The 144,179-nt window shown below is 34.0% G+C and overlaps 6 protein-coding genes and 2 long non-coding RNA genes across 13 annotated transcripts in view; 5 read left to right on the top strand and 3 right to left on the bottom strand.

Moving 5' to 3' along the window:
• Nucleotides 1-45,635: 45,635 nt before the first annotated feature.
• LOC107908405 (uncharacterized) lies at nt 45,636-47,361 on the bottom strand. The gene is made up of 3 exons (XR_001687013.2): nt 47,277-47,361; nt 46,726-46,788; nt 45,636-45,908 (listed from the first exon to the last, which is right to left on the bottom strand). It is a non-coding gene; the product is annotated as an uncharacterized lncRNA (long non-coding RNA).
• A 2,033-nt stretch (nt 47,362-49,394) lies between these two features.
• On the top strand, nt 49,395-55,261 carry LOC107910148 (myb family transcription factor PHL8). 4 transcript variants are annotated; one of them, XM_041088568.1, is made up of 8 exons: nt 49,406-49,630; nt 49,750-51,254; nt 53,261-53,691; nt 53,787-53,863; nt 53,945-54,002; nt 54,102-54,177; nt 54,280-54,349; nt 54,442-55,261. In XM_041088568.1, exons 3-8 carry the CDS (start codon nt 53,505-53,507, stop codon nt 55,066-55,068), a joined length of 1,095 nt encoding a protein of 364 aa, XP_040944502.1. In that variant the 5' UTR covers nt 49,406-49,630; nt 49,750-51,254; nt 53,261-53,504; the 3' UTR covers nt 55,069-55,261. The 4 variants fall into 4 exon arrangements, with proteins under 4 accessions (XP_016693411.1, XP_040944502.1, XP_016693410.1 ...); XM_016837921.2 differs by having other exon boundaries at nt 49,406-49,889; nt 51,155-51,254; XM_016837922.2 differs by having other exon boundaries at nt 49,395-51,254; nt 54,283-54,349.
• A 4,311-nt stretch (nt 55,262-59,572) lies between these two features.
• Nucleotides 59,573-62,807, bottom strand: LOC107910147 (uncharacterized). 2 transcript variants are annotated; one of them, XM_041088749.1, is made up of 8 exons: nt 62,647-62,807; nt 62,339-62,528; nt 61,715-62,197; nt 61,470-61,619; nt 61,277-61,375; nt 61,154-61,201; nt 60,640-61,076; nt 59,573-60,570 (listed from the first exon to the last, which is right to left on the bottom strand). In XM_041088749.1, the coding sequence occupies exons 2-8, from the start codon at nt 62,412-62,414 to the stop codon at nt 59,923-59,925; spliced, it is 1,941 nt and encodes a 646-aa protein (XP_040944683.1). In that variant the 5' UTR covers nt 62,415-62,528; nt 62,647-62,807; the 3' UTR covers nt 59,573-59,922. The 2 variants fall into 2 exon arrangements, with proteins under 2 accessions (XP_040944683.1, XP_040944682.1); XM_041088748.1 differs by having other exon boundaries at nt 59,645-60,570; nt 62,339-62,433.
• Nucleotides 62,808-63,201: 394 nt separating this feature from the next.
• LOC107907961 (peter Pan-like protein) lies at nt 63,202-95,606 on the top strand. Its single transcript, XM_041088329.1, has 3 exons — nt 63,202-63,294; nt 94,939-95,304; nt 95,409-95,606. Exons 1-3 carry the CDS (start codon nt 63,202-63,204, stop codon nt 95,589-95,591), a joined length of 642 nt encoding a protein of 213 aa, XP_040944263.1. The 3' UTR covers nt 95,592-95,606.
• Nucleotides 95,607-95,737: 131 nt separating this feature from the next.
• On the top strand, nt 95,738-105,481 carry LOC121214595 (uncharacterized). 2 transcript variants are annotated; one of them, XM_041088379.1, is made up of 8 exons: nt 95,743-95,913; nt 96,010-96,075; nt 96,190-96,222; nt 96,489-96,514; nt 104,193-104,256; nt 104,482-104,538; nt 104,960-105,055; nt 105,162-105,481. In XM_041088379.1, the coding sequence occupies exons 1-8, from the start codon at nt 95,872-95,874 to the stop codon at nt 105,216-105,218; spliced, it is 441 nt and encodes a 146-aa protein (XP_040944313.1). In that variant the 5' UTR covers nt 95,743-95,871; the 3' UTR covers nt 105,219-105,481. The 2 variants fall into 2 exon arrangements, with proteins under 2 accessions (XP_040944314.1, XP_040944313.1); XM_041088380.1 differs by lacking the exon at nt 96,010-96,075 and having other exon boundaries at nt 95,738-95,913.
• A 4,563-nt stretch (nt 105,482-110,044) lies between these two features.
• LOC107908445 (uncharacterized) lies at nt 110,045-113,161 on the bottom strand. Its single transcript, XR_001687023.2, has 4 exons — nt 112,743-113,161; nt 112,527-112,607; nt 110,789-111,629; nt 110,045-110,228 (listed from the first exon to the last, which is right to left on the bottom strand). It is a non-coding gene; the product is annotated as an uncharacterized lncRNA (long non-coding RNA).
• Nucleotides 113,162-120,035: 6,874 nt separating this feature from the next.
• On the top strand, nt 120,036-122,086 carry LOC107908446 ((R)-mandelonitrile lyase-like). Its single transcript, XM_016835617.2, has 3 exons — nt 120,036-120,160; nt 120,247-120,888; nt 120,968-122,086. The coding sequence occupies exons 1-3, from the start codon at nt 120,055-120,057 to the stop codon at nt 121,813-121,815; spliced, it is 1,596 nt and encodes a 531-aa protein (XP_016691106.2). The 5' UTR covers nt 120,036-120,054; the 3' UTR covers nt 121,816-122,086.
• A 20,348-nt stretch (nt 122,087-142,434) lies between these two features.
• The window catches only part of LOC107908447 (uncharacterized), a 3,553-nt gene continuing 1,808 nt past the window's right edge, over nt 142,435-144,179 (top strand). The window contains exons 1-5 of the mRNA XM_016835618.2: nt 142,435-142,631; nt 142,784-143,034; nt 143,210-143,281; nt 143,761-143,825; nt 144,032-144,179. The exon at nt 144,032-144,179 is cut by the window's right edge and continues 9 nt beyond it. Of these exons, the coding sequence (XP_016691107.1) occupies nt 142,789-143,034; nt 143,210-143,281; nt 143,761-143,825; nt 144,032-144,179 (531 nt within the window). The 5' untranslated portion in view covers nt 142,435-142,631; nt 142,784-142,788. The remainder of the gene's footprint in view (nt 142,632-142,783; nt 143,035-143,209; nt 143,282-143,760; nt 143,826-144,031) is intronic.

Raw genomic sequence — 144,179 nt, 5'->3', positions numbered from 1 at the left:
CCAAACCCGAGTAACCCAACACCAGACCCAAACCTTAGCCCAACTCGAAGTGGCCCATTTGCTTGAAGCATGCAAAAACCCTAGGGTTTCTGGAACAATTTGCGCCGCAGGCAAGTCAGGCTCCTCTCGCGCGTGCACCACCACGCCTCCCAGCCACGCACGCATCCGTACAGCCACCTCCGTACCATCAGGCTGGCCGAATACCTGCAAAAACACACGGAGGCAGTAGCCAATAGGGAAATAACAGAATAGGGGTGAACCTTGTATTTATTTTATTTTTTATTTTTTGCAAATCGGGCTATAAGAAAGCCATTCAAACACTGTAAACGAATTACGCATTCAGAATAGAAAAAAAGAATCGAAATATTGAAAGGTGATTTTCGAGTTTCTTTTTCATTCTCATTTTGCTAGTATCAGTTTTATTTTTTTCTCTTATTTTTTGTGTTCAATAGTCATTAGTTAAGAGAGAAAACAATAAAGAGGAAAGGGAAAGACGTACCTGGGGGTGGAATCCTGGCTCTCTCCGTCGTCATCGGAGTATGAGCTAGGATCGGCGACTGCTCAAATACCTTCAATACCCAAAACGACGCTAAGCCTTTCTTTTTAGTTTAGGTTTTGTTTTAATGTAAAGATAGGTTTTTTTAGGGTTTATTTAGTTTTAAGCGTAGGATTTAAAATGTCGCCGTTCAGAGCCAATGCAATGGCACCGAAACGGCATCGTTTTGAAGACCTGATCCAAACGGCAACCCGATCCGGAAAGGATCCGCGCAATATGGGTCGATTGGTTTATTTGTCCAATAGGTCCTTGCGTGTTTATTGGAATTGCAATGTACTTTCTTTAATTGTTTGTAATTTATACCGTGTATTTAACTCTGTTTTCATTTGGATCCAGACCCGAACGGTGTCGTTTTTGTGATGGATTGTGATTATTTTAATGCTTGCGTTTAATTGCCTGATTAGTCCCTCAATTCTGAAATAGATTTCAATTTAATACAAATCTAATTTTCTTTTTCAAATTCAAAAAAATTTTTAAAAATTAGAATCAGTTGTACTTTCATTTATTATAAAATTTAACATGTTTTTTTTTATATTTAGCTTTTAATAATATTTTAAATTCATGGTTGCTATAGTTTTAAAATCTATTAAATTTTTTATTTTGATTTATTATTAATATTTTCAAATTCATTATACACTATTAGTTGGAACTTGCTATGCATATTTATTTAATTTCGTTTTTTTTATGTTCAAATTTTATTTAAACTCTACTTTTTTGATGTTTTATTATAATTATTGTATCATTTTTAAAATTGTTTTATCATATTTAAATTCGTCCTCAAAAAATGTTTTTAAACAAATTAATTCTTATTTTAATCTATTATTTTTAACATCATTTTGATATTTAGCTTAATATTGTTTTCAAACTTTTTATTAGCACAATTTTTTAAGAAAATAATACACAAATTCTTTCAAATTATTATTTTAAAAATATTTTAAGTTCATTAAAAATTATTTCAAAATTTCTATTGTATACTTTATCTTCAAAATTAATATTATAATTGGTTCCATTGTTTTTAATATATCTATTAGCTACTTTATTTCTTTAAATAATGTATTTTAGAATAACTTAAATCTTATTTTCATTATAAAATTATATGATTCTTTTGTGTATATATATATAATTTATATGCAAATATTTTTTAGTATTCATATATATGTACACAAAAACATAGTATTAACTTTGAACTTTTTTTTAGTTTTAAACATAAATATTTTGTCGTTTAATCATTATTTATTTTATTTGATTTATTGGTTGTTTATTTATTAGTATTTAAGTTTGTATGATGTGGTTAAATTCAATGTTGGTATTTGCATAACACTTACTTAATTGTTTTTAGTTTAAATTTAGATTATATTTCTTCTTTTACATTATATGTATTGTTATCCAATCATGTTCCTTTTGCGAGAATTGCATTCCATTAAAACATTATAATCGTTTTATTTCAAAACTCCTAAAAAAGGGCTTGGTGTTCATAAGTTCTCGAGAGAATTGTGCCCTAACTTACTGAGCTTCAATTATTCTCGATGAATTTATATCATCAATTTTTCATTTTATTAAAACCATACGATCGTTAAAATAAAGTTCTTAAGATTACAAAATGTTGGATCCTAACTTACTGGATGTGGCATTTTGTTGTCTCGATTTTAAAATAAAGGCGATATTTGAGGTTTAAGAATTTCGAGAAATTGAACCCTAACTTACTGGATTCTAATTTCTCGATTAACTTAAACAATCAAGTAACCTTCTTTAAACACATGTTTTTCTTAAAGGAACACATTTAATTTTGAAGATTGAATTGTAACACCCTAACTCACTGAGTGGGTAATTTATTTATTCGAAATAAGTGTGTCTTATCATTCAATCTAGTTTATTCAAGTTTTCTCATCAAGGATCGTATTTTAAAATCTTTTCAAAATTTCGACACTAAGGCATTAAACAATCAATTTGGTACCAATTTTGGGCGTTACGAGGGTGCTAACCCTTCCTCGTGCGTAACCGACTCCCAAACCTATTTTCTCAAAATTCACAGACCTAAAATTGTTTTCAATGTGATCCGATCACATCTCAATAAAAGATCGGTGGCGACTCCCATTTTATTTTCAAAGTTGATCCCCGTTTTTTTTCAAATTTAAAAAGGTGGTTTCAACAATGGGCTTAGGCCCAGACTATGATTGCATGCTGTCTGCTTGTTTATGTGGGGATTACAAATTGAGTTTTTGTAAACTCACCTTTCTGATTTATCTGGTTAGGTAATCCCTAGACTTAGGCAGATTGGAGCGGCGGAGGACTCAACTGTGGCCACACGACTCCTTTTTACTATTTCGTATTTAATTATGTTTATTTTTTAAAGCTTTATTTGGGGTATTTTTCTGTAATACTGGCCGCTATGAGTTTTTGCTTAAAATTTGGATTTTATACTGCTTTATGTTTTATATCTACAAGAGGTAGATAAAACACGAGTTTTTAAAAGAAATGCATGTGTTTTAGCAAAATACCCACAAGGACACAAACTGTTTTAAAAAGCTTCTACAACGTATAATATTTTGCAAACTAGCGACTGAATAAAAATCACTATTCTAGGATTAATAAAAGATAACGACGAGATCTAAATGAAAATGTTTTAAGCAAAGTTATGATTTTTCAACACGAGCATCGATTTTCAAACACATTATCATATTACATCGCTAGATTCGACCATAATGTCTAGGTCGGGTTTGGGGTGTTACAATATTTCTTTCTGTATTTCGGTGGCTCTGTTTGCACTTTGGTGCCTCTATTCGCACTTCGGTGCCTCTATTCACACCTCGGAGCCTCTGCTTGCACATTCGTGTTTTTGTCTGCACTTCGATGCCTATGTTATGCATCTATGATGCCTTTGGTGTGGTGTAGTTACCAAGGTATCTGAGTCAAGTTACTTAGTTCGTCGGACTAAATGTTAACAATATGCATGGTTGACTTATGGATTTAAGTGTTGATGCATATTCAAGCTATTTGAAAGTGTTAAATGTTCAATGAAATACTTGTTTATATTTTAGCACATTTATTTTGATGACATGTTGAATATGGAATTGATGAACTATTCGTGATGAGGATTATCATATTATATGTTGATTTGTGATCATGAACTAATGTGATCTGAGAATGTGTCTTTGGCTATTAGGAATTGTATGTTATCTCTTTATACTTTAATATCAATCAAGGTAAGTTTATTTTGATGATTTAAACTATGAACTAACTAAGCTTCATTAGCTTACAGGTCTTTGTTTTTGATTCTTTTGTAATTACCAAATCTGCGGACTGACCAGACGGATCGCCTGAAAGCTCACGCTATCCAGCTATTTTGGTAAATTTACATTTCGTTTGGAATGTGGCATGTATATAGGTCTTTTGTTGTCAATATATAAATGTTATGTTAAATGGCATATTTAGTGAAATGGTTGAATTAAATATGTATGGTTGATGTGTGTTGGTTTGCTATTCTTAATGTTAAGATTAAGGTCATAATGCTTGAAATGGAAATTTGATGTGTGTGTTTATATTTATTTGGTTATTTTGGATGAAGATTGAGTATGAATTGGTGAACCATGTTGTGTGCCCTTTTATAGTTGAATGGTTGTTTTGAATGATTATTAAATGTGGTGCCTTTGAATGGAACATTGGTTAGGCATGAGATGAATGAAATTTTGGGCATGTATTTGGTGATTTAAATGTATTTTTGAACCTAGGAATTGATCTAGATATTTCATGTCTTAATGTGCAAGGAATAATGAATGACATTGCTTGAGTTAGGGGTTAAAAGGGTGCACATGGCCTGAGACATTGGCTGTTACACGGTCGTGTGCCATACACGGTCACCATGCATGGCCGTGTGTAATTATTGATTATAGGTGCAATATTCACACGGCCTGCGACAGAGCCGTGTGAGCCAAAACAGATTGTTACACGGTCATGTGACCCTATTTCGAATACTTACACTGGTGGACACACAAGCTGGGACACAGCCGTGTATTCTGACTTCGAATGTTTACATGGTCTGGGCTTTGTCACACGGCCTGGCCACACAACCGTGTGACCTCTGTTTTCCAAGTTTTGCAAGTTTTTCTAAAATTTTCTAATTTGTTTCAGTTTGATTCCAGATCGTTCCCATGTTATTTTTAGGACCTCGTAGCTCAATTTAAGGCCTATAAGAGTACTTGTACCATAAGTTGAACTATTTATTGTATGTGTATAAATTATTTGAATAATTGTTCTAAAATATTGTGAAATATTTTGTTTTGCTTGGTAATACTCTATAACCCTAATCCAGTAACAGAGACGGGTTAGAAGTGTTACAATATTTATAGTTAGAGTTGGCAAAACAAGCATGAGGGTAAAAGCCCGTTTCATGCTGATTTGAGCAAGTAACAATCCGAAAAAGTCCATGTTTGTAAATAGATTTGAACTCGAGAATGCTCGTGATTAAGAAATTCGAGCTCGAGAAAATTTGAGTCTGAGGTAAATGACTTGAGCTCGAGATAAATTCAACCCAAAACCTAAAAAAGCTCAAATTTATAATTGAACAACCATAATAGATAATAGTTAAAATAATTTTATGATATTACTTAAAATAAAATAAAATAAAAACAAATGATAATTATTTATTTTATGAAAATGTGTTTATAAAGATTACATATTTATATTAAAATTTTATTAATAATGAAAGTAATTAATAATAAAGTTGTTATGTTTAACTATAAAGTGAGAGAATTTTAAAAACTTTTATTGAATATAAAATATTTTAATACTATTATTATATGTGTATAATAATATAAAATTAATAGTTATTAAAATTTATTAAATTTAAATGTAATGATAATGTACAATAACTAGTATTATACTTATCACAAATGATTTATTATACAAAAACTAATAATGTTACTAATAAATTTAATTTTAATGATTTGAGAAGTGAGGTTTTAATTTTATTTTTTATTTATTAATGTTTAATATTTTTATGAATATTAAATTTTAATTAATATTATTATCTTTATATTAATTTCTAATTTGGAATGAGTTTATTTTTATTTAGATTGGGTTTTGAAGACAGTTTAAATTGTATTTAGATTTGGGTTTGGTTGGTTTTGGGTTTGGGTTTAAATGTATATTACATTTAAAGTTTTAAAGTTGGTTAATTTGGTTTAAACAGTTTTGAATTTCAAAATCGAATCAACAACATCAAATCAACCGATTGCCTAACCTGACCTTAATGCATATATGTAAATGATTAATATATTAACCGATATATTTAATCATTAATTAATATATAAACTATTATGTCTCGTTTGGTTACTAGTGTAATAACATGAGGAAAATGTTTATTTATTACATATGTATTACAATAGTTAGACATAAAATAAAGAATAATTGGTACAAATTTAAACTTGAAACTAAAAAGATAAATAAAAATTCTTGTAAAAAATAAGACATTTTCACTATAAGTGAAATTTTTTTCCTTCTCTTTACTTAAAATAAAGCATAGGATTGACTAAATATGTAACACCATATACCCGAGCCGATCGTCGGGTCCGAGCTCCAATATGTCACATTTATTGTTAGAGCAACTATGACCGAGTTAAATACAAATCACATCATCAAGCATATAACCATAAGAGTTTTAAATAAAAAATACAAATAATAATCATTCTTGGATCTTATACTAGCTTATGTAAGCCTTAAAGTAAACTCGATGTTAAATTAGGACTGAATTGTAAAATATTCAAATTACAGGGTTAATGTCGTTACATCACAATTCTGCATCGAGACTTCGTTGCACAATATGTCGCGTCACGACATCACTTACTGTTTTGGTCTCGTCAAGACGACAAGGTTCCTTGTTTCAAAATGACATTAGAGGTCATTTCTTGTTCCAACAACATGCATTTGATGTCGTGATGTCACATACTATTTTTCCAAAATCTAAGACCCTTAATTTGCAGTTTCTTCCATTCAATAATTGCATATATATATTAAAGCATCCAGCTAAACCATGCTAACTTCAAACACTTAAAACATGATTCTCAATACCATGATACAATAATGTATCAAATCTTAACAAATTCAATTAGGTTAACTAATTTACTACATCTATACTTTTGTCAACTATGTCAAATTCATCCAAAATCAAGTCCAATTGCAGCGTTATACACATCACAAACATATAACTTAATTATAAGCACATAATCACACTATCAACTAAATTCACATATACCAGTTTGATAATCACATTCATATGGATATCAAGATATACCAAAAGTGACTCAACTAGATAGGTAAATGCCAAACTATTACAAAATCGAAATTACACTAGCATTGTTGAGTTGGGTTCATTTCCTGGATGCTGAGATGTCCTTCCTCGATCTACCGAAATTCTATCTTACCTGCACACAGAGAAAACAAAACCATACATTGAGTAAAACATTTAGTGGTATTTTCTATGATTCAAACATTATAAACAAGTTTATGTAACACATATTTAATTTCTAACCTTTCATTCTATTTCATATCAAGCACCTTAGTTTCATATAAAACATTCTTTTACCAATCTTACATATCAACCATTCATCTATTCATACAAAAAAACTATCATTATATATACATATGAATTTAAGCATAATCACCTTTGCAACTTATTACACTATAAGCATGTCTAGACATATCAATCTTTTATTCAATTATAATTTACTTTTTTGAAAACATTAAACATAATTCCATGTTATTAATTCAATCATTTTCGAGTTTACAAGTTCATCAAAACTTAATCTACCCCCTAGGGCTCATTCTCAATTCAATTCGCATACTATGAAAGTTCACATTTCATTTTACTTTCCATTTAAGCAATTTAAATGTTTTCTTAACCCTATTAACTTGACACAGACTCAGAATGGATACGCGAATTCATCACCCCAAGTTGTCTGGCAACAATGACACTACAACAATTTATAATACCATTCTTGATCCCAACAGCGATGACTCAACGTTTATAATCTAACATCCCAGGGTGTCTGGCAATGGTGGTTATCAACAATATTCTAACCCTATGGCATGCCAATTATATTTGAATCGGTCCAAACAACTAATAGGGTATTCCACTTTCGATTCATTATATTCAATTCAAATTACAATTCAAAAATATCAAATCAATCAACATATCATAATTCCATAACTTATGTAACATATTTCAACACAAGTCCATGTAAATTTAGAAATATCAAGTAAATTCCAAGTTTCATACTTTATTCAATTTAGCCACTATCTTGAAAACTAATCTCATGCATACCAAATCAACTCAAATAGTCATCAATGATTTACCTAAAAAATATATGATGTGAAATGACATGAAAATGCAGTAATTAAATAGGTCCTGAATCATAGAAATGCAAACCGAAAATTCTGAGCTACTCATCGACGACTTTTGATTTTCCTTTCCCTCTCGACGAATTTAGGTCGGCGTTAGCTAGGGATTAACATAAAACATACAACAAAATCAATATTCAACCAATTCACAGTAAATTATCAATTTATATAAATTTTTTAATTTAATCCCTAAAAATGATACTAACATAATTTTCAATCTAAAACTCCAATTTGTAATCTGATTTCACTATTATTTATTAGGGACCTCCTATTTCTTATTTCTACAACCAATTTTATCATTTATTCAATTTAGCCTCTAATGTATGAAACTATCAATTAAGCTTTACAATTTAGTCCTTTTTCATATCTAAGCTTAAAATCTATCAATTTAACACCTGAAACTTTCAATTCTCAACTATAGAAACTTTCAAAACTTTAGCAATTTTACAAATTGATACATGGGCTAGCTAGGTTAAGCTCCCATGAGTTCAAAAACATTAAAATTATAAAAAATAGACTAAATTGAACCAATTTGCTGTTTAAAAGCTTGAAACCCTTGTTAACGAGGTCTAAGGTGTTCTTCTTCTCCCAATTCAGTTGAAAGAGATGATACCCTCTTTCTTTCCACCAAAAATGATATATATACTTAGATTAGTTTATGTTTTAACTTAATTAATTATGTTTTACTTCATTAAAATTTAATTAATTAATATCTAATTACAATTTAAGCAAAGGTAATGGGTTTTCATGTCATCCACAAGATGGCCCAATTACTATATTGATCTTTTAGTTATTCAAAAATTCATAATGATTGACTTTTACAACTTTTTTAATTTAGTCATTTTACCTTAATTAATCACTAATTCGGCTAAATTACTTACTCAAGATTTAATTCACCTATATTATCATTTTTACATGCCCGATTTATTGAAACGGGTCCAAAAACTGTATTTTCTAACACCACTGACTTTTTGGTTGCTACAAAATATTACCAATTGAATTAGTTTATTGTTAACTTATATACTAAAACATATGCAAAAAATAATACTTCAACCAAACGTGGCATTAATATATTATGCATTATATTTTATAGAACATTATATAATATAGAACATTATATTAATAGTATAGGGACTAAGAGCATATTTCAACTAGTAATATAATAAACAATATATTTTGTTCTACTATTATAGTATGTGATATAGCAATACATAATGTAATAATATATTTTAAAACTATTAATGCATATATATAACTATTAATTGGTCCAAAATCAAAATCGAATTTACCAACCGATATGTTTGAATTGGCTCGAATTTGATCAGTTAAGTCAGTTTTAATCACTGACTATAATAAATGATATACTATTACATAATATAATAATATAATATGTAACTATTACTTAATCTTTAATACATATATAACTATTGTTATATTATAAATTATAAGAAAATATGTAGTATTACACAATATTATAATGTTTAATCATTAATGCATATATATAAACTATTAATATATTATATATTATACAATATGATATAGCATTATATAATGTAGTAGAAGCGTTAACTGTCAAATGTACAAAGAGTATAGGGACCTAAAGCATATTTCAATTAATATAATAATAAAGAATAATGTATAATGATAATTAGTATATTATGCATTAATATAATAGTGTGTGATATAAAGTTACATAATGTACCAATATATTTTAAAATTATTAATTGGTCCAAAATCAAAACTAAATTTACCAACCAATTTGCTTGAATTGGCTCGATTTGGTCGGTTGAGTTAGTTTTAATCGATAATAATAATAGATGATATACTATTAAATATAATATAGTATATGGGGAGTGATGTTGGGAAATGTGTCCATATTGTAGTAAACGTGTAACTGTTTTTTATTTATTTGAATGATGAATAAATAAATAAATTTAATTTCACATTTCACTATTATGTCTTTTGTATTTTCTGTCTTTTATATGTTGCATGCATAGCGAAATTGTGACAAGTAAATATTAGCTCATTGATTATCTAAAGTTCAAACTGAAGATAAGTGGCATTGTAAAGAACGTTTACATTGCGAGAAAGACAACTCACTTCAATAGATAATCTAAATGAGTCTGTAATCCTGTAAAAGAATCAAAGTGAACATTTCATTCAAATGCTGAGAAGAATTATTATGTCGTCTACAATTCCAATTAGGGAGATAGCTAGTCTTGCCTATTGGAGTAGTTGACTCCATGAGTGGAAACATAGATGTATTCATTGGTAGAATGATACATTGGACTAGACCCAAGATGAATAAATTCTGAATCCGTTTGTGAATTAATTCACTTGTGACGTTCATGGTGTGATTTACCTAAATCTTGAGTTAGTCACTAACCATACGTATGCAACTCATGTGCTTTGATATTAGTGGAGGCTTATGCTCTAAAGATGATCGAGCCCATAGCCGATATGTTGGGTATATGACTTGTGTATACTAGAAACTGTGAAATTCATAACTCAATTAAAGAGTTAATGATATCCTCTCATTGGCATTGTGTGGTTTGATAAATATAGAACGTGACAACGAGTTGCTTGTTCTCAAACAAGCAATTTAGCACAGTCATTTGTTGACAGTGATCATATTAATCATTAAGAAGACATAAAGCTGACAATGAGATAAAATAAGATTGTATTGAGTGAATGGATTTAACTTAAAGGAATCAAGGATATCATATAAGAGCAACACACACATGATGAAGTCATTGGACAAAACAGTTGGATGAATTGCTTTCGTAAAGAGTATACAATAAGGAGTTTTCAATCATGGTACTTCTTGTGGACTGACTCCATGATTAAGTAATAGCGAATTATCAGAATGATGCTTCTGGACATAATTTCAATCACTAGAGCCTAATTGTATATGTCCGATTGGTCTCTTCGCTAGCTCAACAAAAGCTCGATCAGACTGAATTTGAATCGGAAGAAAACTTTACGACTTTGAGAATAATTTAATTGAGTCAATTTATTTGATGTGGAATTAAATTAGGTAGTCGTGAGAATTGTTCAACTAGAGAATTTCATTAAAATAATTTTCTTGAAAAATTAATTTGGAAAATCTAAGTGATTTTTGAAAAAATTAATTTTAATGAAGTAAATTAAATTAATCAAATCAATTAAAATTAATATAATATTTTTGGAAGTTAATTTTCAAGTCAAACAATTAGTCCAATAGGTAATTGAACTTGAAAATTGGACTTGAAATTGTAAATTGGACCCGAGAGCCTAAAACCGATACCAAGACCCAAAAACTGGTCGAATCGAGCCCGATATATGAAATCAGGCTGACGGTCCAACCGGTGGCTAGACCAGATCAATCGGGTCATCACTAACCCGGACCGAACTGATAGCAACCAAACCAGCTCGGGGTGTTGTAAGGGTGTCGCACTTACATCACCGAACATGGCATTGTCGATGCCTGCGACGGCGACATCCCAGTGACTGGTGGCGATTGGTCGTCGATGGTTGAGTAGTGGAAGAGTTACACTCTTACTAGGACTCTACCAATGAATTTGATTTCAGATTAATTGTTCCAAAAATAATATTATTTTAATAGTTTAATATTAAAGTGATTATCTTAATATTAAATTTAATTTGATGTTTATCTTGTAGAAAAACATTCTATTGTTTTAATAAGATTTAATATTAAATTTAATTTATAATTTATCTTGTTAAATATTATATTACTTTAATATTAAGGTGATTAAGTTTAATCATACTTGGACTCTCTAAACTCTCCCTATATAAAGAGAGCCTTGAGTTATTATTTACACACACTTGAGTTCAAAAGAAAGTTGTAAAGTGAAAATTTTCTGAAAAGATTATTGTAGAAAATTTATAGAGATATTTTTTATTTACAACTTGACCCAAAAGTTTAGAGAAATTGCAAAATTACCCCACTGATAATTTTTTGTGAAAAATTTTCTAATTCAAAGCGAGCTCACACTCGGCAGACGTGAACTTGAGGATAACGAAGAAGACTATTCGATCGAAGCACTCATCCTAGACGAATCAAAAATGTACAATTTTGATTAAGTGTTTATTACTTTAGATATCACAACCAAGATCTAGTTTTGAAAAAAAATTTAAAACTCTGGTTTTTCCCTAAATTTATTTTTCGTTGTGTTTTCCAACCCGTTGTTCCAACTCTTAGTATGAGAGTCAGGTTGTGTTCTACCTATAAGTATAAACAGAAAACCTGAATAAATTTCTCTTCTTGAATGATTTGATTACATAGAAAGTGGCATTCTTTAAATCTTATGCATGTTTTGAGTTATATATGGGAATGGATGCTATATTATATATTTGTTTTTTTCAAGGTTGTGGTTTTGAGAAAATTGACTGTGGACTATCATCTCCATGTAGCATTATTTTTTTTAAATTAATAGAATTCTTGAGAGCTGGAAACGGACATAGGACTTAAATGTAATTTTTCCAAAAGGATTCATGACGAGTAAAAGAGACGGTGGCAGTTGAAAACCCAAGGAATGCCTTATGGTGAAAAATTATGTAATTTTATTTTTCCATTTATGTTCTAGAAGTAGAACTATGGAAACCTTGGTTGGAAATTTTATTTTAATTACCTATCTCATTATATATCTGTTAAACTAAGCCTTATTGGATAATATTTTTTATATAAAAATTAAAGTGTTTTTGAATAAAAGTAAACTTGAGCAATTTGATAAAATCAAGTTGAAATGGTTTCAATTGATTCAAACATTTACAAATATGTTTTAACAATTTTCAAATATGTTGAAATGGTATCGAGACTTTTGTCTGAGTATCGATATTTTAAAAGATATTGATACTTCTTTGATAATCGATACCAAATTGACATTTTGTTTCTTTCAAACCCTGGTAGGTAACGATCTAGTATCAATACTTTTCTTAAGGTATCGATATTCCTGCTCCAACAGTCACTAAAATCTGAATTAATTTAAAAAATATCGATACCTTTTTAGTAGGTATCAATACTCATTATTGCATGTAACACCCCAAACTCGGCCTGGACGATATGGCCGAATCTGGCGATGTCACATGGAAGTGCGTTTGAAAATCGTATCATTGCTAAAAATGTTTTCCATTTAGAACTTATCATTATCTTTCATTAATTGTTAAATCGTGATTCATTTCCAAAATGCTATACTTTGCAGAAGCTTTTATAAATAGTTTGCGTGTGCGTGGTATTTTGATAAAACGTTCATCTCTTTTGGAAACCCGAGTTTTACCTACTTCTATTAAATATAAATAGAAAACAATATAAAATCCAAATTTTAGGTAAAAATCCATAGAGGTCATTATTACAGAAAAATACCCCAAAATAAAACTTATAATCGTAAATAGGTATCAAATAGAAAAAATGAGTCGTATGGCCACCTATGTCTGGGGATTACCTGTACAGATTAAACAGAAAGGGTGAGTTTACGTAAACTCAGTGTGTAATCCCCATGCAAACAAACAGACAATAATAGATAGTCTCAGTTTGGGCCTAAGCCCTTTTCAGTATTAGTAAGCATGAGGGCCTTAGCCCATCACAGTACAGTAATAGTGACAGTTATGCAGTTATAAAATCCTACCCAACCAACCTCTACACTCCATCTCCGTCCAACCCTACACTCCATGTAGGGATATAATCAACCCACCCATCCATACACTCCAAATAGTACCGAATGCAGCACTAGACAGTAGTTGTAGCTGTGCTACCAGTGAGTTAGGCCTGAAGCCTTTTGAGTACACTTCCTCAAATCAATATTAGTCCCCAACCCAATGCAATGCATCATACAGACATGTCATGGTATCATGTATAAACAGTACAGTGTATATAGCATGCTCAACATACAGATATACATATCTATCTCATATAGGCATATAACAGTCTTTCAATGATTTTAGTAAATTAGGGGTCTAGGTAAACTTACCGACCCTTTAGTAGGTTCACAGTCGACTTGGGCCACCCATGCAACCTTAGCAGTCAAACAGTGAAAATGGGCCCACGACCCATGTTACATGCCTATGTGGGCCCACACGCTCGTGTGGCCCACACAGCCAAAATGGCCTTGGCCGTGTAGATCTCACGGCCTGGCCCAATATTCCCACATGCTTGTATGGGGCCCACGCGCCCGTGCGGCCCATACGGCCCAATTCAGCCTGACCTATGAATTGCACATGGCCAGCCTCATTGATCACACGCCCATGTTCGATCACACGGCCTACCACACGGGCGACCAAATGCCCATATGGCGTCGACAATTTGGTTTTTGACTTTCGTCGAAACCTCGTTTTCTGCACAATCGAGTACACACCTATTATGATTTTACTCCTACACACAATCCCGTATTTCTAGAACCTGTAATAGATATTACCAAGGCCGATTTTAGCAGCACATTCGAAAACTAAATCGAGAATATTTCACGACAAAACCTTAAAATATTGAAAAAGTGAAGTCGGTCACTTATCGATAGAAAACCGAAAACCTAAACGTTTAAATCTCTGCAGAAGCACTTATCGCTACTTGATTTTTACCTAATCTGAAAGAACCAAAACAACCATTTTTTCAGAAAACCAACCATGGAATGAAAGAAAGTGGCAAAACGAATACTTACCGAATCGAGCGAGTTCAATCGTCGAGCACGATGGAGGCATAAAAGAAAGCAAAAGAAAAGATGGAGGAAACAATGAAAATTCGACAAAAAAATGAGTGAATAAACGTTAGAACGATGGAAGAAATTTTGGGGACGAGAGAATAGAATTTTGGATAAACTGAAATTAGCAAAAAGATTTTGATAGAATCCCAAAATCCCTTAATTATCTCACCACTACTCCCATTATCCTTTAATTTCCTCCACTAAACCATCCATCACACTCCCATTCACCCGCAAACTCCCCAAACCGTCTACCAAAAATCCTTCAACAACCGAATTTAAACCTCACTCAAACATTACAGTATTTTGGTCAACCTACAATAGTCACACGGCCCAAGCAGTAAAAATAAATCCTTTGTTTGCTCAGAGTCTCGAAGTCCTGACCTTCAGCACACCAACTCACCATTTAACCACCAAACCAGCAGGCTCATTCTGTCATATTTTACCAACATTTATTTATAAGTCTACTAGTTAGAGATAGAGGTTTATTCATTTAAAAACCAAAAATTTGCCCAAGCTAATTCTTGAACTTAAGATCTCTCAAACACTTCCAGAACACATAACCACTAAAGCTGACAAATATTTGTATCACAAATATACAAAAATAAATATATAAGGGATTTTTGGGGCATTACAACTGTACCCCCTTAAAGAAAATTTTGACCTCGAAATTTTACCTGATCAGAATAGATAAGAATATTGCTATCGCATTGCATCCTCAGGCTCCCATGTGGCCTCCTTAGAGCTATGATTACACCAAAGAACCTAATCATAGAATGGATTTTCTTCTTAGAACCTTTACATCTCGCTTCAATATCTGAACCGGCTCCTCATCAAAGGTCAGACCTGGCCTAACCTCGATTTTCTCAACAAGAACAATATGCGTGGGATCAGAGCGGTAACGCCTCAACATAGAGACGTAGAACACGTCATGAATCTGATCTAACTCTAGAGGTAACTCTAATTGGTAGGCAACTGGTCCTACACGCTTCAGGATACGATAAGGCCCAATAAACCTAGGGCTCAACTTGCCTTTACGACCAAATCTCAGTACCTTCTTCCATGGCGAGACCTTAAGAAAAACGAAGTCCCCCACAAAATACTCAATCTCTCGACACTTTAAATCCACATAGGACTTTTACCTGTTTGATGTTGCCTTCAGTCGGTCTCGAATCAACCTAACTTTATCCTCGATATCAGAAACTAGCAAAGGGCCTAGAACATGCCACTCGCCTAACTCAGTCCAACATGAAGGTGTGCCACACCTACGGCTATATAATGCCTCGTAGGGTGTCATCTGAATGCTAAACTGATAGTTGTTGTTATACACAAATCTTGCTAGCGGCAAGTAATCCTCCCAACTGCTTCGAAAGTCAATCACACAACTTCTCAACATATCCTCCAATATCTAAATCATCCTTTCTGACTGATCGTTAGTGTGAGGATGGAACACAGTACTGAAGTTTAATCTTGTACTCAGAGCTTCATGTAGCTTCTTCTAGAACCAAGACATGAAGCGAGGATCCCTATCAGATATTATTGAACTGGTACCCCATGCAGTCTCACTATCTCAAACACATACAATTTAGCTAGCTTTTGCAGAGAGTAGTCAGTGCGACCCAGTATGAGGTGGGCAGACTTGGTCAATAAATCCACGATGACCCATACAGAATCCTTCTTAGTAGGTGTGAGGGGTGACCCACTAACGAAGTTCATAGTCACTCTCTCCCACATCCAAAGCGGAATCTTGACTGGCTACAATAAACCCGAAGGTAACTGATGCTCAGCTGTAACACCCCGAACCCGAGACCGTCGCCGGAGTCGAACACGAGGTGTTAACAGACTTCAAACCACTTATTTGACATTTCCCAGACAAGCTGCCAATCTGCGTACTAGTCGCTTTAAAAATCATATCTTGAGTTCTGAAACTCGAAATCCAGTTCCGTAAATTTTCCCTGGAACTAGACTCATATACCTATATGTTATAATTTTTGTAGAATTTTTGGTCGGGCCAATTAGTACAGTTTATTAGTTAAATTCTCCCGTATTACAGGGTGCGACTACACTGACCTTAATGCATTACGATTTGGATAACTCCCTGCACAGAGCTTCAATACTGATGCCGTTTGTTTCTATAGAAACTAAACTCAGAGAGGAATCTATACATATATGGAATGACTCCTAATTATCTCTGGTTAATTTATAATGAATTTCCAAAGTCGGAACAGGGAACCCAGAAACCGTTCTGGCCCTGTCTCACGAGAACCTGAATATCTCTTAACATACTGTCCATATGATCGTTTCGTTACTTCTATATGAAAATAGACTCATCGAGCTTCGATTACATAATTTATTCACTATTTAATTCCATTTCTACTAATTTTTGTAATTTTTCAATCCCACGTCACTGCTGCTGCCAGCATCTGTTACTGAAGCAACTATGCCCATTTCGTGATTTCTCATTGATCTAACTAGTAATTCATCATACATATCACAAAATTATAATCATGACTAGCCATACCAAAGGCTAATCATTGTCAAACATCTCCCTACTACACTATTGCCATATCATGAATCTTAACACCAAAATTAATCAGCCATGACATATGGCATAAAAATCGAATTACCAAGACTTACGACCTAACGTTATAAAACCAAATCCAACCGAACATTTATGCCATTTTCGCATGGCTAAAAGTTTACATACCAAATTTCAACAAAACATATTAGCCTATACATGCCGAAATGTTCTCCTAGACTGACTAAAAAGAAGATACCAAAAGTTGCTAGCCGGTGTGATGACTCCGATGACGGCCCGATCACGCAAAAAAAGACGAGTCTAAGAAACCTAAAATAGGTGACAAGGAAACACCGAGTGAGTATATAACTCAGTAAATCATAAGCAATGCACTACCATCCATTAATAACATTATCACAAGAGGAAGCAAAATGGAACGAGGCTAGTTACTCCATCCATACCGAACCATACCATAGTTCCGCAAACCTATCGGTTCAATCTCATACCAAGTCATGCATTCACATTCCATATACTAATCAATAGGATATTTGAGGCATTTTCATACATCATTTTATTTTCGTTACAATCATACAACTAAACGACCTTTCACCTATTCCACGATAAATCTTATGTACGTGACTTCAATTATAATTGTCACATAGGTTCAAACTTACCAAGCTCAACTTCAAATATAAACATAGCGCCTATTAGTCACGAACTCAAGGTACTTACCCGATCCGCTATCCGTGATCAACTCAATAATGTCGCACACTTAGTGTCCATAGTGATTCAAAAGTATATATTAAGTCCGCACACTCAGTGTTATATAATCAACTCGCACACTTAGTGCTATATAATCAACTCGCACACTTAGTGCTATATAATCAAACTCGCACACTTAGTGCTACATAATCAAACTCGCACACTTAGTGTTGTACAATTTAAACCCGCACACTTAGCGCCAATCTCATGATCATAAATGTTTATACCCGCACTCTTAGTGCCGAGATCAACAACTCAATACATCTCACCTCTTTTCTTTTCTTTCAACACTTTCATCACCACATACATACATGTATATATATATTTATCATTCCATTCAGCATCATTACATAGACGTTATGACCATTTAAATTAATACAAACTATATGCTTAATGACTTACTTTATGTTGGGTAAAGTAATTCCAAGTCGGCTACTCGATGACCTTCGATTTCCCCTTGTTGGATGCCTCTCCTTTAGGTTCTTGAGCTTAAATAAATAAATCAACTAGTTTAATTACCTTGCTAGTTATTTATATCCCATAACATTAATAGTTTCCTATCAAAAGAAGCATACGGCAACATTTTATTTTTATTCACCTTATGCTTTTTACTAACTTTAAGCCATTCGGCTATTGATCACCTAAGATCCAATTACTAAAATTAACCCAATAAATATTTCAATAAAACACACATAAATATTATATACACGGCAACCACCCTTGTTAATTACTCATATATATTTTAATAATTTTCATTTCATCTTATAACCATTCTTGTTCAAAACATTAGAACCTTAACTAATACTTATAAATTGTCTCAAGGCCGAATGCATTCTTACTTCCAAAGTAACATAGTCGATGATATATTTTATTTCAAGGTACATATTCGTAATTCAAATTCAACCATATAAACCAATATCACCCACTTGATCAATTATAGAGAATTAAAGTTAATATCACAATGTGTACTCTATATGGCCCATTATACATAATCAAATTTAACATCATCTATATATTTACTCATATGGCCGAATATACATACCCCCATATAATATCATTTTCATTCCATTTAACACTTAATTTCCACCACATAAACACTTGGCTGAATAATCCTAAACTAGCAAAACTCCACATTTGTTCATACCATCTTTTAAATTCACATGTATATTTTATTTTTACATGAACCATAGCCGAATCGTTTTAACCATGAGTAACATAACAAGCATAAATCATACTTATGGATACACCATGGCCGATTCAATCTAATCACATCCAAAATCATCAACCATTTTCAATGCATATAACATATATAAACATGAATAAGTTTCATATAATCTCTTAACACATTAATTTCTTTCATCAACAATCTTTTGTTTCTTTATCCATCAAAACTTAAAGGTAAGAAAAAAAATCAAGTTCTTCTCACACATACCATAACCGAAAGTTCCATCCAACACTCTAAATTCAAAATTTTAGTATGGCTAGGTAAGAAAAACGTGATGATTAACCTGAACAAACTAAGATTTCAAAAGAAAGATTAACAAAATTTACTAACCTTCTCTTCATTCAAAAGGCCGAATGCCTTTGCCCCCCCTCTTTTTCTTCTTCTTGTACGGCTAAGAAGAACAAGGTAATAACCCCTTTTTTTTTCTCTTTTATTATCCTTAGTATTTCTTTTATTATTTCCTTTCTTTTACATAAAATAATGACCACTTCATGGAAATTTACCACATATTCTAATATATGCTCCATCATGGCCGGCCACTATGTATAAAAAAAGGAGTATTTGACATGCAAAGCCATTATTTTCACTACATGCTTTAATAGGTCCTTATAAATTAACCTATCACATTTCAAAATTTTCTCACATAAGTCCTATTTACTAAAATTCACCTACAATTAAACAAAATTCAAATATGAAATTTTCGCACATGCATATATACATATAATAAGCATCAAATATGACAGCTAATTATTTTTATGACTCGGTTTAGCGGTCCCGAAACCACTTCCCGACTAGGGTCAATTTTGGGCTGTCACATCAGCCTTAACTTCTGGCAAGTCAGACACTTAGCCACAAATTCGATAACCTCTCGCTTAAGACCTAGCCACCAATATAACTTACAGAGGTCACGGTACATCTTACTTCCACCAGGATGCATAGCATAAGGGCTACTATGCGCCTTTAGCACTATAGACTGCCTCAATTCAGTATCTTTCGGTACATAGATTCTCCCACAGAAACAGAGTACCCCTAGCTATTCAGTCTAAAATCCTCGGTATTCCCACTCTCAACCTGTCAGAAACGAAAACCCAACACCTCATCCTCTATCTATTTACTCTTAATTTGTTCAATCCACGTCAGTTAGCTTGAAGTTCGACCAACAGACTACCATCATCAAATAAACTGAGGCGAGCAAACATCGCCTTTAGGTCAGTCACAGCTCTACGGCTCAGTGCGTCGGCCACAACATTAGCCTTACCAGGGTGGTATTCAATAGTACAATCGTAGTCCTTAAGTAGTACAATTCATCTACGCTGCCTAAGATCCAGCTCCTTCTGAGTGAGGAGGTACTTGAGGCTTTTGTGATCAGTGTAAATGATACACTTCTCACCAGATTTTCAGTGCGAATACCACTGCGGCCAACTCCAAGTCATGTGTCAGATGATTTGCCTCATGAGTCTTAAGCTGACGAGACACGTACGCTACCACCTTACCCTCTTGCATCAACACACATCCTAAACTGACATGTGATGCGTCACTGTAAACAGTAAACTCCTTTCTAGACTCTGGCTATACTAGAACAGGGGCCTCAGTCAGTACGGTCTGAAGCTTCTCAAAGCTCTCTTGATGCGCATCAGTCTAGTTAAATGGCACACCCTTACATAGCAGTTTAGTCAAGGGTGCTGCAATCAGTGAAAACCCCTCCACAAATCGTCGATAATACCCTACCAGTCTAAGAAAACTGCAGATCTCAGATACAGTGTTAGGCTGCTTCCAATCCAAAACAGCCTCAATCTTTCGAGGATCGGCTCTAATCCCCTCAGCAGAAACTACATGTCCCAAAAATGTTACTTCACGTAACCAAAACTGACATTTACTAAACTTGGCGTACAGTTGTTTCTCTCGCAGAATCTGTAGAACCACTCTGAGGTGTTCATTCTCAATTTTCGAATACACCAGTATATCATCAATAAATACCACTCTGAGGACTGCAACACTCGGCTCATCAGATCCATAAAAGCTGCTGGTGCATTTGTCAGTCCAAATCGCCATAGCGAGTCCTAAATGCAGTTTTAGGCATGTTGGCCTTTTTAACTCTCAACTGGTGATACCCAGACCATAGATCAATCTTAGAAAAAACCGAAACCCCTCAGAGTTGGTCAAACAGATCATCTATTCTCGGTAGAGGGCACTTATTCTTGATGGTCAGCTTGTTTAGTTGACGGTAGTCAATACACATACGCATGGATCCATCCTTCTTTTTCACAAGCAGTACTGGTGCTCCCCACGGAGACACCCTAGGACGGATGAACCCACAATCCAATAACTCTTGAATCAGGGCCTTAAGCTCCACAATCTCTTTCGGTGCCATTCTATAAGAGGCGATAGACACCGAAGCTGTACAAGGAAAGAGCTCAATCCTAAACTCTAATTCACGATTCGGAGGTAACCCAGGTAGCTCTTCAGGAAAAATGTCTGAAAACTTCTTAACCGTCTTGATATCCTTAATCGAAGAATCCCCAGAATCTGAAACACTGATGTAAGCCATATACGTCTCACATCCCTTACGAACCAACTTTTTGGCCCTCAATGCAGAAATCACATTCGATAAGTAGTTCTGACGCTCCCTAATTATGACTACCTCACTGTCTTCTACAGTTCTCAGTACAACCCTTTTTGTGGCGCAATCTAAGCTCACTCAGTGTTTAACCAACCAGTCCATTCCTAGTATCAGATCAAATTCCCCAAAAGGCAGTTCCATCAGATCAGCCAAAAAGATAGCTCCTTGAACCTCTAGAGAAACACCTTTAAATAGTTTGTTAACCCTTATTGACTACCCCAACAAACTCAGTACAATGGCCTCACTCATAGTGCTCTCAACCAATATACCCAAGTTTTCAGATACGGTACAAGCTATATAGGAGTGAGTGGATCCTATATCTATCCATGCAGTATATGGTACATTATAAATAAAGAACATACTTGTTATGACGGTTGGAGCATCTCCATCCTCTCGACGACGAGCAGCATAAACTAGAGCCGACTACCTCACTTTAGTATGCCTAGCACTTTTGCCCGGTGTTCTCTGACCATGGTCCAAACCATTACCACCTCTGGCTTGACCTCGGCCTCTCAGTGGCTAATGAACTACTCTCGGTGGCTGTGCAGTATTATTACCCGGAGCTTGCATCTGATCGGACCTCCGTGGCCCAATTTTTTTCCAACACTCGCCCTGATGGTGCCTAACACAGTCAGTATACAGCGGCTGTCCAGCAGCAGCAATGGGAGCTCCAACCCTGATTGGCCCATTAACTTTGGCCTTTTTCTTAGGCCTCTGAACGGAACTTGGGGACTTCAAATCCCTCTTATTCCTACCTCTGTCTCTGTCACGATTTTGCCGATCAATGTGGTTCACTTCCTCGGCGATCTTCACCTTATCAACCAGTACAATAAAATCTCGCTCCCTTTGTGGAGCTATCAGAACCCTCAGATTATCCCTGAGACCATCATCGAAGCGAAAACATCACTCGTACTCAGTCGCCACCATATCACGCGCATAGCAGCTTAGTCGTACAAACTCAGCCTCATACTCAACCAATGATCTATCTCATTGAGTCAGATGTAAGAACTTTCTCCTACGGGCATCCACAAAGCCAGCCCCCATATATTTCCCTTGCAAAGCGATCTTAAAGAACTACTAGGTCAATCGATCGGGCTGAGTGCCCTCCTTAACAGTGAGCCACCACTGATAAGCTACATCTCGTAGTAGCGATACAACACCCTTTAATTTTTGGTCAAGGGTGCGGTCCAAGTCGTCCATAATTCTCTCTGTGGCCTCTATCCACTATTCAGCCATATTAGGGGCAAATTCAATAATACCTCTAAAAAGCTTAGCTCCGTTAGACCGGAGTCATTCCGTAACCAACCCACGGCCTCCAGCTCCAATATTGGGCCCAGCGACCCTCTTTAGAATCCTTAACATGGCTTGAGATAATGCATCGTCCCCAGTCGCTTGGTCTTGTAACCCAATCTCAGTGATAGGCGACACCAGCATCTCGCTAGTGTCTAGATTTGGCATACTGCCCAATGAAGAGGACTCAACTCGAGCCCCTCTACGGCCTCTAGTACCCCGTCTGCGAGTACCCCGTGCGCTCATCGTCTAGTCGCGCTTATCTGTATTAAAAGTTTTATTAATCAGTTTACAGTTCGATAGTTATTAGCAGTTGTTTTCTAGAAACAGTTTCAATATTTCAGAGTTTGTTTTCGTATGACGTACTGTCTACCAGTGTTTATCGGTTTTACTACAGTATTAGTATACACTAACTTGAGTGTTTTCAATACAGTATATCTATAGTAGTCTCAGTATATATGATCTATAACATTTTTAGTTTTTAAACAGATATCAGTTTAGAGCACTTACAGGATCGGCGCTGGAGACTTGATGTGCCACATATTTAGTAAAAATGCTTCAAATGATTTAGAAATCAGTGCTTTAAAAACCAAGTTTTAAACCCAAATCCATAGCCGAGTTTTGTAACATGGCTCTGATACCACTAAATGTAACACCCAAAATTCAGTTTGGACGATATGGCTGAATATGGCAATGTCACATGGAAGTGCGTTTAAAAACCGTATCATTGCTAAAAACATTTTTCGTTTAGAATTTATCATTATCTTTCATTAATTCTTAAATTGTGATTTATTTCCAAAACGCTATACTTTACGGAAGCTTTTATAAATAGTTTACGTGTGCGTGGTATTTTGATAAAATTTTCATCTCTTTTAGAAACCCGAGTTTTACCTAATTCTAGCAGATATAAATAGAAAACAGTATAAAATCTAAATTTTTGGTAAAAATCCATAGAGGCCATTATTACAGAAAAATACCCCAATATAAAACTTATAATCGTAAATAAGTATCAAATAACAAAAAGGAGTCATGTGGCCACCAATTAGTCCTCCGCCATACCGATCCGCCTATGTCTGGAGACTACTTGTACAGATTAAACAGAAGGGGTGAGTTTACGTAAACTCAGTGTATAATCCCCATGCAAACAAATAGACAATAATAGATAATCTCAGTTTGGGCCTAAACCCTTTTCAATATCAGTATAAGTAAACATTAGGGCCTTAGCCCATCACAGTACAGTAACAATGACAGTTATGCAGTTATAAAATCCTACCCAACCAGCCTCTACACTCCATCTCCATCCAAACCTACGCTCCATGTGGGGATATAATCAACCCACCCATCCCTACACTCTAAATAGTACCAAATGCGGCACTAGACAGTAGTTGCAGCTATGCTACTCGTGAGTTAGGCTTGAAGCCTTTCAGTACACTTTCTCCAATCAATATCAATCCACAACCCAATACAATACATCATACAAACATGTCATGGTATCACGTATAAACAGTACAGTGTATATAGCATGCTCAACATACAGATATACATATCTATCTCATATAGGCATATAACAGTCTTTCAATCATTTCAGTAAATTAGGGGTCTAGGTAAACTTACCGACCCTTTAGTAGGTTCACAGTCGAGTTGGGCAACCCGTGCAAACAGTGAAAGTGGGCCCACGGTCCATGTTGCATGCCTATGTAGGCCCACAGGCTCGTGTGGCTCAGACGGCCCAAAATGGCCTTGGTCCACACGGCCGACCTAATACTCCCATATGTTCGTGTAGGGCTCACGCTTCTGTGCAGCCCACACAGCCCAATTCAACCTGGCCCATGAATCGCACATGGCCAGACTCGTCGATCACACGCTCATGTTCGATTACACGGCCTACCACACAGGGGACCAAACACCCGCGTGGCGTCAATAATTTGGTTTTTAGCTTTTGTCGAAACCTCTTTTTCTGTACAATCAAGTACACACCTATTACAATTTTGCTCCTACAGGCAATCTCATATCTCTAGAACCTATAATAGACATTATCAAGGCCGATTTTAGCTGCACATTTGAAAACTTAACTGAGAATATTTCTCAATGAAACTTTAGAATATTGAAAAAGTGAACTCAGTCACTTACTGACAGCGAATCGAAAACCCAAACGTTCAAATCTCTGCAGAAGCACCTATCGCTTCTTGATTTTCACCTAATCCGAAAGAACCAAAATAACCCTTTTTTCAAAAAACCAACTATAGAACGACAGAAAGTGGCAAAATGAATACTTAATGAATCGAGAAAGTTCAATCGTCGAGCACAATGGAGGCATAAAAGAAAGCAAAAGAAAAAAAAGGGAGGAAACAATGAAAATTGGGCAAAAAAGGGGAGATTAAACGTCAGAACGATGGAAGAAATTTTGGGAAAGAGAGAATAAATTTTGGATGAACCGAAATTAGTAAAAAGATTGTGATAGAATCCCAAAATCCCTTAATTATCTCACCACTACTCCCATTATCCCTTAATTTCCTTCACTAAACCGTCCATCACACTCCTATTCACACTCAAACTCCCCAAACCGTCTACCAAAAATCCCTCAACAACCGAATTTAAACTTCACTCAAACACTATAGCATTTTGGTCAACCTACAACACTCACACGGCACAAGCAGTAAAAATAAATCCTTTGTTCGCATAGAGTCTCGAACTCCTGACCTTCAGCACACCAACTCACCACTTAACCACCAGACCAGCAGGCCCATTCTGTCATATTTTACCAACATTTATTTATAAGCCTACCGGTTAGAGATAGAGGTTTATTCATTTAATAGAGGTTTATTCATTTAAAAACCAAAAATTTTCCTAAGCTAATGCTTGAACTTAAGACCTCTCAAACACTCACAAAACATATAACCACTAAAGCTGACAGATATTTGTATCACAAATATACAAAAATAAATATATAAGGGATTTTTGGGGCATTACACTGCAGGTGTAGTTAATGACCTAGTATTTTATCCCCAACGGCTACATTCACTTCTACAATAACCACAATGGTTGTAAATCAATTAGAGGGTATAAATAACATCTTCCAAAAGTCTAGCAACAAGAACAGCAATGTGCAAAGCTTAAAGATAAATCAAAACAAGGACAACTAGTCATGAATGACTTTCAAAGATATTGTCCCAAGATGACTTACAAATGAAATGATGTTCATGATGTGTGTTGAGTCAATGTTTACACAGTTAAGATCATCCCTTATTAAATAGTTTCCCAAGAAACGATATTTAAGCTAGAGATGATCGCCAAATGTTAAACAATATTTAATTCGTGTGGAGTCTTAAAAATTAAGATTCACGAACAGATTGGATGTAATCCATGTTCTTGCTAGTTAATCATGAGACCCTAATGTGACATAGTTGATGGGAGTGAGAATGATCGTAGCAACGAAAAAATATTTTTTCAAGGTTTTAATACAAGACGCATGCATCAGACTGCATTCTTGATAAGTTGCTAAAATGAAAAACATTTGCTTAATACAAAGATAGTAATTAGTGAATCTTTAATTTTTTTCAGTTCAAATATGTCTCCTACTCCTCTTATTAGCATTCTTACTGAGAATAAATTAAATAGGGATAACTTGTAAGAATGGAAATAGAAGTTGTTGATAGTTTTCAATTATGAGAAACATAAATTCATTCTTGACGAAACGTGCCCTCCTGAAGCTCAGCCCAAAGCGAGAAATCATTAGAGATATTCTGACTCAATTGCTTGATGTTATATGTTAGCGAGCATGAATAGTGTGTTGCAAAAGTAACACGAGAATTTACATATTGCCAAAGGGATTATGAATAATTTGGAAGAGTTGCATAGAGGCCAAGTCACATTGGCTCGATAATCTGCTATTACAAATTTGATAAATTCTTAGCAGAAACATGGCACTCTGGTCAAAGAACATATGCTTAAGCTTATGGGATTCTTTGTGGAAGCGGAGTACAATGAGGTTGAACTAGACGTGAACACGTAAATTGAAATAGTGTTAAAATCCTTAACTAAGAAGTTTGTTAGTTTTAGGGCCACTTACAACTTAGGGAACAAGGCGCTTACCTTGAATCAGCTCATGAAGGAATAACAATCCTATGAGTTGATGGTGGTAATCCAGTTCAAGAGAAACCTGAGGCAAACTTAGTTGTGGGCCTCTTGTCCTCTAAGGGGAAACAAAAAGCTAAGGGAAAGAAAAAAATGATTAATTCTTCGGTTCCACCTCGTGTGGATAGGATGAAGGCTAAGAAGTCAAAAGATCCTAAAAAGATCAAATGTTTCTTCTACAACAGGAAAGGGCATTTCAAATCAAACTGTAAGGAATATTTGGATTACCTAGCCGAAAAGGGCAAAAGTGTAGAACTCTTTGTAGTTGAAGCTTGCTTAATTGAAGAATCAATTGACAACTAGGTTATTAATTCTGGAGCCATTAACCATGTGTGCATTTTTTTACAGGGGTTCTGCGAAACGAGAAGTCTGTGTGACAAGAGCCTCTTATTACGGACCGGAGATAAGAGTTATGTTTCAACCGAAGCAGTGGAAGAAGTTATTTTACACTTTGGTAATTTTAGGAAGATTGTTTTAAAGAACATGTTTTGTGTACCTCATTTTAAGAGGAATTTAATTTCTATAATATGTTTATTTTATGACGGTTATACCGTGACATTTAATAAAAGGGATTGTTATTCACAAAAATCATTCTTTAATCTGTTATTGTTGGATGGAAAACAATCTTTACTTTATCAAACCAAATAACTACTCGATGCTTCAAACTAAAATAGTGAATAAAAAGCTTAAAACTTCTCACTATAATAAGGGTACCTATGGCACTTAAGACTTGGTCATATTAACCAAGAAAGAATCACTAGACTCGTGAAAGATGGTCTCTTAAGTATGCTTAAGGAAGTTAGTCTTCCACAATGTGAATCTTGCTTGAAAGGTAAAATGACTAAGACATCTTTTAATGCAAAAGGTACAAGGGCCAACCAACCTTTAGAACTTATGCACACTGATATATGAGGTACCATGAGCATTAGTACTCGAGGAAGTTACGATTATTACATGAATTTTATTGATGACTATTCTCGATATGGATATGTGTATCTAATGCACCACAAAAGCGAAAACTTTGATAAATTTTGAGAGTTGTGCGAAAGTGGAAAAGCAATTACATTTATCCATAAAGAATCTTTGGTCTGACCAAGGTAGGGAATATTTTTCTGATGAGATCTTAGGATACCTTGTAGAGAATAGGATTTTACACCAATTGAGTGCGCCGGGAACTCTACAATAGAATGGCATAGTTGAGAGAAGGGATAAAACCTTGCTTGACATGGTTCGTTCAATGTTAAGCTATTCACAATTTCCTACTTCCTTCTAGGGATATGCAATACAAACGACTTGTTATATTCCAAATGATGTGCCAACCATGTCTTCTTGTAAGACACTTTATGAATTATGAGATGGAAAGAAACCTACTCTAAATCATTTTAGAATATGGGGTTGTCTAGTACATGTTCAAGATAAGGATGCAAAGAAGTTGGATGCACAGATAGAACTATGCATGTTTGTAGGATATCCAAAAGGAACAAAATTAGGATTATCCTACAATCTAAAAGATAATACAATTAAAGTTTCTACTCATGCTACTATTCTTGAGTAAGGCTACATGGATAATTTTAAGCCTCTAAGTAAAGTAGTACTCGAGGAACTTTCGAGAATGGTAGAACAATCACTAAGTTTAATTCTCGAGAAAGTTGTAGAAAGACTTGCAAACGGTCAACAACATAGGGGAATCCATCGTAGTGGGAGAGTTTCTAAGAAACTACACTTCTTCATTTAAGATGGTAGTATTTATAATACAGAAGCTAATCATGAGGATGATGATCCACTCACTTATGAGAAGGCTATACAAGATGTTGATTCCAAGCTCTAAAAATAGGCCATGGATGCCAAGATGGATTCTATGAAATCTAATACGGTGTAGGAACTTGTAGACTTACCAATTAGGATTAAACCCATAGCGTGTAAGTTGACCTACAAGAAGAAGAGAAATGCGGAAAGGAAAGTGGAAACACACAAAGCTAAGCTTGTAGGGAAATGCTACACATAGAAAGAATGCATCAGTTACGATGTGACCTTTTTTTCGGTAGCCATGATCAAGTCTATCCGCATACTCTTATCCATTGTTGCTGGTTTTGGTTACAAGATCTGGCAAATGGATGCCAAGATAGGATTCTTGAATGGCTATCTTGATGAAACCATTTACATAGTTCAACCCACTGGCTATGTTGTCAAAGGAAAGGAGTAGAAAGTTTGCGAACTGCTAAGATCCATTTATGGACTTAAGCAGCCATCTCACTCATGGAATAAAAGATTTGATCAAATGATCAAGACTTTTGGATTTGAGCAAAATGCTGATGAACCTTGTGTTTATAAGCGTATAAAGGATAAAAAGGTGGTCTTTCTCGTTTTGTATGTCGATGATATTCTACTTATCAAAAAAGATGTAAGAGAATTGTCATTGATTAAACTATGGTTAGCTTAACAGTTTAGCATGAAGGACTTGGGTGAAGCTAGTTATATTCTTGGAATTCAAATCCTTAGGGATCGAAATAATAAAATGATAGCACTATCTCAAGCTTCATACATCGATAAGGTACTGGAACGTTTTGCAATGACCGATGCAAAGCTAGGCGTTCAACCAAATGCCTCAGGTTTTCATCTTTCTTTAGTTGACTATCCTAAGACAATAGAAAAAATAGAGTATATGAGTAAGGTTCCATATACTTCGACAGTTGGAAGCCTTATGTATGTGATGCTTTGCACACATCTAGATATCTGTTTCGCAGTAGGAATGGTTAGTTGATATCAGGTGAATCCAGGTTTCAGGCATGGACAAGTTGTAAAGCATATATTAAGTTACCTTAAAAGAAAAACCAGGGATTATATGATTGTGTATTCTAGGGAGGACTTTAATCTTGTTGGATACATAGAATCAGACTTCCAAACTTGTAAAGATTCAAGGAAATCGACATAGGGAAATTTACTCGTTCTAGGCCGTGAAATAGTATGGAAAAGTGTAAAACAAACTTGCACTGCTGACTCTACTATGGAGGTCAAGTATATGGCTGCTTCTAAGGCAACGAAAAAAGCAATATGGCTTTAAAAGTTCTTAACCAAACTTGAAGTTATTCCTAGTATGGAAAAAGTTATTACACTGTATTTTGATAAAAGTGCTGCAATAGCAAATACCAAGGAAATGAAAAGTTACAAGAGGATGAAACACATTGATCGAAAGTATCACTTGATACAAGAGGCACTAGCCAAAGGAATTGTACATTTCATATTCCGTAAGTTAGAACACGATCTTTTCTTATTCCCGAGATTATTAAAATTTTTACTTTAAAACGTTTCTTTATTTAGATTTGTCGAGAAAACTGAAACCCTGTAAGTTAGGGTACGACCTTTCAAATCTCAAAATACGAAGTTTTACTTATTTTAAAGTCATAATTTATGTATCGAATAAAATTAATGTGACACGAATTGGTAGAAATAAAGCACGGTGTTAATATGCATAACAAATCAATAATGAATACGATGATGTAAGCATAAATAATACAAGCAACACCAAAAATAAGATAAATAAAAAAGGGAGAAATCAATTATATATAAAATAATAAGAACATCAACAAATAGAACTAAAACATTTTTTTTAAAAGATAATGGACACATAAATAAATAAATATCAAATAAAACAATAATAACAATAACGAAAATAAATAAAATTATAAAAAAATATAAAAAAGTAATATATGTATGTATATATATAAAACAAAGTTTGAAATTAAAAAAATATATAAATAAGTAAATAATAATATTAATAATAGCATAGCAAATAATCTAGAGTTAAAAAAATACAAAAGATATAAGTAATTACATAATAATATATAATAAGACAAAATAAATTTAAAATTTAGATAAGTAAATATAAATAATAATATAATAATAATACATAGCTAATGGTATAATATAATAATATAATAGTAATGAATAAGTAAATATAAAAAAATATAAGTATGATAATAACTAGATTAATTAATAAGATAACAAAAATAACAAGAATGAACTAATTCGGGATAAAAATGAAATTTAAATGTCAAAGCTATAATAAAATAAACGGAGAAGGACCAAAATGAAAGGGCGCGAAAGGGAGGAGGGCCAAATGGGTAATAAACCCGATTTCCAAGCCACGCGTCCCTTCCCCAAGGGTCCAACGAATTGAGGACCAAATTAAAAACTAGGACAAATCTGTGGTCCAAATTAAAAAAATAAAGAAAAATACAAAATGACCAAATTGAAACAGACCGAAAATGTGGAAGGGCCTGAAGCGCAAATATCCCTTTGATAGAAAACACGCGGATCACCTGGGTTAGGTCGGGTAGACGAGCGGGTTGAGCCAAAACGGTGCCGTCTTGGGGCTATTGAAGCCAGCCCTAAACGACGCCGTTTTAGGGGATTATAAAAGCCAATTTTTTTAAAAAATTCCATTCTCTTCTTCTTTCTAAAAAAACCAAGAAAATCCTCTCAACTTTCCCCCCTTCCGGGCACCGGCCAAAAGTCCCGCCATCGGCCACCGTGTCGGCGTCGCTGTATGCGATAGCCAAAAAACTAAAAAGATTCTTTTTTTACGCGACTTCCTCAACCTCGAGTCCGCTTCCAACGACGGAGACCAAGGTAAAAAGCCTCCCCCTTTTCTTTATTATTATTTCGAAATAAAGAAAAAAAACCAAAAAAAGACACTAAAGTAAAATAAAATAAAAATATAACCTTGAAGTTTTGATTTTTTTTATTTCTGAATATGTCTATTTTTTTCCCTCTTTTTACAAATGATTTCATGGCTCTTTATAGCCGATTTTACAAAGTTTATATTATTTCTACTGTTGTTTGCGTGTTGCAGGCGGTGGCAGAGGCTGACGATGGTGGTGGCGGAGGTGTCAGACTTTAGGTGTGGCAGCAATTAGGGTTTCCTTCTCCTTTTGGCTGAAAATTAGTTTAGGTTTTTGGGCTAGGTTTTTTTATTATTTGGGCTTCTAATTTTATTTGTAAATTGGGCCCGGGCTAATTGGGCCTACTACAGCTGCCCCTCTTTACTCGTTGTCGTGTAATGAGAATGGAGCAAAGACTTTTAAGAAGGATCAATTTGCTCGGTCTCGCAGAATCTTGACTTCTTTGGGTGCTTATCTTCTTCAAGTAGCCTCCTTCCAGTCCACTGTGTCTTGTTGCTTCGATCCACTCCACTGCACTTTAGAGAGATATGACTTATAGCTTTAATCTACTCTGTCGTAACTTCAGGGGGACGAGATTTATGGTTTTAGTCTGCTGCACTGTAACTTTAAGGAGATAAGACTTGTTACGGTTGATTTAATCAGACCTACTGCAACTTCAGAGGTATAGGCTTCATCGTTTTAATCTTCTCTACTACAACTTCAGGGAGATAGGATTAATGGCTTCAATCTACTCCACTACAACTTTAGGGAAATAAGATTTTCTATCTTCAGTCTGCTCCACTGCAAGTTCAGGGAGATAAGACTTTTTTTCTTCAACCTGCTCTACTGCAACTTTAGGAAGATAAGGTTTAGTACTTCAACCTGCTCTATTGTAACTTCAGAAAGATAAGGTTTGATATGATAAGATCCGCTATCTACAGTCTACTCCACTACAACTTTAGAGAGATAAGACTTGTTATGGTAGATTTAATTCGACCTACTGCAAATTCAGAGGTATAGGATTAATCATTTTAATCCGCTCTACTTCAACTTCAGGGAGATAGGATTAATAGCTTCAATCTGCTCCACTGCAAGTTCAGGAGATAAGATTGGTATCTTCAACCTGCTCCACTGCAACTTCAGGGAGATAATGTTTGTTATCTTCAATCTGCTCCACTGTAACTTCAGGGAGATAAGACTTGTTATGGTAGATTTAATCCGACCTACTGCAACTTCAGAGGTATAGGATTCATCATTTTAATCTGCTCTACTACAACTTTAGGGAGATAAGATTAATAGCTTCAATCTGCTCCACTGCAACTTCAGGGAGATAAGATTGGTATCTTCAACCTGCTCCACTACAACTTCAGGGAGATAAGGTTTGTTATCTTCAGTCTTGATCTGCTCACTGTAATGCCAGGGAAACAAGATTCGCTACCTTTAGCTTTAATTTATTCCACTGTAATGCCAAGGAGATAGGATTCGCTACCTTCAGCTTTAATCCGCTCAACTTCAACTTTAATGCTAGGGAGATACGATTCGCTATCTTCAGTCTTGATCTGCTCCGCTGCAATGCCAAGGAAACAAGATTCGCTACCTTTAGCTTTAATCTATTCCACTATAACGCTAAGGAGATAGGATTCGCTGCCTTCAGCTTTAATCCGCTCCACTTCAGCTTTAATGCTAGGGAGATACGACTCACTATCTTCAGTCTTGATCTACTCCGCTGCAACGCCAGGGAAACAAGATTCGCTACCTTTAGCTTTAATCTGTTCCACTGTAATGCCAAGAAGATAGGATTCGCTGCCTTCAGCTTTAATCCGTTCCACTTCAGCTTTAATCTATTCCACTACAACGCCAGGGAAACAAGATTCACTACCTTTAGCTTTAATCTGTTCCACTGCAAAGCCAGGGAAATAAGATTCGTTGTCCTCAGCTTTAACACCAGGGAGATAAGATTCGCTGCCTTCAATTTTAACGCCAGGAAGATAAGATTCGTTGCCTTCAACTTTAATCTACTCTGCTGTAATACCATAGAAACAAGATTCGCTACTTTTAGCTTTATTCTGTTCCACTATAGCGCCAGGGAGATAGGATTCATTGCCTTTAGCCTTAATCCGCTCCACTTCAGCTTTAATCTATTCCACTGCAACGCCAGGGAAACAAGATTCGTTACCATTAGCTTTAATTTGTTCCACTGCAAAGCCAGGGAAATAAGATTCGTTGTCTTCAACGCTCCACTGCAACTTCAGGGAGATAAGACTGGTGTCTGCAATCCACTCCACTGTAACTTCATAAAGATAGGATTTGTGATTTCACCGATCTGTTCTCTGGGGAACATGACCTGTAGAATCCCTTTCATGGGCCTATTTATGCCTAGTGATTAGGATGTTATGATCGGAATGAATCAAAATCTCCTAACTAAATGTGCATGCATGAATGAAAAATGTCATGAAAATAATCTCTTAACGTTTGAGTTGTTATTGCTCATTGTTACATAAGGCTTTATTACCAACACGTCAGAATGTTTTCTTGTCCGGCTGGTAACACTCATATCTTACTTAATCGGATTGCCCCCACTATAATCATCAAGGCTCAATCCACTGTACTTTTGGGATATAAAATTTGAACCATCCTCTTTCTACTACAATTTAGGAGTATAAGATCTGGCTCTTTCTCAATCCTCTCCTACTGCAATTCAAGGATACAGGATCTGAATCTCTTTGGTCTCCTAAACCATTCCCAAGGTGTCATACCAAATGTTTATGTACAATTATAGAATTTTATTCTCCAAGAAAAACCTCTTCCTATTACTCGGTGATCATTGTTTGCTTGTTCATTAAAGCTTTATCACCAACACGATATCTTGTCGTTTTGTTCAATCAATACTTTTGACAACAAAATCCAAAGAGACAGTCTTACTTTAGACTCTCTCTTCTCAGATATTTTCAACCTTTAAACCTAGTGCGTTCTAAACAATAGTCCTGTTTAAGGTTCTTGTATTATTTAGAAACTTCTAAAGTAATATGCAAAACTTCCCTTGTGAAAGTATTATTAGTCCATTAATCATTATTTCAATGCAACATGCTTGCAAAAGATCATAACAATGGATAAACATAGAATTGATTTGGGAGCATGGCTCGAAATGAATAAATTATCAAGGCTAGTAAGAATAAAAGAGGAATTGATTGGGAACACGTATCTTGAAAAAGAATTAAGTATTCCAGGACAGCAAATTCAATATAAATAGTATGAAGATTAGGTGCCCCAGATATCGCAGCTTGAACTTCTCTGTACAAACTCTTTGAAAGACCATTCTGAGTTTGACATGTGTTTAGGAGATCTATAGGACTTTGTCAATGCCCCAAGATGTCACCTACACTTTCCTGTTGATTCAGGTATAACAATATCACCACATGCCCCAATCTGATCAAAATTTGAGCTGCTCTGATCACCTCATGCCCCATTTTGATCCAAAATTTGAGCCACCCTTTTCAGGTTTTCAACTCAAATCCCCTTTGGTCTCAAGGCGCCCTTTGTAGGTTTTCATATTGGCCTCTCCTTTTTCTTTTCCTTTTCTTTTTCTTTTTTTTCATCATTTTTATCTTCTTCTTTTTTGAAATATTTTTTTGATTTTGATTTTTTTTGAAATATTTTTTGATTGGACCTGAACTCATACGATTAGGCAAGTCCTTGTTATCCCTTTCGATCAGAATCAATGCTTTTCCAGATAAAGTCTTCCACACAAGATCTTCCACTTTCATTTTCTATGCGAAAGATTTTCTTTGGTATCAGGTTTTTCTCATAAAGCCTTCTGGGGCGAAATTCAACTATGACAGAAATCTTTGGATCTTCCTCTTCAATCGGGATAAAATCTAACAAAAACTTGAAAAGATAGAAACTCGACTTCAATGGGAAAAACTATGATAAGCCAAAGAGAAAGGCGTTGCCCCGGTAGAGTTTTTTTTACTGCATCATTCATGATGTTAATCTTGAACATACTGCAAATTTCTGATATCGTATTGTTGTTCAGATTACAATGTCAGTACTTAACCCAGGCATGACTATGCGAAGACATCTTTGAACTCTTAAAGTAACTTAACAAGGTCTTGCTTCGTTTCTTTGGTTATGCATGTTCTGATTTTTACTACTTTTCCCTCCTCCAAGGTCACAATCTCTACTGTCTCCTCATAAGGTAAAATTTGTTTCTCTTCCTGTTCTACCATCCTCAACAAGTCCGAAGATAGGCTACAATCTATGTCATCTTCAAAGTCATGAGATCCCTCTAAATACATGTCTCGCTCAAAAGGAGATTCTGAGTCTGTAGCAGTATCACTCATGTCATTGATATTCAGGGACCTATTGTAGGTACAAAAGAATATACAAAGAATGTATGAATTTATGAATAATTATTTTTACAGTATGGTTATGAATGAAAGAATGATTTGGAAGAAAATCCAAAAGAGTGAAAGAATAAAAAATGATTACTCGTAAAGAATGAAAGAATATTGGCTCAAAAATGATTACAAAGATGTATTAAAATAATGACGTTCAGATATGAGCCTATTTCACAAAAGAGTTTTTATTGCCTCTAGGCTGAAAGCAACAAGTGTGTTCTGAACATTACTCTAAATAAGCTCTAAAAACTACAGAGATTTCTTCTACAGTCCGATTATTTAGAACACTCCCAAGTTTATAAGGGTAGATATCTAACAAAGTCCCTTTTCAGTTTTCTTTATGTATGGCATTGATGTGAACATTTCCTTCTTTTAAAAAAAAAATTCTTCCCAGAGCTTCATGTCTTTATTGTCTATCATATTTAGTTGGGTCTTGGCTAACCGCTCTTGCATTTGCAGCTATAGTTGGTCTTGCCTCCCCCTTTAGAGTTGTTCAAGTTTTTCAAATCTTTGGTTCATGTCTTTTATTTTTGCTCGGGTACCGTAACGATGTTTGGTTGATAGGTTGGTTTCTAGATTAACTGAAATAATTTTAATCAATTAGGCTCTTTTGGTAGATTGTAATGTATGTGATGTTATGTAATGCACATGCATGAAATGAATGCAAATGCATAAGAGTCACTAAATTATTTTTACCTGGAGCTACAGAACTCCGAAATAAGATTCGTAAAATTTTCCCAAAACTAGATTCACATATATTATTACCATAAAATTTTTAGAATTTTTGGTTTATCCAAATAGTACAATTTATTCTTTAAATTTTCCCCCGTTTCACTACTTGACAGCTCTACCCTCTCTTCACTAAAAATTAATTACCTCATTGTAAAGAATTCAGATATTGTTTTTGTTTGTTTCTCTTGAAAATAGATTCACTAAGGATTCTAAAAGTATCAACTTTATCCCATAATTATTTTTTTACAATTTTTTACAATTTCCCAAAGTCAAAATAGGGGATTCCAAACTCATTCTGACTCTGAATAACTAAACTTCAAATATCTCCAAATATATAACTCTTTTGCTTTCTTTGTTTCTTTTATGTGAAAATAGACTCATTCAGCTTCAATTTAATATATTATTCAGTCTTTAATTAAATATCCACAATTTTTGGTGATTTTTCAAAGTCACACAACTGTTGCTATCTAAACTATTTTATTGCTAAATGTACTCTTTCATAATTTCACTTTTTCACTTTCAATCACAATTCAATTCAAAATTCACTTTTCCATTTCTAAGTTGATATTCAATTCAACTCCACACCTATATTCATTATTCAATTACACTTAGTCAATTTCCCGATGAACACTTCGGAAAAATAACAGATACTCGGTGGATTCAGCACATAGCAACCACCTTATTAATCAATGATGTCCGGTGGAATCAGCACATAGCAAACCACCTTACTAATCAACGATGTTTTGTTCACATAGTAGCCTGCACATAGTACTACACATGTGGCCATTACCATTCGATACACGTAGTAGCCTGCACATAGTATTACACACTTGATCGAAACTATCCGGTACGCATAGTAGCCTGCACATAGTACTGCACATGCGACCTATCATTCCGGTACACTTGGTAGCCTACACATAGTACTACACACGTGACCATCACTTTAACTTTTACATAGTGGCCTACACACAATCCGTGCCACACATGTGATCATTTTTGTCACTTCATTTGTATCCCTTTTTATTCCAAAGGTTCATTCGGGAATTTTTCACTTTTTCTCACTTTTATTTTTATTGATCAATTTCAATTTCTCGTCTTTCTTGATTTATAACAATAAATTTAACTTGTATAACCTTCACACTATTCATTCCAGTCAAAAATCATACTTTTGCAAAATTACATTTTTGCCTCTAAAGTTTCACAAAATTACGATTTTGGCCCTAGGCTCGTAAAATAATTTTTACTCAATTTCCTTTCATTTTAGGCCTAGCTGAACCATTTTCATAACTATAGTAGTCCACAATACTCACTTATTCACACACTTGTGACATATTTTATAACTTTTACAAATTAATCCTTTTAGACATTTTCATCGAAAATTACTTAGTACAAATCGTTTATCACATGCCAAACATTCATAATCTTCCATAAAATATCAAAATACATGCATATTATTCATGGGTAAATTTTTAAACACAAACCCTAGTTCAAAACAATGGTAAAAATAGGTAAATCTTGTTACGAAGATTTCAAAAACGTAAAAATCATTAAAAACGGGGATAGAACAAACTTACAATCGAGCTTGGAAGCTTGAAAAACCCTAGCCATGGTTTCTCCATGCAATTTTCAGCCTAGGGGTTGAAGATGGACAAAAAGTGGCTTTTAATTTTGTTTTTAATTCATTTTAATAACTAAATGACCAAAATGCCCTTAATGAAAAACTTTAGAAACATGCCTAACCATACCCATTTTTGTCCACCAACTTAACTAATGGTCTAATTATCATATAAAGACCTCCAATTTAAAATTTTATAACAATTGGACACCTCTAACATATAGAACTCAACCTTTGCACTTTTTACAATTTATTCCTTTTGACTAAATTGAGTACCCAAACGTCAAAATTTTCGAACGAAATTTTCACGAAATCATTTTGTGAAATTGTAGACCATAAAAATATAATGACAATAAGTTTTTTTCTCATCTAATTTGTGGTCCCGAAACCAATATTCCGACTATCCCCAAATTCAGGCTGTTACAACTCTTCCCACTTTAGGGATTTTCGTCCTCGAAAATCTTACCAGATAGTAGATTAATGATTTTCTTCCACACAGTACCTTTCAAATTCACACATGTTTTTGGACTTTCATGTGTTTTATAGATAATCACGTAGATTCATAAGAAAATTAGGATAGCGATATTTCAGCATCTGAAGCTACACAAAGTATCGAAAAATTACAATCCATATAGAATGATATCCATTTCGATGATAAAAAAAATGTCTAGATAATGATATCCATCGAAAAATTACAATCAATGTCACTCATAATTAATGGAATCCAAAGTAACAGAAGCAATATAATCTTCATGTATCTTTAATAGAACAATAACCAGTAGAAACAAAATATTAGCCTCACTCAGACTTTACCGTCGATTTTCATATTTACACAAGGGAATAAATACCACTAAAAGACATGGCAATGTCGAACATAACCCAAAAAAACCAATAATTCTTTCATCTATTAATATGTTTAGCTAATGTTCTCATACAATAAGAATTCTTTTTGAAACTAAACAGTTACATATACCTCTGACGATAATTGTACACACAGAATGTCTAAAAGGAATCATAGTAATTACCCCATTATAGCTACTGTACTCAGCTATTAATACAATACAAATATTACTCAATTGTCTAATTTTCTCATCAAAATTTTCACATTATCCCTTTACTAACAGAAATCGATTCAGAAAAACTTCCGGTTAATTTTTCTTTAAATAACATACCTGAATAAATCATTTAATCGGATTTAACTTCTTTTGTGACAGTAACTTTGCATAATCTTAGTAGTTTTCAGAACTATCCAATGTCTCTCTTTTTATGTTGTCTTCATTTGCTAATTCATTCACTTTTCTGACGACATTATTAATCTTCCGTACACAAACTTCTGTAACACTACACTCGTAAGCTTATTCAATCAAAATCTTGCAAATTTCATTGTAACATTTTACTGATATGGGGGTGAGTGTAGTAAAGCCTCAAATTTATCTTACACATAAATGCGCATAACACAGACTATCACAATTAGCCAATTCATTACTAATTTCACATTCTCAAAGTATTTAATAAACATTTGCTTTTAATCACTTTTGTTCTCAACTCATAATTCATATGCCAACTCAAATCACTAATTCACAATAGAAATTTCTATATAGCATCATAATCCAAAAATCATAACTCATGTGCTCATAATTATAATATTTATCAATAACAAAATGTTATACTCTTTGATCCATACCTTTATGAGCTTCAACTCATAATCAATACATTTTCACTCAAACATTTAAGTGTTTACTTCTATACTATCAAAATTAACTCAGTTGAAAAACATATCTGTCTCATCAAGATAATTTTCGTCATAAAACAATACTGATAAGAGGGTGATGGTGAGGTCATAAAGCTTCTAACTTGCTCTCATAGATACATATATATATGACTTTGCATTCATCATCAATGTAATACCATTATAACCACGTAGTTCATTCCAAGCAAATTAACACATCTATTTATTATGAATATTTTCTGTCACCCACAATTTCACACAATGAATTTACTTACTCGAGCTCAATATGAATATCTAATTAAATTCCAATACTTAGCTTCCATTTTACTTACCGACATTTATTCAATTAGAGAACGTCTTACAGAATTGAGTACTTCGTTTTCTCTATGCCATAGTCCAACTATGGTCTTACACATATTTACATATTGATGCCATAGCCCAGCTATGGTCTTACATAGTAGCATATATCACATCGATGTCATATCTCGGATATGGTCTTATACGAAAATCACATATCACATGTTGCCATTGTCCAACCATGGTCTTTTTCGTCAATTCATCACATATCACTGAATGAAAGTACTCATTCCTGCGTTCTACTCAATTTAATCTTCTAATTCAATTTTTATACTATTATAATATTCATGGTTCAATAATAAAGACATAAAACAAAACATCATATTACATCTAATTTAACAATTAAATATAAGATTCTATCATATGAACGTACTGATTTCACTTATTCAAGCAGATGTACATAAACACGCATTCCATCTATTTAAGTAAATTCTTTTACCATATTCACTTAATCAAATATGTTGAGCACATAGCATCATATAATCACCAACATACTTGGATGAGCTTATCACAACATAAACTTTCATTTCGTTTTTTTTCTTCTTCTTTTTTCAACTTATGATCATCTCTTTTTATACATGAACACATACATATCACGAATTTTTATTCTTACCTTTCCAAATTCCAACATAACTTGAGCATTTTTCATTTATGTCAATATCATTTTCAGCATTATCGAAAATAGCTCGGTTGAAAATCATCTCTATCTTAACAAAACAATTTCGTTAGAGTCCGAAGATATCACACCATCACGAGTCATAACATGGCATGTATAGCTGGACTCACATATGCTACGTTTGGTTCGAGAACCGACTAAACCGTAGCTCTGATACCACTAAATGTAACACCCTAAATCCGGTCAAAACTTTATGAACGAATCTAGCGATGTCACATTGTAACACCCCTTACCCGTATTCGACGTCGAAATAGGGTACAAGGCATTACCAGAACACATACACTTATAAACATGTTAAATGAGTTATAAAATTTCATTCAAATTTAAACTCTTCAAGTTTTTAACATGCTTTTATAAATCTTCACGTTATAACTTCAAAATACTATATTTGTAACAAATAGGGCTTTTGAGACCCAATACATACTCATGCAATTTAATACTTCATTTCCATTTCATTTAATTCACGATTCTCATGTTCACGATTCAATTCATTTTCTCAATCCAATATACATTTCAATACCATAATAATTCATTTAATTCAAATCATATCATTTGCAATTTCCATTTAATTCACGTACAATTCAATTTCATTAAGTTCAATACTAATACATATTTATCGTTTAACTTAACGTCCCCTTTTTGCATCATTTTACACTTCAAGCATGAACCTAGTATTTCATTTCCTTTCCGCTCCCGTTTCCTATGCATATCACATAAGATATAAACATTACACTCAACCATAGTCGCAAGCTAGTCTTTTTGAAGACTAACCACATGATAAACCATTTTAATAAAGATTACAAACTTTAAACCTTACCACCCTTTTATGATCACAAGCATATATCCATCTAGACATTTACCATCTCAATGCATAATTTTATAAATTTAATGTGACATAATCCAGCCACAACTTGGCTAAAGCTTAAGCATACACACCAAACATGCTAGCCAAATAAGCATATAGTATAAGCATTATAAGCATGGATAAGCACCACATTTATTTATGTATCAAACTTATCAACATGAGTTAATTCATAAACCATTTCTGAAATTGCTACATACCAAATCATATACCAAGTATACCACATACACATACTATGAAACTTATTTTCTCACATGAACTTTAACTATAACTAATAATGCACAATTATAAACATCATTTCTTTTCAATCGTTTATCGATTATAATCGAGCATATGGCCAATTATACACAAATCATTCATATGTTCTTCCAATTTTCCTCCTCCTCCTCTCCATTTCACATCCTTAATGTGTATAACACACTTAAACAACATTAACTACAATTTCACTATTCACTCACATGTATATTCAAAGTTGTCTATTTGAGTGAGAGTCACTAAATTATTTTTACCCAGAGTTACAGAACCCCGAATTAAGATCCATAAATTTTCCTCAAAACTAGATTCGCATATCTTATTACCATAAAATTTTTAGAATTTTTGGTTTATCCAAATAGTATAGTTTATTCTTTAAAGTTTCCCCTATTTCACTGCTCGATAGTTCTAACCTCTCTTCACTAAAAATTAATTTTCTCATTGTACAGAATTTAGATATTGTTTCTGTTTGTTTCTCTTGAAAATAGATTCACTGAGGATTCTAAACATATAAACTTTATCCCATAATTATTTTTTTAGATTTTTTTACAATTTTCCAAAGTCAAAATAGGAGATTCCAAACTCATTCTGACTCTGTCTAACTAAACTTCAAATATCTCAAAATATATAACTCTTTTGCTTTCTTTGTTTCTTCTATGTTAAAATAGACTTATTCAGATTCAATTTCATATATTATTCAGCCTCTAATTCAATCTCCACCATTTTTTGTGATTTTTAAAAGTCACACAACTATTGCTATCTAAACTATTTTATTGCTAAATGTACTCTTTCATAATTTCACTTTTTCACTTTCAATCACAATTCAATTCAAAATTCACTTTTCCATTTCTAAGTTGATATTCAATTCAACTCCACACCTATATTCATTATTCAATTGCACTTAGTCAATTTCTCGATGAACACTTCGGAATAATAATAGATACTCGGTGGATTCAGCACATAGCAACCACCTTATTAATCAATGATGTCCGGTGGAATCAGCACATAGCAACCACCTTACTAATCAATGATGTTCAGTTCACATAGTAGCCTGCACATAGTACTATACATGTGGCCATTACCATCCGATACACATAGTAGCCTGCACATAGTACTACATACGTGATCGAAACTATCCAGTACGCATAGTAGCCTGCACATAGTACTGCACATGCGACCTATCATTCTGGTACACTTGGTAGCCTACACATAGTACTACACACGTGACCATCACTTTTACTTTTACATAGTGGCCTACACACAATCCGTGCCACACATGTGATCATTTCTGTCACTTCATCCGTATCCATTTTTATTCCAAAGGTTCATTTGGGAAATTTTCACTTTTTTTCATTTCTTTTTATCGATCAATTTCAATTTCTCGTCTTTCTTGATTTTTAACAATACATTTAACTTATATAACCTTCACACTGTTCATTCAAGTTCAAAAATCATACTTTTTCAAAATTACATTTTTGCCCCTATAGTTTCACAAAATTATGATTTTGGCCCTAGGCTCGTAAAATAATTTTTACTCAATTTCCTTGCATTTTAGGCCTAGCTGAACCATTTTCATAACTATAGTAGTCCACAATACTCACTTATTCACACACTTGTGACATATTTTATAACTTTTACAAATTAATCCTTTTAGGCATTTTCATCGAAAATTACTTAGTACAAATCGTTTATCACATGCCAAACATTCATATTCTTCCATAAAACATCACAATACTTGCATATAATTCATGGGTAAATTTTTAAACAGAAACCCTAGTTCAAAACAATGGTAAAAATAGGTAAATCTTGTTACGAGGATTTCAAAAACGTAAAAATCATTAAAAACGGGGATAGAATGAACTTACAATCGAGTTTGGAAGCTTGAAAAACTCTAGCCATGGTTTCCCCATGCAATTTTCAGCCTAGGGGTTGAAGATGGACAAAAATTGGCTTTTAATTTTGTTTTTAATTCATTTTAATAACTAAATGACCAAAATACCCTTAATGAAAAACTTTGGAAACATGCCTAACCATACTCATTTTTGTCCACCAACTTAACTAATGGTCTAATTACCATATAAAGACCTCCAATTTAATATTTCATAACAATTGGACACCTCTAACATATAGAACTCAACTTTTACACTTTTTACAATTTAGTCCTTTTGACTAAATTGAGTGCCCAAACGTCAAAATTTTCGAACGAAATTTTCACAAAATCATTTTGTGAAATCGTAGACAATAAAAATATAATGAATATAAATTTTTTCTAGTCCAATTTGTGGTCCCGAAACCACTATTTCGACTAGCCCCAAATTCAGGCTGTTACACATTGAATAAAGAAATTAAATATATTTCCTTATAAATTCTTTTACGATAAAGTTGTCATGACTTTAGTGAAATTAAAATTGGGTGGAGAATATTATTTAATTGGAAAATTAATTTAGGTAATTAAATTAAATTAAATTAATAATATTTATTTTAGGAAATAGAAAATAAATATTGGGTTGGATTAAATTATAAAGTATTGGGTCAAGAATTCAGGAAGTACATAGAATTGGACCCAATACATAAAATACCTACTCTACTAGGGTGTGCCTCGCACCCCTACTCTACCTATAGTAGGAGTGTGTTTTCTATTTAAATAATATAATTTGTTTACATCTTATTTAACCAAAATTCTTCACTCTATATATATAGATGGCATCGATTGACTTAATACACACTTTTTGAATATAAATTTATCGTTATTTTGTTAGAAAATAGTGGTAATTTATTTGCTTAGAATAAATTTTACTGTTTTTTTAATTACGATCTTTGTCAATTTTTATTGAGAGAATTACTTTTCTACTGAAAGTAATAATATCGTTTCTTGTTTTGTGTTTAGTTCATGTTGCTCAAGCTCACACTCGATGTAATTCGGGGTATGAGGATAACGGAGAAAGTTGTTCAGTTAAAAGTCAAGATTGACTTAAATCTATCTCGCACAAAGCGCAAGTACTTTTCGGTAAAATGTTTATTGCCATAAATATCACAAACCGACTTAATTTGGAAAAATTTTAAACTTCTATTAATCGGATTTTTCTAACATACCCATCATCTAAACATGCAAAATCACGACAACTAGCACACTATATCAGTTTGTGGATAAGCAAGTGATTTGTAACACTAGAACATGTATATTTCAACTCAAGCAAGCTTCATTGTTCATTTTGAGAATTATTACATTACCCACGATATAACTGACATTCATGCCAAACAGTCGCAACATTCAAACATTTAAATCAATGAATGGAAACACACAAAGTTCCATACGACTTAGGTACATGCAACTTTATTCCATCAATTCGAAGAAATATTACGATCACTAGAGTGAGTTGAGTACCGAAATTTCTTGACATTGGAAACCCATGAAAAACCTTCAAAGTGACCTCTAACCTGCACAAGGTAACAAACAAATTCATATGTTGAGTAATGAAACTCAATAGTGCTAGAAAAATCGAAAATTCAAAATATAAGAATATTAAGCCATTAAGCACACTAAGATTAACATCTTTCAAAACAAGTGATGAATTATCATTAAATCATCATGCATCACATCTCGAAGACACTTACCCAATACCTGAAATAGTACCATGATCTTTCCAATTTTACAAATTATATCCATCTGATTTAATACTCATGCTCGGCTTAAAATCAAAACAATATTCCATTTTAACATATATTCTCAATGAATTTACAACCCTTTTTAACAGATCCAAAAATGGATACACGGATGAAACCCCTAAGACTTTACAATAATGCACACAAACACCAATGAGCATGACAACTCAAAACGTGCAAATACGTTCTCCCCTAACACTCTATAAAAATGCACACAAGTGCCAGAATATGAATACACGCACAAGTGCTCAATAATCTGTACACAAGTGACAAATACTCCCATCGATACATAACACATCCTATGGCATGCCAACTATATCTAAACCCTTTTTTTTGTTTAATAAGGCTTTATATATTAATGCATATCATATTACATCATCCAAAATCAAAATCTTTCTCCAATTAACAAGTAAAAATCAAACATCAAAATAAACTCAACTAATTGATGCATTTACTTAAATCACACATCATTATTATCTAAGCATGAAAACAATTCAATTAATATAACTTAACACAATCGAAAACACAACACAATACTAGGCTTAAATACTTAGTAAACTTATATTGTGAAAACAATATAGTTAGCACAAACCGGAACTCGTTACTCCTCGAAAACTATCTCCTTTCCTTTAGCCTTGGAAGATTTGGCCACCTCCTTGGTTATAACCATTATCCAAACATTAAAATCAAGTTAGATATACAAATTTGAACAATAAATTCATTAAAAACTAAACATGAAATTCACTTTTCCTAAACTCATCTACTTAGAGCTTATTCCAAATTCACATAACTCAAAATTTTCTCATTTGAATTTAATTTTCTCAACAAAAATATGTTCTGGGGACGCTTAATTATCCAAAACTTACTTAAAACTCCAAACCTAACACCATCTCCCTCCATAATTCTCAAGCACTCAACAATGGCAATTCACACGATTATAATCGAAACTTCTTTCTAACGTGTTCCTTAACTAATCCACTCTATTCTAAACTCATCTTTATCAAAAGTACCTAAAAACAATAAGAAACAAACAAATCAAAACCTTCTCTCCCTAAAATGAAAATATCTTTAAAAGAGAAAAAATTCAAAAATCATATTTAATGATAAAAAAAAAGTTACGATTTAACTTAAGAAAAAACTTACTAATGGCGGAATCTTGATTAGAGTATCAAAGGATGTCGAAAAATATTGGAGAGCAACCTAGGAAATTTTGTATAGTCCTTTTTTCCCTTTTTCGTGAGAAGGGAAAAAGTTGTTCCTCTCTTTTAATTTCAAAGATGGGAAATTTGCTAGGACGCCCTTGGAAAGTTACTACATAAGGACCTCTTTAGATCAAATCATTTTTCTAATCATCCCACATTGACCTCTCTTATTTTACTAACTTTACAATTCAGTCTATCAGCCTCATAGTCATTTGGTAATTCTATTAAATTAACCTCTTCTAAAAATTAACTATTGACTAATTACCAACTAATAATCTTTAAACCATTATCATTCCCATTCCTAAAAAACTTCCAATTTAATTTCTTAGTATGCCCAGTTTAGGAATTTCGGCCATAATCAAATTTTTTGACACCCGTGAAAAACAAGTTCTTACACTTAAATCTCGTCACCCCTTTTTTAGGTTTTTTAATCATGTCGCTCTTTCCCATGCATAAGTTGTGGGGGGAGTGAAATGCTTGTTGCCAAATTTTTTGAATTAAAGAATATGTTCCGCCTGCACTGAATCAAATCTGGTGGAGCGAAAGATTTCTTTTCATTACTTTTTTTTCTTTATGCTTCGAATCTTCTATCCTTCATATGATACCTACAATAAAGAAAAAAAATAGTAAATGAATTCGAATTAACTCTAAAAATGATAAAAACAAGCAAAATTCAAATAAAATACAATTAATTTGAAAAACTATAAAATACAATAAAAACTAACCTAGCACTAAAATTACCTACTAAAATATTATGAAAATTATATCAAAATAACTCTATATATGAGAGTTACCAAATATAACAAAAAAATTATTAACTATACTTAATATATTATATAAAAAAATTATAGTTGATGAATAATTTACAAATTCTATTTGAGAATTACAAAATTCAAAAAAGAAAACAAATCATAATTAATTAAATAATTAAATAATTCTAATAAAAATAATATTACTATGTAATTAATTCTAATTTAAATGGGAGATTCTACCGTAATTTGCTAGATTTTTAAACCTTTCTCTCGATTTAATTTTGGAAAAAAGTTATTGGGCTTTTTTGGAATTTTTTGATGGACAAGTTTAGGTTTTGGGGTTTATATAGTGGTTTAGGGTGAGATTTATTATTGGGTTGGTTAGAGGTTGTGTGGTGTTTTATAGATGGGAATAAGGGTTGTTCTTATCAAGTGCAAAGGAATATGCATTTCGAGCAAGCCCAAATTATCATCATTGGTGTCGATTTAGGCCTCCTCGACCTGTCCACCTAACAGGGACAAGACATGTTCCTACCACTATTCCCTATGCCCAAATTGTCACCATCAAACTCGATTTGGGACATGTGAATCTATATTTTTTGCACTCTTCAATCCATATAAATAAAATCGGGCTTATATCATTTTAGTAAAAATGTCAATATATTTATGCTATGTTTGGTTATACACTATATTTTAATATATAAGTTAGTAATAAACTAATTTTAATTCATAATTTTTAGTCACTCAAATGATTTATTATGGAAAAACAGAACTTTTTTTTACTTATTTTTTAGAAGAGTTTTTATTTATCTTTCTCTAGTTTCAAGTTTAAATTTGAACTAACTATTCTTTATTTTATATTTAGCTATTATAATACATAAATAATAAATAAATATTTCTCTTATGTTATCACACTAATTAATAATTTATTTTTACGTGGGTGAAATAGAACACAAGCAAGTGGTGCACTTGACCTGGCGGCACGGAATGGATGGTGCGGTTCATCAGACGTGAATTTATGGGCTTTATTAGGTCTAAATAGGCCTGCTGTTAGGCTTTTGGGTTTCAGAAAGTTAAAATGGCGACGAGGTATCGATACAAATGTTTGTGGAGCGTTCAATGGTTGATCCAACAATGACTCGCATGCAGCCATGGGTTCAGGATACTATCGCTTTTTTATCAAATTTCAAGTGTTAGCACTGTATTTGTACCAATTAGATAGCTTAGAAATGTGACAACAATTCTTCACTTTCATTTACTGGTAAACCTCCAAAAACCTGTGACTTTTTCTTTATTTGCTTTGACTATTACGCATTGTTTTGTTCCTTTTCTGTATAACACTGAAATCTCAATTCCATTGTTTAAATTACTTGGTTCTTCCCAAAACCACATTTCTACCAAATGCCCTGTCTAGCAATTGAAAGAGATTAGGTTTCCTTATGAACTTACTATGAGATGATGCTCTTTCTCACTGGTGTAGTTCTGGGAAAGCACTTATGTCTCCAATCTCCTACCATATTGCTTACACCAAGCTATGCAGTGGGTTAAGTCCTGTCAACCCAGTCTATGTTGGATGTACCATTGCATCAGATATGACATGTTTGAATTATTTGAAGGAATATTTCTGAATAATTTACTTTGTCTCTATCAATCATGTTGTAGGCTCTTGGACAAAGATGTTCCACCCCCCCCCCCTTACATAGACCCAAGAAATTTAGGGAGGCAATTTCAATATTTTCGGTCTTTGGTGAAGAAAGCCAGTCTGTTTCTTTTAGCCATGTGCTGCAATTTAAGCCAGATAGGTAGAAAACTTTGTATACGCTTAGCTGCAAAATGAATCTAGAATTTGCTTTACTAATCATATATTTATCTTGCAAGTCTTTTTTTCGTTTTAGAGAAGAAAATTAGAACATGTTTGTAGTTCTACATATTGGTCTGTTCAGCTCTGTAACCATTAAGGCTTGTAACTTTCTCAACCTTCATCAATGCCGTACCTCTTGACTGACAGTGTTGTATCCCTTGCTGTAAGAAATGAATACAATTTGAGAACTAGTCTGACAGTAGTTTAGCGAGTTTACGATGGTGTAATTTGCTAAATTTGGAAGATATTATAGTGACGGTTTCTCTTAATCTCTCTCTATACATAAAGAAAAAAAATCATATTAATTAGTATAGCATAGTTATGAATGGCTCCACTTGGACTTAACTAGCTCCAGGGAAAGCTATGGTGGGGTTTGAGACAAAATTCTCCATCTTGCACAAGTTGAAATGTAAATGTCTACGAATGACTATTTGTTTATTTATCTTTATTGTTTGGTTTTCCAGTAAATGAATTCCCCCCCCCTTCCCCCTTTTTCTGCAGGTGTTTTTGTTGCTTTTGTTTTTTTCTTTTTCAAATCTTATTCTTCCTTTGTAACTTTATGCACATCCCTAGAGAAACAAGGACATGGACTTGAAGCTGTAGAACACTGTATTACACCACAATTCTGTCTAAGTGGAAGTAGAAATTTGAAATAAAACAAGAAGACAGTATTCAAGAAGCAGCAGGGCTTGAGTAGTTGTGGAAATGGGATAGGGACATGAAATACCACTAAACTCAACCAAAACAAGAATCCAGCTTGAAACAGTGTATTTATAAGCAATGCTTAACTGTTCGTGCTTGTCTTTGTAGGTCCTTTTTAGCTCCTGGGCTGCACTGTTTTAGTGATGGACATGTCGGAGAAACATTCAATTGTAGTTTTGAACTTGTGATGTTTGATGCTAGTTATTTTCTTGACCCTAAAATAATCAATCACCCTGATGATCTGGAGAAGCCAATTTGATTTGTGACATATGGCTAGCGTCATTTTCAGTTGGATGACACAATATCTCAGCTGAAATTTGCATTATTTTTAGTTGGATGGCGACTAGTTCCTTTTGTTTCTCTTTTCTAGATTCCTGAGGCCATATTCTTTTCATATTCTCATCTTCTTCCTTAATGGGTCCCTTAAAGAATAATAATTGATGAGGCCACATTTGTTTGCATGACTGGACCTTCTGCTACTGACCTAAACATAAAAATTACCAGGGGCCGCTTGGCATCATCCCAGAATCTCCTTTACCTGTTATGGAATATATTAAAGCAAGAAAGGAGGTTGTACAAGTACCGCAGCTGGTTAAAGAGAAAGGTACTCCAATAACTCTTCCTTCTTTTCTTGTATTTCAAACATTCGGGCCACATATAATCAAATCAAAACTTGTTCATAATTTTATTCCTTTCTTCCAATATGGACTATGAGCTTGCCACTAATGGATTCTATAGTTCAAGGGCGAGAAGTAGATGCTTAATCAGGAAGAAGAACCCATGTTGGTGTCAAGATGGACCTACCACTTTCTGGTCCACCATGTTGATCTCATTATTAATTTAAAAAAAAATTGTTGAACTGAATGATGATGGTAACAATCTCATCAGTGGACCTTCCATTCTATGCTCACTGAATTGTATCCAACTAACTGATTATAAAATTGTAGTTAGTCAACTGATTGGGGGATCTTCCATTGGTAACATTTGGCATCTAATCTTCCTTGTCTTTGAATCCTGGGAAATGGCTTATCAATTTAGCAGACCAACTGAATGTATGGCGCTAAGATGGCAATACTTTGGAGTTCAATCATTGGATTTTGATTCCAGTAATTTTAACTCTTGACCGAACCCCCAGAAATCTGAAGATCAATTGACTTTTATGATTTCTTGTTGGCCATTGTGGCTTCCCTTTATCCCTTTTGCTTGTATGAAATTTCTTTTCTTTCAGGTCTGCTTGGATATGGGTTACAGTTTTAAAGCTAGCATTCTCTTTGGAATATTTTTCTTTATAGGACTTTTAGCAGAAGGCCCTGTTTATTTCTTTCATACTAGGCGAAAGTGTGCACCCATAAACTATGTGAAGCTTTTTGTCATTTCATTGAATTTAACATTTTTCCAAAAGATAGAAAAGGGAGGAGGGCTTTGATTTTCATTGTCTTGTGTGACATATGTGCCAAGGGCTATTATGCTTTACACTACCACTTCAGGATAACTCTCATTCAAGTTTAACTTGTGTAATTGAAACTGAATCTGTGAGTTTAGCTTACCCCAACATCAGGGTAAATTTTGGTATCTGTTGAAGTGGCATCTTGTACAGTCACCGGGAATAATCCTTTTCCCACATTTGTTGCTTGAGCCTGATCATCAGGGGAGTCAAGAAGCAAAAGATTGGGGATTACACCAATCAACTGGCAGTATACTGAAAACAACTCTGTCCCAACTCCCAAAAGATTATATGTCAACAAGTTATCATGTCTGAGAGGCTGGCCTACACCTGATCTGATGTATTGAGTTTTACTTCAGATGCTGCTTGGATGATAGTGGTAGATGTTTGATAAGGTAAAACTCAAGTTGAAGAAACCAAATAGAGTACTATATGTGTCAAGCTGTCGGCCCTAATGACCGTCTGTATTAAAGAAAAGAAAAGAAAAAAAAATACCAAGGGCCTGAGATTCTTCTGTAATGGGATAAACTTACTGAATAGTGTGTACTTTTGGTTCAATTTCCAGGGAAGAATTTATAGTATGGGGTTGTTTTCACACTTCAGTTTATGTTGTGTTATCTATTAAGATGGCCTGATTTGATTCACTTTTTCTAGGGTACTTCCTTTATAAGAAAAAAGTAGGGCCAGCTGGGTCCCTAAATCTAATATTTAGATTCTTTGATTCCTTCACCTATACAAAGAACAAAAAGAATCGGCCAGTCACACCACACCCTTCTCTAAGAAAAAAGAACGAGGAGAAAAATGACATTGGCCATTTGGCTTTCCCTTTCTGTCATCCAAAAGGAAAATTAAGCTTTCCTGTCAATTTAGTTTTAATTTTTCATTGAAAGCTCGTCATAGTGTTAGGACAGTTGCATCCAGCATTCATTTTACCTAATTCACAGTGGTGGTAATTGAATGGATTTAGATTTTTATTTTTATTTATCAGATAAAAATTCATTCGGGTTTCTTTCGTAATCCACAAGGGAAACATGCAAGGGAGGGAGAGATTAAAAAAAAAAAAAGTGGTGTGTTTGAAGATAAAAACAAACCATGCACTTTTCCTCTTTTCTCTCCTTTTGAGACTCATTGATCTGTGTTACTTTTTTTTTTTTTTGATGCATCAGAGATTCTCTCCATTCACCCCCTTCCAAGTCAAAGAAGGAAAAAAAGTAGATATGAAACGGGGAGATGATAGAAGGAAGAGCCAGAGATCATGGCATATATTCCCTTCCCAATACAGCCCCACCTATGTTTCCAGATATGGAGCGAGATCATAGGACACCCCAACAACTCCAAGTTTTATAAAGAGAACTACAGCTGCTTCATATTGAGAGCATTGCCTTCTTAAAAAAAGGGATCAAAACCCACATGAGTTTCAGTTTTCTGCTTCCCCCTGCCTGTCTTTCTTACACAACACAAAACTTGGCTCTGCACAATATGCAAAATCAAGACATGAATCTGGTTCTATCAACTGATGCTAAGCCTAGGCTAAAGTGGACTCCTGAACTTCATCAAAGATTTGTTGAAGCTGTCAATCAACTTGGAGGGCCAGACAGTTAAGTATAGTACTCGCAAATAACCTTAATCATCATCATCATCATCTTGTCAAATTTTTTCTCATGTTTCTTTGTGTTTATTGTTTCCGAACAGAAGCAACCCCAAAGAATCTGATGAGGGTCATAGGAATTTCTGGACTCACTTTGTATCATCTCAAAAGCCATTTACAGGCAATTGTTCTTCATTATATATAATACAACCATACTATCATCTCAAAGAAAACATGGTTTGACTGTATTTTCTTCTTGCAGAAATACAGACTGGGGAAAAGCCAACAGACTGAAATCTGCCTCAGCGATAATCTGGATGGTTAGATTAAGAATTCATTGCTGGCTGCATTTATACTATTATATTGACTTTCAGAACAATATCATCTCTTTTTTTTCTCTTTTCATTCTTGTGATACAGATTACAGAGAGATACAGAGCGGTAATAAGGATTTGACTAGTGACACAAGTGATGGAACTCACAAGCTGATGAATGAGTAATAGTTTTACATTGATCCTTTATCTTTTGATTAAATATTTGGATTTGGAGATGATAATAGGACAGATTCTAGTAAATTTTTAATTATTTTGTTAATCAGAAGCTCGAAGATTGCTCAGGCGCTCCAAATGCAGATGGAAGTACAAAGAAAGCTTCATGAACAGATTGAGGTACCAACTATTGAACCAAATCCTAAGTTGCTGATTTTCAGTTGATAGAATCAACTCATTTCAATCAGGCTATTTTTATTTTTTCATTTCAGGTCCAGAGACATTTACAACTAAGAATAGAAGCTCAAGGAAAGTACTTACAATCAGTATTAAAGAAAGCACAAGAAACACTGGCTGGGTATACCTCATCTTCAGTGGGTGTAGAACTTGCTAAAGCTGAACTGTCTCAACTAGTCTCAATGGTTAACACCGGCTGCACGAGTTCTTCGTTATCAGAATTGACAGAAATAGGAGGTTCAAGCTTAAAACAAATGGAAAGAAAGCCAATGAAAGGCACCATATGTTCCAGGGAGAGCTCATTGACATCTTCTGAGAGCTCAGGAAGAACGGAGGATGAGGAGCCACCAAAGAATGAGAATATTTGTAACCGGAAATCTAATACTTGCTTTGTATTTAACTTTATGGAAATTTACCCTGAAAAGAAGGGTTTGATTAGTGGCTCAAGCAATGAAGTTAGTGGAAAGAAAAGAAGTGGTACTAATATTTGTGATGGCATATGTGTTGACCAACCAGTAGCTAAAAGATTAGAGCTTCCCGAAGAGGAAACTGGTTGTGGATTGAGAAAGTCTGGATTGTTGGGGTCATTTGATCTCAATAACCAATACCAAAATGACAATGAATCGAGTCCGAAAGCAATAGACTTGAACTGCAAGGAATAGATCCGCTCAGTGGGCATGATTTGGAACTTATATGCTGCATGGTTGTTAGTAAATATAAACTAAGCTGGGAACTTGATTATTTAGTACCAATCTTTTGTTTATAGACTATGTAAATTGTTATATGTATTGAACTCCCAAGAACTTTTGAAAGAATATTTGATATCAGAAACAAGGTATAATGTATATTTTTGCAGAGACATCTGTTCATTCTCTCCCTCAAACTTGGAAAAGGTGGCTGATGCTAATACCAGAATCCGAAAATTCAAATTTCAGTTGATCATAGTAACCCACCGACCAGTTGTTATCATGTTTGAAAGAATTATTGTAATCATAGTAATCTGTTCCAAAAGATGTTGAGCCAGGGGGGCATGATTAAGCCTTTCTTTCTTTCGTTTAATGTGCCTTATTGAAGAAAATCAAACTTGAAGGAGAAGAAATCATCATAGCAGCAAAATCATTTTTTAAGTTTCCAACAAAAGGAACAAAATCGTGTTCCCATACTATTTGTCATGGAAGCAATGAAAGTTGCAAAAAACTATTAGCCATGAGAGGCTTCTCAAAGCATTTATTTTGTTGTTTGTTGACCTCCCTGACAGACTAGACGTAAGGGTGTTTCTTTTGTTAGCGGAAATTTCATTTGCAAGCCTTGAACGTTCATTGTAGGAGAACTTCCTTACATGACCTCTATTGTGAAAAAAACAGTCGCAGGTAAATCCTTTTATTACATTGTTATGAAATAAGTCTAGAAATACATTCAAACAAGGAAGAAATTTCAGGTGCTACGGTTTCAGAAGCCATGGAAACTTAATGGATAATTCCTTACAATTTGGTATGCAACACCACATGAACCAAATTCACAACAAGTATTATCAACCAAACCCTTGCAACTCAAATTTAAATTTGGATTTCTTGAAAATTATTCACCAACTTTTTTTCAACTTCATTGTATAACATTTATGTCTTGTTATTTTGAGATCTTTTAATTAAATTTTCAGTGCGTTTTGACTATATCAGTGTTATTTTGGCTTGTTTCGACCAATATTGACTTGTATTGATGCATACCAACCCATACTAATTGGTACAACACTTTATTATTTTAAACCTAATTTTTAAATTATTTATTTAAGCATTTTAATTTTTTTATAATTATATTTAAAATTAAACTATAATTAGAAATATCTCCAGGCAACGTACAAGTTAATTTAAAAGTAAAAGTAAATATTATGTTATAAATTTAATTTAATTTAGTAGACCTCAAAAAATTATAATTCAATTTTTATTCTTAACACAAAATTTTTATGCTAATTTTAAATAATTTGATTTTTGAATCTATAAATAATTTAGTTACTATACATAAAAGCTGAGAATGAATAGCGAAAGAGTTATAAATGAAGTTTTGGAGAGAAATAGAGAAGGTACTTTAAATCAGTTTGGAAGTATATTTATTGTAATTTATAAGTAATAATTAAATGTAATTGTAATAAATAAATAAATAAAAACAAACTACATTCCAAACATTTAAATTTTTAAAATTAATTTTAATTCTAAATAAAATTTAATTTAATTTATTTTTTCCATATAATTAAATGAGAAAAATTGTACATCAATTACCTCTTTACTAAAAGGCATAAAATATCTAATTAATTTTTTTTCATATAATTAATTAAAAAAAGTTCCATACGAGCATTTAAAATTTTAATAAGAATATAAAATTAAATTTTTAATTCAAAATTAATTCATAAGAAATGCCATTTATTTAAAATATTGAGTGTTTTTTAAAAGTTGAATTAATTTGAAAAAGGAACAAAACATAAAGGAAGCATAGACTGTTAAGTTTGCTTCTCCATTGGGCTTTTCCTCATTACATTTGAATTAAGAGATACCATTTATTTAAAATATTGAGTTTTTTTAAAAGTTGAATTAATTTACTAACTTCCATTTTAATTTTAATTAAAATAAATTTATGTGGAAATTTTTTTAATTATTCAATATTACACACTCTTATTTTTTAAATTTTTTTACCATTAAACTATATAATGCTTTTAACTTTTATTTTGAGTAACTAGCAATAACTAAAATTAGAAAGAAAGATTTAGGTCCGTTTGTTTCATTGAAAATGATTTTCGAAAAATAATTTTTGGAAAATGACTTAGTTTTCTGGAAAAATTATTATTTTTTGGTGTTTGGATGAATCTGTGTAAAATATTTTATGTTTTTTTGACAAATTTCTTGAAAATATTTCATAAAAGTTGCTTTGAATAAAACAAACATACATTTAAGATTTTCTTATCTTTTCATTGTTTAATTGAATTTATTTCATATCTATAAATTTATATTTTACATTGTTTTTACATATATTGCAACGATTTATTTATAAATAAATACATCAAATTAAATATATAATATTACTCAATTATTAAGCTAAAATATTAATAGTCATAAATTAAAAATAACCAAAGCAAATAGATGATTCTTGATTGTTATAAATTTGAAATTTAATTCATATACTTTTATTTTTGGGAATTTAGTCCTACTTTTTAGATATCAAAATTCAGGTTCAGCTGTTAGTACTATTAAAAATAATTTATTAAATTTAGGTTAATTATAACGTCATTTTTTAGTTACATGGCTATCAAGTGAATATTTTTTGTTTAAAAATATGACATCGACAAAATTGTCAAAAAATTGAACAATATTAACAATTGGACTTGATTTTCAAATCTAAAAAGTAGGACTAAATTCTAGAAAATAAAAGTACATGGACTAAATTCTAAATTTGTGAAGAGTGTGTGGACTTATGGCATATTTTAACTTTTATACTACAAAACATTTATTATTCATATATTTATAATTGTAATAAATATTTATTGTTAAAATATTAATATTGAATATTTTTCAATAATATATGAATAATATTATTTAAAATTATTAGTTTTAAAATTTATTATTAAAATAAAATTAAAATATTAAATAATTTATTAAAATAATAAATTATAGTAATAATTTATTATAGGATTAAATATAGATAATTAAATATGAATTTTTAATAATATTGAAATTTATAATATTTTCTATTAATATTTTATTAATTTTAAATATTTTAAAAATAAAAATAAAAAACTATTAATAATATAATAATATTAAGCTTGACTTAAGTTAATTTTTATATGAAAATAAAATTACCTATAAATGAGCTTTTTTCTGGAAAATGACTTGCGCTTTTCAAAAGGGTAAGTCATTTTATAGGAAAAATACAAAAAAATGTAACCTCCACTATTTTGCCTAGACTTAGACCCGAATTCAGAAGATTAGATTAGCCATTGGAATGACCTAGTAAATTAGTAGAGTTTATAAAACAGTCGTATTAAAACATTTGTTTAGTTTAGAAGAAAACTCAGTTGAATTTTTAGAGAAGAAAGAAAAGGAAAAGGAAAAGGAAAAGGAAAAAGATTATTTGATGCTAATTAATTTGTAGTAGAAAAAGTCTAAATTACATAAATTGTTTGCTACTAATGTTTTCTTCTCTTTTTTTTCCTTTTAGTCTACCATCTATTTTTATTTCCTTTATTATTTATATGCATATTTAATCATCTTTTATATTGTGTTTCTTTCTTTTCTTTTCGGTATTTTAATTAAAAAATTAATTTTATTATAGTATTATGAATATTTATGGGCAATAGAAAAAAAATTAAGGTTTAGGTTTAGCTCTAAGGCTGATTTGATCATAACATTTTTATTTATAACATTATAAGTTTATTATGTTCTCTTGATTTTTTTTCAAAAGTTACTTTTTGATATCTACTTAAACCAAAACAACAATAATTTTATGAGAATTAGGTTAGAGGTTAGGTTTAATTCATTACAAAGTTGGGACTTGTTAGAAATATTTTCATTCTTTTTGAGGTTTAGCTTCCCTCAATTTTAGAAGAGAACAATAAAGAACCAAAAGAGGGTAACCAACTCTTCCCAACTACAAATTTGATTTAGCACTTATATTTATATGAAATAAATTTTATTTTTCGTAGAATATGGGTAAAATTGTACCATTTAAGCTGTGTAAGAATTATGGGTTAGACCGTCTATGGTTTTACAATCCTATGATTTAATTATTTGTAGTTTTGCTAAGAGCAACACGTAGAATCAACTTTTTTTTTTATATATCCCTATGAATTAACGTGTAGCTAAAACAAAACATGATTTCAAATATTGTTTTAAATTTATTCCTAAACAAGTTTTATATATACTTAATATTATATACGCATTATTATATTTAGAAAATATATGCAAGATAAATTTGAAACAAATTTACTTTCAATTAAAATTATAATTTAAAAAACTATCAATTAAATTTTATTATTAAATATTTGATCTAATTATTTGTTAAGAATAAAGTGTATTATAAAAATTAAATACATCAATATTAGCTTTTAGTTAATAATGTTAAATTTGTAAATTGTCATTACAGTATCAAGAAAATATTAGTAAACCAAACGTGATAATATAACTTTCCTGATATTTTAATCAATACCTTCCAATGAATATCAAATGTTGTAAAGTAACATTTTCGACAATCACATTCTTAACAAATACATTTCATTTAAATTATAACATGTGAAAACACCAAGCGTCACCTTAGAGTCTATTGCTTATCCTCCTTACATATATCAAAGTATAAAGAAAATAATATTTTTTGTACAGAAATTATATAAGTATTAGGAAATTGTAGGTTGAAATTAACGAGTTGGCGGGGGGGGGGGCAAAACATGCCTTTTAAAAAATAATTAAAATAACTACCCGTAAATCATGTTCCTTGGTAGTAATACTTAGGTGACGCAGTAAGCAACACAGAGTTAGCTAGCGAAAGCAACGAGTTGAAGAGCGAGTGGAACCTGATGGACACAAGTTTTTCTTTGGCTTGTCAAAGATTCCAGGTCCATAAGTGGAAATGAAAATCTCCACAAGAAGAGGGAACTGCAACAGTGCGAAAAGGGTAACCGGCAAACTAGCAAGCAAGATAATTGGAAAGGAAACCCATGCTATTCTGTCTCGAAGAACAATGAACAAAGCAACCCCAAAGGTTATCATCATGGTCGCTAAAGAGAAGAACATCATGGAAAGTCCAACCATCAATTTTGTCGGCACAGTCTGCAGGAAATCTTCTTCCCTGTATCGAGATGTCAAGATTCCTAAGAACATCAACAATGAAGTTGTGGAACTGAAAAGTGATAATGCGTCTGATACTATGAAAACCAGGAAAGAATTCTGGTTCAAGTAGATTGGGTTGCCAGAGTTGTCATATCCACCAGGCACTGTAAACACTGCTGAGAACATAATGGTGACGATTAGAGCAGTAACCACAGTACAAGATTCAGCTGTTTCCTTTGTCCATTGCTCCCCTTGTTCCACTAATTTCTTATGATAATCTGAGAACAGAGCTCGGGGCGTTTTAAAATGGCTGTTGATCATCTCCTTATACTTGGGTTGCACAACACTCTCCACTTCCTGCATTTGAAATTATTATTTAAATCCTGTAAAGAAGTTGCTATATATATATATATATATTCAAATCACCTTAAACCATTGAAGCTCCCTTTGCATCTGCAGAGCTGCACCCGACACACGATCAAGCCTAGAGGAAGGGGCTAGAAACGCAGCTTGATGCAACATGTTGTTAAAATCCTTATCCCAATGAGTTGCCAAAGAGTTTTTCTTAGCACCCATTTTATATATAAGGCTAAAAATCTTTTCTTGTCGTTCAGCTGTTGCAACAAAAAATATGTTCCGATCTTTATCATCATAGAACCATACCACTTCAGGATAATGCTTCATAATCTCTGTCACAACCTCCACAATCCCTTGCTTAACAGCTTCGAATAATGCTTTTTTCAAGACAGCTTCTAGTTTTATCTCATCTTCTAAATTTGGTGCCTCTCGGCAAATGCAAGTTAGAAGCTCTCTGGCTTGAAGATGTGTCAGCTTTAACTCATATATGCTTGTAAAGCCTGGGACTGAAGGCAAGAAGTAGATTTATTTGGCTGAATCCAATACCAATGTGTTGATACCAAAAAAGCTGATTTCTTCTTACCACAAAGTTTTAAGCCTTTCCAGAATGCTTCAGATATTCGGTGAAGTACTGCAAAAATGAAAGTAGTTTTTCAACCATCTCTCAAATGGACGTAAAGCAATAATGGTTACATATTATATATACCTCGTTTAGTGAAGCTTCTTCGATGTGGCGGACCCTCATGTGGCATTTCGATGTCTCCAGAAGCGATGAGAGAAGCCTTTTGTGGATCTAAATGAATACCTGAGATCGAGAATGGATAAAGCAACCTCAGATAATTCTCAATGTAAAGAATAGATTACTAGATAGATATTGTTTGAACTGAAAAGCTACCAACATTTATATGTCCAGCGCTGCCAAAATGTAAGCTGAGATCCACTGGGGAATGCTGATGGTTTTTGAGCCAATATATGCAAGGCCGTGTCTTTATCAGTGTCTTCAGCGATTGCCAATAACGGGTAGCGTTGAACTAGATCCAAAGCAATATCTAAAAGGAGGAACAAAGAAATAATGAACCAAAGGAATACAGGGAAAGGGTATTTTTGTTGAAGAATCAAAAGCAATATCCTTTTCTTTGTGTACCGTAAAATTCATCCATAATACAAGCAGTAAGAAGAATAGCGCCATGGTTTTTACTAGTGGGATCAAGCTCTTCTATGGGAGTTTTCAAGTAAAGATACTGCACTAAATCTCTATGTCCATATAGAGCAGCAACCACTAGGGGGATCTGTTCATGATCATTTGGAATTTCAAGCAACTTTCTATTTTTTTCCACCAATAACTCAGCAATCTCTGTTACTCCTCCGATGGCAGCAAAATTAAGGGCTGTTGAACCATATCTCTGTTTAACTGCTAATTCTAGTGCAGACATTCGCCCTACCAACTCCTCAACAATGTCTACATGGCCAGCTAGGACCGCAATGTGCAAGGCAGTGTCCCCATCGGTGGAAAGGCTACTGCACAATGCATCTGGATGTTGGTCTAGGAATTTCTTGGTAGCTTCCAAATCACCACCATCCACAGCTTTGTACAATGGAAGATATCTGGTTGATGCGTCCTTCGGATCTGCCATGTTGCGCAACAAACTAGTTTTAACACAACACTAGGGGGTTTACTAGAAACAAGAGCCTTTTTAGATGCAGTTACAAGTTCCCCTGTTTCAGTATCTTTTGGTAAAAAAAGGGATAGAAGTTAGATATGAATTACCATCTTCATATGGATTGCTTGATGATCTCCTATATGGAGGGGCCAAATCACCATGAGTAGCTTCCAAAGGCCTCATTTTCTTATGAAAAAACAGCCTATTTGAAAGTGAGGGAGAAAAAACCAAAATATTATCAATACTATGTTTATTTGACCCCTTTGTTTCCCTTGTCTGAGTGCATCGACATGCATGCTTCAAAACATCATTAATATTAGTATAGAACGACATATAAAAACCAAACCAAATTCAATATTGATATTACATTAAAAAAAATGCATGAAATATATGATTTCATCAAATTATCACTTACAGACTATATTTTTCAAGGCTTTTGCATTGCAAGCACGAATTGAATGTTTTCAGATATTGGATAGTTGAAAAGGATATTTAATGGCACTTATTTATACGAAAAAGATTGGGGTCTAGAATGGTGCAAATATACAAGGAGTTTAATCAAATCTAGGAGTATTGTTATAATTGTGTTTAATTTACTGGCTAAAAGGCAATAGTTTCTTTTAATATGACTCCAAATTGCTCACATTCTTCTTGGTGAAATTACTTTTCGTGTCCTACAAGTAAAAACAAAGAATAATTAATAGGATGTTGAAGAGAATTTGGTGTACAAGTTTAAAGAAGAAGAGAGAAAAAAAAAAGAGAAAAAGAAAAAGAAGATGGTTTGATTCTAATTAATTTCTAATAGGAACCGTCTAAATTACATATATTGCTTGCTACTATTGTTTTATTCTCTTTTTTTTTGGCAAATTACATAGAAAAGTCTTTTTTTTTTAATTTACCAAAAAGAGCCCAGTATATAATTATTTACTGTAATGACCCAATTCCTCGAAAGCGCGTCCACGTCAGCACGATGTCAGGGGACGTGGCAGAAAAATGCGTCCCTGAGGAAGCGTTTTGCCTACGTGGACAGAAATCGCTCCCTCAAAGACGCGTTTCCTGCCACGTAAGCGCTCCATTGGGGACGCGTTTTGCCCGTGCGTGAACAGTAGCAACGGCTACTTTTTTGACCGTTGGTGACCCCCCAACGGTAAAAAAAAAACTATAAAAACCCCCTTCATTTTTTTCACAACTAAATCCTTTCTCTCAATTTCTCTCTAATATTCTCTCAAATTCCTCTCAAATTCCTCTCAAATCCCTCTCAAATTCCTCTCAATTTTCTCTCAAATTTCTATTTAAAAGAGCTTTAATTTTTTAGTTATTTTTAAAAAAGTTTTAAATTTTATTTTTTTGAATTTTTTTAAATCGTAAAAATTTCTACCAATTTAGCAATGGTCGGAGAATTGATTCGTCTTGATGACAAGCATATATCCATCGAACAAATGAAAATGGTAAGTGTTAAATTTAATTTTTAAATATTATTTAAGATTTTTTTATTTATGCAATTTTAAATTATTATTATTTTATTATTTGTTATAAAAGTTTTTAGATCGGATATTGCAATGCTATATTCGTAATGTACATGATCCTCCATCACCGTTGGTAGAGAATTACCTACGGGAGGCGGGTTTTTTGCACGTGGCGACGGTAGGCCGGGGATGCAAGTTGGACCTGAAACTTATCAGTGCATTGATTGAGAGGTGGAGACCCGAGACGCACACATTTCATCTTCCATATGGAGAGTGTACTATCACTTTGGAAGATGTCAATTTGCAATTGGGATTGCCGGTGGATGGGTACGCAGTTACCGAGTCTGTTCAATCTGGTGATTGGGGAGAGGTATGCTATGAGCTTTTGGGTGTTATTCCAGAGAATATTAACGGAGGTCGGATCGATATGGGCTGGTTATGAGATACATTCCCGGATCCGGATGATGATTCAACTGAACTAGAAAGAATCTGATATGCTCGGGCATACATTCTTTAGATAATTGAAGATTATCTGATGCCGGACTTGTCACAGAACCTCGTACATCTGAGATGGCTACTGAAACTCGTTGATTTTCGAGTAGTTAGTGAATTTAGTTGGGGGTCTGCCGTGTTGGCAACATTGTACCAGGAGATGTGTGGGGTGACGCGACCGAATAAAGTGAAAATCGGAGGTTGCTTGTAACTACTGCAGTCATGGGCATGGTTTCGCTTTCCATTTTTACGTCCTCAAGTGGACCATCCGTATACATTCTCACTCATAACGAGGTAAATTTTATATTATATTTTACAATTATTACGTAGATTTAAAATATAATCGAATGCTAAAAATTTAATTAATTAGGTGGAACCATCCGACAAGTTATGCTCGATTACCTACCTCTCTTGAAGATATACGACTTCTATTGGACCAACGGTCAGAAGCACAAGTAAGTATTAAATAAAATAGATATTTCCATCATGAGATAGTCGATTGGTATAACCCATATTTAGTATATAACTAATATTTCCATCATGGTCATATAGTTTCAATGGACACCATACGAGAATCCGACAATTCGGGCAGTAATTCCGGATGAGTACTTCCAAAAACCAAATGCTTGGCATGTAAAAGTCCCATTGGTCAACTTTGCGACTATGGAGATGTACTAATCGGATAGAGTATTACGGTAATTTAAATTCTGATAACCGATTCCCGTGGCACCTGAGGTGTTTGATGACCATTACAAAATCAACCTACGTCAATTACATACGGATTGGCCGAGATTTTGCTCATACTACATCCAAATATGGGAAGATTGGTATGATTACATCCAAGTGTACACGATATTGCCCGCCAATAACACCGCAGTGCGGTCTGTCAAACTCTGTCACGCGAAACCATAAGTTGTCTCGATCGTGACACACTGTGTGCATGGTGTTAGCCCACGCCTTGGACTTGTTAATTTCTTGCACTACCTTACTGCACTATACATGGCCTCCCTGCATCTGGCCTGCATAACTCGCTGCTCGCTTTGGAAATAGTGCCGCCAAACGAAAATATGTCTCTCGCACAATTGATGTTGTCGATAGATGGCGCGTTCCTTTTAGAATAGAATTTATGCATTCAGCCAGGTTTGAGGTCATATGACCATATCGTAGGCCACCGTCGTATGCTTGTGCCCACTGTTCGAAAGGTATGTTACAAAGGTAGTCCGCGCATTCGCCATTAATTGAACGCAAAACTGCCAACATCTCATAAAAACGATCTTTATTTATTTCATACCCTGCCAATATAAGTTCATAGCGAATATTACATACAACTCTTTCAATTAGAATAAATCTAAAATGACAAATGAAATTATATTAATATAGACTAAATACCAATGTTGGTCACTTGTCGTCGTTCACTCTTGGATGAAAATTGCCTGTAGTAGTTGGAAGCAACGTACCTTAGGCAATACCGATGGTGTGTGCGCTGCCATAAGCTTCCCTATCGATTAATTGCAGCTAGTATACCGGTGCCCCAATCTGAAATAACACAGATATAAGGTTGGGGGCACACATGCCTCCTTAACCTAGATAGAAAGAAAACTCAGTCATCAGCTGACTCCCTCGGTGTTATTGCAAACGGAAATGGAAGAATTCTCCCACTGCCATCTTGTGCCACTACTACCAATAGCCGATGGGTATATCTACCAAACATAAAGGTACCGTCAATTTGTACCAATGGCTTACAGTATGGAAATACGCCTCGGCATTACTTAAAGGTCCAAAACAGGCATTTGAACACTTGGCATCCACGTAGCAATCGGTTGTTGTAGTACGCATGTTCCGTTTGGAGGTCTGTTATGCAACCTAGGACGTATCTCTCTAGCACTTGACACCACTGCCATATTTCATTATATGAAGCATCCCACCCACTATGCATCTTCTCCAACGCCTTCTGCTTAGCTATCCAAGCCTTGCGGTAAGAGGACGTGTACCCTATTTGGCTACGAATATTGCAATTAATACCGGCACTGAAGTTCTAGGATCTGCCTTCACCGTGGGTAGTATCAAGCTAGCTAACATAGCTGAATCCATCTTTGGATGATCTTGTGAAATACCTATAAACGGAGTACATTAAATAATGCAACATTACATAATAATAGTATTATTCAGAAACCCTAAATATTGTACCTACAGCACATGTTTGTGAACCTTTGTACTTTTTAATCTCCCACAACCCTATCATTTTCCTCAACGAGGCGTAGATTTTCCATGAACATGTACCGTCTTACACTACACACTTCGCCTCAAACTTATCAGTTTTGGACTTAACGACGTGGTAGTTAACGCATTTATTGATGCTATGTAGTTTCAAAGCACCAATAAAACTATCCTTGTTGGAAAACTGATTACCAACTTCAAGTTCACCCAAATCCAGTACTGAACTTGTACGATCACGTAACCGGTGTGGTAGATCTGGAAACTCCAACGCATTATTTACAGACAGATCAACATTATGCATGTGGGCTAGAGGTGAGTATGCCCTGAATCGTGAATCTTCTTCTTCATCTAAATCCCCTTCAACATCTTCCGGTTCAGAGAATAATGTAACTTCTGCACCATCGGGCCCAAGCTCTCGAGGTGGATCCACATCGGAGTCATCTTCTAACCCACCATTATCTGCAACGTACGAGGTCCCCTCACCGGTGGACGTCGTAGGGAGTACATCATCCCTTCTTCTAGGCGTTTCATAACGTCCCCAATTGGATGTAGATTGCCAACCACTAGAAATTGATGCCGTTCCCCAGTATATATTTCTAGCATCAAACATCGACCCACCGAGGTGCATGTCCCATCCACCGACAAAGTGTCGTGCAGGGGTTGTGTATTCCACACCGCTACTAAACATGGGCTGTTTCATGTTTTGTAACCCACTAACTGAGTGTCGGGCAGGGGTCGTGTATACCTCTCGAACACCAGTCACAAGTGCATCATTTGGCGATGTAAATTGTACGTATAACTCAATATAGGGTGCTCCACTAGAGAGATGAGTCTGCACCATTGCCTCCAAGCTACGAGCACATTTTATGTCAAATTAGTCATATGTCACCGGATCAACAGAAGAATAAAATCGATACGTAATAGACAGAACTTTCATTGGTGTCATTCTGAATATTTTAAGCCTAATTCTTTTACGAAGTTCTGTCAAATCTATGTTCTGGTGAAAAACAACTCGCACTGTATTCTCTGATAAAAAACCAACACCGTTCTCGGTGTGGCAAACCTCACCATCATAGTAAATAACAACACTAATACGTTCACTCATCTTCAATTTCTATCCTTCTTAGCCTCTCTAATTTTTTTTTTTGTTGTAACTTATGCAATCTGGGAAAAAATTTTGCATCATTTATAGCCTCAGTCAAACATACGCTATTGTAGCAAAAGCGCGTCCACGTGGGAGCTTCTTTCAGTACTTCTGCTAACAAAGCATCCTGCTTAAAGCTTTTTTGACACTATTTGCTCAGAAACGTCTACTCGAAATTATTTTTTCAGTAGCAACTGTAGCAAAAGTGCATCCACGTGGGAGCTTCTTTCAGTACTTCTGTTGACAAAGCATCCTGCTTAAAGCTTTTTTGACACTATTTGCTCAGAAACGTCTACTCGAAATTATTTTTTAGGAGCTACTGTAGCAAAAGCGCGTCCACGTGAGAGCTTCTTTCAATACTTTTGCTGACAAAGCATCCTGCTTAAAGCGTTTTTGACACCATTTGCTCAGAAACGTCTACTCGAAATTATTTTTTTAAGAGCTACTGTAGTAAAAGTGCGTCCACGTGAGAGCTTCTTTAAATTAACAAATAATTTAATTAAGTAACCCTAAACCCCAAACCCTAATTTATTTGAGTTTTTACTTAAAAACCTTAAACACTAAACCCTAATCAAGTTTTATAAAAATTTATAATTAATTTACTCAAGTAACCCTGAACCCTAATTTATTTGATTTTTCCTTAAAAACCCTTAACTCTAAACCCTTATCTGATTTTTAAATAATTTTTAATTAAATTACTCAAGTAACCCTAAACCCTAATTTAATTGATTTTTTTTCTTAAAAAACAATAAACACGAAACCTTATCCAATTTTGAAAATTTTATAATTAATTTAATTGACAAACCCCAAACCCTAATCCCTTATTTATTTATTTTTTCTTTAAAACCTTAAACTTAAAAACACCAAAACCCTAACCCTAACCTTAACCCTAAACCAATAACCCAAAACCCTAATCGCAAGATACCTGGGCAAAACACGTCCTTGAGGAAGCTTTTTGCCTACTTGGACATAAAGCGCACCCTTGAGGGAGCGATTTCTGTCCACGTAGGCAAAACGCTTCCTCAGAGACGTGTTTTTCTGCCACATCCCTTGACATCGCGCTGACGTGGACGCGCTTTCGGTGAAATAGGGACATTCAGGTAAATAATTATTTACTGGGCCCATTTCGATAATTTTTTTAAAAAAATGGCTTTTAAATGTAATTTTCCCTCTTTTTTTCCTTTTGGGCAAGTCTTGTTTCTATTTTTTCCTTTATTTTTTATATGCATATTTAATCATTTATATGGTTTTTTTCTATTGTTTTTTTTTCTAATTCTTTTCTTTTCTTTTCAGTATATTAATTGAAAATTTATTTTTACTATAGTAATATGAATATTTATTAGCAACAGAAAAAAAAAATTAAGGTTTAGAATTAGGCTTTGATCCTAATCTTTTTATTTATAACATTATAAATTTATTATGTTCTCTTGATTTTCTTTTTGAAAAATCACTTTTTGATATCTACTTGAACCAAAACAATAATTCTTTTATGTGAATTAGGTTAGAGGTTAGGTTTAATTCATTACAAAATGAGGATTTATTTGAAATATTTCATTCTTTTTTAGATTTAGCCACCCTCAATCTTGGAAGGGAATAATAAAGAACCAAAAGAGGTAACTAACTTTTCCCAACTAAAATTTTGATTTAGCACATGTATTTATATAAAATACATTTTATTTTTCGTAGAATATGAGCAAAATTGTTCCATTAAGTTGTGTAAGAATTGTGGGTTTGACCGCCTATAGTTTTACATTCCTATGATTTAATTATTTGTAGTTGTGTTGAGAGTAATACATCGAATCAACTCTCTTTTTTTTTCCTAATTTACTTTTTTTAAATTTATTCCAAAACAAAAGTTTTATATATAGTTAATATTATATGTGCATTATTATATTTAAAAAATATATGTAAGACAAATTTGAAACAAATTTACTTTCAATTAAAATTATAAATCAAAAAATAATTTAAAAGCTATCAATTAAAATTTATTATTAAATATTTAATCTAAATATTTTTTAATAATAAAGTTTATTATAAAAAATAAATAAATAAAAATAATTTTTTGGTTAATAAGGTTAAATTTGTAAATTATCATAATATTCCTAGGAAAGTATTAAGTGAACCAAACTTGACAATATAACTTTCCTGATATTTTAATTAATACCTTTCAATGTATACCAAACATTATAAAATAACATTCCCAGCAATCACATTCCATTAAAATAATAAACTAGAAAAGCATTGAGCGCTACATAAGAGATACAAATTATTAAGATTTAATTTAAGTAAAATAGTTTAGAAACTTTGAATTATCTAATAGACCTATCCATAGGTTAGGCCAACCCACTTGGCTCGAAGGTCTACCTGAAAAGTGAGAGAATTTGAGAAAAAATATATAAGTCTAAAAAATGGGTTTGGGCAAAAATATAAGACTCGTTTAGAAAATGAGTCGGGCCTCATTTAAGGCTTTTTTTGACTTGGGCCCAGCCAGACATGAATTTATAAAAAGAAAAAAAACCTATTATTTTCCCGTTGTTTTTTTATTGTTTTGTTATCATTTCACTGTTAAAAATGATCTTACCTTGAAAATGAACCTCTGTTAATGATATCGGTCGAATTTTCATTTATAATCATTCAATATATTGTCATTCATTTATCGCTTTTCTAGTTGAGTTGCCAAAAAAATATTCTTAAAATGTGAATTTATTATGATATTTTGGCAAAAAAAAATTATTATAATAAACAAAAACATTATTTTCAATTATCTACTTATTTACATTCTAAATTTTTAACATTTAAAGAATTATATTAGCATATAATTGAAATTACTCTTAGTTAAATTAAGTTACCAACAAAATCTTAGACAATCTTTTTTTTTTAAAATAAGTAAATAATTAATCTGTTATCATCTAACGGTACATGTTGACTGATGACATCATCTAATCCAAAAAAGTATCTACCCAGATTTCACTACTCATGATATAACCATATTTATATGGATGCTATATCATCATCAAATTTCATGAAAAAACTATAATAATTTCAAACTTGAAAATCAATATTGTTCCATGGTAAACAGAGAATGGTTGCTAATTATTGGGATGAGCATGTGATTAAATACATAAAAGAAAAAGAATAGAATACTGTACAGGCCAATTTTGGGCTAAACCCAACTAACCTAGCCCAATATCCTAAAACTACCTGAGCCCAAATTTTAAAACCCTAACAGCCCATCTGCTTAAAAGATTTCAGCAGCAAGCCCTAGCTCCCACCATTGTCAGCCGCCGCTTCCCACCATCGGCCAACCATTGGCTGCCTGGCGCACTACCCCCTCGTCCACCGCGCCCACGACCTGCAACAGAGACAGAAACAACGGCAAAAGCAGCATGCGAGGGATGGGGGCAAAGAATAAACAAACAGAAACAAAAAAACAAGAGAAATGAATCGGCTTTAAAAAGCCAAAATCAAGAACAACAAGGGGGTTCTTTTTTTTTCTTTTTTTCTCTCTTCGGGGATATATATTTTTTTACGAACGAATACACAATAGGCAATACAAAAAAAGCAATATTGGAAGGTGATTTCTCCGATCTAAATCTCCTGGGCTTTCTCTTTGTGATTATTTTCTTGTTTTTTTTTATTTCGAGAGTAAATAAAAGAAAAGGGGAACACGAACACAGACGCACACAGAATATACACGCACAGAAATATAAAAAAAAAGCAATTAAGAATTTGCAAGGGTAATCTCAAGTTTTCTTTCGTTCTTTCTTTTTTTTTTTTGTTTGGTTTAGATCGTCTTTTAGTAGGTAAATCGACTCCAATGAGATCCCGAATACTTTAAGATACAAAAGTAGGGGAGAGGGGTCAAGGGGTGTTGAATCTCTATTTTATGAACTTTCTTCGTTTTTTTAAAAAATGTATGAGATTTGAAGTTTTATTTTTTCTCAAGTAAAAAAGAAAAATACTTACTAATTTCCTCAAGGCATGGTCGAATACTTACAACAACAGAATCAGGAATTGTTTTGCGCGCCGCTGGACACCAAATCGATAGAGATTCAGCCGCTTGTAAAAGGAACCCTAGCAAATTTAATTTCAAGGCTGCTGGTTTTTGTTAAAATGGATGGGTATTTGAAAGGAAAGGAAGGGAAAAATGGTTTAAAATGGTCTGAAATACAAAACAGTGCTGCCCATGACCATAAGGGTCCGCGCGTGGGCCCGAATAGAAAAATGGATCTGCGCCATGTTGTGTGAATGGGGAAATTGCGCGCTGAATCCTTCCCTTGCGCACAACCTTCAATTTGCGCCCCAATTTCCCTCCCTTATGTTTTAAAATTTAGCTCGCTAATTCATGCGTTGCTTCACTTTGATCCACGATCCAGTTTAGTATTATGGGCCCAGGATATTTTCACTTTTAATCCTTCCCGTGTTTTAGCGTGTTCCAATTGGTCCTTCTCTTTTATATATTTCTTTTTAAAATTGCCCCTAACCTTTTTTTATTTCGATTTTCATCCCTTTTTTGCTTCTCATCATTATTTTATTTTAATTTCAATATTATTTATACTAATATATTCTATTAACGTTACTATTATTATATTTTTAGTATTTTATTGTTGTTATTCTACTTAATACTAACCTGTATATGTTATGTAGTATTATTAAGGGTTTAATATCATTATTTTGTTAGTATATTTGAATATCACCTATGCATTCTTTAAATATATACATTTACACATATATCCTAAAATTATATTACACATATTTGTTTTATATGTATTTATCTACGTATATTATGTCTCTATTTTAATATATTTTACATATAGTAGTTAGATATAGTTCTTATACATTTCCATGTACATATTTCTATACCATCTTATGTATATATTTACCTATGTTTTCGTATCTATGAATATATCTTTAATACATATAAGTATATATTTATTATTAATAGATGTTTTCAACATTATTATTATATATATTATGTGAATATTTTAACATTACATTATATATGTATTTATATATATTACGCATATATATATACCCCTTTTTTTTAATATTATATTTTTTACACATATATATAGATATACGTACTTATACCTACTTAAATATATTTTTCACATTTCATAATTCTTATATACTTACATATATTTATGCATATTTTACATCATATACATACTTATATATTTTATACTCTTAAAAATGTTTTTGTATATTTCACATATTTTATAATTCACATACATATATTTTATATTATCACGATTTGTAAATATATAAATACACATTTACATTTTTATAATATTTACCGATTTTATATATATATACGTACTTATCCATGTTTTCATATTCTGTAATTTATATATATTTCTTATTTTATGGTTTTAAATTATACATGCACATATATATATTTTACATAATTGTATTCATTGTCATCGTTGTTATTTGGTGTTTGTTTATTTATCCATGTACACTTGTGCTTTTTCTAAAACGTTAGTTCTATTTATTTATTTGTATGCTTTGTTTATGTAATCGCCTCGTCATTTCATTTTGCCTATTGTATTGTTGTTACTCACTTTACTTTGCTTACCTTGTCGTATTCGTTATTGTTTCGTCAAGCATTAACACCAAACATCAAAAGGAAAATTTTTCTAAATAAGGCAATATTTCGCGTTTGGAAAATCGAGAAAACGTGCCCTAACGTGCTGGGTTTCGATTTCTCGTTCGACCAAATAGCCAAATATCCCTTTTTAAAACTTTTAAATAAGGCAATATTTCGCGTTTGGAAAATCGAGGAAACGTGCCCTAACGTGCTGGGTTTCGATTTCTCGTTCGACTAAACAGCCAAATATCCTCTTAAAGCTTCAAAATATGGTTTCATTAAACTATAAGGTGATCTTGGTTTCGATGGTTTAGGGTATCGTGTCCTAATGTGCTGGATGTGATATTCCTTTGGAACAAGAGAATCTTATATTTCAATTCACGTTATCAGAGTTTTCTTTTAAGGCTCGTATTTTTAAAACCCTTCGAATTTTTAATTTTCGACACTAAGATACTAATTAATCAACTAGGTACCAATTTTGGGCGTATCGAGGGTGCTAATCCTTCCTCGTGCGTAACCGACTCTCGAACCCGTTTTTTAAATTTCATAGACCAAAATCTTTGTTTTAATAAAAATTAAATCGTTTATTAAAAACAACCACTTTTCAAGGTGACCCGATCACACCTCATCAAAAAGGATCGGTGGCGACTCCCGTTTTCATTCTTTTTTTTAATCCAAGTCGACCCCGTTTTCATTCAAAAAAATGGTGTCAACAGCTTGGCGACTCCGCTGGGGACATAAGAGAGTCAAGCCACGTGTTGATTATTTCTTGTCTTTTGTCGAAAGTTGAAAATTCGATTTAAATTTACGATCCTCTCATCTTTTGTTTTGAGTTACATTTTTATCGTGTTCTGTATTTTATTTTATACCTCCGCACATTCCATTGCATGACCGTTGGTCACACCTTTTAAGTGGGAGTGAGAAACTACGCCTTCGTGAGGTTTTCACCTCCGCATGGGATAGTGAATCGCTTCCGGGATACATCCGTACCTATGTCTTCGTGAGATTTTCATCTCCGCATGGCCATAGGGAAATGTATTCCCCTGAACTGAACTCGGTCCATATGAGCCTATAATGGGTGAGGATCGAGGAATCTGCTGGTTCAGGTACCCTCACTTTAGAACCAAACCACACATAGCGAGCCATAAGAACCCACCGAGATAGAGCTATTCTAGACCCTAGTGCTTACCGAATAGATGCTTTATTTATTATTGTTTATTTTAAATCCTAGATCTAATTTGCTTTGTTTGTGATTGCATGGCATTTTCATTTCAAAAGAGGTGTCGATTCACGTTCAGTATAGATAGAAAGCTTATCATGGAAAAGAGGTTTCTTGATAAAGTAGAAGACAATGCAGCTGTACGATTATGGGCTGAGACGATGTGGAGAGAGAAAGGCGATAGTCTTGCAGAAGGGTACGTATCAGAGTTATGGGACTTCACCCGTATCAGCGTAGTCCAAAATGATCTGCGAGAAATGAAGGAAATATGGATCAATGGGACGACGGGACCAAGCAGATGTTTTACTGTGATTACGGGGACTTGCCTCACCTACTTGGTGTCAAAGTGGACAAGCATTTATTTCGAGCCCTAGCCCAGTTTTGGAATCCTGCTTACAGTTGTTTCACTTTGGAAAAGTGGACTTGGTGCCCACCGTGGAAGAATATACGACCTTGCTTCGGTGTCCAAAGATTCAAATTGACAAAGCCTATTCTAGAGCTGCTAGTGTCCCGACATTATAAAAAAATTGATGAGCATTACAGGATGAGCGAACAGTGGGTCGCTGCCCGGATCCAACAGAAAGGAGACAGTAAATGCGTTCCTTGGAAAAGCTTGCGAGATTTAGTATTAGCACACCCCGATGTGAAGAAAAGAGTGGATGTCTTCGCTCTAGGTATCTATGGTTTGGTAATTTTCCCTAGAGCTTTAGGGCACGTAGATGAGGCCGTCTCTGATTTGTTCGATCGGCTTAGTAAAGGAGTCACGCCCATCCCGGCAATCTTAGCAGAAACCTTCAGATCTCTAAGCGCATGTCGAAGAGCAGGGGAGGGAAGGTTCATCGGATGCGCACAGCTACTATTGGTGTGGTTCCATAGTCACTTTTGGAAGGTGGAAAATGTCTCCTATCGAGTCTTCTCAGAAGACTATTCCCCATTGAAGGAACAAGTTGCTACACCAAGACGAGACGACATCACGGAAGAGAAGTGGATGACGATTCTCCAAAATCTTCAGGAGGATGACGTTGAATGGAAAGCTCCTTGGATGGTACCCGACGAGATTCTGTATCGATGTGGGATTTCGACTGGGTCCCTTTACTCGGAATTTGGGGAGCTGTCGGTTATGCCCCTTTACTCGTATTAAGACAATATAGATCGAGACAGTTCATACCAGCAACACAAGGGCTGGCTCAATGTGAGTTTTCTTATAAGGATGAAAACTACAAGAGAAAAACTCGAGAAATATCTAACGCTTGGAAACAGGTTCACCGAATGAAAAGATTCACCGTAGGAGCGATGACAACTTCAGAATATTATGGGTGGTGGAGTAAAAGAGTCAATGACAACATCCCTAAGCCGAGGGAAGATTGCGTTCAGTCTATAGAGGAGCATCTACAAGTAGTTCCGTCAGAATTAGAGATCATCAAACGAGACTTTGAGAAAAGAAATTCTGAGTTGGGAAAGAGATAGAACAGTTAGAAGAAGAAAGAGTGCATTTGGATTAGACATCGATATCACAAGCTAGAAGCCGAGAAATTAAGGAAGGGAAAGAACAAAGCTAAGAGATTTGGATAGTCTAAAAACAGATTACAAGAAGCTGCGGTTGTCGATGAGAATGTCGGTCTGGGCAAAACGTCAGAGCAGTGGCGACAAGAGATCAATGAGGAAAAGAATAGGGCCGATCAGTGGGAAAAGAAATTTCAAGATGCTCGAGCTCGAGAAAACGCTTTGGAAAGGAGTTTGTTAGAGTGCCGAAATGAGAAAGTAGGATTAAAGGCCAAGGTGGCAGAGCTAGAAAAGTCACTTCACTCGTACCGTAGTCGCAACTCCATGATCGAATTAAGAGCAAGCTTAATAAGATCGAAACACAGACGCACACAGAATATACACGCACAGAAATATAAAAAAAAAGCAATTAAGAATTTGCAAGGGTAATCTCAAGTTTTCTTTCGTTCTTTCTTTTTTTTTTTTTGTTTGGTTTAGATCGTCTTTTAGTAGGTAAATCGACTCCAATGAGATCCCGAATACTTTAAGATACAAAAGTAGGGGAGAGGGGTCAAGGGGTGTTGAATCTCTATTTTATGAACTTTCTTCGTTTTTTTAAAAAATGTATGAGATTTGAAGTTTTATTTTTTCTCAAGTAAAAAAGAAAAATACTTACTAATTTCCTCAAGGCATGGTCGAATACTTACAACAACAGAATCAGGAATTGTTTTGCGCGCCGCTGGACACCAAATCGATAGAGATTCAGCCGCTTGTAAAAGGAACCCTAGCAAATTTAATTTCAAGGCTGCTGGTTTTTGTTAAAATGGATGGGTATTTGAAAGGAAAGGAAGGGAAAAATGGTTTAAAATGGTCTGAAATACAAAACAGTGCTGCCCATGACCATAAGGGTCCGCGCGTGGGCCCGAATAGAAAAATGGATCTGCGCCATGTTGTGTGAATGGGGAAATTGCGCGCTGAATCCTTCCCTTGCGCACAACCTTCAATTTGCGCCCCAATTTCCCTCCCTTATGTTTTAAAATTTAGCTCGCTAATTCATGCGTTGCTTCACTTTGATCCACGATCCAGTTTAGTATTATGGGCCCAGGATATTTTCACTTTTAATCCTTCCCGTGTTTTAGCGTGTTCCAATTGGTCCTTCTCTTTTATATATTTCTTTTTAAAATTGCCCCTAACCTTTTTTTATTTCGATTTTCATCCCTTTTTTGCTTCTCATCATTATTTTATTTTAATTTCAATATTATTTATACTAATATATTCTATTAACGTTACTATTATTATATTTTTAGTATTTTATTGTTGTTATTCTACTTAATACTAACCTGTATATGTTATGTAGTATTATTAAGGGTTTAATATCATTATTTTGTTAGTATATTTGAATATCACCTATGCATTCTTTAAATATATACATTTACACATATATCCTAAAATTATATTACACATATTTGTTTTATATGTATTTATCTACGTATATTATGTCTCTATTTTAATATATTTTACATATAGTAGTTAGATATAGTTCTTATACATTTCCATGTACATATTTCTATACCATCTTATGTATATATTTACCTATGTTTTCGTATCTATGAATATATCTTTAATACATATAAGTATATATTTATTATTAATAGATGTTTTCAACATTATTATTATATATATTATGTGAATATTTTAACATTACATTATATATGTATTTATATATATTACGCATATATATATACCCCTTTTTTTTAATATTATATTTTTTACACATATATATAGATATACGTACTTATACCTACTTAAATATATTTTTTCACATTTCATAATTCTTATATACTTACATATATTTATGCATATTTTACATCATATACATACTTATATATTTTATACTCTTAAAAATGTTTTTGTATATTTCACATATTTTATAATTCACATACATATATTTTATATTATCACGATTTGTAAATATATAAATACACATTTACATTTTTTATAATATTTACCGATTTTATATATATATACGTACTTATCCATGTTTTCATATTCTGTAATTTATATATATTTCTTATTTTATGGTTTTAAATTATACATGCACATATATATATTTTACATAATTGTATTCATTGTCATCGTTGTTATTTGGTGTTTGTTTATTTATCCATGTACACTTGTGCTTTTTCTAAAACGTTAGTTCTATTTATTTATTTGTATGCTTTGTTTATGTAATCGCCTCGTCATTTCATTTTGCCTATTGTATTGTTGTTACTCACTTTACTTTGCTTACCTTGTCGTATTCGTTATTGTTTCGTCAAGCATTAACACCAAACATCAAAAGGAAAATTTTTCTAAATAAGGCAATATTTCGCGTTTGGAAAATCGAGAAAACGTGCCCTAACGTGCTGGGTTTCGATTTCTCGTTCGACCAAATAGCCAAATATCCCTTTTTAAAACTTTTAAATAAGGCAATATTTCGCGTTTGGAAAATCGAGGAAACGTGCCCTAACGTGCTGGGTTTCGATTTCTCGTTCGACTAAACAGCCAAATATCCTCTTAAAGCTTCAAAATATGGTTTCATTAAACTATAAGGTGATCTTGGTTTCGATGGTTTAGGGTATCGTGTCCTAATGTGCTGGATGTGATATTCCTTTGGAACAAGAGAATCTTATATTTCAATTCACGTTATCAGAGTTTTCTTTTAAGGCTCGTATTTTTAAAACCCTTCGAATTTTTAATTTTCGACACTAAGATACTAATTAATCAACTAGGTACCAATTTTGGGCGTATCGAGGGTGCTAATCCTTCCTCGTGCGTAACCGACTCTCGAACCCGTTTTTTAAATTTCATAGACCAAAATCTTTGTTTTAATAAAAATTAAATCGTTTATTAAAAACAACCACTTTTCAAGGTGACCCGATCACACCTCATCAAAAAGGATCGGTGGCGACTCCCGTTTTCATTCTTTTTTTTAATCCAAGTCGACCCCGTTTTCATTCAAAAAAATGGTGTCAACAGCTTGGCGACTCCGCTGGGGACATAAGAGAGTCAAGCCACGTGTTGATTATTTCTTGTCTTTTGTCGAAAGTTGAAAATTCGATTTAAATTTACGATCCTCTCATCTTTTGTTTTGAGTTACATTTTTATCGTGTTCTGTATTTTATTTTATACCTCCGCACATTCCATTGCATGACCGTTGGTCACACCTTTTAAGTGGGAGTGAGAAACTACGCCTTCGTGAGGTTTTCACCTCCGCATGGGATAGTGAATCGCTTCCGGGATACATCCGTACCTATGTCTTCGTGAGATTTTCATCTCCGCATGGCCATAGGGAAATGTATTCCCCTGAACTGAACTCGGTCCATATGAGCCTATAATGGGTGAGGATCGAGGAATCTGCTGGTTCAGGTACCCTCACTTTAGAACCAAACCACACATAGCGAGCCATAAGAACCCACCGAGATAGAGCTATTCTAGACCCTAGTGCTTACCGAATAGATGCTTTATTTATTATTGTTTATTTTAAATCCTAGATCTAATTTGCTTTGTTTGTGATTGCATGGCATTTTCATTTCAAAAGAGGTGTCGATTCACGTTCAGTATAGATAGAAAGCTTATCATGGAAAAGAGGTTTCTTGATAAAGTAGAAGACAATGCAGCTGTACGATTATGGGCTGAGACGATGTGGAGAGAGAAAGGCGATAGTCTTGCAGAAGGGTACGTATCAGAGTTATGGGACTTCACCCGTATCAGCGTAGTCCAAAATGATCTGCGAGAAATGAAGGAAATATGGGATCAATGGGACGACGGGACCAAGCAGATGTTTTACTGTGATTACGGGGACTTGCCTCACCTACTTGGTGTCAAAGTGGACAAGCATTTATTTCGAGCCCTAGCCCAGTTTTGGAATCCTGCTTACAGTTGTTTCACTTTTGGAAAAGTGGACTTGGTGCCCACCGTGGAAGAATATACGACCTTGCTTCGGTGTCCAAAGATTCAAATTGACAAAGCCTATTCTAGAGCTGCTAGTGTCCCGACATTATTAAAAAAATTGATGAGCATTACAGGGATGAGCGAACAGTGGGTCGCTGCCCGGATCCAACAGAAAGGAGACAGTAAATGCGTTCCTTGGAAAAGCTTGCGAGATTTAGTATTAGCACACCCCGATGTGAAGAAAAGAGTGGATGTCTTCGCTCTAGGTATCTATGGTTTGGTAATTTTCCCTAGAGCTTTAGGGCACGTAGATGAGGCCGTCTCTGATTTGTTCGATCGGCTTAGTAAAGGAGTCACGCCCATCCCGGCAATCTTAGCAGAAACCTTCAGATCTCTAAGCGCATGTCGAAGAGCAGGGGAGGGAAGGTTCATCGGATGCGCACAGCTACTATTGGTGTGGTTCCATAGTCACTTTTGGAAGGTGGAAAATGTCTCCTATCGAGTCTTCTCAGAAGACTATTCCCCATTGAAGGAACAAGTTGCTACACCAAGACGAGACGACATCACGGAAGAGAAGTGGATGACGATTCTCCAAAATCTTCAGGAGGATGACGTTGAATGGAAAGCTCCTTGGATGGTACCCGACGAGATTCTGTATCGATGTGGGGATTTCGACTGGGTCCCTTTACTCGGAATTTGGGGAGCTGTCGGTTATGCCCCTTTACTCGTATTAAGACAATATAGATCGAGACAGTTCATACCAGCAACACAAGGGCTGGCTCAATGTGAGTTTTCTTATAAGGATGAAAACTACAAGAGAAAAACTCGAGAAATATCTAACGCTTGGAAACAGGTTCACCGAATGAAAAGATTCACCGTAGGAGCGATGACAACTTCAGAATATTATGGGTGGTGGAGTAAAAGAGTCAATGACAACATCCCTAAGCCGAGGGAAGATTGCGTTCAGTCTATAGAGGAGCATCTACAAGTAGTTCCGTCAGAATTAGAGATCATCAAACGAGACTTTGAGAAAAGAAATTCTGAGTTGGGAAAGAGGATAGAACAGTTAGAAGAAGAAAGAGTGCATTTGGGATTAGACATCGATATCCACAAGCTAGAAGCCGAGAAATTAAGGAAGGGAAAGAACAAAGCTGAAGAGGATTTGGATAGTCTAAAAACAGATTACAAGAAGCTGCGGTTGTCGATGAGAACTGTCGGTCTGGGCAAAACGTCAGAGCAGTGGCGACAAGAGATCAATGAGGAAAAGAATAGGGCCGATCAGTGGGAAAAGAAATTTCAAGATGCTCGAGCTCGAGAAAACGCTTTGGAAAGGAGTTTGTTAGAGTGCCGAAATGAGAAAGTAGGATTAAAGGCCAAGGTGGCAGAGCTAGAAAAGTCACTTCACTCGTACCGTAGTCGCAACTCCATGATCGAATTAAGAGCAAGCTTAAATAAGATCGAAGAACTGAAGGAAAAGGTAGAGGAGCTTGAGGACGCATTACACAATTCTGAGCTACGAATGGAGATTCTTGAGAGGAGTAATGATCAATGGCAAGAGCAATTCCATCATTCTCAAAGGCAGATTAGAGATAGAGATTACGTTATGGGCGAAGCTGTGACTCAAGTGCGGGAAGTGGCTGATCATCTGCAAACATTAGCAGTTCAGGCCGATGTATTGAGTTTAAAATATGAGTCAGAATCAAGCCGAGGTCGAGATTTAGCTTGGCTTCTTAGGAAGGTTAAGGCCTTGGGTATAAAGGCGAGGCCGTATATGTAATTTATTTTATGTAAAGAAATTTGCTTTCTAGTTGAGTTTTCTAATGAAATTGAATTCGAATCAATGCCTCTTTTTGCATTCATCTCATACATTTGCATTACATCATATGCAGTAAGTTTCATAAAATGACCCTAATAAAATTAAATTATGACAGTTACCCTGGAAACCAACAAAAATCTAATCAAATATCACTACGGTACTCGTCGCCAAACAAAAGCAATGGATCAAAGGATAGAAAGATTGGAACAGTTGCAACGAGAGATGCAAGATCAGATGCATGAACGACTGGAAAAAATCCAGCAAGACATGTTAGAATCCCAGAACACTGTGATGAACCAATTAAAGCAGTTATTGGCTGGAGGAAATAACAAAGGAAAGGACCCCGTAGTCGATGCGGAGGAAGATCACGATGACCCTATTTATCCTCCAGGTTTCACCCCAACTAACATTCAAGCACAACCAGAGGTGTACCCATAGAGGGTACCGGTTACCATTAGACCTTAATATCTGGCTGGTGCCTCGGTACCATTGCATTTTCAAATGGGCTCGGGTTCTAATCCCGGGGATAATCCCACTAATCCTGTGGTCCCGGACCTCGATGATGTGGCAGAAACAGAAAAAACAAGAATGAACCTGCCAAAACAGCTGGAGGACCGATGTAGATGGTTAGAGGAAAAATTTAGAGTCATGGAGAACATCGACTATCATCGCGGGGTTGACGCCAAGGATCTGAGTTTGGTCCCTGATTTAGTACTCCCACCTAAGTTCAAAATGCCGGAATTCGAAAAATATAATGGGACTAGTTGTCCTGAAGCTCATATAACTATGTTCTGTCGAAGAATGACAGGATACGTCAACAATGATCAGCTGTTAATCCACTGCTTCCAGGACAGTTTGATCGGATCTGCAGCCAAATGGTACAACCAACTGAGTCGTGCTAAAGTTAATTCATGGAGAGACTTGGCGCAAGCTTTTATGAAGCAATACAGTCATGTAACGGATATAACACCCGATCGAATTACGTTACAAAACATGGAGAAAAAGCCTAGCGAGAATTTCAGGCAGTACGCCCAACGATGGAGAGAAGTGGCAACACAAGTCCAGCCGCCCCTTTTGGAAAAAGAGGTCACCATGTTATTTATCAACACTTTGAAAGCCCCGTTCATCAACCACATGTTGGGGAGTGCTACCAAAAGCTTCTCGGATATGGTAATGTCCGGTGAAATGATTGAGAACGCGGTAAGGAGCGGTAAAATCGACACGGGAGAAAGCTTCAAAAGACCAGCCCTAAGGAAAAAGGAGGGCGAAGTAAACAAGGTAAGCACATATAGCAAGAGCCATTCAAAACCGATTACTGTTGGCCCTCCAAAAATGATAACCACTAGTCACCAAGCCCCCTCGAGGCAGGAACCCAACACAAGGCCCAACACAAGGACTAACACAGAGAGACTTCAGTTCACGCCCATTCCAATAACATACGGGGAACTGTATCAGAAGTTATTTGATGCACACATAGTATCTCCATTTTATCTCGAGCCCATGCAACCTCCATATCCCAAATGGTATGACACGAATGCCCAATGTGAATACCATGCAGGGATACCAGGACACTCAATTGAGAACTGTACTGGGTTTAAAAAGGCGGTGGAAAGGTTCATTAAGATGGGGATTGTGAAGTTTGACGACCCATTAGGACCCAACGTAGCAGCAAATCCGTTACCCAACCATGCTGATAAAGGGGTAAACGCAATAATCGAAGGTGAGAAAAAGAGAATCAAAACCGACATTGCAGAGATAAAAACCCCATTGAGTTGGGTCTGGAGACAAATGATAGAAGGAGGTCTCATCAAACAAGGTTTAAAAGAAAGGCCCGAAGGAACGAAGACGTACTGCGAGTTTCATGCTGAAGAAGACCATGACATTCAAAACTGCACTGAATTCAAGGCCATGGTGCAAAATCTGATGAACAACAAAGAGCTGGAATTTTATGAAGAGATCAAAGGACTTGAAAATGGAGAAGTTTACGCTTCGGAGGAGGGGCCTACGGGAAAGGCCCCAAATCACCCAGTGGTGATTATTTCAAGGCCAACGAGTACAGGATCTGGAATACAACTGGCGCCAAGGGTCATAATCCAAAAACCTGTAGCCTTTCCTTACAAGGATAGCAAAAAGGTTCCTTGGAATTACGACTGCAATGTGATGATCACGGGAGAGGAGAACCCGATAAATGCTTCAGAAGAGGGTAATGACGCAGGCTTCTATACGCGTAGTGGAAAACGCTACGACCTGGGAAATACAAAAAGGGAGCCTATAAAAGGAAAAACCTTGGCGGTTGAACAAGATAAAACGAAGACGATCGGAACTGAACCGCATACTAACACACCGGTGACTGAAAATGAGGCTAGAGAATTCCTAAAATTCTTGAAGCATAGCGAATATAGCGTGGTGGAACAATTGCATAAGCAACCCGCTCGCATCTCAGTGCTCGAGTTACTTCTAAGTTCAGAGATACATCGTAATGCGTTGGTAAAAGTGTTAAATGAGACTTATGTCGCTAAAGATATCTCAGTGAACAAATTGGATCGCCTGGTTAACAATATAAATGCCGATAACTTCATCTTCTTCAACGATGATGAGATCCCGCCAGGCGGTATGGGATCCACCAAGGCCTTGCACATCACTGCCCGTTGCAAAGGGTGTATACTACCGGCGGTACTTGTTGACAATGGATCGGCCCTAAATGTTCTGCCCCTGTCCACATTAAACAGACTACCTGTGGATAGTTCTCACATGAAATCATGCCAAAATATAGTGAGAGCATTTGATGGCACTCAGAGGAAAGTGATGGGAAGAATCGAGATACCTCTATTGATTGGTCCAAATACATACGAGGTGGATTTTTTTGTAATGGATATTAAACCATCTTACAATTGCCTATTGGGGAGGCCTTGGATCCATTCTGCAGGAGCTGTACCATCGTCACTTCACCAAAAGTTAAAATTGGTGATGGAGGGTCGATTGGTGACTATAGATGCAGAAGAAGACATCATTGCATCAGTCACCGATGATATGCCATACATAGAGGCCGATAGTGAAGCGATAGAATGTTCATTCCGATCATTGGAATTCGTAAATGCCACATTTGTCATCGAGATGAGCAAAATCCCAGAGCCTAAGATATCCAAAGCTACGTCAGTGAGCTTACAGCTAACGATGGGAAAGGGAGCATTGCCTGGAAGAGGATTGGGAAAATACCTCCAGGGAAGGGTCAGAGTACCGATCCTAGTTAACAAACAGGACCGTTATGGTTTGGGATATAAGCCTAATGCGAGGGAAAGGAGGAAAGAGATGGAGAAAAAGCAAGAAAAGAGAAGAGCACATTTGGGCGGGATAGAAGTCAAGTGGGGACCGATGACCTTTCCCCATATATCTAAGACTTTTGTTTCAAGGGGAATTGCCCACCCTGAAGAGAAGGATGAGGTTACAGAAGAAAGGATTGAGAGGTTGGACATCAATGCCATATCCGCGGAAGAAAGGGTGGAAAGGAATTTATCGGGCATTCGTCCTTACGAACCTGGAAGTGTTTTGAATAACTGGACTGCAGAAGAGATCCCTGTAACATTTAGAACTAATTCAGAGTAATATTCAGAACACTTGTTGCCCTAAGCCTGGGGGTGATAAGAATCTTTTGTAAAAGGCACATGTCCAAAATCTAATTTCAGTGAAAACTTTTCATTCAGTTTCATCTTGAGCAAATGTTCTTTCACTCTTTTCATTCCCTTTATAATCATAGCATGCATACAAGTATTCTTAGATTCTTTATTTGGGCCTCCATTTGTTCCAATAACAGGTCTTCAGATATCAACGAGATGAGTGACTCTGTTACTAATTCAGAGTCTCTATTTGAGCAAGACATGAGTATAGATAATCCTCAAGATTTTGAAGGTGACCAAGACAGCGTTTTATCTCCGGATTTGTTAAGAATGATGGAAGAAGAAGAAAAACAAATTCTACCCTATAAGGAATCAGTAGAAGTCGTGATCTTAGAAGAGGGCAGAGAGGTAAAAGTTGGCGCTTGCATTGCCAAGGAAACAAGGCGAGACCTTGTTAAGTTGCTTCAAGAGTTTAAAGATGTCTTCGCATGGTCCTACCAAGATATGCCAGGTTTAAGTACTGATATTGTGGTGCACCGATTGCCTATAAAGGAAGAATGCAAACCAGTCCAACAAAAGCTTCGAAGGATGAGGCCTGATGTCTTGCTAAAAATAAAGGAAGAAGTCAAGAAGCAATTCGATGCTGGTTTCTTACAGGTGGTCAAGTACTCAGAATGGGTAGCCAATATAGTCCCCGTTCCTAAGAAAGATGGGAAGGTGCGAATGTGTGTGGACTACAGAGACTTGAACAAAGCCAGCCCAAAAGATAATTTCCCACTGCCTCATATCGATACCTTGGTAGACAACACGGCCGGATACTCACTGTTCTCTTTCATGGATGGTTTCTCCGGGTACAACCAAATTAAGATGCTTTCTGAAGACAAGGAAAAGACCACATTCATAACGATGTGGGGGACGTTTTGTTATAAAGTGATGCCTTTTGGATTGAAAAATGCGGGAGCAACGTATCAGAGAGCCATGGTAGCATTATTCCATGATATGATGCATAAAGAGATAGAAGTTTATGTCGATGACATGATCGCAAAATCCAGAACAGAAAAAGAACACGTGCAAGTTCTGAGAAAACTGTTTCTGAGGTTAAGGAAGTTCCAGCTAAAACTTAACCCAGCCAAGTGTACTTTCGGGGCTAGATCAGGAAAACTGCTAGGATTCTTAGTCAGCGAAAAGGGAATTGAAATTGACCCAGACAAAGTTAAGGCCATACAAGAATTACCTCCGCCAAGTACTCAAAAAGAAGTTCGAGGTTTCCTAGGAAGACTAAATTACATCGCTCGGTTCATTTCACAATTAACTGAGAAGTGTGACCCCATATTCCGTCTTCTTAGGAAACACAATCCAGGTGTATGGGATGAGGAGTGCCAGAAAACTTTCGAAAGAGTTAAACATTACTTGTCCAACGCCCCAGTACTGATGCCACCTAGCCCTGACAAACCACTGATACTATACTTGGTAGTATTTGAGAATTCCATGGGGTGCGTGCTCGGCCAACATGATGAGTCAGGACGAAAAGAAAGAGCGATCTATTATCTCAGTAAGAAGTTCACTGAATGCGAAACGAGATATTCGCCAATTGAAAAATTATGTTGCGCATTGGTTTGGACTACTCGGAGATTGAGACAATACATGTTGTACCATACGACTTGGTTAATCTCAAAGTTAGACCCTCTGAAATACATGATGGAGTCAACTGCTCTAAACGGAAGGATGGCCCGATGGCAAATTCTACTATCTGAATTTGACATAACCTATGTGAATCAAAAGGCTGTAAAAGGGAGCGCGATAGCAGATTTTCTAGCAAGTAGAGCCCTGGACAATTATGAGCCTTTGAACTTTGACTTCCCAAACGAGGATCTGATATATGTGGCAACTACTGAAGCGAGCACACAAGAAGGTAATACTTGGAAATTAAATTTTGACGGAGCCTCAAATGCCATGGGCAACGGGATTGGGGCAGTCTTGGTATCTCCAAACGGTGATCATTATCCTTTCACCAGTAAACTAGATTTTGATTGCACAAATAACATGGCGGAATATGAAGCATGTATCATGGGAATCCGTGCGGCTATGGAACGCAAAATCAAGGTACTTGAGGTATATGGGGATTCGGCATTGGTAATTTATCAGCTCAAAGGCGAATGGGAAACAAGAGACCCTAAGTTGATTAGTTACCGAAGGATAGTCCTAGAATTGATTGAGGAGTTTGACGACATCACTTTTTGTTATCTCCCACGAGACGAGAATCAGATGGCCGACGCTTTAGCTACATTGGCTTCCATGATCAAAGTAAATAGACCAGAGGATGTGAAGCCTATCCAAATGAGCATTTATGAGGTTCCAGCCCACTGTTGTAATATTGACGAGGAAGAAGAAAAGGACGACAACCCTTGGTATCAGGACATATTGCGATACGTGAAAAATTGTGAATACCCAAACCAAGCAACTGAGAATGACAAGAGAATGTTGAGGAGGCTGGCCAGTGGTTACGTCTTAGATGGAGAAATCCTGTACAAAAAAGGAAAAGATCAGGTGCTGTTAAGATGTGTAGACGCTGTGGAGGCCAAGCAGATCTTGGAAGAAGTCCATGATGGTATTTGTGGAACACACGCTAACGGTTTCACAATGGCCAGACAGATCATGAGATTTGGATATTATTGGTCTACCATGGAAGGAGACTGCATCAAGTATGCTAAGAAGTGCCATAAATGCCAGATTTACGGAGACAAAATTCATGTGCCTCCATCACCTCTTCACGTCATGACTTCCCCATGGCCTTTCTCCATGTGGGGCATGGACGTCATTGGGCCGATATCGCCAAAGGCTTCAAACGGACATCGTTTCATTTTTGTAGTGATTGACTACTTTACTAAGTGGGTAGAGGCTACTTCTTACGCCAACGTCACAAAGACAGCTGTCAGCAAGTTTTTAAAGAAGGAAATCATATGTCGGTATGGAATGCCTGAAAGGATCATATCAGACAACGCATTAAATTTGAATAATAGCACGATAGCAGAGGTTTGTAATCAATTCAAGATCAAGCACCACAACTCATCGCCATATCGTCCGAAGATGAATGGTGCGGTGGAGGCAGCCAATAAAAATATCAAAAGGATTGTGGGGAAAATGACTGAGACCTATAGAGATTGGCATGAGAAGTTGCCATTCGCCCTCTATGCTTATCGAACGTCCGTCAGGACTTCTACCGGGGCAACACCATTCTCTTTGGTTTATGGAATGGAGGCAGTGCTACCAATTGAGGTTGAAATTCCCTCTCTCCGAGTTTTTTCAGAACTAAAGTTAGACGAAGCAGAATGGGTCCAAGCCCGATATGATCAGCTGAACTTGATTGAAGAAAGGAGGTTAAAAGCTATCCGTCATGGTCAAATGTACCAGAAACGAATGATGCAAGCTTACAATAAGAAAGTTCGTCCTAGAAACTTCCATGAAGGGGACTTGGTACTGAAAAAGATCCTTCCCATACAAAAGGACTTCAGAGGAAAGTGGATGCCAAACTGGGAGGGACCTTATGTAGTAAAAAAGGCCTTTTCAGGAGGGGCATTAATTTTAACTGGGATGGATGGCAAAAGCTTGCCCAATCCTGTGAATTCAGATTCAGTGAAGAGGTACTTTGCCTAAAAAAAAAAAAAAAAAAAAAAAAAAGGGGAGAGGCCAAGGCGAAAACCCGCAAAGGGCACCTTGAGACCAAAGGGGTTTTGGATTGAAAACCCAGAAATGGGCAATTCAAATTTTCAATCAAAGACGAGGCATAGAGTAGTTTTGTCTTCTCCGAATTAACAAGAAGGAGAGATGCTACATCTTGGGGCATCAACAAAGTCTTTTAGGACTTCTAAACACAGAGTTTGTGCAGAGAAGCTCATGCTGCGATATCTGGGGCACCTTTTTATCTTATTTACATCTCAGAAAAATTTGCTATTTGTTCATTTAGAGCTTTGCTCTCAATAAAGTTCCATTTTATTCATTGTGATAATCTTTTTCATCGTATTCATCTCATATCTCAGCAAAATTTGCTATCTTGATTTGTTTGTTTAGAGATTTGCTCTCAACAAAACTTTATTTTGTCCATTTTGATAATCTTTCTCAAGCATTTTTCATTGAAATAACGATTAATGGACTGACAATACACATGCAGAAGGAGTTCTGCATATTACTCTGAAAGTTTCTAAATAATACGAGGACTTGAAACAGGACTATTGTTTAGAACTAACCAAACCTAAGGTTTGGAAACATTTGAGAAATAATAGTCTAAATAGCGTCTATTTCTTTAGGTTTTCTGTCAAAGGTACTGGCTGAACAAGAAGGCATCAGTGATGGAACCTTGATGAACAATGAGGAATGATAACCTAAGCATTAAAAATGGACCATTCTCATGACATCCTACAAATATCATTCATACACATCTAGTTAGGAGCATTTGATCCACTCTGATCATGTCATCCTAAACACTAGGCATAAATAGGTCCATGAAATGGATTTTGCAGGTCATGTTCCCCAGAGAACAGATCAAAGAAACAAATCCTATACCCCTGAAGTTACAGTGGGATAGATTGAAGTCATTAAAGTAGATCTTGTCTTCATGTATTGGCGTGAAGTAGATCGAAGGTAGCAGATCCTATCTTCCTATATTGGTAGGAAGTGGATCGAAGATGCAGATCTTGTCTTCCCATATTGGTGGCGAAGTAGATCGCAGAAAGCAGATCTTATCTTCATGTATTGGCGTGAAGTAGATCGAAGATTGCAGATCCTGCCTTCCTGTATTTGGCAGCGAAGCAGATCAAAGATGGCAGATTTTACCTCCCTGACCACAGTGGAGTACATTGAAGCCAATAACTCTATCTCCCTGTATTTGGCAGTGGAATAGATTGAAGAAAGCAGATCTTGTCTTCATGTATTGGCATGAAGTAGATCAAAGATAGTAGATCTTGTCTTCCCATATTGGTGGCGAAGTAGATCGCAGAAAGCAGATCTTGTCTTCATGTGTTGGCGTGAAGTAGATCGAAGGTAGCAGATCCTATCTTCCTATATTGGTAGGAAATAGATCGAAGATGCAGATCTTGTCTTCCCATATTGGTGGTGAAGTAGATCGAAGAAAGCAGATCTTGTCTTCATGTATTGGCGTGAAGTAGATCGAAGATATCAGATCCTATCTTCCTATATTGGTAGGAAGTGGACCGACGATGCAGATTTGGTCTTCCCATACTGGTAGGAAGTGGATCGAAGATGCAGATCTTGTCTTCCCGTACTGGTGGTGAAGAAGATCGAAGAAAGCAGATCGACGATGGCGGATTTTACCTCCCTGACTACAGAGGAGTACATCGAAGCCGATAACTCTATCTCCCTGCATTCAACAGTGGAATAGAGTGAAGAGCACAAATCTTATCTCCCTAAGCAATAGTGGAGCAGATCGCATCAAGTCTTATCTCCCTAAGCAGTAGTGGAGCAGACTGAAAACACAAATCTCATCCCCGTAGAGTCGTAACAGAGTAGATTGAAGCTTAGATCTTATCTTTATGAAGTTACATTGGAGTAGATCGAAGCTACAAGGCATATGTCAGAAAATGTAGTAGATTGAATCTAAAGCTACAAGATGCAGTGGATTGGAAGAAGATTATCTGAACCAGAAGAACACCAATGAAGTCAAGACCCAGCAAGACCAGGCAAAATTGGCCTTTCATTATGTCTTTGCTCCATTCCCGTTACACGACAATGAGCAAAGAGGGGCAGCTGTACAGGCCAATTTTGGGCTAAACCCAACTAACCTAGCCCAATATCCTAAAACTACCTGAGCCCAAATTTTAAAACCCTAACAGCCCATCTGCTTAAAAGATTTCAGCAGCAAGCCCTAGCTCCCACCATTGTCAGCCGCCGCTTCCCACCATCGGCCAACCATTGGCTGCCTGGCGCACTACCCCCTCGTCCACCGCGCCCACGACCTGCAACAGAGACAGAAACAACGGCAAAAGCAGCATGCGAGGGATGGGGGCAAAGAATAAACAAACAGAAACAAAAAAACAAGAGAAATGAATCGGCTTTAAAAAGCCAAAATCAAGAACAACAAGGGGGTTCTTTTTTTTTCTTTTTTCTCTCTTCGGGGATATATATTTTTTTACGAACGAATACACAATAGGCAATACAAAAAAAGCAATATTGGAAGGTGATTTCTCCGATCTAAATCTCCTGGGCTTTCTCTTTGTGATTATTTTCTTGTTTTTTTTTATTTCGAGAGTAAATAAAAGAAAAGGGGAACACGAACACAGACGCACACAGAATATACACGCACAGAAATATAAAAAAAAGCAATTAAGAATTTGCAAGGGTAATCTCAAGTTTTCTTTCGTTCTTTCTTTTTTTTTTTTTGTTTGGTTTAGATCGTCTTTTAGTAGGTAAATCGACTCCAATGAGATCCCGAATACTTTAAGATACAAAAGTAGGGGAGAGGGGTCAAGGGGTGTTGAATCTCTATTTTATGAACTTTCTTCGTTTTTTAAAAAATGTATGAGATTTGAAGTTTTATTTTTTCTCAAGTAAAAAAGAAAAATACTTACTAATTTCCTCAAGGCATGGTCGAATACTTACAACAACAGAATCAGGAATTGTTTTGCGCGCCGCTGGACACCAAATCGATAGAGATTCAGCCGCTTGTAAAAGGAACCCTAGCAAATTTAATTTCAAGGCTGCTGGTTTTTGTTAAAATGGATGGGTATTTGAAAGGAAAGGAAGGGAAAAATGGTTTAAAATGGTCTGAAATACAAAACAGTGCTGCCCATGACCATAAGGGTCCGCGCGTGGGCCCGAATAGAAAAATGGATCTGCGCCATGTTGTGTGAATGGGGAAATTGCGCGCTGAATCCTTCCCTTGCGCACAACCTTCAATTTGCGCCCCAATTTCCCTCCCTTATGTTTTAAAATTTAGCTCGCTAATTCATGCGTTGCTTCACTTTGATCCACGATCCAGTTTAGTATTATGGGCCCAGGATATTTTCACTTTTAATCCTTCCCGTGTTTTAGCGTGTTCCAATTGGTCCTTCTCTTTTATATATTTCTTTTTAAAATTGCCCCTAACCTTTTTTTATTTCGATTTTCATCCCTTTTTTGCTTCTCATCATTATTTTATTTTAATTTCAATATTATTTATACTAATATATTCTATTAACGTTACTATTATTATATTTTTAGTATTTTATTGTTGTTATTCTACTTAATACTAACCTGTATATGTTATGTAGTATTATTAAGGGTTTAATATCATTATTTTGTTAGTATATTTGAATATCACCTATGCATTCTTTAAATATATACATTTACACATATATCCTAAAATTATATTACACATATTTGTTTTATATGTATTTATCTACGTATATTATGTCTCTATTTTAATATATTTTACATATAGTAGTTAGATATAGTTCTTATACATTTCCATGTACATATTTCTATACCATCTTATGTATATATTTACCTATGTTTTCGTATCTATGAATATATCTTTAATACATATAAGTATATATTTATTATTAATAGATGTTTTCAACATTATTATTATATATATTATGTGAATATTTTAACATTACATTATATATGTATTTATATATATTACGCATATATATATACCCCTTTTTTTTAATATTATATTTTTTACACATATATATAGATATACGTACTTATACCTACTTAAATATATTTTTTCACATTTCATAATTCTTATATACTTACATATATTTATGCATATTTTACATCATATACATACTTATATATTTTATACTCTTAAAAATGTTTTTGTATATTTCACATATTTTATAATTCACATACATATATTTTATATTATCACGATTTGTAAATATATAAATACACATTTACATTTTTTATAATATTTACCGATTTTATATATATATACGTACTTATCCATGTTTTCATATTCTGTAATTTATATATATTTCTTATTTTATGGTTTTAAATTATACATGCACATATATATATTTTACATAATTGTATTCATTGTCATCGTTGTTATTTGGTGTTTGTTTATTTATCCATGTACACTTGTGCTTTTTCTAAAACGTTAGTTCTATTTATTTATTTGTATGCTTTGTTTATGTAATCGCCTCGTCATTTCATTTTGCCTATTGTATTGTTGTTACTCACTTTACTTTGCTTACCTTGTCGTATTCGTTATTGTTTCGTCAAGCATTAACACCAAACATCAAAAGGAAAATTTTTCTAAATAAGGCAATATTTCGCGTTTGGAAAATCGAGAAAACGTGCCCTAACGTGCTGGGTTTCGATTTCTCGTTCGACCAAATAGCCAAATATCCCTTTTTAAAACTTTTAAATAAGGCAATATTTCGCGTTTGGAAAATCGAGGAAACGTGCCCTAACGTGCTGGGTTTCGATTTCTCGTTCGACTAAACAGCCAAATATCCTCTTAAAGCTTCAAAATATGGTTTCATTAAACTATAAGGTGATCTTGGTTTCGATGGTTTAGGGTATCGTGTCCTAATGTGCTGGATGTGATATTCCTTTGGAACAAGAGAATCTTATATTTCAATTCACGTTATCAGAGTTTTCTTTTAAGGCTCGTATTTTTAAAACCCTTCGAATTTTTAATTTTCGACACTAAGATACTAATTAATCAACTAGGTACCAATTTTGGGCGTATCGAGGGTGCTAATCCTTCCTCGTGCGTAACCGACTCTCGAACCCGTTTTTTAAATTTCATAGACCAAAATCTTTGTTTTAATAAAAATTAAATCGTTTATTAAAAACAACCACTTTTCAAGGTGACCCGATCACACCTCATCAAAAAGGATCGGTGGCGACTCCCGTTTTCATTCTTTTTTTTAATCCAAGTCGACCCCGTTTTCATTCAAAAAAATGGTGTCAACAAATACAATAAGAAGTTGATTTGTCATCAACAAAATATAGCTTGCTTAAAATAATATATGTAATGATTAGGAAGTTGAAAAGTTATCACATATCTAACCATTTTTAAATTAAATTAATTATAAATAATAATTTGTAAGTATTTGAGGATAGAGTGATAATAAAGAATAAACAGTAATTGATGAAAATTGTTGGTAAATTTAAGAATTAAACTAAATATATTGTTTACCTATTAAGTGGGAATAGGAAGTGCTTTATATAAATATTTATTTAATTTTAACTATTTATGTCAAACTAGTAAATTATATATAAAATTTAAAACAAACCATTTTAACGTATTTATTAATCACATTTATTAAGTCGCTGTATTATTCATATGAAAAACTAATGTTTAACTAAAACAACTATTTATTATATACGTATCTAGATAATAATGAAAGAAGAGAGAGTAAAATATATAAAGGAGAAAAATCTATTTACTCCTAATTCTATATATGTAACTAAATTTAATATGACCATTTTACCCTTTATTCAATTTAATATACCTATATAAAAATAATTTAAAATTTATAAATAAAGAAATAAACTTTTTTACAAATTACCCTTAAATTATTTTTTATAAGACTTAGAGCATGTTTGGTTTGGTGTAATGGATTAGCCATTACACCCTTATTCCGTGGGCCCCACTAATCCCCACTTAATCCCGTGTTTGGTTTGATGTATTGCCTATTACAGGCCTATTACAACACGGATGTATTCCTCATTTTCTCTGCTTCAACAACGATTAGCCATTCCGTTCCAAAAGTAAGGATTAGCTAATCGTTTCTGTTTTACCCTCCCCAGCCAAAATCTGCTGCTCCACCCCACCCTCTCCCTCCCAACATCAACAGCAGTTTTCTTCGAACCAAATCTCCACTGTCTCAGATCGCCTGTTAGTAATCCCAACAGCAGTTGCCAGTGAAAATTTCCCTTTCTTCAAAAACCCAGCCCTAAATCCTTCTCCTCTTTCAATACTCCATTCGAACAAGTTGTGGCAACAGCAACCGAATGTAGACCATATCACAGGGAATAAAATCCGGAATAGTTCTGTGTTTTCGAGGGGGAAGCTTCCTGGTCCTCTTAGGCAACTTCAAATGGATTTGAGAAAATTGATGCTTCCTTATACTGCTCTCAAACTCAAGGTAATTCCTTTCCCTCTTTTTTGTTTAAAAAAAATGAAATTTTGTTGTTTTATAAGTTGTCCCTTTAACTAGATTTATTGTTTGTTGTTGTTTAATGGTTGCAGGAGAAGAAAAGGAACAATTTGAAAGACTTTTTGAATGTTGCAGGGCCAATGGGTGTAACCCATTTCCTCGTTTTATCTAAAATCGAAACTTCGCCTATCCTTAGGGTTGCAAAGACCCCTCAAGGCCCTACTCTCAATTGCGCCCTCGTTGCCCGCAGGATCTTTTCAAGAATCCTCCTTTAGTAATTTCTTCTACTCACACTGTCTTAGCAGTGGAACTTGTTAGGTTATTGTAATTCTTAGCTGCTTGTATAACTTAGAAATGGATGTCTTTTTATGAGCCAAATATTGTGGTGTTTTTTTGTATTAAAACATAACTAAAGAGAGATTGAAACCTTGTGCTTTCTTTGAGTTTATGCCTTAACTTGTATGGAACCTTCATGGTAGTAATTCTAAATATATCTTTGGGCAGATTGTTCTGTTTGGTTTTGCAGCAGCAGATGAACAATTAAGGCTCACGACTATGGTGTTCAAGAACATCTTTCCGGATATTGATATCAACACTGTGAGTTCACTTAGACAGTTAAATTATAGTATCCAAAGTGATCTCATTTCTTTTCTTCTTCCCTCTTTAACATTGTTTGGACATGAAATGTTACAGGTTAAACTCTCTTCTTGCCAGAGGATTGTGTTGCTTAACTACAATAAAAACGTTTCCTCCCTTCATGTATATTCAACTGTTTGGCTTGTTTTCATTTTTAAATTACTTAATGCTAGTATATAGAAAATGGATTTGTTTTTTTTATTTGGCCTTGACTTTTCCGTTGTATATATTTTGCAGCCTTTTCAAGCAAGGAGTCAGTTGTTCACAAAGGTAATTTTTTGAATTTATCGTTTCTTTGTTTGGGATCCTTTTTTGGGTAAATTTGCCTTAACTATATAATTCTGTACATTATGGTAAGAGCTGTATGCCTAGATCAACAAATATTTGCTATTCCATTCAAGTTTATGCATACTGAATTGGAGCTATCTTTTTTCTCTCTTAGTTTCAGCATATGCTGTCTGTCAACAACACATGATGCCCTTTTTCCTGTCTTGATGTTTATAGTTTAGTGTTAATATCTAAAATATGGACTTCAGAAAGATCGTAGTGTTGGAGAGGCAGGGTGATACGAGATCAAAGGCCCGACAAATGCGTTCCAAACTAAATGGGACCATCCAGGAGTTTGTTAGTAAGGCCTTAGATGCGTACACAAAAGAAAGGGAAAATCAAGATTTCAAATATTGGGAATCTTGGTCCAAGACACCAAATCTTGCAGCCAAAGCGCATTGGATCTCCATTACGAGCATCAACGATTCAATTTCGGTAGGAGATGGATCACAAGCCCAAATTCTTCCAAGCCCAATCAAGAAATCCACCCATACTTAGTTGAAAATCAGGCCAAATTGTCAAAGTGGCCCAAGTTGTAAAGTTTTATTTTTATTTATTTATTTATTTATTTTACTTAGTTTAAATTTTTATATTCAGTCCAAGAGTCCCAAATAAAAGACCCTTGGCCGAATTTTCATATTAAAATAATTAGGAGTTTTTTTTTTAGTTTTAGTTTTAGTGTTCTAATTAAATTAGGAAAACATTTGAAAGGCCTATTTATATGGCTTGGCCAGCCACCCTACATTACATTACAATTACATTGAAAATTTCAGATTTGATTTGAGTGAAAATTCTCTTTGAGTTCTTTAAGGATTTTCTATTGAGTTTTCTTTAGAAGTTGTTTTAACAATCTTTTTGATTGTGGGAGCCATCTTCAACCTTCTTCTTGCCATTGATATTCTTTGGAGGGGAGATTAGAGCCGTTTGAAGGGAGTTGTGAAATCTTTCGGGATTTCAAGGCTTCTTAGGACTTATCTTTTAATTTCTTACTGTCAATTCTTTCTTTATTTCTGCTTGTGCCGAATCTTTATCTAATTTATTTTCTGTTCTTATTGTGTTTTCAGCCTTTTTCTATCTTAAGGAATTAGCCCAAAAATCCCCAATTTCTAGGGTTCTTGCCGATTCATCCATACTCTTTTTTGGGAGAAATTAGATTGCCGAAATTTGGGGAAAACTATCTGGGTGTTCAATTGGGCAGAATCGCAATCTCTTCTAGGGTTTCAAGATTCCTTATTAACACTTATTTCTATTCTCTATTTGATTCTTTACTGTTTTGGGGATTTTATTTCAGATCTGAAAATTCAAAATCTAATCTTTTAATTTTCTGTTTCGTTTCAGATCTAATTGTTTAGGGTTTTCGTAAGAGTTTCTCGTGACTTGGCAACTCGATCTTGGTCCGCGCGTAACCCCGTATCATTTGGTATCAGATTTTGGGCGTTTTGGGTGTTCTTGGTTGATTTCTAAACTGATCTCTATTTTTTAAAGCACAAACAGCAGTTTTACCCAGAAAAATTGTTCAAAAAAATTCATTTGAGTGGGTAAACATTGTCCGATTGATCTGAAATTTTACATACATGTTTTTGGAACTGTGATTGAATATAAAAAAATTATTCCCGCAAAAAAATCAGTCAAAAAAGTCAAAATAATAAAAAAAGACGAAATTCAATAAAAATTTAAAAAAAGATTCAGCGGGTTGAATTTGGTGTCCAAAATTTCCAGATCAAAAATTCAATATATAAGGACACTCCAAATTTAATTTCGTGATTTTTGGAGATCGGGAACACCTCGAACGAAGTTGTCAAGTTACTCCGCAGTTTTTCGGGTTTTCTGTTTTCAATAATTTTTTATTGATTCTTAGCTGTAGGTTTTCATTTGTTTACCTTTATTCTTCCTTTACGTTATCTAACACCTTCTTGTTTCTTGTGTTAGTAGGATTTAAACGTGTGCACAACTTCTTCCTCGGTGCAACACGAATCAATTGGTGTCTCGTCAGTTTTTGGCATCCTAGTGCAAATTAGGATTCTTTGGTAGTTTGGTTCACACTCTCTAATTGGTTGATATAAACTCTGATAAAGAACTCACAAGATTGAATTCGACCTCATTGAGAATTTAATTTTTTTTCTTTTTGAGTGATTAACGGTGAGGTTTGATAACTTTTATTTTTGAGTGTTGAGTGTTTATTTTTGCAGCTTTTTTGGAAGATGTCTAAAGATGACCATAATGATACACTTATGGAAGTCCAACAACAGTTAGAAGGACACGCTGCTGCAATCACACAAATAAATGCTACCCTTCAAGCATTGAATACTACTTTGAATGAGGTACGAATGAATCAAGAACTTCAATATCGAGATCCAATCAGGGAAGATAGGAATAACCAGCCCCATAGGCGCGGCCCTCGACGTGTCCCTAGAATGGATGATGATTTTCATGATCGTGGACAACCTTTTTTGGCAAAACCGAAATTCACAATTCCCCAATTTCGTGGTAAGAATGATCCTGACGCTTATTGTGAATGGGAATCTAAGATTGAACTCATGTTTCGGTATTATAAATGTCCGGATGATGAAAATGTAGCGTTAGCAACACTGGAATTTTCTGATTATGCATTAAGTTGGTGGACTCAACTTGGGGTAAACCGCCATCGGAATTATGAAGGTGAGATTTCAACATGGGATGAGTTGAAACAGATTATGCGTAAAAGGTTTATTCCACCTCACTACTATAGAGAAATTAAAACAAAGTTGAGAAGACTTATCCAAGGTAGTAGGACGGTGGATGAATATTTTAAAGAGATGGAGATGCTCATTCAGAGAGCTAATGTGGAGGAAGATGAAGAAACAACTATGGTTCGATTCATTGATGGTTTGAATAGGCCGATAGCTAATACATTGAGGCTACAAACTTACATTGATTTGGAAGAAGCAGTTCACAAAGCCATTGAGATCGAGCAACAATTAAAGGAACAAAGGTTTGGGTCCTTATCTACTTCACAATATTATCGAGGTAACAATTCCAATTCTGATTTTAAGAGTTCAAAACCACCTTTTGTTACTAACAAGTCTTCTTTGAGTAATGGAAGTAAACAATCAGATTGGAAAAAAGGGGCTCCTGCAAAAACGCAAACACCTTCTAAACAGCCCAATTTAGGTGATTCGAGTGCGAAGAGGACTCGTGAGATTGAATGCTTTAAGTGCAAAGGGCGTGGTCATTATAGTAGAGAATGACCTAACACGAGATTACTTCTTCTAAAAGATAACGGTGAGTACACTTTCGACTCTGATAATACAGATCCAGATATGCCAGAACTTGTGGATGACAGTGATAATGGCGACGAGTTGGTCGAACCACCAAAGGAAGGGGACTTTGCTAATTTTCAATGCCTTGTAGTTCGTCGAACCCTTAACATTCAGATAAAAGATGATGAGAGCCAAAGGACCAATATTTTCCATTCTCGGTGTTTTATTAAAGGTAACTTATGTTCACTCATTATTGATAGTGGGAGTTGCTCGAATGTAGTGAGTAGTTATTTGGTGGATTCTTTAAAGTTGCCTTGTACCAAACACCCTAAGCCATATCACCTTCAGTGGCTTAATGAATGTTCCGAAGTTAAAGTTACGAAACAGTCCTTGGTCACTTTTAAACTCGGCAATTATGAGGATGACGTATGGTGTGATGTAGTCCCCATGCATGCGGCACACTTGCTCCTTGGACGACCTTGGCAATTTGATCGCGATGTTACACACCAAGGTAAACTTAATCGATACTCCCTTATATTTAAAGGCAAGAAATTCACTTTTGCTTCTTTAAATCCTACTGATGTATATAAAGATCAATTGAGGATGATAAAATTTTGTGAGGGGGTAAGGGAGAAAGAGCAAGTACAAAAGACAGAGAGAAAAGAGGCTAATAGTAGTGGAAAAAGTCAAATTTTAAAAAGCCCAAAGGTGAGTGAATCCTCTAGTGGTAAAATGAGCGGCAAAAATCTTTTGGCAACAAAAAAAGATGTGAAGAGAGCCCTACTTAATAAACAGCCTTGTATCCTTGTGAGGTTTAGGCAAAATTATTTATCTTTATCTAACATTAACGAAAATTTGCCTAGTGTGTTTCAATCTCTTTTGCAGGATTATGAGGATGTTTTTAGTGAGGCCCCTAAAGGTTTACCACCTTTACGAGGGATAGAACATCAAATTGACTTAGTACCCGGAGCTTCAATCCCAAATCGACCAGCCTATAGATGCAATCCCGAGGAGACAAAGGAATTGCAAAGGCAAGTGGAGGAATTACTAGACAAAGGGTACATTCGTGAGAGCCTAAGTCCTTGTGCTGTTCCTGTATTATTGGTGCCAAAGAAAGATGGTACGTTTCGTATGTGTGTTGATTGTCGCCCAATCAACAAGATAACGGTAAAGTATCGACACCCAATCCCTAGACTTGATGATATGCTTGATGAATTACATGGTTCAATAATATTTACAAAAATTGATTTAAAAAGCGGTTATCATCAAATTCGAATGAGGGAAGGGGATGAATGGAAAACAACTTTTAAAACAAAATTTGGATTGTATGAATGGTTAGTTATGCCTTTCGGCCTTACTAATGCACCTAGTACATTTATGAGATTAATGAATCATGTTTTGAGGCTACATTTGGGTAAATTTGTAGTAGTTTACTTTGATGATATTTTAATTTACTCAAAGTCATTAGATGATCATGTTTTCCATGTTCGAACCGTTTTGGATATTCTACGAACTGAAAGATTATTTGCCAACCTTGATAAATGCACATTCTGTTGTGATAAACTAATATTCTTAGGTTTCATAGTTAGTGCTCAAGGTATTCATGTCGACGAGGACAAAGTTAAGGCAATTAAGGAGTGGCCGACTCCTAAATCGGTAACTGAGGTGAGATCTTTCCATGGTTTAGCCAATTTTTATAGACGATTTGTGAAAGATTTCTCTACTATTGCTGCCCCATTGACTGAAGTTATAAAGAAATCAGTGGGTTTCAAATGGGGTGAAACCCAAGAAAAAGCTTTTCAAACTCTAAAAGCTAAGTTATGTTCTGCTTCTTTGCTTAAATTACCTGATTTTGCTAACACTTTTGAACTTGAGTGTGATGCTTCAGGAATTGGAATCGGTGCCGTTTTAATGCAAGATAAGCAACCTATTGCTTATTTTAGTGAGAAATTGAACGGTGCACAGTTAAATTACTCGACTTATGACAAAGAACTATTGGCATTAGTTCGTGCACTTCAAGTATGGCAACATTATTTGCTGCCTAATGAGTTTGTCATACATACAGATCATGAGTCTCTTAAATGGTTAAAGGGACAAGGTAAGTTGAGTAAAAGACATGCCCGATGGGTAGAATTCATTGAAACATTCCCTTATGTGATTCAATATAAAACAGGTAAAGATAATGTAGTCGCAGATGCTTTGTCTAGACGATATACTTTAATAACTACATTGAATGCTAAAGTCTTAGGGTTCGAACATATTAAGGAACTATATGATGATGATGCTGATTTCGGCCATATCTATAAGAATTGTGGACATACTGCTTTCGATAAATTTTATCTTGTAGATGGCTTTCTTTTTCGTATGAACAGGTTATGCATACCAAAGTGTTCCATGAGAGACTTATTGATTCATGAGGCCCATAGTGGAGGTTTAATGGGACATTTTGGAGTGGCCAAAACACTGGATATCTTGCAAGAACACTTCCATTGGCCACATATGAAAAAGGATGTCGAAAAGGTATGTTCCAAGTGCATTACATGCAAACAAGCAAAATCTAAGGTAATGCCTCATGGCCTTTACACTCCTTTACCGATTCCTACTTCACCTTGGGTAGATTTATCCATGGACTTTATTCTAGGTTTGCCTCGAAATAAGAAAGGAAGAGATAGTATATTTGTTGTTGTTGACAGGTTCTCAAAGATGGCACATTTTATTTCTTGTCACAAAACAGATGATGCTACACATGTAGCAGACTTATTCTTTAAAGAGGTGGTAAGACTTCATGGCATCCCTAAAACAATTGTTTCTGACAGAGATGTCAAATTTCTTAGCCACTTTTGAAAGGTATTGTGGGGTAAGCTTGGTACTAAATTACTTTATTCCACTACATGTCACCCCCAAACTGATGGCCAAACCGAAGTAGTTAATCGGATCTTAGGGACTTTATTACGATCTGTTGTGGGAAAGAACATTAGAAATTGGGAAGAATGCCTACCGTTTGTTGAATTTGCATATAATAGATCTATTCATTCTACAACTGGTTATTCTCCATTTGAACCTGTTTATGGTTTTAACCCACTAACAGTACTTGATCTTGCACCATTACCACTTGAACACATTGTTAATTTAGATGGTGAACAGAAAGCTGAGTTGGTGAAATCCTTACATGAGCAGGCTAGGCAACGAATAGCCAAAACATATGATGCCAACACCAACAAAGCAAACAAGGGGCGCAAACGGGTTGTCCTAGAACCCGGAGATTGGGTTTGGGTCCATATGAGGAAAGAACGATTTCCTGCAAGAAGAAAGACCAAGTTGGACCCAAGGGGCGATGGGCCTTTCCAAGTACTCGAGAGGATCAACGATAATGCCTATAAAATTGATCTACCTGGTGAGTACAATGTAAGTTCTACTTTTAATGTGGCTGACTTGTCCCCATTTGATTTTTCAGATTCGAGGTCGAATCTTTTTGAGGAAGGGGGGAATGATACGAGATCAAAGGCCCGACAAATGCGTTCCAAACTAAATGGGACCATCCAAGAGTTTGTTAGTAAGGCCTTAGATGCGTACACAAAAGAAAGGGAAAATCAAGATTTCAAATATTGGGAATCTTGGTCCAAGACACCAAATCTTGCAGCCAAAGCGCATTGGATCTCCATTACGAGCATCAACGATTCAATTTCGGTAGGAGATGGATCACAAGCCCAAATTCTTCCAAGCCCAACCAAGAAATCCACCCATACTTAGTTGAAAATCAGGCCAAATTGTCAAAGTGGCCCAAGTTGTAAAGTTTTATTTTTATTTATTTATTTATTTATTTTACTTAGTTTAAATTTTTATATTCAGTCCAAGAGTCCCAAATAAAAGACCCTTGGCCGAATTTCCATATTAAAATAATTAGGAGTTTTTTTTTTTAGTTTTAGTTTTAGTGTTCTAATTAAATTAGGAAAACATTTGAAAGGCCTATTTATATGGCTTGGCCAGCCACCCTACATTACATTACAATTACATTGAAAATTTCAGATTTGATTTGAGTGAAAATTCTCTTTAAGTTCTTCAAGGATTTTCTCTTGAGTTTTCTTTAGAAGTTGTTTTAACAATCTTTTTGATTGTGGGAGCCATCTTCAACCTTCTTCTTGCCATTGATATTCTTTGGAGGGGAGATTAGAGCCGTTTGAAGGGAGTTGTGAGATCTTTCGGGATTTCAAGGCTTCTTAGGACTTATCTTTTAATTTCTTACTGTCAATTCTTTCTTTATTTCTGCTTGTGCTGAATCTTTATCTAATTTATTTTCTGTTCTTATTGTGTTTTCAGCCTTTTTTTATCTTAAGGAATTAGCCCAAAAATCCCCAATTTCTAGGGTTCTTGCCGATTCATCCATACTCTTTTTTGGGAGAAATTAGATTGCTGAAATTTGGGGAAAACTATCTGGGTGTTCAATTGGGCAGAATCGCAATCTCTTCTAGGGTTTCAAGATTCCTTATTAACACTTATTTCTATTCTCTATTTGATTCTTTACTATTTTGGGGATTTTATTTCAGATCTGAAAATTCAAAAATCTAATCTTTTAATTTTCTGTTTCGTTTCAGATCTAATTGTTTAGGGTTTTCGTAGGAGTTTCTCGTGACTTGGCAACTCGATCTTGGTCCGCGCGCAACCCCGTATCACAGGGACATCAGCATTATTGGATGATTTATGGTTTTCTTCTGATAGCTTTCTGCACTGCTTCTGCAAGGTAGTTTCATGATTTTTAGATGTGTAGTTGTGCTGACTGATTGTTAGCATGATTATTTTTCCTTGAAATAGTTGAAACCTGCACATTTTTGTCAAGTTCTGGCATTTAGTTAGAAATAGGATCACCTGACTTATTGTTTCATTTGTACCTAACTTTAAAGTAACCATTTTTTAGTAACATTAGCCTACACCAAAATTGATAAGTAGTTTGATGGTGGAATCACAGGATTTATTTTCGTTAGTGCAAGATGCTTCAGTTGTTGATGGAGATCTTCTCTCATGGGTATGTGTTCTAAGCCTTGCTTTTCTACGTTTCAATTCTTACCAATTTTATACTTGCCAAAACATGTTACGAACTAGGAAGGTTTTTACACTTCACCTATTTCTTCCGTATAGTTATCCCTTTCCTTCTTTTTTTCCTCCTCTTAAAAGGAGTCAATGGTGACAAATGGAGACTAGGCTTATTATTCATATAGTACTTTTTATCTTCAATATTTAACTAATTAAACCTGATTGTTAGATATAAAGACTGCCTGAACTGTGTGTATATGAAAACCCTTAAAATCCTTGGGTGATTTGGCTAGTATCTGATGGGAGAATGTGGATAACTTTTAATCCCCTGCAATTATTTATTTGCAAGCGGTAGGTATAAGTAAATTATGTGAAGTGAAAATCCTGAGTTTCAATATATGTGAATTTTGCAGACAAGGAAATTAAAAGAGCTGCTTGAAAATAGTTTAGGATGGGAGTTCCAGCAGAAAAGTTCAGTTGATGGAATCTACTTTGAAGAGAATGATGAGGTCTCTCTCTGATTTTTTCATCTCTATGAACTTCAATCTCTCTCTCTCTCTATATATGTATATAAACAATATCATCCCTCACCATTCCTGCTTTTAACTTGTGCAGTATGCTCCTATGGTTGAGATGTTGGATGAGCCGAGCGGTAGCGAACCCACATCTTAAATAGTTACATCATGTCTTATTATTTTTTGTTAATACATTAACGGCTGTGAGGGTAGTTTTCAACTTTGGAAATAGCAAGTCTGTGGTATATCAGCCTATAGGGTCAGAGGTAAACAACACTTGAAATTAATTCCATGTATAAATCAATTATCTAAACTACAATGAACTTCCAATCTTGTCTCAAAATTGTGTGATCATGGACTGGGACATATGCTTAATTTAAGCCCTAAAATGCAGTGTTCGATAGATACAGCTATTTTTTACTTGCTGTTCTTTTGTTCCATTCTGTTTATCCTGCTTTGGTTAGAGAACTAGACAAGGGGTGATGCATTTATGATGAACTCCTTTCTCAAAATAAAAAATTGTCTAAAATTCAGTACAATATTCAGAAGATAATAGTAATGGTTATTGAATTTATGTTTATTAAAAATTAATCAATAATTGAGTTGAAGTAAACCGGTGAAATGCTTACAAATAAATATTCTTTTAAGTTCGGATTCAATCTTTAAAATTGCATATAAAAATACCAAAAGATGAGAACACCGTTATATAAATATTTAATTATTTTATTAAAATAATTAACTTAGAAACAAATATTATATTTTTGTTCGTGTAAATAATTCTTAAATTTGAATCTAGATAATTATTTTAAATTTTATTAAATCATATATTTTAATTAAAATATATTTAATATTAATTATTTCAAATTATATTTTATAGTATCATATATTATGATTTTAGTAAATTCATATAAGAATATTGATTATTAGAATTTTATTAAATTATATATTTTAATTAAAATATATTTAATAATAATTATGTTAAATTATCTTTTATAGTATCATATATTATGATTTGAGTAAATTCATATAAGAATATTGACTATTAAGAATTTTATTAAATTATATATTTTAATTATAATATATTTAATAATAATTATGTTTAAATATGATTAAATTATTTATTATTGATATTAATAATCTTATTAAAATTTAAATAACAATAACAATAATCATTTACCCAAACAAATTTATGCTAAGGGTATTCTAGTCATTTTAGTTTTTTCCATTATGCTATTACACCTCTATTCCATTCAACCAAACACAAGATTACTATTACGCCTCTATTCCATTACATTCAACCAAACAATTGATTTACTATTACACCTCTAATCCATTACGCCTCTATTCCAATACAGCGAACCAAACGTGCTGTTAAGATATCGTTAGTACTTTTTTATATTATCTGAAATGCGGCTCTATTAGAAGTTGGTTTTATATTGATAAATGAAAGACGTTAAAAAAATTATGATGAAGATTTGAAAAAAAATCATTATAACAAATTTACTTTATTGAATTAGTAGGATTCAATAGAAAAAAACACTGAATTTTGCTCGGTAATAAATCTGTCATTATATTCCCTATTTTGGTCATGAAATAGAGGAAGTAAATCAAAAATGGATTTTATTCAAGAATGAAATCAGTTCATCCTCAGAAATCGTATCATATTTCAGATCTAATGAAATGGGATGGATTGAATTGATATTTTGTAAATATGTAATTATACTCAATATGGAAATGATTTCTTTATTTTTTGATTGCTTGTTCTTTCCTTTTTTCCACAGTTTAATCAAATAAAGTCCTTTCTTTCTTTATACAAACATAATATTAGAAAATTGGTTTCGATTTTCCATTGAGTTGAATAATGTGGAGGCAAACTGAAGATAAACATGCTTATAGATCTAGACATTCCTCTCCAATTTAAAAGAGCACCACTTTCACACAACCCCACTCCATTGATAGCTCAAAATTGAAGGACGCAAACTACAAGAACAAAAGAAGCCAAAACCACACCAGAAGAAAGACTGAAAGATGGACAAGCATGCCCAAACTTCGATTCTTGATCATTGAGGTAGACTCTATGAATGTTGCTTCATGGTGTGAGCAGAGCAATTGAGTACAAAGAGACTGTCCTTTTAAAGCATACTTGTATTATTTGTTTTAAGGCAATGCTACTGTCTGGTTGAGCTCTGAACGTTTGTATGAGTTGTCTTTTTTCTTTAATTTCTTTAATAAAAAATTAATAGCATTCTTTTGCGAAAGAATAGATAATTGAACAAGGTGTCGTTGTTGATATTGTGAATTTTCAAGACACAAATAAAATTTCACCATATGATATAAAAAATTAACATAGCCATGTTATAAATTTGAAAATTTAGAGATAATATTTGAATCACCTATGACAAAAATCCAACCCAAGACTTGGTATAATGTTAAGCCTTGAGTTTAATCAGACAAAGCATATCATTAGCATGTAACTGCTAGCATTATAAAATAATGTATAATATATCATTTCATGACAAAAAGTGTTAGGTACCCGTAATGATTGAGAGAAGGATAAGTAATCTACTCTTAATAGACTCGTAACATAAATATGTTATAGTGTTGTAATTATGGGAACGCTTTTGATAGGATATACCTATTAATTTGAATGTGAAGTGTGGCCATTTCTAGGAGCTCAAAGGCTTGCCTCTAATAGTACTCATGAAAAGAGGTTACAAACATATAGGCATAACAATGTTCCCAAATACTGTGCATCGATCAACGTTGAAATCATTGTGTGAGATGTATTCACTTAATCAAATGGAATAGTCGGTTCAAAACATAGTCTATTATGCAATTTCCATTAACTTTAACATGTTTCAACTAAGTGAAGGTTTAATCATAAGACATCTTTATTTATGCAATCAGTTTCCAATATTATCAAAATCTAGAATATTTTGAAAATGGGAAGATTATCGAAACATTTTCAAAACATTTATATTGTACTAATAGTTATAATTGAAAAGGTTACAAGTAAGCCAAAAGTTATATCACTTGGTTATTAACCAAGAGTTATCCTTATTTAGTGTGATGTGTTATGTCTCTTGTTACTAAAAATTATGTTGCTTGGTTGTTAACAAAAAGTCGTGATTATTAAAGTAGATATTTATTAAATAATTATGTTTATTGTTAAAAGATGTGACTATCCGTTTGGATAGATATGTTTGTATAAAGATGCATGAGAGTTATTATAAATAGGACTCAACATTCACTTGGATGGACATACCAAGATGTACCAAAAAATCAGAAACAAAAGTTTTTTTATTCTCCTCCATATTCTAATATTCAAAGACTATTCTATAAAGAACTCCAAAAAATCTTTACATAATTTGATAGTCTTGTTATGCTCCACTTAATGCTTAGTGGATTATTTTTGTCAATGCAAAATGTAGACAGATATTGGGTGGCTTCATTGTATCATCAAGACTCATTTTCCAGTAACTCTTTTACACACCAAAATATCAGTGGAACGAATAGAACCATAAAGATAATGGAATGATTACACATCTTGAAACATTTTCTTAAATTTCTCATAAATTTATTTTTATACCTACACACCGACAGAAACTATTAAAAAGAGAATTGTGATCATTAGTATATAAAATTCAATTAAACCAAGTTTAAAGATATAAATTTTTTTATAAAATACTATTGTACCTTATAACATGTGTCGAAACCACCTTTTTTGAAAAACAAAAAAGAGTGAAAATTTTAGTCGACTTAAAAATGATACGAAAAATTGGGAGTCACCACCGATCTTTTAAAAAGGTGTGGTTGGAACACCTTGAAGACGATTTTAGGTCTACGAATTTTGAGAAAATAGGTTCGGGAGTCGGTTACGCACGAGGAAGGGTTAGCTTTCTCGTAACGCCCAAAATTGGTACCGAATTGATTGTTATGTCTTAGTGTCGAGAATTTGAAAAGATTTTAAAATACGACCCTTCCTTTTTATTAATGTTAATTTTATAAAAGATGCTTGGATAAATCGAGGTGAGTGCTAAAGACCTTCTCGTCTCAGAGTAATAAAATGTCACGCCCAATACATTAGGACACAACATTTTTAGTCCTCGAGAATAAGCTTGTCTTTTGATTCTCAAAACTCGTGTGGTGAAGTTTAAAAAGGATATTCAATTGCTTTAAGTCAGATGAAAAATTAAAACCCAATACGTTAGGGCACAATTTCTCAAAATTCCTAGCATTGAGTATAGCCTTTATTATCTTCTTTAAAATCTTCATTTCGGGCAAACGACATGTCACATCCAATACATTAGGACATGACGTATCGAATTCCCGAGAATGAGTTTTTATTTATGCAATTTAATTGAAGAAGATTTTCGATTACTTAGATTCAACGAGGAAAATTAGAACCCAATACGTTAGGGTTTCATTCTCTCGAGGATTCCAAATTTCGAGTATTCACTACACCAAAACAGGTTTTTAGCGGTGTTTTTAAGCCTTTAAGCGCCGCTAAAAATATTTGCTGCTGCTGATGTTAATGCCGCTAACGTTTGTGGCGTTTATAGAAATAAACGCCGCTAAAGGTCATGTTCTTTAGCGGCGCTTTTCCCACAAACGCCGCTAAAGGCCATGTTCTTTAGCGGCGCTTTTCCTGCAAACGCAGCTAATGGCCATGTTCTTTAGCGGCGCTTTTCCCGAAAACGCCGCTAAAGGCCATGTTCTTCACCGGCGCTTTTCCCGAAAACGCCGCTAAAAGCCATGTTCTTTAGCGGCGCTTTTCCCACAAACGCCGTTAAAGGTCATATTCTTTAGCGGCGCTTTTCCCACAAACGCCGCTATTGTTTGGTGGCCTTTAGCGGCGCTTTTTTTAAAAACGCCACTAATTTTGGGATTTTTGTGAAATTTAATTTTTCATATTTTCAGCCATCCTATAGCAACAAATCAAAAGCAACCCAATCTAAACCAGCCAAAAGCAATAAATCTATATAATATTTCAAATTAAACGAATAAAATAATATTAACATCAATAAATAAAATATAATTCATATTATTTTTACAAAAATGTTAAAAGTTAAAATGATAAAAATATTTATACAATACACTATGACGACGAATGTTGCGATTGTTGAAATATCTTCATCATATTCGTATTTTCTTCTAGGCATTTTATCTGCAATACACATAAAATAGTTGAAAAGTTAGTAACTAATTACAACAATAACAACACATATAAAGTAGTTGAAATAAAACAGCACATATAAAATAGTTGAAAAGTTATGTATTATGTATGTTATTAATTATTGTATTTAATTTGTAAGTTATGGAATGATATATTTTACAATGATTAAGTTATGTAAATAATATGAGTTATTAAGTTATGCATATATATAAGTTATTAAGTTATGTAAGTTATTATGTGAGTTATGATATAACTTATTAAGTTATGTGAGTTGTTAATTATTGTATTTAATTTGTAAGTTATGGAATGATATATTTTAAAATTATTAAGTTATGTAAATTATGTGAGTTGTTAAGTTATTAAGTTATGTAAGTTATTATGTGAATTATATAAGTTATTAAGTTATATGGTATGACATATATATATGTATTATGTAAATTATGTGAGTTGTTAAGTTGTTAAGTTATGTAAGTTATTATGTGAATTATATAAGTTATTAAGTTGGACAATTTTTTTAAGAAAACTAATTAGGGAAACATAGGAATAAATACCTTATATTTCCTCAATTTTGAAGCAAATCCTGGAAAAAAAAAAAGACAGAAGTACATTACTACCGAAAAAACAGAAGTAAGAATAACAAAACAGAAGGCAACAGAAGTAAATTTGGCTAATAAACAGAAGACAAAAGTGAACAGCAACTACAGCCTAAATGAGAAAGCAGTATGCGCAAACAAGTTCATATGAACAAATATTAGAGCCATAGTCATTCGGGCCTACAATGGAACAAGGCAACAAGCCATAGTCATTTGTAGACATGGCATGAATTATAGCGATTAAAAGACAAGGCATGAATTATAGCAGAATGACAAATTGAAAGACAAGGCATTTGCAGACATGCAATATATCCCACAAAAATGGTGCAAATGATCTTGTAATGGAAAAAATATTTCAAAGGAATGGAAAAAAATGAAATATGAGACTAATATAATTGTTTCGTTGAGTTGTCGAATTATAATTTCTAATGAAAATAAAATCGAAATATTATTCTCATTTAATTGCGAAAGTCAAAAATACGATTAAAATCGAAATATTATTCTCATTTAACGGTATTAACTATTTAAATTAGTTAATGATATTGTAAAATTAGATGATTAAATTGTAAAATTTCTAGAAGGTGGATTATAAGAAATTTTTAAAAGTTAGGTCAGTTTCGGCTCTTCCATCTTTAACTAAGAATGAAAGAGCAAATAAATTCTCGACAGCCTGTGCAAATGAACTTCTATTCAAGATCAAACTTTCAAGTTTCACTTGTCTCTTTCTCCTTAAAATTTCAAACATCACTGCCATATTCCTGTCAGTATCAGTTTTCTCTTCAGCACCAGTTTCATCAACCTGTTGAGCACAACAATAACTCTTTGTCAACAATGGTTGTTAAAAGAGTAGACAGACACAATGCAAATTATGAGTGCTAAGCTTATGGTACCAAACAGTATACATTCAACCACACAACACTAAACACTGCACATCAGGATACACGTTTTATTTACTTCCACAACATCTCTAACCATCAATTAATAGAAACCAAACAAGAAAGGGAAGTTTGAATATCCCCAAAAGATAGTGTGTGAATAACTCAAAAACACACCAACTCCATGAGATATGGCTATTACCAAGTAACTCAGTGCCAACTTATACACCTTCTTCCTGATCATGCGTTCACTTCAAAAATTAGTGTATTCAGTTAAATTCAGCAAGATTTTAACGGAAGTTTATACTGAATCAATTTATTGTAGTTAAATGAAGAAAACAAATCAAACCAAACTCTCTGTAAGCCACAACAAATTGAATACAGTTCTGTTTCATTATTTGTTAGACTTAAAAATGGTTAAGAGTTTTATAATATAATTCACCTAGTTACACAAAGAACAAATACTAGTTTTATTTCATAAATGAAAATAAAAATTTTAGATTAACAAAAGTCAAGTTGGTTAGGTTAGGCATGACATGAACATATTTCAGTTTTTAATAACAAGAACTTTAAAGTGAACTGAATAGTTTTATCATAACTTGAAAAAAAAAACTAAGACACCAAAAAACAAAATGAAACGAGCACAATGATTTTATTAAGGTTCTTCAACTATATTTCACAACCCTAAATGATGCTTAAAAACTAAAGACCAGAGAACACACTTCACCTCATCAGGCCGACTAGTATCATTAATGAAAATGAGACGTAACAAGTAAATGAAAACAAATTCTCTAAAACTTAAAGGAAAAGCAAAGGGAAACCTTGTTGATGTAAGTTGTCGACTTCATTAATGATTATGTTAAATTTATTAGAATCCACGTTCGATATTTCTTCCCTTGCATCTGCACCGCCAAAAATTCAAGTTAGAAAAAGCAATAATTTAGCTCAAATCTGGAAAGAAAATTAAAACAAAAAAAACTAGTGAAATGAGATTAATATCCTTTCAGGAAAAGAAGAAGAAGAAAAATAATAATAACCGCTTATTTTGGTCATCACGGCAAGGTATTTGGAGCAAAGAACCCTCCTATCTGTCGCATCCTCTTCTCGATTCGGTTGATTCGACTCAACATCCTCCGACTCATCTCGGCCCACTCCCGCCACCTTGGTTCGAACCGGTTCAGCAGATGCATCACCCTTATCTGTTTGTTTTTCTTTCTTCACATTTCTCCTCATAATTTCAAAGAATTTGAGTATAAAAAGAATAAAAAAAACTAACGAACAGACCAAAACCCTAGACAAATAAATTAACAACGGAAGAAGATTTTGTAAATCAACAGTAAAAAAAAAAGAGAGAGAGAGAGATGGAGAAGAAAAAAAGAACAGAAAATGATTACAGTTTAAAACATTTTAATTTCTCCCTCCCATTCTTTCTTTTCGATACTCACTTTCCCGCTACTAATTTTTCAGTACTCTCTTATATATAGATATATAAACTGAGAACAGAACTTTGCGGCGTTTGTTCCTTAGCGCCGCTAATGACCACTTTTAGCGGCGTTTTTCCCTTAGTGCCGCAAAACCCATTAAATTCACAGCAAAAAACTGCACCGTTTTGTCTTCATTATTAAGAATTTTTTGCGGCGTTTTTTAGTAGCGCCACTAATGCCCAGCCAAAACGACACCGTTTTACGAAAACTGAGAACAGAACTTTGCGGCGTTTTTTCCTTAGCGCCGCTAATGACCACCTTTAGCGGCGTTTTTCCCTTAGCGCTGCAAAACCCATTAAATTCATAGCCAAAAATTGCATCGTTTTGTCTTCATTATTAAAAATTTTTGCGGCGTTTTTTAGTAGCGCCACTAATGCCCAGGCAAAATGACACCATTTTACGAAAACTGAGAACAGAACTTTGCGGCGTTTTTTCCTTAGCGCCGCTAATGACCACCTTTAGCGGCGTTTTTCCCTTAGCGCCGCAAAACCCATTAAATTCACAGCCAAAAACTGCACCGTTTTGTCTTCATTATTAAGAATTTTTTGCGGCGTTTTTTAGTAGCGCACTAATGCCCAGGCAAAACGACACCGTTTTACGAAAACTGAGAACAGAACTTTGCAGCGTTTTTTCCTTAGCGCCGTTAATGACCACCTTTAGCGGCGTTTTTACCTTAGCGCCGCAAAACCCATTAAATTCGCAGCCAAAAACTGCACCGTTTTGTCTTCATTATTAAGAATATTTTGTGGCGTTTTTAAACGCCACTAGTAAATTAACTTTTCTATTGAAACGGCGCCGTTTTGGCAAATTTTAATGCATAGTTTTGTTTATGTAATATTTATAAAAATTAGATAAAATTATCAATTTTAGTTTTATAAGTAGTATTTATAAAAATTTTAGTGTTTTTATTTCTTTTTAATTTTTTAATTTTATTTTTATTTTTTATAATTTTTACAATTTTTTACAATTTTACAATTTTTACAATTTTAAATTATTATATTCAAATTATTATATATTGCATATCAATTTTAAATTAGTAATCTTTACAATTTATTATTATCTCTTTTACAATTATATAAAGAACTTATTTAATATATAAATTAAAAAGTACTAATTAATCCAAATCTTAAACCCTAACCTGACCCCAAATCCCTAACTCGTAACCCCTAACCCCTAAACTTTATTAATATATAAATTAAAAAACACTAATTAATCTAAACCCTAAACCCGACCCCAAATCCCTAACCCCTAACCCCTAAACTTTATTGACTATATAAATTAAAAAATAGTAATTAATCTAAACCCTAAACTATAACCCGATCCTAAATCCTTAACCCTTAACCCCTAACCCCTAAACCTTATTTAATATATAATTAAAATACACTAATTAATCTAAACCCTAAACTCTAACCTAACACCAAATTTATAAACCCTAAATCCCTAACTCTTAACATCTAACCCCTAACCTAACCCCTAACCCTTAACCCATAAACCTTAAATCACATTAACCCTTAAACCAGAATCCCTAATCCATAATCCCTAATTCTATAATCTATAAAACTTAAAATTGTAACTCCTAAACCGATCTTAAATCCTAAATTAACCATATATATACCCTAAACCATATTTATTAAATCCTAAACTATAATGATAATTAAATTAAATATTTTAAAATTAATACTATCTTATCTCTTACAATTATATTTGAAATTATTTAGTATATAAATTAAAAATCAATCAGTCATGTACCCAAAAAATTTTAAAATTATGGCTTAATAATAGTATTTTAATTTTTCTATTTTTAACAAATATTTTTCTATGTTTTTTATTTCAATTTATTTCTACGTGTTATTATTTAAAATTAATCCATTTTAACACATATTCATTTAAAATTAAATTGAATTTTAAGTAATATAAATAAACAAATTAAATAGTAATTAATTCAATATTTTAAAATTAATACTATCTCTTTTACGATTAAATAAGAAATTATTTAATATATAAACTAAAAAAATCAGTAATGTATCCAAAAAACTTTAAAATTATTTTAAATAATAGTATATTAATTTTCCATTTTTAACAAATATTTTAAATTATTTTAAATCTCTGAGCATTAGCGGCGCTTACTTAAAAACGCCACTAAATCCCCGAAAGCTCAGAAAACGGAGTCGTTGGGCTTAGGTATTTTTGCGGCGCTTTCCCAAAAATGCTGCTAAAGCCCTGAGCATCAGCGGCGCTTACTTAAAAACGCCACTAAATCCCCGAAAGCTCAGAAAACGGCATCGTTGGGCATAGGTATTTTTGCGGCGCTTTCCCAAAAACGCCGCTAAAGACCTGAGCATTAGCGGCGCTTACCTAAAAACGCCACTAAATCCCCGAAAGCTCAGAAGACGGCGTTGTTAGGCTTAGATTTTTTTATGGCGCTTTCTCAAAAACGCCGCTAAAGCCCTGAGCATTAGCGGCGCTTTCTTAAAAACGCCGCTAAATCCCCGAAAGCTCCGAAAACGACGTCGTTGGGCTTAGGTATTTTGCGGCGCTTTCTAGAAAACGCCGCTAATCTTATTTTCAGTGGCATTTTCCATGAGTTGCCGCTAATGATCGATCTTTAGCGGCGTTTGTTATCCAACCGCCGCTAAAAACGCCGCTAAAAGCCTATTTTGGTGTAGTGGTTGCATTATTTTGAAAATCTTTATATGAAATAAATTTGACATTTAAAATCTTTTGAATGCATATATAAAAACGATGGTACAACGCGAAATGATAATTCGTAAACTAAAGCACACCCACAAACAATAGGCAATTAATGAACAAATACAAGCAAGCATAACAATAATAATTTCGTACATTATGTAAATATCAACATTAGCTAATAAGAGGAAACTAATTAAAAATCAAGCGAAAATAACACTAACGAAATACACAAATTTAAACATAATTTAAGAAATAAATATAATATATATAAATTAAAAAAGTTACAATAAATTTGCATAAATTAACAATATTGCCATAAGTTGAAATAGATTAAAGATGTTAAAATATTTGAAAGAAATAAAATATCTATATAATAATGTGAAAGTAACAATGGATTATGTATGTAAGTATAATGAAAATAATTTAATATGAAATATGCGAACATATAATAGTATTGTGTAAAACATATGTGTATATATATACAAATCTAAGAAATAAGTGGGAGATGGATTTTAGAGAAATCATATTGTGGAATAAGATAAAATCAAGTAATATTAATAATAGTATATCATAAGGAAAATGAATACATATAAAATTTTAAAAGGAACTTAAAACAATGATGCATATAAAATAAAGTAGCGTATATATATATAAACAAACCAATGTGTATATATAGGTGGAACGTAATAATATAATAGTATATTAAGAATAAGAATGAATATGACAATACTAATGATAATAATAACAATAAGTTTCTTAATAAAAAAAACTAAATAACAAGAAGGATTAAATCACAAACAAAGCCGAATTAACATGGAACTAATGAGATTAAAATAAAACAGGGGACCATACTGCAATACGCGAATCATATGGGGGGCTCGATTGGGAAATATCCCGCTGTCCCAAAATGCTGTGTTGCAGACTGGGCCAAAATGAAGCAAAAGCAAAATCAAGCGTGAAATTCATAATTAAAAAAAAACTGATATGAAAACGCCACGAAGGAAGGACGGCCAAATGCACAAATAACCCTACCAAGACCACAACGTGCGGATCTCAGCCGCTTCTGGGTCGGGTCATCGGGTTAAGTAGGTTAAACGGTGCTGTTTTGAGAGTTGTTAACCCTAACCCAAAACGACACTATACAACTCCATTATTTAAATTGAAAGAAAAAAAACTTTTTTCCCAGTTTGTTTTTTCTTTAAAAAATAAAAGAGAGGGCCGCCCCCTCCTCTCATCTGTACTAGAGTTTCAACCCTAGTCTCGCAACACCGAAAGCTCCGCCGATTTTCGGCCTCACCACCCTCGCTCGAACTTCGATTGCGACGAAGTGAGCGAGGTTTCGATCGACGCAGACCCAGAGGTAAATCTCCCTTCCCCTCCTTTTATTTACAAATATCAACAGTAATAAACGAAATGGAAAGACAGAAAAGGGAAAGAGAAATCACCTTCAGCAAACTTTTCCTTTTTTCGATTACTATTGCTATATTTTTTTTTATATATTTGTCTCTGTAAATGTTTACAAAGGTTTCGCCTTTTGTTTTATAGGCTGAAAGAAGTAAACAAAAAATGAAAAATCTGAAAAATACAATTTTTCTGTTTTCTGCTGCGTTGTTTGCGTCCCATTTGCAGGTGTATGGGGGCAGAAGTCGACGTGGAGGTACGGAGGCGAAGGCGCATGCGTGAGGGCAGAAGCTTGGCACGCGCGGGGGAGTTAGGGCTGCTGCGGCGCTGGGGCTTGCTTGCCGCTAGGGTTTCAGCCTTGATTTGGGCTGGGTATTGGGCTGGTGTTGGGTTTGTAATGTTTGGGATTAGTGGGTCTGAAACTTTAGGCTAATTGGGTCTACTAGGATTTGGGCCTGTTGATGTAAAGAACTGGACTGTGTTACTTTTTGGACTTTTAATTTTTAATTTGGTTTTATTTTATTTATTTGTTTATTTGGTTTATTTCACTAACGGGTCGGGCAGATTGGGCCTATTACACCATGTTGAATAGAATCACATATTTTTGCATTTGTATCATACAATTTTGATTAAATAGCCTTCAAGGTAACATGTAGAGTCAAGGATAAAAAGAAATCTCTTATTTTCTTTTAAAAGAATTGAAACTATAAATAAACAACATATGACATATACATTAGATAATATTATAAAAATATAAACTTCTTTTTTACTTACTTTCTATTAAACTCCTCCGCTTTTAATGTATTTAAATTAATTTACATAGTGATTTTCAAACTACTAACCTAAATAATTATAAAATTATAATAATAAATAATGAGAATTTATTATTTTAACAAGTATTCTATAAACTTATAATTATAATATTAATTAACATAAAATACTATTTAAATTAATACCAGTATATCATTGTAAACTGATATAATGATAACATTTTCTTCACAATCATTTTTTTAGGAATTAACCATCCTTTTTCTCAACTTAAGAATCTCAATCAGTGATTTTTTTAGATACTATATGATTAAAAATGTTTGCTAAATGCTACTTATAGTATTAAAAATTAATTAATATATAATTGTAAGATTAATTAAGTGATAATTAATTTAATATAACATTAATTGATATGATTTTAGCTGTTATTAAGTATTAATATTACAATAAAGAATTAAGATGTCAAATTTAGTCCTTAACGTTTACATTTTTTTTTTGTCAATTTGAGTTCTTTTTAGCTAAATTTTGCCCTCAACCTTTAAAAAAAAGACCAAAACAAAAATCTAATTTGACCATCAACCTTTCATAAAGAGTTAAATTGTTGTTTACTTAACAGAAACACCGACTAAAATGTTAAATTTTTAAACATTGTAGCTCGAATGACAATCCACATAAACTTCATATAATTTTTTTTGAATTTTAGATATTTTTATTTTTATACTTTTTAAAAATATTTGTTGACACGGCATATAAGACAAATAGTACCATGTCCGTATGAAAGTACATGTGGACTGCCATGCAAGTCGTCACACCAACATCGTTAAAAAAATTAATGGTTTAGTCGGCATTTCCATTAAAAAAAAGGATTTTACTCTTTTCTAAAATGTTGAAAGCCAAATTTAGCTCTAAAAAAAAAGACTAAGGGTCAATTTGACAAAAATGCAAACATTAAAGATTAAATTTAACATTATACCAAAAATAAATAATTAGTTTTTAATTATTTTATGTATTGTTATTCAACTTAATTGTATAATTTAAATAAATAAAATTCTATTATTATATATAAAAACTATTAGTCGTGATAATTAATCTAATAAAATATCTTTTATCATATCATATGATTTTAGCTATTATTAATAATTAATACCAAAGCAATATATTGAATCCAAAATTCTATTATAAAAAAAGTAAAATAAAGTTATTTTTAAGGTTGATAGTAATATAATGAAAAATAAAATATACTTTATTGATTTAAAAATAGGGATGGCAAAATTTGAATCGCTTCATAGATTTTGAATTGATTTATTTTATTTAGAACGAATTTTGTCATCTAAGTAAGGTGGGGTGTATTTTTTTTTTTTGGATAATAAATATAGAACCCTTATGATATTTACTTGCCCCACCCTGACTTGCTATACTATATAAATTATAATTTTATTCTCGTATATATACACCATTTAGAATAGATGTTTTGTTTATAGACAGTGTATATTGTTATATGTATCCAACTCCAAGAAGTTTTGAAAGAATATTACACCATTTAGAATAGATGTTTTGTTTATAGACTGTGTATATTGTTATATGTATCCAACTCCAATAAGTTTTGAAAGAATATTTGATGTGGAAACAAGGTATAATGTATATTTTGCAGAGACATCTGTTCATGCTAATACTGAAAACTCAAATTTCGGGTGATCATAGATAGTTACCAAGAATTATTGTAATCATAGTAATCTATTTAAACGTATTTATTGTATATTTTGCAAAAGATGTTGAGCCAGGGGTATGATTAAGCCTGCCTCTCTACCATTTAATGCGCCTAACTTGAAGGAGAAGTAATCATCATAGCAGCAAAATCATTTTGTAGGTCTCCAAACAAACCAGCAAATCATTAGATTAGCTACACCGTTAGTGGCTAGGTCCTGAGAGACTCAAATCATTGAGGAGCCCCCACACAGAATTAACATAAATTGTCTACCTGTCCTCCTTAACCCAATGCTAATCAATGGAAGCAATTAAGTTCCAAAACACTGTTCACCATGACAGGATTCTCATAGCATTTATCTTCTTGTTTGTTGACCTGTCTTTATGTTCTCCCTCTCAGACTCAAGGTAAGGGTGTTTCTTTTATTAGCTGAATTTCCATTTTCAAGCCTTCAGAATCCATTATAATAACTTGTTAACCTTGTCCGTTGTAGGAGAACTTCCTTACATCACCTCTGATGTGAAAGAGGTGGCAGGTAAATCCTTTGATTACATTGTTGTAGGAGGAGGCACTGCTGGGTGCCCCCTGGCAGCAACCCTTTCCGAGAAATTCTCGGTCCTATTGGTAGAACGAGGTGGATCACCTTATGGCAATCCCTGGGTGATGGAGAAAAGATATTATGGTTTCTCATTGATTCAAACAGATGAATTTTCATCAGTAGCACAAGACTTCAAGTCAGCTGATGGTGTTAGGAACTGTAGAGGACGAGTACTGGGTGGATCTTCAGCTATAAATGGAGGATTCTATAGTCGAGCTAGTGAGGATTTTATCGACAAGGTTGGCTGGGATAAGGAATTGGTTAAGGATGCTTATACCTGGGTGGAATCTAAAATAGTCTCTATACCTGAATTAACACCATGGCAGACTGTTGTGGAATTTGGCCTTCTTGAAGCTGGGATTTTACCTTATAATGGCTATAGTTTAGAACATATCGAAGGAACAAAGATTGGTGGAAGTATATTTGATGTATGGGGCATAAGACATACCTCAGCCGATCTTCTGAAGGCTGCAAATCCCAAAAATATTGTAGTTGCTCTCAATGCAACAGTGAAAAACATCATCTTCGAGGGCAACGGTAAGCAAAATTAAATGAAAGTAATAGCTCTAAACAAAGGTATTGAATACTATTATCTCATAGTTGTAAATATCTGCAGGCAATGCAAGTGAGAGGACAGTGAAGGGCATAAGGTTCATAAAGAGTGATGGCACCACGGATCAAACATATGAAGCCTATCTGAATCAACCCAAGAATTGTACTTCAAATGGCGATGTGATATTGTCAGCCGGGGCATTAGGTAGCCCTCAAATTCTATTGTCAAGTGGCATTGGACACCGTGAACACTTCAAGAAGTTCAGCATCCCACATGTGGTAAACTTGAAAGGAGTAGGGAAAAAAATGAAAGATAATCCTAGTATTGCTGTTTTGGTGGACACAAATCCACAAAATCGACTACCAGACCCCCCTCAAGTTTCAGGGATTGCAAAAGACCTCAAGTTCATAATTGAAGGAGGTATTATACCGACAGGCTTCAATGCAACGAGAATGCCAATAGCTGCCAAGATTGCATTCCCTGTATCGGAAGGTGAACTTAAATTAAGCAGTACTGACCCAAGGCAAAACCCTTCAGTGAAATTCAACTATCTAGCAGACGAAAACGACTTGGACGACTGTGCAAATATGGTACATTTGCTTGAACGAGTAGCCAAGTCTGAATCAATTGCATTTTACCTTGGTGTTAAACCTCAAAATAACTTGATGACTAGCACTGATGGGCAAAGGAAATTCTGCAAAGCGAATGTGAGGACCTACTACCATTACCATGGAGGTTGCACGGTTGGATCGGTAGTGGACAATGATTATAAGGTTTATGGAGTTAAAGGGTTGAGAGTTGTAGATGGGTCAACTTTTCTGGAATCACCAGGAACAAATCCAATGGCCACCCTCCTAATGTTAGGGAGATATCAGGGGGTCAAAATCTTGAGAGAAAGGGAACATGTTTGATGTTTTTCTTCTTTCAGTACTCGACAAAACCCTTCATAACTCTGACAGCAAATTCATATATCTATATAAGATTAAATACCATGCTGCTTTTGTTTTTTTTTTCTTTTTTTCCTGGAATATTCTTAAAAGCAAGAAAGAATGGAATATTTCAGCGTTTGAATCAGGCAACAGAACTCTTATTTAGGTTAGTGCCGTAGTTGGTATGCTATATTATTTTGTTTGATCTTATTTGATTAAAATATTAAGACTTTAGGTAAGGTTTGGTGTTTTCCATATAATTTTAATGGAAGGTAGTTTATTGGAATGTGATTAGAAACTCAAAAGTTACTTTCCAATGTTCGTTATATATTGAAAAATATTAATTAAAATTTTTAAAAAGTTGTATTATCACATTTAATTTATTAAATATTTTTATGAGAATATAATGATAATTTATAAATTTATTTTTATCAAATAAAAATAATATTCCTGTATTTAAAATTTTACAATAAACTTTATTAGTAATAAATCTTTGGATTAAATATTTAATAATAATATTTTGAACTTTAGATGTCGATTGCTTAGAATCATTTAATTTTCGTTATCTTTCCATTTTACGTGAGTAGAAATTGCTTGACTTCTTTAGAATACGTTCTCCCACTTACGAAAACCTAGTATGAGCCTTTTTATAGTAATGTCAAGCTCAAACATGATGAGTCTGACTAACATGTTTTGCCATTAATTCTCATATTATGAATACACATATTCACCTTACTTCAGAATATTTAAGAAATTTTTTGTCCTTACCTCTCGTGGTGTGTCAAATGAAAAGGGTCTAGTTAATCCGTCATTTATGCTCAATCCAACCTTATTGTTAACTTAGATATGCTTGATCGATTCTTGCATCTCATTATTTCTTAGAGCTTTAAACCCATATCTAAACATATCGGCATTCGAAACATCGACTATTGGTGAATCGATTGCTTCAAGTCTAATAGGCTTCTAGATGTTGCCCTTTATCATTTACAACGACATTACCAAATCAATTGGAAGGGACCTAGGTAGTTCTGTAACCTTACTATTTGGGACCAACCTTTCTTTTATATTTACTCACTTGCGTATCAATACTCATGTTGATACTCTCATCCATAGACATCAACCTATCGGTATTAGGGCACTTCATCATGTCGGGTACAAACAAAATCCCTCTACTGGAGAATGGGAGAAATTAGGCCAGCCCACGCCCAATGACGATGAAGACTTTAGAGTTGATCTTAATGACATTCCAGCTCCTACCGAGTAAATATAAATGGATTCGGATAAAATTTTAAGTTTATATTTTAAATCGAGTCAAAATTAATGGAACATAAAATTTATTAATATTTAAGTGGGACCTAATTCTTAAGCGGGCGCCGACCTCGACCCCCATCCCCTGTGGTGATGGGGCATGAAATGGAAGCCACTTTTCTGCAGGCTGACCATGAAACTTGGGCTTGAAAGGAATCTCCTTTGCCAGCTCACCCGCCTTCCACTCTTCCAAGCAATCATGAGCTCTCCATTTTCCCTTTCACCGATTTCCACACATAGGCATGGCTTTTATACATGCCTACGGAAAAAGGCAAAAGATATCTCTGTTGTTAAACTATGATAATTTTGAATTTATCCCAATTGAGCCCTTCTACAGCATTGCTCTTTAACTTATAAATATGTATTGACACATTTTTTTATTTTAATTTATATTAAATAAATTCAATTTACATTGAAGTAAATTTTGGTACATATAAAAAAGTTATTTAGGTACAACAAAAGCATAAAGATTGGATTAAGAAAAAAAATATAATTTAAGAGTTGTTTTAATATTTTAACCTAAATAAGAACAAAAAAATCCAATCAAATCCAGTTTGTTGAATTAAGCAATAAGAATTAAATAAGGTCATTGATAATCATGAAAACGACATCAACTCTTTGTCTCTCAGAATTCAAATGCAAAATTATGTGAAGTAGGTTTGAAGTGGGCCATACACATTGCCCTAATTTCTATTATTACCAAACCCTAATATATTAATAATGAACCAACAAAACTAATTACAACTATAAATGTATAAACATAAATACATGTTCTTTTCTTTCGGTAACAACATATATAAATGTTCTTCTTAGAGATAAAAAAAACTGATAAAAATGGAATAAGGTCAATAGTATTGATGTTTTATGGGAAGAAGAAACCAGGTGTTATTTTATAAATTAAATATATTAAATAATAACAGAAATAAAATAAAATAAATAATTTCTACATTAAAATCGTTGTATTTAAATGATTTTATATTAAGTAAAAAGTTAGTATGGCTATCAAATACAATTAAAAATTATATGTTGAAAATTTTCATTTTTGATGAAATAAAAATTTTCAATGATTTATCAAACACGTTCTAAATTTAAGTTATAAAACTTGTTTGATATATTTCTTAAAGTTAACTAAAGAATATATGATTACATTGTCGAAACTTTTTTGGAGATCGACTTTTATTTTAAAAACGAAAATGGAGTCGCCACCAATCCTTTTTTTATTTAGGTGTGATTGGATCACCTCAAAACTCGGTCATTTTAACAAAATGTTAGATTTATTAAAACGGTAATATTCGGTCTTACAAATCCAGAAAATGGGTTCGGGAGTCAGTTACATATGAGGAAAGATTAGCACCCTCATAACGCCCAAAATTGGTACCTAGTTGATTACTTGATGTTTTGATGTCAGAAGTTGAAAATTCGAAGAGAAATTAAAATATGATTCCTCTTTGCATGTTTGCATGATGTTCTTTTTAATTAAAATCACTTAACTTATGAAAAGACCTTATTTCGAGTTATTCAAGAAGGAAAGATCATGCCCTGTAAGTAAGGACACGATGCTTTGAATCCTCGAAAACAAGAATAATTGTCATTTGATCTTTACTTAAATCTTGTTTTTATTTTTTTTACATAGGATATTTGATCACTTTGATTTTAGAAAGAAACCATACCCCGTAAGTTAGGAGCATGACTCCTCGAATCCCAAAAATAATAAACATTGCCTCATTTTTAAATATTTCCTATACATTATTTAAAACAAATGTAACTTTTAAAACGATATTCATTTAATTTATTTGGGAAAAGTGAAAAAAATAAATAAATATATTTTTATATGATACATGGTATGGTGATAGCAAGATAAAATAAAATAGCCATGTGGGTAAAAAATGAAATGATGATATTAGAATAATAAGTAAAAAAATAAAATAAAAATACCATGCTAGTAAATAATAATAATGCAACTATAATAGTAATAAGAACATCGATTTATAATAATAATAGCGATAATCATATCATAATTACTATCATAATATTGATATGAATAAATAAAATAATAATAATAATAACAAGGATAAAATAAAAATAAAAAAATACATGAATAAAAGGAAATATAAATAACATAAATTTTAAGTGCTAAAATAAACGATATAGTAAATAAGAGGCAAAATTAACTAAATAAGGGATTAAATTGAAATTTAAGCGAAACTTAAAGTATGAATCGCAAAATAAATAAAGAAAGGGGAAATGAATGACTAAATTTAAAGTCTAGCAAAATCTAATGCCTAAATTATAAAAAAATAGGATATCAAGGACTAAATTAAAATGCAATACAAAAGTTTAGGGACTCCGAGGACAATTAACCCAACACAATACACGCGTCACTCCCCAAAGGGTCAACAGTTTGAGGATCAAACTGAAAACGGATCAAAATCAAATGGTATAATATCTAAAAAGGAAAAAAAAAAGAAATTAGGACCAGATTGAAAAAGACTTAAAGGCGGAAGGACTAAGGCAACAAATAGACCCTTCTCACGAAAACACACGAATCCTAGGGGACCCGGATTAGGTCAGCAGGTCAACCCCAAAACAACACCGTTTTGGAGAGTTTAGGGCCACGACGAAACGATGTCGTTTAGGTGACCCTATTTAAGTAAAAAATGTTTTAAAAAATCATTTCCAAACTGTTTTTTTTTTTAAACTTCTCTTCTTTCTTTTTTCTCTGAAGCTGTCTTTGAGTCCAGCCATAGGGCTGTCGTCGCTCCGCCGTGGCCACTGGTCATCGACGACGGTGACCATCGCCTTCAGTGGCCAGAGTTACAAAAAAATTACTTTTTTAGCCCTTTTTTAACCCCTTAAGACCCAGATATAAAGTAAAATGACAAAACCCTAAAGAGATTTTTAAAAAACCTTTCGGTTTCTTCATTTCTTTTGAAGGGTCACCTTTATTTCCTCATCTGACGAAACCCAGATGAGGCTGTCTTTCATCAGAGACAGTGGTCTCGGCCTCCCACGGCGAAGAACGAAGCAACATAGGTAAGAAATAATTTTTCTTTTCTTTTATTTAAATTTTTTTTGCGAAATAAAAATAGATAAAACGAACTACCTTTCTTTTAAACTTGTTGCTTGTTTTTTTGTATTCGATTTCTTGTGTCCAAAAAATCACATGTGTTGTTATGGCCTTTATAGTCGAATATATTACAAGATATTCATCTCTATTTTTTTTGTTTCTGTTGTTTTCTTTCTGTCCTCTGCTTTTTCTCCCAAGAACTGTGTGAACCAGTGGTTCATGATCTAGAAAAAGGCATCTTTTGCCTCACTTCCAGGCATTTGCGGAACTAGAACACTATAACTCGCTCTCTGGTTAGAAGCTGGAATATTACTATCTACTTTATCATATACGACACGATTTGATTCCGTTGACATTGTAAGTCTATAAAAAAATAGAGTCAGATTGGATTGGAAGGCATCACACTATCATAGAATATTATGGTATGTATTTCTAGATTCAATTTACGCGGCGTTCAATTATAGAATCAACTAAATTGTATAAATGATACCACTAAATTTTACCATCCCTCGCTCGACCCGATCATCGGGTCCAAGTTACAGGATGTTACAGTCGTTGCTAGAGCAACCATTAACAAATTCACAGTAAATCATCATTCCATATCATCATTCATGATTTTTCTTGAAATAAACAATAATACACTATTAAATATCATAAACATTCTTTTCTAAGTTTTATATGAGCATACAAATGCTTTAAATTCAACCTGAGATCAATAGGGACTTTTTTGTAATATTTTTTAAATTTCAGATCAAGTACACCATAAATAATGTCGGACTTGGTACCCTAATTGTAGTATCTTCATTTGTAAACTTGTAATTTTTCTAACAGATTGATTAATAAAATAAATTCATTGATTACATTAATATACTTTGTATGATTGTCCTCAAATGGTTTTGCACGTAAAGCAAAATGGAAGCAAATGTTGCTCATTAATTGTCTAAAGTTAAAACTAATATTGAGCGATATTACATGGTCAGATCGTGATATGAAAAGACAACTTGTATTAGTAGACGAACCTAAACATGTCCTTATTCTAATCGAAAATGAGCAAACCAATTGAAAGACTATTATGTTGTCTATTAAGTCCAATTGAAGAGATGCTTTGTCTTGGGCATTGGAGTGGATGACTCCCATAAGATAGAGAGATAGATGTGACTGACTAAACTGACAGTGCATTGGGCTGGACCCAAGAAGAATAAATCCTAAGTCAGTTTATGGATTTATTCACTTGTGACGTTCATAGTGTGGCATACCTAAATCCTGAGTGGATGACGAACTATGTATGTGTGACTTGTACACCTTGATGTAAGTTAAAGCCTGAGTTTGAATAGATAAGGAACCAAAAGCTAGTGTGCTAGGTGTACAACTTCTGTAGTATGTAACATTATTCACAATAGTGGAATTCATAGCCCGAGACATGGGTAAATGATATCTTCTCATTGGCATTACATGGTTGATGAAAAGTAAACGTGGCCACGGGTCATTCGTCTTTATGATAAATGACTTGATTACTATTTGATAGTGATTGAATTTTTATGAAGGAAGATGAAATCGTTAGTGTAAGGGCCCAATTTTGCCCGGGCCCAGATTACAAAAATAAAAAAAAATTTAAATCAAAATAATAAAACAGTTCAGTCCAAGTTACAACCCAAAGCCTCAAGCCCTAAATTAACCCAAACATAAAACCCAATTCTATCTAAGCCCAAAACCACCAACGGCCCAAAACAAACAAAAACCCTAAAACCCATTACCCAATTTTTTTTTAGAAAAACTAAGAAACCCTAATCCCTTTTTGGCGCTGCACCCTTCCTTTCGCACGCACACTACATGAGGTGCCTCGTCCTAAGGCTTGACACGTGTCTGCTGCTTTGCACCAAAACAACAAGCCTCTGCCTCCGTTGACCGCCAACGCCTACAAAAAAGAGGACAAAAAAAAGGAAATAGAAGCAGCAAGAATAGAGGCAGAAACAGTAATAGAACAGAAGTAGAATAGTATAATTTTTCAACTATAAAAGCCACATATTTAATGTAATACACACGAAAATTTACAAAAAAAAAGAGCAATAAAAAAACCAGAATATCAAACTTCAAGAGGTAAATTTTTTTAAACTTTCCTTTTTATTTAATTTCGAAATATACAAATCAAATAAAAAAAACCAAGTCTTTTACCTTTATCTTTGTTGCTTATCCCTCCGTTCTGGAAGACCGATGGACCCCTGGGGTTCGACAAATGGTCGCGATGGAAGTGGGTAAAAATGAAGGGTTCTTTTGTCCCTTTTGAGTTTTGAGGGCTTTTTTGGCCATTTTAACCCCAAATTTGGATTCTACTAAAAAAAAGGAACAAAGACACCAAAACGACGTCGTTTTGGCCGACCCGACCCGAACCGCATAGGATCCTCGTTTCCTTAGCAGAAAGGTCTATTTGTGCTTTTGGCCCTTCCGCTTTTTTGACGATTTACAATGCAGTCCTATTTTTTTATCTTTTAATTTTACAACGTAATTTTATTTTTTATTTCATTTTAGTCCTTAAATGAACGATGTTGTTTTGGGGACAGAATAAATTCCCATTTAGTCCCTGTTATTTTTCACGCATTTTATTTTGATCATTATTTCTATTTTATTAGTTTTTTTTATGATTTATAATCTGTACCCCTAATTTCACTCCGATTTCAATTCAATCCTTAGTCTATTTAACTTCAATTTATTATTATTATTTTAAACTATTTCATGTATTATTTTGTTTGATTTATTTATTTATTTTCAATTTTTAATCAAACTTTTATTAGTATTCACTTTTTATTTACTTATTTACTTATTATCTCCTTTATTATTATCATTTTTGTATTTCAAATTGGCTTGTATTTTCTATTTATAGTGCATTCTTTTTATTTATATTTATAGTTATAATTTATATTTTATTATTGTTATTATTACTCCATTATTTACTTACTTACTTATTTATTACTTTTTTATAAACTTTAAAAATTATTTATTATTATTGTTGTTGCTATTATTAATAGTATTATTACTATTATCATAATTTTCATTATTATCATTGTTCTATTATGCATATTAGTATCATGATTTATTATTTTTATTATATTTTATATTTTATTATGCATATTATGCCATTATTATTACAAATTTATGTTGCATTATCATTACTCACTAAACATGACACTTTCTCTTATTTTTTAGCCGTTTTTTTATATATACCATACCCGAATAAACTAAATATATATCATTTTAAGTGTCACATTAATTTTTACCCAATGCATAAAAAAAGAAATTTTTAAAATTAAGGAAATGTTCCATATTTTGAGATCTGAGAACTCGTGTCCTAACTTACGGGGTTCGACTTTCTCTTTGAACCAAGATAACCTAACATTCCTTTTAAAATTAAAACATATGAGATTTTAATTAAGATACTTTTGAGCATCCAAGGTATCGTGTCCTAACTTATGGGGCATAGTTTTTCTTCTCGATTAACTCAAAATAAGGCATTTTTTATTTAATTTAATTTAGTTAAATCGTATATTAATAACATTATGCAAAAAAGGATCGTATTTTAAAATCTCCTCAAATTTTTAATTCTCGACACTGAAGACGCCAAGTAATCAACTAGGTACCAATTTTGGGTGTAACGAGGGTGTTAATCCTTCCTCGTGCATAACCGACTTTCGAACCCATTTTCTGGATTTTTGTAGACCGAAAAACATTGTTTTAGTAAATCAAACCGTTTATTAAAACAATAAAATTATGAGGTGATCTGATCACACCTCATAAAAAAGGATTGGTGGCGACTCCCATTTTCGTTTTTAAATAAAAAGTCGATTTCAAAAAAGGTTTTCGACAACTTGGCGACTCCACTAGGGAAAAAATAAGATAGTCAAGCCACGGGTTGATTACTTTTGGTAATTTTTTCGAAAAATTGATAAATTGGTTTCAATTTACGATCCATTAATTGCATTTCATCCTTCATTTTTGTAGTCTTCATCATTTTTGCTACATAATAATATGTTTGCCTTTTGGCTCAAGTCTCTTAGTATGTTTCCGCATATTTGCATTGCATAACTACTTAATTTTACCATTTTTAAGTGAGAATGGAAAACTATTCCTTCGTAAGGTCTTCACATTTGTATAGGATAGTGAATTGCTTTAGGGATACATCTGTACTTATGTCTTCGTGAGATCTTCATCTCCGTATAGCCATAGGGAAATTTATTTGCTTGGATTAAACTCGGTTCGTATGAGCTTATAATGGGTGAGAATTGAGGAATCTGTTGGTTCAGGTACCCTTACTCTAGAACCAAACCGCATATAATGAGCCCTAAAAGCCTACCCTAGGTAGAACCATACCAAACCCTAGTGGTCACTCGAATAGATGTTTTATTTATTATTTCTTGCTAGCTTTGAATTCTAGCCTCTTATGAAATGTACTAACTTATGTCGTTTTAATTTGGTTGTGATTGCATTGCGTTTTCATCATAAAAAAGGGTGTTGATTCACGTTTGGTTGCTAAATAGAGAGTTTGTCATAAAAAATGGGTTTTTTGATAAAGTGGAAGTAGCCGTTTTATGTAAAGAAATTAGATTTCTAGTAAAGTTGTTCTAATGGAATTGAACTAGAATCAACGCCTTTTTGCATGCATCTTTTTCATTAATTAACATTTCATTTCATTGCATGCAATAAATTTCATGAAATCCAAAAGTGTGTTGTGTTCAAAACTCTAGTACAGAGCCTGATGGACAACGAAGAATTAGAATTCTTCGAAGACATTAAGGATTTGGAAAGGGAAGATGTTTGTTGTTCCGAAGAGGGAACTAAGGAAGGGAACTTATCAAAATTTCGTCCTTATATCCCCAAAAGTGTTCTGAACAACTGGACTGTGGAGGAAATCCCTGTAGTATTTAGGACTATTTTAGAGTAATGTTCAGAACACACCTGTTGCTCTAGGCCTGGGAGTAACAGGGATCCTTTTGTGAAAAGACGCATGTCCATTGTCTTTATTTCAATGAAAACAATGTATTTTTATGTCCCATTTGGCAAACACTTTACTATCTTATTCATTCATACTCATACCACACAACTAATCATTCTTAAATTCATTTGTTCCTTGGGTCTCCTTTTATTTCTATAATAGGTCTCCGGATATTAATGACATGAGTGATGTTGCTGTTAACTCAGAGTCTCTTTTTGAGCAGGATATGTGTCTAGAAGAACCTTAAGACTTTGAAAATGATCGAGATTGTAACTTGTCTCCTGATTTGTTAAGGATGATAAAACAAGATAAAAAATAGATTCTACCTCACAGAGAGTCAGTGGAAGTTGTGAGCTTAGGGGATGGACAAGAAAATAAATAGGTGAAAATCGAAACTTGCATCACTGTAGAAACGAGGCGAGACCTCATGAAGTTACTCCGATAATTCAAAGATGTCTTCTCATAATCTTATCAGGACATGCCTGGTCTAAGTACTGATGTCTTGGTACGCCAGCTTCCGTAAGGGAAAAATGAAAGCCAGTCGAATAGAAACTTCAAAGGATGAGGTCTGACGTACTATTGAAATTAAAAGAAGAGGTTAAGAAACAATTTGACATTGGTTTCCTACAAGTGGTCAAAGACTTGGAGTGGGTAGCCGATATAGTTCCTGTCCCTAAGAAAGATGAGAAAGTACAAATGTGTGTAGACTACAGGGATTTAAACAAGGCCAATCCAAAAGACAATTTCTCATTGCCTCACATTGACACCTTAGTGGATAACACGGCAGGTTACTCATTGTTCTCCTTCATGGATGGCTTATCTAGATACAACCAGATAAAGATGCATCCTGAAGACATAGAGAAAACTACATTCATAACCATATAGGGAACATTTTGCTATAAGGTGATACTATTTGGACTGAAAAATACGGGAGCAGCATATTAAAGAGCCATGGTAACCCTGTTTCATGATATGATGCACAAAGAAATTGAGGTTTATGTCGACGATATGGTCGCAAAATCTCGAACAGAAAATAAGCATATACAAGTCCTGAGGAGATTGTTCTTGAGATTAAAAAAGTTCCAACTAAAGCTCAATCCATCAAAATGTACCTTCGGGGCTAGGTCGGGGAAACTATTAGGATTTGTAGTTAGTGAAAAGGGTATTGAGATCGACCCGGATAAATTCAAGGCTATACAGGAGTTGCCTCCATCGTGTACTCAAAAAGAAGTTTGAGGTTTCTTAGGGAGGCTAAATTACATCACCCGGTTCATTTCACAACTAATTGAGAAATATGACCCCATATTCCGTCTCCTTAAGAAACACAATCCAGGTGTATGGGACGAGGAGTGCCAAAAAACTTTTGACAAGGTCAAACATTACTTTTCCAATGCCTCAGTATTGATGCCACCTAGTCTAGATAAGCCACTAATATTGTATTTGGCAGTATTTGGGAATTCTATGGGATGTGTGCTTGGCCAACATGATGAGTCAGGGAGAAAAGAAAGAGCAATATATTACCTCAGTAAGGAGTTTACTGAATGTGAGACAAAGTACTCATCGATTAAAAAATTGTGTTGCGCTTTAATCTAGACAACCCGAAAACTAAAACAGTACATGTTGTACCACACAACTTGGCTCATCTAAAAAATGAACCCCTTAAAGTACATGATGGAGTCGACGGCTCTAAATGGATGAATGGTCAGATGACAAATCCTACTTTCCAAATTTGATGTAGTCTATGTAAGCTAGAAGCCAATAAAATGGAGCTCAATAGACGATTTTCTAGCCAGTAGAGCTCTAGAAGATTACGAGCCTTTGAACTTTGATTTCCCGAATAAAGATTTGATGTATGTTGCAACCACTAAAGAAGAGACTCAATAAGGACATCCTTGGAAACTAAACTTTGATGGGGCCTCCAACGCTATGGGTAATGGAATCGGGGCAGTCCTGGTATCCCCAAACAGAGATCATTATCCTTTTACTAGCAAATTAGATTTTGATTGCACAAATAATATGGCAGAATACGAAGCATGTATTATGGGTATCCATGCGGCCATAAAACGCAAGATCAAAGTGCTAAAGGTATATAAGGATTCTGCATTAGTGATCTATCAGCTTAAGGGTGAATGTGAGAGAAGAGATCCCAAGTTGATTGAGTATAAAAGGTTGGTCCTTGAACTAATTAAGGAGTTTGATGACATCACTTTTTGCTACCTTCCGCGAGATGAAAATCAGATGGCCAACGCCCTAGCTACTCTAGCTTCCATGGTCAAAGTGAATAAACAAAAGGATGTGAAGCCTATCGAGATGAGTATCTATGAGGCTCTAGCCCATTGCTACAACATCGAAGAAGAAGAAAAGGATGATCACCCTTAGTACCACGATATACTGCAGTATGTGAAGAATCGTGAATACCCTGACCAAGCAACTGAAAATGATAAAAGGACATTGAGAAGACTAGCCAGTGACTACGTCTTAGATGAGGAGATCCTATATAAAAGAAGAAAGGATCATGTGCTACTAAGATGTGTGGACGTTGTTTTGGCTAAGAAAATTTTGGAAGAAGTCTATGAGAGTGTCTGCCGAACACATGCTAATGGTTTTACAATGGCAAGAAAAATCATGAGATTCGGGTATTATTGATCCACTATAGAAGGGGATTGCATCAATTATGCCAAGAAATGCCATAAGTGCCAAATTTATAGAGACAAGATTCACATGCCTTATTCACCTCTTCATGTTATGACTTCTCCATGGGCTTTTTCTATGTGGGGGATGGATGTTATTGGGTCGGTCTCGCCAAAAGCTTTCAATAGGCATCGATTCATCTTTGTGGTCATCGATTACTTCACCAAATGGGTAGAAGTCGCTTCATATGCCAATGTTACAAAGTCGGCAGTCAATAAATTCTTAAAGAAAGAAATCATATGTCGATATGGAATGCCAGAAAGAATTATATCTGGCAATGCATTGAATTTGAACAACAACATGATATCAGAAGTCTGCAGTCAGTTCAAAATCAAACAACACAACTCGTCACCATATCAGCCAAAAATGAACGGCACAGTTGAGGCAGCCAATAAGAACATTAAGAAGATAGTGGGAAAAATGACAGAGACTTACAAAGATTGGCATGAAAAGTTACCATTTGCCCTCTATGTCTATCGAACGTCTGTTAGAACCTCTACCGGGACAACGCCTTTCTTATTGGTTTATGAATGGAGACGGTTTTTCCCATTGAAGTCGAGATTCCTTCTATCCGAGTTTTATCATAATTGAAGTTAGATGAGGCAGAATGGATCCAATCCCAATATGATCAGCTGAACTTGATTGAAGAGAAGAGGTTAAAAGCTATTCGTCATGGTCAAATGTACCAAAAACGAATGATGCGAGCTTATGACAAAAAGGTTCGCCCCAGAGAATTCCATAAAGGGGACTTGGTATTGAAGAAGATCTTTCCTATACAAAAAGACTTCAAAAGAAAGTGGATGCCAAAATGGGAAGGACCTTATGTGGTAAAGAAGACGTTTTCTGGAGGAGCGTTGATTTTGACCGAAATGGATGGCAAAAACCTGCCTAATCCTATGAATTCGGATCCAGTCAAGAAATAATTCACCTAAAAAAAAGAGAGACCAAAGCGAAAACTCGTAAAAAGGCGCCTTGAGACCAAAAGGGTTTTGAGTTAAAAACCCAAGAAAGGGCAATTCAAATTTTGATTGAAGATGGGGCATGTGGTAGTCTTGTCTTCTCCGAATTAACAAGAAGAAGGGATGCTACATCTTAGGGTATCAACAAAATGCTCTAGGTCTTCTAAACAAATATCAAGTTCAAAGGCTCCTCGAGAAGTTAGTGCGAAGAAACTCATGCTATGATATCTGGGGCACCTAGTTTCATCTTATTCATTTTGTATTTTATCAACGTTTGCTATTTTGATTAATTTATTCATTTCGAGCTTTGCTCTCAATAAATTTCAATCTTGTCCATCATTATGATCTTTTTCAAGCATTTTACATTGAGATAACGATTAATGGACTAATAATATTCAAGTAAAAGGAGTTCTGCATATTGCTTTGAAAGATTTTCTAAATAGTACGAGGACCTGAAACTGGACCATTAGTCAAAACTAACCAAATTTAAGAGTTGGAAACATTTGCGAAAGAATAGCCCAAATTGTGATTATTTCTTCGGGTTTCCCGTCAAAGATACTAGCTGAGCAAGAAGGCAGGGTAATGCGTCAGTGATAGAACCTTGATGAACAACGAGTAATGTCAACCTAAGCATTAAAAGGGGATCATTCTCAAAAAATGAGATTCTGCATTCATGCAAATATCATGCATACACACCTAGTTGGAAACATTTGATTCATTCTGATAATGACATCCTAATCACTTGACATAAATAGGCCCATTAAATGGATTTTAGAAGTCATGTTCCACAGAGAATGGTGTAACAAGATCAGAGAAACCATAAATCCTATACCCCTGAAATTACAGTGGGATGGATTGAAGTTATCGTGACAAATATTATATCCTTGAAGTTGCAGCGAAGCAAATTAAAGCCACAAATCTTACCTTCCTAAAGTTGCAATGGAGCAGATTGAAGACAGCAAATCTTATCTCCCTGAAGTTGCAGTGAAGTAGATTAAAGCCACAAATTGTATCTCCCTGAAGTTGTAGTAGAGTAGATTGAAGTTACAAATCTTATCTCCTTGAATTTGCAGTGGAGTAGATTGAATATGCGAATCTTATTCCTCTGAAGTTGTAGTGGAATAGATTAAAGCTACAAGTCACAGATCTTATCTCCCTGAAGTTGCAGTGGGGCAATCTAAAGCTACAAATCTTATTTCCCTTAAGTTACAGTGGAGCAGATTGAAGGTGTGAATCTTCTTATTTCCCTGAAGTTGCAGTGGAACAGCTACAAGTTACAAATCTTATCTCCCTGAAGTTGCAGTGGAGCAGATTGAAGCTACTAATCTTATCTCCTTGAAGTTGAAGCGGAGTAGATTAAAGCGGCAATCCCTATACCCCTAAAGTTGCAGTGGGTTAGAACGAGACTACTTGGAAAAAAGAGACACCAAAGAAGTTGAGATTCGGCAAGACCAAACAAAATTGATCCCTTTTTAAGGTCTTTGCTCCATTCTCGTTACACGATAATGAGCAAAGAGGGGCAGTTGTAAGGGCCCAATTTTGCCCGGGCCTAGATTACAAAAATAAAACAAATTTAAATCAAAATAATAAAATAGTCCAGTCCAAGTTACAACCCAAAGTCTCAAGCCCTAAATTAACCCAAACCTAAGACCCAATTCTGTCCAGGCCCAAAATGACCAACGGCCCAAAATAAACAAAAACCCTAAAGCCAATAACCCAATTTTTTAGAAAAACTAAGAAAACCTAATCTCTTTTTGGTGTCGCACCCTTTGCACGCACGTCGCTCGAGGTGCCTCATCCCGAGGCTTGACCTGCGTCTGCTGCTTTGCACCAAAAAAGTAAGCCTTCGTCTCCGTTGACCGCTAGCTCCTGCAAAAAAGAGGACAAAAAAGGAAATAGAAGCAGTAATAATAGAGGTAGAAACAATAATAGAACAGAAGCATAACAATGTAATTTTTTGACTATAAAAGCCACATATTCAATGTAATACACACGAAAATTTACAAAAAAAAAACAGCAATAAAAAAAAAGAATATCAAACTTTAAGAGGTGATTTTTTTAGACTTTCCTTTTTATTTATTTTTGAAATATACAAATCAAATAAAAAAACCAAGTCTTTTACCTTTATCTTTGTTGCTTATCCCTTCGTTTTGGAAGACCGACCGACCCTTAGGGGTTCGACGAATGGTCGCGACGGAAGTGGGTAAAAATGAAGGGTTATTTTGTCCCTTTTTGAGTTTTGAGGGTTTTTTAGTTATTTTAACCCCAAATCTGGGTTCTACTAAAAAAAGAAACAAAAAGTGGGGTTTTGACATTTTTCAGCCACCGTGGACGACAGAGCTGTCGCCGGTGACCAGTGGCTAGCGCGGCGAGGATTCGCCGGAGCCAAGGCCGGCCAAGGGCTGGTTCAGAGAAAAGAAAAAGAAGGCTTTAGAATTTTTTTTAGAACAAGGATAAAATGAATTTTTTTTTGGAATTTTTGATATATATATATAAGGCTTCAAAACGACGCCGTTTTGTCCTATTTCCTTACACACCAAAACGTCGTCGTTTTGGCCGACCTGACCCGATCCGACCCGAACCGCATAGGATCCACGTTTTTTTAGCGGAAAGGCCTATTTGCGCTTTTGGCCCTTCCGCTTTTTCGATGATTTACAATGCAGTCCTATTTTTTTCTCTTTTAATTTTGCCACGTAATTTTATTTTTTATTTCATTTTAGTCCTTAAATGAAAGATGTCATTTTGGAGACAGGGAATAATTTTCCATTTAGCCCTTGTTATTTTTCGCGCATTTTATTTTGATCCTTATTTCTATTTTATTAGTTTTTTTATGATTTATAATCTGTACCCCTAATTTCATTCCGATTTCAATTCAATCCTTAGTCTATTTAACTTCAATTCTTTTTATTATTTTAAACTATTTCATGTATTATTTTGTTTGATTTATTTATTTAATTTCAATTTTTAATCAAACTTTTATTAGTATTCACTTTTTATTTACTTATTATCTCCTTTATTATTATTATTTTGTATTTCAAATTGGCTTGTATTTTCTATTTATTGTGCATTCCTTTTATTTATATTTTTATATTATTTTATCTTTTATTATTGTTATTATTACTCCGTTATTTATTTACTTATTTATTACTTTTTTATAAACTTTAAAAATTATTTATTATTATTATCATCATCATTTTCATTATTATCATTGTTCTATTATGCATATTAGTATCATAATTTATTATTGCTATTATATTTTATATTTTATTATGCATATTATGCCATTATTAATACAAATTTATGTCGCATTATCCTTACTCGCTAAGCATGACATTTTCTTTCTTACTTTTTAGCCGTTTTTTTATATGCCATAACCAAATAAACTAAATATATATCATTTTAAGTGTCACATTAATTTTTACCTAATACATAAAAAAGAAAATTTTTAAAATTAAGGCAATGTTCCGTATTTGGAGATCCGAGAACTCGTGCCCTAACTTATGGAGTTCGACTTTCTCTTTGTACCAAGATAATCGAACATTCCTTTTAAAATTAAAACATATGATATTTTAATTAAGATATTTTCGAGCAGCCAAGGTATCGTGCCCTAACTTACGGGGCTTGGTCTTTCTTCTCGATTAACTCACAATAAGACATTTTCCATTTAATTTAATTTAGTTAAATCGTATCTTAATAACATTATGCAAAAAAGGGATCGTATTTTAAAATCTCCTCAAATTTTCAATTTCCGACATTGAAGACGCCAAGTAATCAACTAGGTACCAATTTTGAACGTCACGAGGGTGTTAATCCTTCTTCGTGAGTAACTAACTCCCAAACCCATTTTCTGGATTTTTGTAGACCGAAAAACATTGGTTTAGTAAATCGAACCGTTTATTAAAACGATCAAATTATGAGGTGATCCGGTTACACCTCATAAAAAAGGATTGGTGGCGACTCCCATTTTCATTTTTAAATAAAAAGTCGATTTCAAAAAAAGGTTTCGACAGTTACCGTAAGATAAAATAGGATCATATTGGGAGAACGGATATTATCCCAAAGATATTAATGATACCCTATGAGGGTAACACACTTATGGAAAGGTCATTGGACGAGCACTAATCAAGTTGCTTTCGTAATGGTATGCCATTGGAGAGAGCTCAATCACGATGTTATAGTGGAATGACTTCGTGACTAAATGAGTTTATAACTAATAGGCGAAAAGTCAGAACTTAATTATAAACCATTTGAGCCTCAATTGCATATGTCCAATCGGTCCCTCCGCTAGCTCATTTAAGGGGATGTATACGAATTAATGTATGATATTATTTTATTATTATGGATGATAGAGTAATTTTACCAAAGTTGTGATTTCTAAAAATTTAAATGTAATTTATTATTATCATCTCGGGCATGTATATTTTAGATCATGGACTATCATTTCCACGCAAGATTTTATTATTGATTTAGAATAAAATATGTGAGCCGAAAACAGACATAGGATTTTTGTAACCTAACTTTTTTCAGTTTTGCAAAACCCAAAAACTCGAGATGCATCCAAACCAATTAGATGACGCAGACCCGACCAAATTTTGGTGCCGTAATCAAGATTGGTGTTGATTATTATATTTTTTATGCCTCAATCTTCTCATATAGGTGAACCCCAATATGATCTTGAGATTGAGAAGATTGCCTGAAGACTAAAAAGGAAGCTAAATCACAATCAGGCCAAACATCTTCATCTTCACTTCCCAAAGTAAAAATAAAATCCTATTTAGTTAATTCATCTAGTGAACAAAAAAGAGAAGAAACGACGAGTAATCTAGAAAGAACTAGGAAAGATTTAGCTACACTAGATTTTGAATTAATGGTTGCATTTTGTACTTCTATGAATGACTTTCGATAATGGAAAGAAAGATGATTGATGTGGCTAGAGGAGGTTCCATAGTGAAAAAAACTCCTCATGAGGCTAGATAAAATTTTTTTTATCATAACTACACATTCATAATACTTCGAATTTATACAAGTCCTTCTAAAAAGAGTAAATAAGGTAAATGCTCCATCTATTGAAAATTGACTTTTTGAACTTACTATTCTTATTTGATAAATGGCTATAGGAAAAGTGCAACAAGTGACGACTTGCGGGATTTTTGCCCAGCCAATATGTGCCCTACATTTGAAGAATATTTAAGTGAACATACCAAATCAATTGGAGGATTTCCTGGTTCATTGTGAAAGAGAATGACACTTATTCCAACACTCATAATCTTGGATGGAAGAATCACCCATATGTTAACTATAGAATAAGGCTACAAAACTTTTCAAAATTTGCAACCAAGGTTACTTGCTCTAACACAGTCATCTTCTTCAAAGACGAATATGTCTCTCAAATAAATTGTCAAATAACTTTCCACTAACACAACAATTTTACAAGAGTGAAGATTAAGCATTCAAAATTTAGAAAATCAAATCAATCAATTGACAACTTCAGTGAATATAATATAATAGAATAGAATAGAATAGAATATCAAGGTAAATTGCCTTTACAAATTGTTGTCGGTCCAAAACAGAACATCAATGATTACATTGAGAAATGGTAAGGAGTTGAAAGAATACAACAAGGTGAAGTGTGAACATGATTTGGAAGAGGAAATAATATAATGTAAATGAACCCAACTTGTGTATGTTTGTTAGTTAGAATTGAGTCTTTCTACTTTTTAATGCTATTAGTAAATTAAATCTTAGGTGTTTTGTTATAGGTTTATTGAGAAGATAGTGAGATATTAGCTCTTATTCACTTTTTTGATAACTAGAACTAATTTATCAAATTGAATTTTATATTTACATTAATGATCAAACTAATGAATTAAAATTGATATTTCACCTCTTACTAGATTTTTATCATATTTATTACTTAAAATTTATTTGATACCATTCTTTTGATAATTTTGATTTTCAATTTCAAAATTCTCCTTATTTTTATTATTATTATTTTTACTAAGAGCTAAAATCATTATCCATCTTTATATATACAACCTCCTTATTTTAATGATGAGCTTTTGGAACTTTTAAAATAGTTGGGTTTTTTTTTTTTAAACTTTGATGCACATTTACTTATCTGCACCTTATTTAGATGTAATTATAGTATTTTGATTATTGATGCAAATCCAAAACAAAGCATTGATGGTTAATATGCTTAATTATGTTTTAAGTTAAATATGTTGGATTAAGAGAATTGTGATGAGGGGGAACTATGGTTGTTACATTGATTAATTTATTGGTTTACATGGTTTTGTTCAAAAAGTTTTCAAAGGGGATATTGTTGAGGCAAGTTTTTGTAGTTGTCTATGTGCCAATAGAATTGTCCACTTTAGTCATCATTGGGATGACCAATTTACTTGTCTTATTTGAATGTTGGCAATTTTGGAAACAAAATATTGGGCTATGATTGATGTTGATATTATTGAAGTATACAAGCTTGTCAATGAAGATAAATTTATTTCGAGAATCACATTTTGAGAATTGAATAGTATAAGATCTTACATATCAAATCCCTTGCTTTTATGGAAATTGAATCAAGAGCACTAAAGCTGTATCTTTCAATAGTCCACTTTGGTCTTAATTAGTATATTATTTTATCTATTTTAGCTGCTATTTAATAAGGATTTGGATTGTAGTACCTCTAGTATGTTAGTAAATCTTGAATTTTTATATATTTATGAGACTTGTATATGTTTATATACTAAGTATTGAAAGCACTTATTGGTTTATAGAGAGACATTTTTTTCTAAAGTGCATTTGAGATAGTAAAACCAATTTGTTTTCTGGTTTTACAACTTAAGTTTTTGGTGAAAAATTTAGATGTGAGAAATCTAGCCTTTGGATACAAAAGTGAGTTTACTATACTGGAGTGTGATAAGACTCAAGTCACTTATTGTATTGAGTTCAAGGATAATGAATTCATCTCACCGATCCATACTCTGAGATGTAGGGAAACTGAAATATGTAAATAATTTTTTGTTGTCTGTTTTTATTGTGTTACGCAATGCAACTAAAAGTGTCTACTTTCGTTGTCACTTCCATTCATACTTTGTTTTATTAGCATATTAACAACTTTTCAAGTCAATAATTTTTCAATCGAAGTGATTTTTGGTTGACTCGTGACACTAACTCAGTCAGTCAGGGATTTAAATAATAGTATAGAAGCATTGATTATACTAGTAAAGTTGAGGTTTTAAGCTTTACTAATGGTATGGATTTAAATCTAATCATTTGTAAATTCTTTTAAGTTTTATTTAAAATGTAAATAGATAAAAGTATTATTTAAAAATATAATTTATTTAAAATAGGTAAGGATAATAAAATAATTTTTCGATGGAGTTGATACTAACAAACTCAATTAGTTAGAGATTTAAATAATAATATAATGTTTAAGAGGAAGTTGCCAGTTTCAACCGCCAACACTAGTCGAACAGCCACCGAAATAAGAGAGAAGTGTTAGGTAACGCGCAATGGCATTGGCGACTCCTAAATTCCAAAAATACCCTTAGAGCCGTTTGCATTGACGTCAGCGTGTCTCTCACCCTCGAATCCTCGGCTAAACTCATAAATTTGGAAAAGAAAAAAGAAAAAAAAATAAAATCCTACAAAGAAAAACTACAATCGTTGGAAATTTAGAAAGGAAACAAACAAGCGTTCGCAGCAAAAGAAGGTTAATTAGAAAATTTCTCTCCGATTTCTTCGTAACTTCCCTTCATCCAACATAAATTCCCCATTTCGTCCGCTTAAGGTAAATTTTCTTTAGAGAATTATTTTCCCTCATTCTCCAATTTGGAAACCTCCGACTCGCTGCTCTTACTCAGCGCGAATCCGGGGTTTTTTATTTTATTTTTTGGATTGAATTAAGTAATGAAAATTGAAAATATTTTGTTAACTTTGTAGAAATTATGAGTGATCACCTGGTTTTGTATGTGGATCGTCTGGTGAGGCCGGTGCCGTTACAGCCGGTGGAGTCGGAGGTTGGTCCCTCAACGGAGATTTCGGGCCCATCCTGCTCGCCCAAGGAAAAGGAGATCTTCCGTGGAGGCGGCGAAGAGGAGCCGCTCATTCAAACGGCGGAGTGCCGCATTTGCCAGGAGGAAGATTCCGTTGAGAATCTTGAGACTCCTTGTGCCTGCAGCGGCAGCCTCAAGGTAATTTTATTATTATTATTAAGAAATTGATTAAGAATTTTTTTCATATAAAGTGTATTATCTAGAGCTTTCTAGATTCGGCTTGCAGTTTAATGAACCTCGTAAAATTAAGCTAAATATCGAAATTAGCATTACTTGCTTTGATATTATTAATGCCATCTGTTTTAAATTGCAGTATGCGCATAGGAAATGCGTGCAACATTGGTGCAACGAGAAAGGAGATATCATTTGCGAGATATGTCATCAGGTATATGCTTGCCTTAATGTCCCTTATTTCGATATTGTTATTTTGTTTTAGAGACATGCATTGCCTGCTGCAACTTCATTTCATCCTTTTAATTTGTCACAAGATTTTCAACTAGCGCCTGTAGGCCCTTTTGTGTCTGTAAGAAAAGAAAGTTTGTGGCTTTTGAAGTAAGCGGTTGCAAATGAGTGTGGAATAGGGTGATCAAGTATCATCTGCTTTTAGGAAGAATATTAATAAACCATTTGATCGATGGGAAAAGGCCTTGTTTCGTTATTCCTGGTTTATCATGCAGTTTTCCTTTCATTGTTCTTTTTACTTCTCAGAATTTATCACGATAGTGGTTAAATATGAGCAACTTTTTGGTCAGACACAGTATGGCTTTTAATCATGATGTTAAATTCTTCTTGTTCAGTGGCTATTGATTATTGGTTGTTGTGACTCCTTGCTGATGTAGTCTATCCTTTTAATTTGCTGTGCAGCCTTATCAACCTGGTTATATTGCTCCATCTCGCCCCCAAACTGAAGAAACCGCTATTGATATTGGGTAAGTTAGATGGTCTCACATGTAAGACATTTCTATGCTATGGTTGGTATTTGGTGGACTTCTTGTAAAGATGAAATCAGCATATGCTGTGAGATTTATCAAGCATGACATCCATCACAAACTTTGATCGAAACTTGCTTGACAGATTAGTCTGTATAATCTGGTTGGAAGATTCCATCATATTGATTTTTGTATCTGTCTTACAGTGGAGGCTGGACAATCTCTGGCACCCCTGTGGATTTGCGTGATCCTCGCCTCTTGGCCATTGCAGAGGCAGAACGGCAAATTTTGGAAGCTGAGTATGATGAATATGCTGCATCAAATGCTAGTGGAGCTGCCTTTTGCCGTTCAGCT

The sequence above is a fragment of the Gossypium hirsutum genome, chromosome D02, assembly GCF_007990345.1.
Source record: "Gossypium hirsutum isolate 1008001.06 chromosome D02, Gossypium_hirsutum_v2.1, whole genome shotgun sequence".
Lineage (NCBI taxonomy): Eukaryota > Viridiplantae > Streptophyta > Magnoliopsida > Malvales > Malvaceae > Gossypium > Gossypium hirsutum.
The sequence above is the reverse complement of the archived record's forward strand: the minus strand, read 5'-3'. Positions and strand labels throughout refer to the sequence as shown.

Bases quoted from the DNA above. Each gene is read 5' to 3' on its own strand.
- LOC107910147 (XM_041088749.1), bottom strand. From the start codon at position 62,414: ATGAGGCCTTTGGAAGCTACTCATGGTGATTTGGCCCCTCCATATAGG. The intron at 61,077-61,153 runs GTAAGAAGAAAT...TCTTGCCTTCAG, and splicing joins GAAAGGCTTAAAACTTTGTG to TCCCAGGCTTTACAAGCATA. The intron at 60,571-60,639 runs GTGATTTGAATA...TTTCAAATGCAG, and splicing joins GGGAGCTTCAATGGTTTAAG to GAAGTGGAGAGTGTTGTGCA.
- LOC107910148 (XM_041088568.1), top strand. From the start codon at position 53,505: ATGAGTTTCAGTTTTCTGCTTCCCCCTGCCTGTCTTTCTTACACAACA. The intron at 54,003-54,101 runs GTTAGATTAAGA...CTTGTGATACAG, and splicing joins CCTCAGCGATAATCTGGATG to ATTACAGAGAGATACAGAGC. The intron at 54,350-54,441 runs GTACCAACTATT...TTTTCATTTCAG, and splicing joins AGCTTCATGAACAGATTGAG to GTCCAGAGACATTTACAACT.
- LOC107907961 (XM_041088329.1), top strand. From the start codon at position 63,202: ATGTCAGGGGACGTGGCAGAAAAATGCGTCCCTGAGGAAGCGTTTTGC. The intron at 63,295-94,938 runs GTAAGCGCTCCA...AGTAAGGATTAG, and splicing joins AAAGACGCGTTTCCTGCCAC to CTAATCGTTTCTGTTTTACC. The intron at 95,305-95,408 runs GTAATTCCTTTC...TAATGGTTGCAG, and splicing joins ATACTGCTCTCAAACTCAAG to GAGAAGAAAAGGAACAATTT.
- LOC121214595 (XM_041088379.1), top strand. From the start codon at position 95,872: ATGGTGTTCAAGAACATCTTTCCGGATATTGATATCAACACT. The intron at 96,076-96,189 runs GTATATTCAACT...TATATTTTGCAG, and splicing joins AAAACGTTTCCTCCCTTCAT to CCTTTTCAAGCAAGGAGTCA. The intron at 104,539-104,959 runs GTATGTGTTCTA...TGAATTTTGCAG, and splicing joins ATGGAGATCTTCTCTCATGG to ACAAGGAAATTAAAAGAGCT.
- LOC107908446 (XM_016835617.2), top strand. From the start codon at position 120,055: ATGGAAGCAATTAAGTTCCAAAACACTGTTCACCATGACAGGATTCTC. The intron at 120,161-120,246 runs GTAAGGGTGTTT...TGTCCGTTGTAG, and splicing joins TTCTCCCTCTCAGACTCAAG to GAGAACTTCCTTACATCACC. The intron at 120,889-120,967 runs GTAAGCAAAATT...AAATATCTGCAG, and splicing joins CATCATCTTCGAGGGCAACG to GCAATGCAAGTGAGAGGACA.